Source organism: Thamnophis sirtalis, unplaced genomic scaffold (assembly GCF_051295495.1).
Source record: "Thamnophis sirtalis isolate CommonGarterSnake01/CBP01778 unplaced genomic scaffold, rThaSir2_p1.2 scaffold_2, whole genome shotgun sequence".
Classification (NCBI taxonomy): domain Eukaryota; kingdom Metazoa; phylum Chordata; class Lepidosauria; order Squamata; family Natricidae; genus Thamnophis; species Thamnophis sirtalis.
The window spans coordinates 140,405,237-140,549,415 of NW_028261382.1; the positions used below are offsets into that span (position 1 = coordinate 140,405,237).

Genomic DNA, 144,179 nt, shown 5'->3' on the forward strand with positions numbered 1-144,179 from the left:
CACCTGCCTTGTGTAAGTAATTTTGGAAGCCTAGATATTGTAAAATTCTGCTGCACTATGGAATTAAATTGCTGAATGTAAGATTGCAAAATTAGGTCCTCTGTTGAAATACCTGAAATCTCCATCTATTTCTCTTCTAGAGAAGGCTATCTTCAAAAACTATTGTAATTCTGTAATATCATTGTAGCTTATTAAGATCTGAATGTTTTCATCTTTGTTTACTGTATTATTGTTTAGTGTATTATTTTAGAGGGGGTGGGGAGCTTTTTGTTTTCTTTTTAAAAGTCATTGTGCAAGGTGCCTGGGGATATTTGCATCCTGTAAATTGTATAGTATTGTGTTTGGTTGACTTGAAAAAAACCCAGTCTTTACTGTCTAAACTGCTTGAGATGAATAGCTGTATTAAACTGCAGCAGCAAAAACTATACAGTATCCTAGAGCATCATAATGTTTCACAGCACATGGTGGTTTTGCAGAGATTAGATATAGTTTCCTCAGTAAAGTGAACATGAGAAAGAGAAAAACATAATTGGATGCTCAGTTTCACAGTTTTTTTATGAGTCACCTTTTCCTCACCTTTTTGCAATAATTTTGTAAATATAAAAAAATCTTTCTGAGATGAGTTTCAGAGTTTGATACTGAAGAGTGGAATACAAATGCCTAGAATTTAATCTCCAAGCAATTAGGATACTGAAAAATGTGAATACATTTAGCCTTGATAAAAGAATGACAAAGGAACAAATATTGTAATATTCTTCAAGTATTACTGTATATCTCAGAGAGGGGCAAGATTTGTTAATGGACATCCTGGTAGCAGAAATGGATTCTAGTCCCAGAGATGTAAGTTCTACTTGAATGTTAGCAAAAATGTCTTAACATTAAAAGCAATTCAGTAGTGGAATACATTATCTATTCTGTTCATTATTGTTAGATTTATGTTCCATCTTTATTTTATACAATTTAAGAAAGCACTCTGTTCATACAATAATGCTCCTACCTTCAGTTTTCTTTACAACACCACCAATGGTATAAAGGTTGGTCTAAACCCATCCATCCTGCTTTCATGCCCAAGGGAGAAGAAGAACTTAGAACTCATGGTCTTCCAGTTTCTATACTGGCACTTTAACCACTACAACAAAACTGAGATATCAGGAGAGGTGGTAATCTCTCCATCAATTGATATATTCAAGATGAGACTGCTAGTCATCTGTTGTGGAACTTTATTTTGGATTCTTGTAAACATTGAGTTTGGCTCAATAATTTGAGTAGACCCTTTAAGCTCTATTTTTTTTTAATGAAATGAAACCAATGTGTTCCTCACTCACTTTTGCCTATCCTCCCACTACTGGATTATAACTTCCTTGCTACTTCAAAAAAGAGCAGTTATATGGTTCAGTTACCATGTTCTTCAAAGGCATGAAACCTAAATATATTCCTCTAATACCTTGTAGGAGACAAAGCATATCCTCTACTACTTTTGTTTTTGTTTTGTTTTCAATGAAGTCTAGTACAATAAGGACTCACTTGACCTTTGTCCCTTCCATAGTGCATTTTAACATTGTCTTAGAAAAGATATGGTTTTAGATTTTGCAGGGCACAGGTGCACCATCCCGCTATGGACATGACACAGCCTCTGAAGTTGTGATTGGAGTGTAATACTTTTCTTATTACCAGCTGCACTCCGGGGACTGCTTTTGTGGGCTACCAGGAATTTCCTGTGATAGAATATCAGAAAGCTACTGATGACTAGAAGGAGGTGACTTCACAGGGCAAAAGTTCCCCAACTACAATAAACATTTTCACTGTTGCTGTGTGGATTTCCTACCAAACCTCACAGAAAAAAAATAAAAAAAAGAATGAAAAGACCAAACAACTTGTGTTTTAGAGACACCTTTGCTTAGTTAGAAAAAAATGATGCATATAAAGTACAAATATACTAGAAGTCGGCTATATTATGTGTAAGAAATAGAAATATTTCCAGCATCAGTTTAATTTTCTTTTAAATTATGACTCAAAACAGTTTACAACAATAGTAACACAGAAAAGCAATGCAGGCTGGCTTTTGCTGTATAAGAAAGGAATATTATTTGGGCTTTGGTTCAAGATAGAAAAAGCAGCTTTTAATGGGCCCTAAGCTTATTTACCCATTGATTCTCTTACTTCTTTAGTTCTTTGCAGCAGGTGGTTGGCCTGTTGCATTCCTTCTGTGACTTATGCCATCCAATTGCACTTACATCAAAGCTTCTTGATATAGAAACAAGGAACCCTATTTCATATCCAGCACAAAATTCCTCTCATATTTTTAGTCGACACAGAATATCTCATTCAGCAACTAGTTCTATATTACATGTACAATTACGTGTATGTGTGTGTGTGTGTGTGTGTGTGTGTGTGTGTGTGTATATATATATAGTGTTATATTTGTGCTGATAAATAAATAAAGGGAGACTAGTATAGATCTATTTCAAGCTATTTAGCTCTCATCAGCTAGCCATACCCTTACTGGGATTTGAACCTGTGCTGTATTGCATCTTAGGCAAACATCTTAGCCATTATGCCACAGGTCTCCTCCTTATCAGCTGAAGCCAAGGAAGAAGGTATATATTTAGTTTCACAACCCCTGGTAAGCCCCAATTATTGGAGGAAGCTAACTGCTTTCATCATCTGTCAATCAGCAGTTAGCTTCCTCCCATAATTGGGGCTTACCAGGGGTTGTGACACTAAATATATACCTTCCTCCCTGGCTTCAGCTGATAAGGAGGAGCCCTGTGGTATAATGGCTAAGATGTTTGTCTAAGATGCAATACAGCACAGGTTCGAATCCCAGTAAGGGTATGGCTAGCTGATGAGAGCTAAATAGCTTGAAATAGATCTATACTAGTCTCCCTTTATTTATTTATCAGCACAAATAAAACACAAATATAACAAAGGCAACAGTAAAAATATTGGGTTTCTGTCGTGATGGACTCTTGTGACGAGCCGATTGACAGATGATGGAAGCAGTTAGCTTCCTCCTATAATTGGGGCTTACCAGGGGTTGTGACACTATATATATATATATATATATATATATATATATATATATATATATATATATATATATATATATATATATATATATATATATATATATATACATACATACACACACACACACACATACATATACATATATGTATATATATGTTCTGACCTCCCCCGTTGACAGCTCGTTAACAAACGCAGGCAAACAAACTTAAAAGGACTTCTGTCTTTATCAGTTTTCAGTTCAAACTGGCTTCGAGCCCAGAAAATAACATAAACACAAAACTCCGATAAGAATTCAAACAAAAGCTCTTACAAAAGCTGCAGTCTTCTGCAGTCTTCACAGATCAGGTTTACATGAAACACGAAAGCACTTGTCCAAGTGTAACAGGCATAAATCATGATTAGTAATCAAACAATCTTTTACCAAAAATGGAACACACGAAGGAACGTTGACTCCAGTGACTGGGGCGTGGCAGCATCTCTCCTTTTATCTCCAAACCTCCTCCCACAAGCCCCAGCTGCATACTGAATTTTGTATCCCGAAAAAAACTCTCAGCAGAATTGCTGAGTCACTATCTATATCTATATCTATATCTATATCTATATCTATATCTATATCTATATCTATATCTATATCTATATCTATATCTATATCTATATCTATATCTATATCTATATCTATATCTATATCTATATCTATATCTATATCTATATCATCTATATCTATATCTATATCTATATCTATATCTATATCTATATCTATATATATATAAAAGATTTTTTTAAAAATCTAATAGATACCTTTCACCCTGGCTTCGCTGATAACGGATAAGAGCCTGTGGCCTAATGGCTAAGATCTCTGCCTAGTATGTAATATAGCCCAGGTTCAAATCCCAGTAAGGGTATGGCTAGCTGATGAGAGCTAAATAGCTTGAAATAGATCTATACTAGTCTCCCTTTATTTATTTTTCAGCACAAATACAACATATATATATAAAGTCACAACCCCTGGTTTGCTCAAATATGGGAGGAAGTTCACTACTTCCATTCTCTGTCCATCGGCTCGTCATAAGAGACCATCCAGACAGAAACCCAATATTTTTACTGTTGCCTTTGTTACATTTGTGTTGTATTTGTGCTGATAAATAAATAAAGGGAGACTAGTGTATGTATGTATGTATGTATATATAAAGATGATGAATAAAGTGAGATATTTACTGCTTGTTTTTTTACATAATAGATTAAGGGAATTGTAACAAACATTGAACAATAAGGTGTGTCATTTATAGACAATTTAAGGATAACTTAATCCAAGTTATAGAAAAATAGAGAGGGAACATGGAATATATATACAATGGGAAATTACTGAGATTTTAAGACAGAATCACAAATTGGAGGCATGTAAGGATGTATAATTATATAAAGATAATGAGAATAGCCTGGAATTGTAATACGGACATCTGTACTAGAAATAAGTGCAATGCAAGTATCTGGCCAACATGTAAAGTGAATAATAGCTTTGGACAAAGTCACTTGGATCTTGGGCTGGGAAGAATAGAGTCTATGCCAGAAAATTCATAGGAAACTATGAACTACATCCAAGTGCTGCCTAGTAGTTCATTTGTAAAACAATTCTACAATAGGAAATGGGGCAGGGCTGAGCTCCACCCCAGGGAAACAGAATACAGTTCCCACCAAGCAAAGACCCATAAAAGGAAGAGATGGGATGTTTCTCCAGCAATAATCATTTCAATGGAAAAATCAGAAAAACTATAACCCCATCTTCCACTCCATCCTCTACTCTGAGAAGCCAAGAACATGAGCAAGCCAAAATCACTGTACTTACCCTATGACACAATCTTTGATTTTCCCACAATTCTAGTACACAGAAAAGTGCCACCCTGTACTACAAAGGAAACTCAGCATACAAGAAATTCAAAGAATAATCCTTAATACTCTCAGGCACTTGGGAATCACACTTAGAGTCGTAGTAAGAAGACAATGAGAAACAACAACAATAAATTATAAACCACCTTAATTGCATTGGCAACTTCTAAGTTGTTAATAAAACAATAAAAACTTTACATTCATCTGGGCACTTGTTAAAGAGGAATTGTGATGCGTGACATTGAGGCTATTGGAATTTTATATATAAAACATTCCCTTCTCACCCCTATTGGTAGTATGTCTTCCTCGAAGGCCTGGGACTTTGAGGATTTCACACAGTATCTTAGCAGTACCTAGAACTGTGCTCTTCTGGAATGGGAGCTCTGAAGTTCCCAATATCTGTTTGAGCCACTCTACCATCTTAGGAATCACAATACTGAGTGCTCCTAGCACTACTGCAATCAATTTGGTCCCTACTTTCCACATCTTCTCTAATTCCTGCTTCAGTCCTTGGTACTTCTTCAGCTTCTTAGATTGCTTCCTGATGTTGCTCTCACTTGGCACCATTTTATCTATCACCAACACTGTCTACTGGTCTTTATTTACTGCCACAATGTCTGGTTGATTGCTCATTCCCTCTCTGTCTGTATGGATATGGCTCAGTGGTGGGATTCATTTTTTTTTTACTACTGGTTCTGTTGGCTTTGTGAGTGTGGAATGGCTTTGTGGGCATGGCAGGGGAAGGATACTGCAAAATCCCCATTCCCTCCCCACTTTTGGGGGAAGGTTCCTGCAAAATCCTCATTCCCTCTCCACTCCTGGGGGAAGGATACTGCAAAATCCCCATTCCCTCTCCACCCCACTAACCTGCTTTCCAGCTCTGTTCTCCTGTTCAGGGCAACAAAAGAATATCAATTGGGAGGTAGCAGATTAGTGGGGCCAGCCTATTTGCCGGTTCTCCAAACTACTCAAAATTTCCGCTACCTGTTCTCCAGAACCTGTCAGAACTGGCTGAATTCCACCTCTGATATGGATGTTTCACAGAATCTAAGCGCTACTATTCTCCACAAACGTCTGTGGAATCTCCCATCTGGCCTTGGGGGAGTCTTGCCCATATGCTAGGCAAAAGTTCCTGTACACTTTTCCAACTACTTTATTGTGCTATTCAATGTATGCTGCTCCTGCCTGTTCCTGTTCAAGAAATGTGAGTGGAGTTGCAGAAAAAGAATAAATTTAAATGAATTTTCCATTAAAAAAGATATTAGAAATGGATTGGCTTGGTGCTAGATCATATCTATTTGTAAAAAGAGACGGAATACTCATTGAAGCAACTATGCATTAGTTGCATTTATTCCTATCACTTTGGCAAGAGAAAGTAAGAATATTCCTGTGCCTTATCTGAGTCTCATAGATGTCTGAACAATTCCCTGCAGTTTTCTTGGAAGGTTTTTCAGAAATAGTTTGCCATTGCCTCCTTCCTTGGGCTGAGTGAAAGTGACTGGCCCAAAGTCACTCAGCTGGCTCAGTCCCCATGGCAGGACTAGAACCCACAGTTTCTAAACTGATGCCTCAATTAAAGGTAGTCCTTGACTTACAACAGTTCACTTAGTGACTGTTCAAACAACAGCACTTAAAAAAGTGATTTATGACTGTTTTTCAAACTTACAACCGTTTCAAGATCCCCACAATTACAGTATATAATCAAACTTCAGACAGTTGTCAATTGACTCATACTTATGATGGTTGTAGTGTCCTGGAATTATGTGATCACCTTTTGTGGCCTACTCTCAAGCAAAGTCAATGTGGAAGCCATATTTACTTAACAAACATGTTACTAACTTTACAACTGCAGTGATTCACTTAACAACTATAGAAAGAAAAGTTGTAAAAATAGGACAAAATTCACTTAACAAATGTCTCACTTAGCGACAGATATTTTGAGCTCAATTGTGGTCATAAATTGAGGACTACCTGTATTACACCAAATTGGATTTCTTGACACCTTAAAGAGTTACAACACAAAGAACAAATCCTAGGGCAGTTGGGGAAGTACTGAGTAAATCTGTCCAATTGGAATTACTTTGTCCTCACTCTATTTAGTCTTCATTTGGGGGTAAACATACTAAAATGCCAATTTGGTCTAGTGGTTAAGTTTGATTAAAGCAGTTTGGTCTGGTGGTTAAGGCACCAAGATAGGAAGCAAGAGACCTTGAGTTCAAGTCTGTCTGCCTTAGCTATGAAAGCTAGCTTGTTGACTTTGACCCAGTCATTCTCTCTTAGTTCAATTCACCTTACAGGGTTGTTGTTGTGAGGAAATAGGAGAAATGTGTTTTGGATATGTTTGCTACCTTACATTATTTGTAAAAATAATAAAGGTAGGATACAAATAAATAAATGTAATACATAAAATAATGTTTAATATTTGCTGCCTTGAAATTTTTTTATCAATGATTTCAAGGCAGCAAATGGAAGCAATAAAAGCACTGTGAAAAGTAAAATTATTTAAAATAATAAAAATATAAATAAAATAGACTTGCTATTGCCTACATGCTTTCAAATTGTGGTGTTGGAGAAGACTCTTGGACTGCAAGGAGATCAAATCAGTCAATCCTAAAGGAAATCAACCGTGACTGTCCTTTGGAAGGACAGATACTGAAGGTTAAATACGTCGGCCATCTAATGAGAAGAAGGGACTCATTGGAAAAGACCCTAATGTTAGGAAAGATTGACGGCAAAAGCAGAAGGGAACAGCGGAGGATGAGATAGTTAGAGAGTGGAGGACAGGAGGGCCTGACATACGTATAGCCCATGTAGTTACAAAGAGTTGGACATGACTTAGCAACAAGGAGATGAAAATATCAAATTATTTCTTTGAAAAGAGCGTAACATAGTTGTGCCATACCGGGAGTATTTTTTCCTTGTAACAAACCTCTGATGGATTTCTGAGATGGACTTTGCCTGATAATCTGATTATCAGATTTTATTACACTAGCTTTTATATCTCATTTTTGGTTGTTGTTTTGATTTATACTTTTTCATGCATTTTGATGGTTCTCTGTGCTGCACTGACATACTGTAAGTTATGAGTGAAAATACAATCCAAGACTGGAAAACTGCTCAGCTCCTTCAATCTGCTTCCAAAAAGGCAAGGGATGGAGAAATACCCTAAATCTGTGGTTCCCACTGTGCACCAGGGCACAGCAAACTTGCAACGATGCCATAGATATTTTAAATGTTTGCACTATCCATTTGTGATGTTGTATCTTTGTGCACTAAGGGCACCATGAACTGAAAAGTTTGAAATCTCTGTCCTAGATCTAATATTTTAAAGATATAAGAAGAAAACGTTATCAGATAATTTTGTTTGCCTGCTAGTAGCAATGACCATGATGTTGCTGATCTCAGAACATAAGGTCCTGCCCTGTAACAGGTTGGCTGCTGGAATAGTAGTGGCAATCACCTGACTCTTCTTACTGAACATGCCCATCTCTTAAGAATACAGAGCACTTTGTACAGTTTGTCTTCTGTCAGGAAGCCAATTTGTCACTCATGAGTGCAACGGATACGATCAGAGTCGTCCAAAGGTATGGAAAACAAAATTGTATTGGGGCTGGAACAATGTGGCTAAAGCTTTGTTGTTGTTGGTTTTACTGTGCATCAATGTGCAACACACATAAAAATGGGCCTAGCTTTGATTACATTGTTATAGCCACAAAACTTTTTTGACCACATTCTGAGGACACTATTGAACATGGTCATTCAACCTTCAGTCTAATCAGCTCCTATATGTGTCAGAGTTCCAAGTAACACTCCTAACAAAAGAGGCTTGAGTTTCCTCAAAGTTCTATTTTATTAGAGATGTCATATTGGCACATCTGGGAAAACCCAAATCTGCAAGCATTCAGGTTTCCCCCACCCAAGTGAAAGTCCAAGTCGCTGCCCAGCATCCACATGTCCATCACATGGTCCAATCAGAGATCGTCTCAACTGGAGATGCCTCCCAGTCATACCACTTCAGATGCAGGGCAAGACGTCCTTCACTCTCTGAGAAAGGAATGTTATTTTGACTATATATCTCACACTCCATATAATCCCCCCTCCCAATTTCCCACAGCATTAAATGTGGCGGGCCTGAAGGCCCAATGTAATAGATGGCTTCCAGCCCTGACAGTATGTTTGCTGGGGACTACTGTATTATTTATCTCAAAGTCTGGCTAATACTGCCATTTTCCTAACTACTGATCAAACAAGGCTGTTTTTCCTAGCTATACTTCTTTTGGAATAATGAATGTCTTGCCCTCCTTGTCACAATACCTAAAGCCATCAAAATAAAACATACCTTGAACATTATTTCCTGTGAATGAATGAAGACTTGCTTAGTCAAATGTGAATCTGGAGGACATCTCAATTATGCTGAAGCTAATTAGGCATGTTGATTTGAGGCAAGCAGTCTTCCCAATTTCCCCAGTTCTTGGAATTCCCAGCTGGCATTGTAATTGTCCAACAATTCTTGGACTTGTGGTGTCAACACATTTAAGAGTCACAAGATCGCAAAGGTTGCTTTTCAGAATACAAATCAGAACTTGACATGTTTTATTAGCAAAGTTAGGAAAGATCGCTTTGTTTTAACATGTAATAATCATTGGGTAGTTTAACATCCCTTTATAAGATATTAGAAGCTATATTAGGGAGTAGAAAATATTATTCCAAGTTAAATTAAATGTAATACCTTCCCCTGGTGTTCAGTGTGGGTATTTTTCTTTCTTTTTAATAAAAGGTCTCTGCCCTCCTCAGGAAAATTCTAGTGGTTCTGACCATCAGGTAATCTGACAGTATTCTTCTTTGTTTGCATTTTGAAATTGTTGGCATGCCTTCCTTTTTCAAATGGTTTTATGATTCCCAAAATATGCACAATTTCTAGTTTTATTTGTTTTGATAGTGAAATTTTAAATCTTACATAGGGTTTCAAAATAACTTTCAAAATAATATGTAATTTTTGCTATTCAAAGTAAGTGCATTCTGTAATGTTGCTGTGAACACTGAATTAGCAGCTCAACTGGAAACATCAGTATTGAGCGACTACAGTTTTTGGTTGTTTTGCATGTCCACAAATGACTGTGAAAGCACTGTGAATATTTGGTGGTTGCAAATAAATTTTAGCTAATATGTATTTACAAATATGAATCAACTGTGCATGCAGTGTTTATTAGTAGGCTTCATGGTTATCCGGATGATTTACAGGAATGATAATCCAATACTTCTGAAAGCCATGCACTTGTCTAACTTACCTATAAATTTAGATATTAAGGGAGCAGTTTGCTGAATGTGTTTTTTTGTTGTTATTACATGGGGCTTATTCCAAAAGATGTATGCATAGGGGGTATGACTTCAATATATAATTATCCTATATGGCTTCAGAATGTCTGACAATGAAAAAGGATAAGGATTGGTCTAAGATCAAGCCCTCATTTAGCTTTGAGCCAAACACTATGTCTTTGCTTAATCTCATGGTTGTGATAGAAGCCCTTTCCTCCCCAGGCACAGTGCTACTGCCACCATGTGTTTTGAGATGAGAAGAGAGCTCTCCTCTAGAAAGTAAAATAGCAAATCTCAGCAGGGGAAAGAAATATGTTTTCCCACTTTGCTTGGTCTCCCTTTCTTCCTCAGCTGGAGGAGGCAGAATGTCCAATATTTCAGGTTTTTTTTTTAAATCAAAGTTTATTAAGAGAGGTAAAATACAAATGACAGAATGTCCATCAGACAAAAGCTGTCTCTCTTGGATCAGACTGAGGGAGTGGGGCATTAAGGAGACAATGGGAAAGTTACTTCAGTGTTTCTTGTTTTTTCCTTTTCAGAATATCTGGCAGCACTAGGAACCTTATTATTCAACCAGTCAGAAAGTTTGAATTTGTAAGGGTGAAGCAAATAGAAATAGCAAAGGAAGCATGGTGTACGCATATCCTCTGCCACCTTTTCAGGAACAGCCAGTGACTGAATAGCACTTCCAGTGAGTCAAACCCACCTTTGTTGGGAATTCCTCCCATTCACCAGATGAGATGAAGTACAAAAAGGCAGTGAGGTTGTTCTTGAACCAGGTGAAGAAGAGCCCATGTAATTTCAGAAGAATCACAGGATTGCTTTATATTTCAAAGAATGGGACCTAACATGTTAGAGATTGTGCAGTGGGGATAAACTTAGGAGAAAGACAGGCATTACTATACTGTACCACATTACTGGTAATGACAATTAAGAGAATACTTGTAAAAGGACTCTGAACTGTTGGGAGTCATTCAGCAAAAAGTAAGAATGATAGCCACAGATGGTCTAAAATGGCAACAAATGAGAGGAGGTATAAACAGAACTATTTAGGCAAACTTAGCCACAGGTGAAACATATGGCCAGGTTGTTGTGCTCATTATTCCCAAAGTAACAAAGATATGGTTTTAAGATGGCATTTACTGTCCCAGATTCTCCTGTCTGACTAGATGATGAGAATATGATAGGTAAAGTTTATAATCCAGTATGTTCGTGGAGATTCAGTTATCCAGATCATGGTTGTGTCAAAGTTGAGTTTTCAAAAGGCAACTGGACTTTGTTTTTGCTTGAAGATGTTTCACTTCTCATATCATTTCCACTCTTCAGATGACCCTGAGGGCTCAGATAAACCTCCAAGTGGTCTCAACTACTCTCAGAAAGAGTGCTAACGACCAGAGGACTACAAGGAGTATAAATCCGTCCATTCTGCACCATTCTTTGAAAACTGAAGAAGCTTCTTGGATGAGAAGTGAAATGTCTTCAAGCAAAACGAAAGTCAAATTGTCTTTTGAAAAAGCACTTTTGAGATTATCATCCAATATTTGAAATGTGTGTCCATGGACTGTCCAAAAAAAGTACCATTGACTGTAACTGGCTGTTTGGAATTCAAATGAATGGGTAAGCTGTGGTTTCAAAATTCTGTTTATGTTGTCATAGCAATTATATTTTCATTATTAATTTTACTCTGAAAGAAACTTCAAGACCACCTTTTTACATTCACTTCTTTCAATTTTGGAATGAGGGGAAGATAATGAAATCATCATTAGTAATACCTTAAGACTTATCAACTGTCCCAAACATTTTGACTTTGCCCAATTATGGTATGTATATATAATGACAATGTAATAAAACTCACCTCAATGGAAAGAAATATTTCTATATTTTTTTCAGTAATCTTCACTTTTGAGTTAGTTTTTTGGTCCAGGGCCTAGGGCCAATTCTCATCCTCATGAAACAATGTTTCACAACATTGCAACCATTTCTTCAATATATATTGGCTAAAACTAAGTCCTTTATCCTGAAGCAAGTTTAGCGAGTGCTTTTCCTGTTATGGTACTTTTAGATTTCTACATATACAACAAAACAGGAAAGCTGAAGCAACAATTCATCTTGAATCTGTGAAAAACAGATTTGGCTTTTAGAGAAGTTCTTTGATTTGAGTAGTTGGTTGGCTCGAATTAAAAGAAGTCAAAACATGAAAAATTACCAGCGGAAGGGCAGTGATAGTTATCTGGTAATAGATAAGTAGGAAATTCTTTACAGCAGTGTGATTTCAAACTAATATATATATAATAGTATATCTTCAAATATATATTAAAAACAATTAGTGGTTTTTCTTTTTTAAAATATAGCATTGCCACCTTTGTTTCTAATTTTTAGTTGATCATAATTTCCTTTCTAGAATAAAATAACCGGATTCTGTGGAACGTGGCAGTTTTGGCTCTTTAACATATTGATAGCATTACAAAATTGGTATCAGGATACAGCTGCCTTGTGACTACAAGGTGCTTGACAAATATGTACTATCCAATCAATGCATGTCACTAGACATCTGTTTCCTGTTTTCATTCTTTCCCATTTTCATTTTATCAGTTTCCCTTTCACCTGAAGTTTATTTAGAATACTCGACAATATGTACATTTTATATTAAGAATGTGGTGAAAAGTATTCTTAAAACACATATAGCAACTTGCTCATCAAATATAGAACTGAGCGGAAATAAGTTTTCTTTTCCTTATAACATATATAAATGTAGTTTACAGAGAAAGACTTGCCTAAACTTCACTGCAGGAGTATCTTACTACCAGTCAATTAATGTCTCAAATTCTGGAATGCAATAATCAACTCATGAAAAAATGTTGTGCTATCCAATGAGGGAAATCTACTCATATTTTCCTGTCCTTGTTCACTCTCAAATTAAACCATCACGTCTGAAAAAACAGATATAACTTGTTAATCTAATCTCTAATACAGGACAGTCAATATAAAAAGAAATATTATATTAACTATGTTCTAGTTACTGGGTTTTATTTTTAACTAAAGTAACCACCTTAAAGAAATCTGTCCAATATAGTATGGAAGTGACAAAATATATACATTAGACTCTTCACTAACCGACATTATTAATCTAAACACATGAAATGAACAAAAAGTAGGAATGCATAACTCAGCTGAATTACAGTACATGATATTCCACCATACTTTAATCTCTATTAGTCATATATTTGTATAGTCACCTGCAAAGGTATTAAAAGAATTCCATGCGCACACAATATGACAAGTAGATAATCTGTGACCAAATAACTGTTTTGTTTTTTTAAACTGACAGTTCTCTCAGTAAATATACCTATAGTGCTTAGGGAGCTTCTAGTTAGCAGAAAGCTCTTAGAATTCCCTTCCCCCCCCCCCCCCCGGCCCAACTTTGGAGAATGAATTCTGAAAATGATGTACACTTTCTTATTCTGAGTACACGGGTAAATATACATTGATACACTGTCCATAGCAACATTACTCTTTCATTCCTTGGTATGAATAGATTTGTTGCCCATAAAGGAGTTATTAAATCTGATATAGCGATCAAAATATAAAAGTGAGTCTGTACAGGGAGATGGAATAGCACAAGCAGGTTTTCTTGCTAGAGAATAAGCTTTGGTGCTTTAAAACAAAATATTAAAAGCCACACTTGTAAAGAGAATATCTTTGTATAATTTAAACACTAGCTTATTTTTTTAAAATTATACTAAAAGGTAAAGATTCTCCTCACACATATGTGCTAGTCATTCCCAACTGTAGGGGATGGTGCTCATCTCCGTTTCAAAGCCAAAGAGCCAGCACTGTCAGATGTCTCTGTGGTCATGTGGCTGGCATAACTAAACGCTGAAGGCGCACGGAATGCTGTTACCTTCCCACCAAGGTGGTCCCTATTTTTCTACTTGCATTTTTACATGCTTTTGAACTGCTAGGTTATCAGATGCCGGGACAAGTAATGGGAGCTCACTCCGTTACGCGGCAATAGGGATCAAACCGCTGAACTGCCGACCTTTCTGATCGACAAGCTCAGCCACTGAGCCATCGTGTCCCAAAATTATCCTAGATATATCTTAAAATAATTGCAATACTTTCAATTATTATTCAAACATTTAAGATGACATTATCTGATCCTATATGTATTCAGTCAGTTATTATACATTCACTTATTTCAAATTGACTGTGGAAGGCTAACAACAGTAACAAAAATCATCAAAAGACATAACTATAAAAAATAACATACACATTCAACAACAAGAAATCAGCATAACCATTATACAAACTTTGGTACCCATCTGGATCTCAAGCTAAAAGGGTATGAAAGGCATATTTACTGAACTTCTATAAGAAAGCAATGCAGGAAGAAGACCCAGAAATTTGCAGTAAGTGACTTAAAGGATGGTTAGTTAGTTAGTCTGTATACTAAGGATTAATCATACTAAAACTTGCATCTGACATAAGGAAAATAAACTCTAATGCAGTTAAATGTTCATGTTTTATTATACTATTGTTAACTACAACTGATTTATTTTTAGAAAAAAAACAATTTTATTTATATAACATGAAAAAATTAAATGATATATCCAATTACAGTATTCAGGAGCTGTAATATTTTAGCAACTTCTCATCTGTTGGTTTCAAAATCTTCTTTTCTGACATATTTACTATCCAACCTGGAGAAAGTCCAAAAAAAATCTGCCTAGGATCCTTCCGAGTACTCAGCATTTGGAAGAGTTCATCTTTGGTAATATCTGGTAATGTATAACCATATTTTTGGGAAAGTTCTATCCTTGCTTCAGCAACCTTTGAAGGATCAGCCAAGTAGCCTCGGTTTGCAGGATCTGTATAGTAACGGACAAGATCTTCAGGAGGAAGCATTCGCCTTGGAATAGGTTTGCCTCTTTGAAAAAATGGCACTGGCTTGCAAAGAACCTCTATGTATAAAACATGGAATAGAGAGATAAGATATTACTTTAACATTAACAATCCAATTTCTGGAATAATTGTTATTAACACAAAATACAAAATACATTTCCTTACGTGTTGTATATTGTACTGTTAAAACAAACATGATCATATTTTTCTGCTCTAATGATACCTGTAGGACAAAGACTAGAAAAATAACATTCAGGTTGAATCTGGTGAAAAGTATCACAGATCCTTTTTTAAAAAAATTATTGTCGCAAAGCTTTTATTTTTAAATAATGACAGATTGATTTATTTAAATAATATTTGGCAAGATTAAAGAATATGAAAATATATTGAAAATTCTTACCCAAACTCCTTGGATCATAGAAAGCTGTAGTAATTACACCACCATTTTTTTCAACAGCAGCTATGGCTAGTTCAGATATCCATTGTACTTCAATGTTTATTTTTGCTGCAAAAGTATCAGCACCCTGTAAGTTTACATAAACTGGAATTAATTACATAACATCACTGTAAAACATCATTCACCCATCTGCCCATTTTAAAACGCAAGTTATCAGCCAGCTATTTCAGGATTAGTGGAATTCACTTTGTACTGTACTGTCTTTGAAGATAGCCAGGAAATTCAACCTGGTACAAGTTATAGTCGTCTGGATTATAATTGGGATCAGGTTTAAATTTGAAAACAAGCTTTCTGGAGCACTCATCATTACATTCAGTCATACTGGGCTAAAGAAGAAATAGATTATTTTCATTGGGAGTTTCAATATTTGTTTTTAACTGACTCACAACTCCAGAGACAAGGATTACTCAGTTAGGAAATATTTCTTCACTGTACACAAAGTATAACACATTATTAAATAGTGTGAGAGCAGGAAAAACATTATAGAATTTGTACAGTTTTTGCTTAATAACGGTCACTGGGATTAGAATTTCTGTTGTGATTGTGACTTCCAACTTCCTGCCAGCTTCTACATTGACTTTGCTTGTGGGAAGTTGGCAGGAAAGTTCACAATTGGCAATGACATGATTGTGGGATGGAAATGGTGGGAAATCAAGTCTTGCTGTCAAGCAATCATGTGACTACAACAACTGGAACTTCAAGGACAGTTTTAAGTATCACTCGTTTAGTGCCAAAGTTCAGTCACTGAACAAGTGATTGTCAACTGAGGACCACCCATACTTTATCATATTCTCATGCTTGTACAGTGACATCTCACAAGAAGAGAAACTTTCTTCTGATAACTCATTTTTAGATCATCCTTTGGGGATGATTATATTTCATTTTATGCCTTCCTGGTCTGCTATCCAGATAATTCCTATAAATTACATGGGTATTTCCTAGCAGTAACAGAGCTCTGACAAATATAGCCCTTAGCCTGAAATTGTAGTCCCATCAGTTTCAGATTATGGTCATTTAAAAAAATATTTCTGATTAATTATATGCCATTTTGGTGGTATATGTTTCTAAAACGCTATTAAATAATTGTTTTGAAAATATTCAGATGCATAAAGCTCCTAGACAAAAAACCTAATTATTAACAAAAAACAAAAACACAATGGTTTGAGAATATTATTGAAACTGTTCAATAACTACAAAACTACAGTAAGTTCTTTAAAAAAAAAACCATGCTATAGACTTGCCTCTTCCACAAGATGTACACCATAATGTCTTTTGAATGGCTGCATTGTTACACCTCTGGCATTTGTCAGTTGGGTAAGATCTATTGGTTGCATGGGATCAATTCTGCCTAAGTCAATAAGGTATTGCAACTTTCTGAGGCTGATAGGTGGATATTGACGCCGGAGACTATGAAATGAAAAGAAAATAAACATTCATAAAGTAAATCCAATTCAAAGTAATTTAAGAATATTGATAGTATAATACATCAGCACATTGTTCTTGGACAACCATCCTCAATGAAAGATGAAATTTTTTTAGCTATGGAATATTCTTCTGCAATCTTACAGATTCACTCAAGCCTATATATCTTTATGTGGCAAGCATATTTTGCAAAACGAAGACCAGCTTAATACTGTGCACTGACAGAACCCATGCCACTTAACAATTCAGAAATAAAAAGGCAAACATTCCTCTTACAAAGTCTTCTTTCAAACAATTCTCTTTAACAGCCTAGCTATAAATTGCAAATATAAAGATAAAAGGAACTTTAATATAACATTTGACTAATGCAATTAAAACAAGTGTTTTTCTGATGGCCTGAATTATCATGTTCTAGTAAAACTAGTTACTTAATTTCAAGTTGAATACTTAGAATATTGAATACTGAATATAATATTGAATACATTGAATACTCGATATTTTTAGATGTATTTTTTGAACAATATACTTATGTAGAAATTTACAGCTAGACAAGGAAAAATTGTAGATGTCCTTCTTATACTGTTGGAATGAAATTTATGGCCCTGATTATTCATTGGATTAAAGATGTGATAATACTAGTAAGTATGGATAAGTAAGACACTCTTAAAGACAAACACATATGAACAATAATATATCATCATCTTTAATTTAAATTGTTGTGACTACACATACATTCCTTCAATTGTATCCCTTGCATGCTATGAAATTATGAGAATTACAGACTTTAAAGGATAATTCTCTCACTTGTGATTATAGGAACAATATTTAAAATGTTATTTAAAATCTAATCACTACAATTTAGATGAATGTACATGAAAATACTCAGAAGGCTCATTTATGTTTTTCATTGTGAAAATCTATCAGTTATTTCAGAAGTCATTTGTAATGAGATCTGAGGAAGGATTCCAATTGTAGTGGGAAAGAATAATATAGACTAATTTCACATTCTTACAAAAATGAATAAAGTTATGATAAAATCTTTATCCTACCTGTTATATAGAATACATAGTTTAAATGATATAATACCTTCTACCCCCTATTTTCCCATGACAACTGTTAGTGGGTTGGGCCGAGAGACTAGTCCAAAGTCACCTAGCCAGCTTTTATGTCTAAGATGATAATAAATTATCATTACTGGACACCATTTCGAAAATATGACAACATTTCTATCTCTCAATTACATACGGTCATCTTGGATTCATACAAATACCAGTCCTATAGAACAATTCAATGTACATGAAGGCAAAACACCAGCTGAAGAACCAGCAGATATTATTTCACATTTTTGTACATGTAATAAAGGAATAAACTTACTGATGTCCTTCATTGTAGCCATATTTTGGAATAACCAGATAAAATGGTGTTTGGCCACCTTCAAAGCCTAATCGAGGAAGTGACCCAGATTTTGCTTGCCCACCAGTTCTCTTTGGAGGATTATATCTTCCACGACCTTGTACTTTTTTCTTAAAAAGAACCAATATGTTAACATGAATTTCATATTCAAATGTAATTCAGTTCTGGCCTCCTCTTTTACTTCTTTATCCTCATAGGCTATCCCATTCCTTACACCTCTATTCCCATATGAATCTACAAAAATCATTGTCAAATATCTCATTTCTCCACCATTAGATATTGAAACGACTTTACATTCTGCACTATTTTCTCCAGAGCAACTGAGGGCAGGACAAGAAGCAATGCAACCTAGAACTAAGGAGGAATTTCCTGACAGCTAGAGCAATTAATCATAACTTGGCGCAGTGGTTAAATGCAGCACTGCAGGCTACTGCTAGATCAGCAGGTCAGCGGTTCAAATCTCACCGGCTCAGGGTTGACTCAGCCTTCCATCCTTCCGAGGTGGGTAAAATGAGGACCCAGATTGTTGGGGGCAATATGCTGACTCTCTGTAAACCGCTTAGAGAGGCCTGAAAGGCCTATGAAGTGGTATATAAGTCTACTGCTATTGCTATATTGCTATAACTTGCCTCCAAAAGTTGTGGGTGATCCAATACTGGACTTTTTCAAGAAGAGATTGGGCAACCATTTGTCTCAAATGGTATAGGGCCGTGATGGCGAACCTATGGCACGTGTGCCACAAGTGGCACATGGAGCCATTTATCAGGGCACACGAGGCTTGCCCTGTTAGCTGGAAGTTCACTTCTGCCTTCTTTTGAGCCCATTTTTCACCCACCAGAGCTTCCCTGAAGTCTCCGGAGTGCAAAAAACCACCCCTTTGGTTCCACTTCCGGTTTGCTCATAGTGTCATTTTTACCCTCCGGAGCCTTCAGAGAAGCCTCAGAAGGGTTCCTGAACACTCCGGAGGGCTAAAATCAGCCCTGCGAACATCCGTTTTGCCTGCAGGGCTGGTTTTTCGCGCTCCGGAGGCTTCAGGGAAGCTCCTGAAGCTTCCGCAGGGTCTCCGGGAGGGGGCAGGGAGGCTGTTTTCACCCTCCCCAGGGCCTTTCTAGGAGCCTGGGGAGGGGGGGAAAGTGCCAAAAGCGGGGGGGGGGCACTGGTCGCACATGCATGCACGCAGAGGGGCGAAACATGTGCATGTGTGGCAGGCCTGTGCACGACCCCCCCCCTGCACTCCCCCCCCAGCTTTTGGCACACAAGCCAAAAAAGGTTCGCCATCACTGGTATAGAGTTTCCTGCCTGAGCAGGCAGTTGGACTAGAAGACCTCCAAGATCCCTTCCCAAATTCTATTCTTATTCTATTCTATTCGCCAATCGAACATATTTTTAAAAGGATTAGAGAAAACATTCGAGTGAAAGAAAATCGTAGAACATTAATATAGGATAAGTGAATGCAGGAGAAAGGTAAAAACTACCAGCAAAAACTACAGAAAGAGCAAAGCGGGGGGGGGAGTCGCTGGGGTTGGCTTAACGTGGCAAAGGACGCCTGGCTTTTCCTTCGTTTTCGCTAAAACTAAGCCAAAGCGGCCTATATTGTTGCAGCAGCCGCAGTCCAGCGGAGAGCGAGAAGCCCTTCAACTCACCTTTCGCCGGGATCCAGGGTTAGGCCGTAGGTTGGCGAGACTGACCCTAGGCAGGCTCTGCAACAGCCCCAAGGCTTTCATCCTGTTCCCCCCGCCAGGTGCCCGCGAAGCAGCCATCGCCTTCGCACAATTAATCACCAGGGCAGGAGCCAGGAGAACCGTCGCCCTGCAGGAAAAGGGCAAGCTCGCACGCGAGCTCTTGCGCAGGCGCATGGAGACAGAGAGCAACGAAAAATACAGAGTCTCCCCTCACAGTTTGCTTAAGGGTATGCGTTTCATCACGCGAAAACTACTTCAGAGGCAACCGTTGTCGGGAAGTCGCAGCGTTACGGGCTGAGTAATATTGTAACGCAGGACACGGACATTTTCTGAGGTTTTTTTCCTGTGGGATTCTTTTAATCTGATTTTGATAAAACTATAATGTACCGACTGGGGTAGTGAAGCTGCAAAGGGCTGCGTGAAAATCAGTGCTTTTAAACCACTTGTGCATCTGAATGCATAGTGATTCCCTGGCTTGTTTTTGATAACATGCACTTTTTTTATTGCGCTGTCTGGAGAACTGTCTTGGAAAAGGTTGTCAATTAAAATACGGCACTGGATTCTCAAAAAGTGTTTAAGCTTCACTATTAAAATGAAGATTACATGTCAAAACTGGTGCACGCTGACTACACCTACCCCGTCTTTCCGTAATATCGACTGGTGGGTTTAAAACGAAACCTACATTTCCAATACAAATATTAAAAATGAACGCGCAGCGTTTTTATAGCACTCGCAAAATCTCTGAGGCTGAAGTGCTGATTTTGTTCTACTCGGCAGGACAGGCTGTTTGTTGCCTAATGCCACACAGCCGCAATAACATTGACAAAACTTTCTCTTTTGAAAAGCTGCCGCATTTCCTTACAGATCGCTCCAATATATATTTTTGCCTCCGCAAAAGATATTTAATGGGCAGAGTAACACCTCAAGAAAGAAGCCATTTCTAATTCTCAGCCCAACTCACCTCTAAGAGTGGTGGAAAAAGGAGGAAAGATTGTCTCTTTGGAAAGATAAACAGGAGGAAGAGAATTTTCGATTGTCTCTATTTATTTATTTAAAAAAAACATGCTCTTTAAAGACGGAAAACATGACAGCCCCCCTACCCCTTGATGAAGTTCAACTGTCAAAAGGAATAGCCATTTATTATTTATTTATTATTAGTTTGTCAAATATGTACCAAGATAGCAGGTATAAATATAAACATGGATATAAACGAAAGAAATGAATACAAATAGATGGGACAGTAGGACAGGGACGTTAGGCACGCTGCTGCACTTATGCACGCCCCCAATTCTATGGTGAGGAATGATGGGAGCCTTTGGAAGAGCGCATGTTGTCAATCTTCATATCAGCTAAAATAAAGCACGGTATCAAAACCAAAAAAGAAAGAAAAATTCGGTTAATTTCCCCTCTAAAATACATTTTTTTCTAAAATTCTTCCCGGCTTCAGCTCCAATGAAGCCCCAGGGGAAGCCACGTGACCCGAACTGGGAGCTCCCAGAATCCCTTGCGTTGGCTGGCCTTTACGGGGGTCCGCAGGGGCTTGAAAGTCTGAAATCTCCGGTAAAGAGCCGCCGCCTACGCCGAGTAGGCCACCAGAGCGCACGCGCGGGGAGCCTAAGGCGAACCGGGCCGGCGCTCAAGCGTTCCTTTTCTTTCCCGCCCCCGTTTCAACGGCCGCCTCTGCGCTCTCTCAACTGAGCAGGAGGGAGCGGGAGGCCGCTCACTCCCCTCCCAACCCTTCCCAGGGAAGGGAGGCGGGCCTGCTGAGTCTCCTCTGTCTCCCTGGTTCCAATCGGGTTCCTGTGCGTCCCGTTTTCCCCACCTTCCTCCAGCCAGCCCGCCCGCCCCGTCAGTGACTGACTGGCCGACGCGAGAGGAGAGCCCAGTGTATGTGCGGCAACACCATGTCTGCTCCACTCCCAGCCATTGTCCCGGCCGCCAAGAAGGCCACCGCCGCGGTGAGTGAATAACGGACATTCCTGACGGTTCTTATCTCCGGGGTCCAAGAAGGCGCGATGGGGCAAAGGGAGAAGAGGAAGGGTCGATTCAGGTTGAGCGAGGCTTCCTGCAGCGGGCCTTGCTTTTGGGTAACGCACATCGACTCACCCATGCAGATCTTTTCTGACCGGACAGGCGACTTAGCCGCCTCTGCCATTGACTTGGCTCTGACGCGGCGCTCTCTTATTTCCTGGAAAATACCGTATTGCCCCAGAACGCCTGAGCTTTTCTGATGGTCTTGACCAGGGGTTCCCAACTTGGCAACTTTAAGACTTGTGCACTTCAACTCCCAGAATTCTCCAGCCAGCTTCTTCATAACTAGCTGGAGAATTCTGGGAGTTGAAGTCCACAAGTCTTAAAGTTGCCAAGTTTGAAGGCCTCTAGTCTTGACCGTTTGCTTGCGATCTGGGAGGTTTTTGGTCCAATAGCAGGAATACAAGATTAATAAATCTGATACTTACATTTTCAAGTACAGTTTTTAAAGTTTGACAATATCCACCGTGCTCTCACTTCCTAGGTCTTCATAGATGCTTAGAAATTTAATTAGGACAGCTCCTTCCAACTTTTTAAAACTTTATGAGGAAGTTTCAAACTCTATGTGAAAAACATGTTTTATAGTATTCTGTTGTAAGTTTTTAAGAGGTGTAGATAGTATTTTTAAAAAGGAAAAAATTAAAAATGTCAGGTCCATGACACAACATTGTTGAAAAGATGCTGCATAGGGAAACAACACATTTATATTTTAAGCTAAAAAATAACCACTTTTTCACCATTTTAATTGGCCTTTCCAAAGTAGCTTGGTGTGAATTCTTGCATCAAAATAACTGAACTGAACTGAATTAGCGAGAATTGTGTTAATGTCAGCTACCATTCAAGAGTGTCCGGAAGAAATAGCCTTAAAAGCATTGTGCATGTAATTGCTGAAAATAATTTTAAGTGCTAAGTTGTGAAATTTGTGAAAAACATTTTTATGGGATTCTGTTGCACAGAATATTTCTCAGCTTTTTTCTATTAATAATACTGATGGATCATTATGATTTTAGACAATAGTTTGATATCTTTGGATGCCCAAAATTTAATTTTAAATGAACACTTGATGACTACATTTACTGATGATACAAACTGTTCAAAGTTGTAAAATAAAAAGAGAGATCCAGTTTCAGTACAGCTATTAAGTTCAGTGTAAAAAGGTATAAATTATATACATTGACAGAAAAAGTCTGAACTGTGTTAATGAAATCTGAATCTGCCCCTGACCAAAAAGTGATCTTTGAGTTATCATGGACATGAAGATGTCAACCCACTTACAATATTTTAAGAAAAAGGATAAAAATCATATCTACATACTTACCTGAGCTATTTTCTTATGGGTAAGCAGATGTAGCAAATAAGTAAAAAATAGCATAGCAAAGAAATAAGGGCACCAGGTAAGCAAAGAAAATATAATCAAATGTAGTTTACATCAGTACTATTCACTGTAACATTTCATACCTACTTTTGATATCACACTATGGACCGATTCTGTGTTTTGAAGACTTCATTAATTTCATATAACTGCAGTTTTCTTAGTCTTCCAGTTCCTTTCAACCCATTCACTTTTCATATATATATTTTGTAATTCAGTTCTAAATCTTTCTATATGACTAAATCATAATTTATCTTGAACTGAACACTCTTTTATACTCTACCTTCTGTCAACACTAATAATAAAACACTGAACAGTTTCATGATTCAATTAATTCATTGCAATCTGTTGTGCTTAAATCAAAATGTTTGGTTCGAGTATGGAACAAAATGGGTTTGTTTTCTGGTCCATGTCGACTGAAATGTAGGTGTTCTGAGTAGGTGTTTTATGGAAGAGTGAGAAAAGTCAAGGATATTAGTGGTTGAGAGAGGCAGCAGAGGGATAGAAGAGAAGGTTCTGGGAAGATTATGGGGGTAAATCCAACTGGTATGCTATGCAGTGGAAGTTAATGATTGGCATTTGAAGGATGTCAGATAAAGAAAAGAAGAGAAAATGTTGGAAATATTGTGGGTGGAAAGGTTGGTGAAATATGTGTTGAGATATTGGTGACAGATAAAGGTAGGAATCAGGATGAGATTTCTTTGAACTCTATCTGATTTAGAAAGATTCCACAGAAACGTCTGAAACTTGCTTATATTTATATTATAAAATATATTATTACTATATCATAAAATATATATTTTCTGCACATTTCTATTCATTTACTCTTGGTACTCTTTACCTATCTTACCCTGTTAGGACTCAAAGATATGCATGGCAACTAAATATGGAGAGATTCGGGATCAACAGAAGGAGATATCTTTTCACATAGCATATAGCTAAATTATAAACTGGATTTTGTGGCAGCACTTAGGGCTAGGTAGCTAAGTTTGCGGGATTTGAAAGAGCACTGATTATAAATGGAACTACTTTGAGGAACCAACTCTCTTTAATCCCATCTCCCCATTTTGTTGGGTCCAGAAGGAAGGGAATGGTCCTATTCTGTCTACTGGACAGTATTGAATGGTGGAGCCCAGGAACACAGTCTTTTCTGTCCTATTCTCACTCTATGGAACATCATTTCCCTGGAGATCAGATTGACCCTCAATCCTACCAGCTATCCTCAACCCTACCTTAAAAACATGACTTTGTCAACAAGCATGGTGGCCTCAGAAGTACACATAGGCCTTGGTTTATGATCACAGTAGGAACCAGAATTTCCATTGCTAAGTGATATCATAAAGATGTCACATGACCACACTAACGACAACAATTCCATTCCCCTGTTGCCATTGTTAATCGAGAATTGCAGGTTGTTAAGCAAGTACCCATCCAATTCAAGCTATTTCAGGCTTGGTCCCTCCCATCTTCCCCAGGTCTTGTAAAAAAAAAACCTGGGCAACTTGGGGAAGAAAGTCTTGTACAGGCATGAACTCATGAAAAATCAGACTGGGTAGTCAGCAATGGAAGCAAGAAGAGAGTGAAAGTCAATTAGGTGACGGGCTGAAGCATATAGAAGGGCATGGGAGGAATAAGTGGGGGGGGCAGTTGAAGTCCATCTGCGGTTGTAAGTGAATGCTGGCTGCCAAGGTTCAAAATTTGATCATGTGACCACTGCTGTAACTTCAAACTTGCTCAATTCAAGAAAGATTGTTAATCCTGCCAATAATCCCTGACTATTCTGTATTCATCCATGGAAGAAAGAATAAATAATAACTTATTTTCTACTTAAGATCTAGCATTATAGATTATAGTGGATTAAAAATAAAAAAGTTCAAAACCTAAATTAAGAACATTGAATAGATTAATAATGCTAAGCACAGTTGTCATTAAAGAATAGATTAAATTGCTGTTCATTAAATGCCAAAGATAGGATACTGGTAATACAAATTATTCATTTTCTATCACTGAAAAACTTATATATTTCTCTCTTTTTGTTAACACAGACCATATATAGATATATAGCAGTTATAAGTAATATGTCAGAAGAGTGCACTTGGTAATGCTACCAAAATTATATTCTTTTAATAGATTTGTCGTATTTAAATGGGCATTTTGTATTTAGCAGTGTCTATTGCAGTTAGATTTTTAAAATAAGCAAGAACAGAACAATGTTGAAGAGCTAACTTTCCAGCATGTAGTAACGCTATTCATATACTCTTTAATTCTAGGTCATATTTCTCCATGGATTAGGAGATACTGGGTAAGTAAAATGGCTTTTTAAATAAACTATCTGTACCTTTGAAACATCTTTTATTATTTGCAATTTGCAAAGAAAAAATGTAGTGTTCATTAATTGCAATGCTATGCTTAAGTTAATGTTTACATTTCATTTTATAGATACCTGTGTGATCAGTAAGAGTTGAAACTGACTTAATGGTACCAGTATTAGTTGGAAACTGGACATTGGAAGATGTTAGTGCATGTTTCTTGATTTAATTCTTAAAAATTCAGTTAATGAAAGAACATCAATTATATAAATAGTCCTTTATAGTTATTTTGATAAAATTCAATATATGCAGATTGTTATTTGACTTAAAATTGCCACAATTAAGTCAAAACAAGAATAGGATTTTTCATACAAAACTTTCTATACATCTTTCATATGATCTTGAGTGCAGTTTCATGTTATCCTGCCCATGTGCGAAGTGGGATGGCAGGCCAGCCTTCTCTGCTCCGGCCTGGGTGAGTGAAAAAACATCAAGAAAACTAGTAAACTAGTTCAGAGATCATGCGGGAAGGGGTCCTACCGGTGGAGCGAAATCTAGTGGACCCGACCAGGTGCCTATCTGGGGGGTCGCCGCTATCGGGCGGCTCCCAGTCCATGCGGCCACCCATAACAGTTTTTACAGCGTTCGGTGGGGAAAAGGGCGGTGCCGCGCTGAAGGCTTTTCACAGTCCTAGCCCGTTTCTCCTTCTGATCGGGAGGGGCCCTGGAGTATATCGGACTGTTGGAGTGTTACTGCTGGCAGAGAGGAGGTGGATGGTGTAGAACGGCGCTGGACGAGATCGGGCAGTTGGTTTGTCTGCTGCTGCCGCGGCCTCCCTAGGCGCCCCCCTCCCTCTGTTTCCATCGGTTTGCAACACGTGGTGTCCTCGATGTCTTTAACATCTTCCTTGACATCTTTTTTGACATCTTCTGCTCTTGTTTCTGTGACCCTCGGACTATATCAGACTGTTCCAGAGGGGGTGCTCGGCCTGGCATGGCGCCAGATGAGATCAGGCAGCTGGCTACATTACCGTTGCCGTGGCCTTCCCCCCCCCCCCCGTTCCACTGGACTTGGCCTTCCCTACGGTGTGGTCTCTCCCCTGTCTTCCTTCATGATTACGGGGTCTTCTTTCTTATCACCGGGCTCTCCCTGCTCACAGCTGCTGGACTTTGGATTTACTTTTGGACCTATGACCTGGACTTTGGACTTACAACCTGCCTTATTTGGTGTGACCACTGCCGCCTGTCAATGCTCAGGGAGGCCACTTCGGACTTTTTGGACCCCCTGCCATACCATCCTATTATACAGGAAAGAGAGAAGACGAACTGTCCCCCTCCATATCACTGTTAATTTCCACCTATCTGAACTTTTTTACGAACCCGCCTATAACGTCGCACAACATCAACAGCTGCGCAAACTTTGTATGTGGAGTGTATGTGGTATGTATGTGATTGAATGATCCCACGCTTTTTAATCTAACGTAATTCATTCTATTTTAGTGTATTTTATTGTATTACTGTATATTTTTAATATTAGTGGGGTATGCATGTGGAGAATGCCTGGCCGGTATGTATGAGGGGATTGAGAGTGCGGCCTGGAGCTCCCTCCACTGAGTGCAGAAGCAGAAGTGGATGGGGGCCCAGATCCGCCTCTCGTCCCAGAGTGTATGGTATGAATGGCCTGCCAGGGAGAATGGGGGCCGTGGGAGGGGAGGAGGGTTCTATGGGATGGGGACGGGCCAGAACATCCTGGTTATGTTTGGGAGAGGCAGGTATGACGGGAGTTACAGGGCTAGCCATTGCCGGGGAAGGAGGGTTCGCTACGTCACAGCAATCCCTCCTTCCGGCCCTGATAGCTCAACTCAAGGACCAGGTGGCAAGAGATGTCAGGGCCCTGGTCTCAGGCTGCTGTTGCTAAATGCCAGGTCTGTGATTTATAAAGCTCCCCTTGTCCGGGACTTAATATTAGACGAGGGGGCAGACCTAGCATGTATTACTGAAACCTGGCTGGGCCACGAGGGAGGAGTCCCCCTCTCAGAAATGTGCCCAGAAGGGTTTCAGGTGCTTCACCAACCATGACACCAGAGAAGGGGCTGGGGAGTGGCAGCCATCATCTGAGAGTCATTAGCCCCTCGTAGGATCCCTGCTCCGGAGACTGTCGGGTGTGAGTCCCTTCTGGTGAAGTTGGACCTAGGGGGTCAAGTGGGCTTGTTTCTAATGTACCTACCTCCCAGCTGCATTACAACAGCCCTGCCTGCGCTCCTTGAGTCATAGCCGGACTGGCGGTTGAGTTCCCCAGACTGATAGTACTGGGGGATTTCAACCTGCCATCTCTCGGCGAATGCTCGGATGGAGCACAGGAGTTCTTGGCATCCATGACAACCATGGACTTGACCCAGGTAATTCAGAGTCTGACTCATACAGCAGGTCACACGCTCGACCTCGTGTTTCTCTCGGGGCAGTGGAGACGTGATCTGGAATTGAAGGGCATAGAGATCTCGCCCTTGTCATGGTCAGATCACTTCCTACTAAGGCTTCATTTTTTGAAACTACTCCCCCACTGCAGGGAGGGGGAGCCAATTAAGTGGTTCTGCCCCAGGCGCCTGATGGACCCTTTGGGATTTCAGACGGCGCTTGGAGAGATACCTGACTCCCTTGACCACAATCTGGCAGAGTCCTTGGTCGCTGCTTGGAATACAGCGGCGGCTGTGGCACCGGATTGCGCCTTTGCGGCCTCTCCGCGGCAGTGGATCCAGGAGGGCTCCTTGGTTCACCGAGGAACTCTGGGAGATGAAGCGCCAAAAGAAACGTCTAGAGCAACGTTGAAGGGCTAGTAACTCCGAATCTGACCGAACACAACTAAGAGCCTTTATTAGGACTTATTTAGTGGCGATACGGGCGGCAAAATGTGCTCATTTTTCCGCTCTTATTGCATCCGCAGAATCTCGCCCGGCCGCCCTGTTTAGGATAACGCGCTCCCTCCTGAAAGGGAGGGATGCAGAAGAACCCTTACAGGGAAGAGCTGAGGAATTTGTTCAGTTTCTGTCGGACAAAGTCACTCGGATTCGGACGGACCTGGACTCCACTTGGACAGTAGCAGTGGAGATGCCGGGGGAGGGCCTTGATCGGATTTTGTGGAGCTTGTCGCTCCTGAGGAAGTGGACAAGGCCATGGGAGCAATGAGTGCCTCCACCTGCTTACTGGACCCGTGTCCCTCCTGGCTGGTCTCGACCAGCAGGGAGGTAACACGAGGCTGGCTCCAGAGGATTGTTAACACCTCTCTACAGGAGGGATCTTTCCCGCACCCTCTGAAGGTGGTGAGACCCCTCCTTAAGAAGCCTTCTCTGGACCCAGCTATCCTTAACAACTACCGTCCAGTCTCCAACCTCCATTTTGTAGGGAAGGTAGTTGAGAAGGTGGTGGCCTTTCAACTCCGATGGACCTTGGATGAAGCAGACTATCTAGATCCCTTTCAGTCGGGTTCCAGGCCTGGTTACTGCACCGAAACTGCTTTAGTCGCGCTGATTGATGATCTCTTGCGGACCAGGGTTAGAGGACATTCCTCTATCCTTGACCTCTCAGCGGCCTTCGATACCATCGACCATGGTATCCATCTGCGACGGTTGCAGGAGGTGGGAGTGGGAGGCACCATCCTACGGTGGTTCTCCTACCTCTCGGACAGGTCGCAGTCGGTGTTGGTTAGAGGACAGAGGTCGACCCCTAGGCCCCTTAAATATGGGGTGCTGCAGGGCTCGGTCCTGTCCCCCCTCCTATTTAATATCTACATAACGCCGGTACGGCATTAAATACCATCAATACTCGGACGATACTCAATTGTATCTGTCCGCCCCGTGCCAACTCAGCAAAGTGGTGGATGTGCCAGTGCCTGGAGGCTGTGAGGGTCTGGATGGGAGCGAACAAGCTTGCACTCAATCCAGACAAGATCGAGTAGCTATTGATGTTGCCTCCCAAGGATAGTCCAGATATCCCATCCCTTAGCCTGGGGGGTGAAATCCTACACCCCTCAGAGAGGGTCCGCAACTTGGGTGTCCTCCTGGATTCGCAGCTGACGTTAGAACACCATCTGTCGGCTGTGACCAGGGGGGCTTTTGCCCAGGTTCACCTGTTGCACCAGTTGCGGCCCTACCTGGACCAGGAGGCACTTCGAATGGTCACTCATGCCCTCGTCACCTCAAGGCTTGATTACTGTAATGCGCTCTACATGGGGCTGCCCCTGAAAAGTGTTCGGAGTTGGTCCAGAACGCAGCCACATGAGCGATATCGGGTGTACCTAGATTCACCCATGTTACACCTATCCTCCGCGAGCTGCACTGGCTTCCTATTGGTCTCCGAACGCGCTTCAAGGTGCTGGTCATCACCTTTAAAGCCCTACATGGCCTAGGACCTGGATATCTGAGAGACCGCCTCCTGCCACATATCTCCCAACGGCCGATTAGATCTCACAGGCTGGGCCTTCTCCGGGTGCCGTCGACCGGACAATGCCGGCTGGCGGCCCCTTGGGGGAGGGCCTTCTCTGTAGCTGCTCTGACCCTGTGGAATGATCTACCCGTAGAGATCCGGACCCTTCCCACTCTCTCGGCTTTCCGAAAAGCTACTAAAACCTGGCTATTCCGGCAGGCCTGGGGCTCTTGACTTCATGAACGAGGTCCAGCCCCACCCAGATTGAGTGTATGGTGTGTTGTTTTTAAATTGTTTCTCTTTTTCTATTTTTAACGCTTTATTTTAATCTTGTTTTGTAAGCCGCCCGGAGTCCTACGGGATTAATAAATTTATTAAAAGTTAAAAGTTAAAGTCATATGCATATATTCAGAAATAAGTCCTGATGTTGTCAGTGAGGTTTAGCATTTAGTAAGCCTGTTAGGAGGTGCAGATTTAATATATTGTACTCTTAATTATTAAGTGAAAAGTTCCTTGTAGTTAGGATATGAATGTTGAAAAGAAAAGTACCTCAATTTTAATGCCTTTTTCATTGGAATTAAAATTGTTTCCATTTTATTAATGGAACCACTAGCATTTGAAGGGAACATTAGGAAATGCTATATGCTGAAATGTTTTCCTCTTTATGGACTAAAACAAAATTTGAAAATAACTGCATATTTTAGATTGGTTAGTTGTCTAAAAAGTATAGCATAAACAGGTGAAATATTATACACTGTAAAATCTTACAGTGTATAATCTTATATGTGTGTGTGTATGCGTGGATTAAGCTTCTCTATGAGCTAGACAGTAATGTTTTTGCATGTTAGTAAGGTTCACATATTAAATGTGTGCTCAACTCTCCATCCTGTCCCTGTCATCAGTTAGTTCCAGTGAGAGCAGGGATAAAATCTGCACCATCAGTTTTATTACCGGAGTATTTGAAGACTGGTAAAAAAGCCAACCCAAATGCAAGATGTCAGACTATACCAAACAATACTGGAGGCAAAAAAAATAGTCCCAGGGTTAGAAATTATGGAAAATTAAATGTCTTGTTCTAATTTCATAACTCCTAAAATAGTCATTTTAAATGCAGAGTATAATCCATGGAATTATTTATATACTCCTAGATTTTGTAATATTACAAATTGAGTATTGCAGATAAAATCCCAGTATTCTGAGATTTCCTCTTGGTAGAAAAGAACGCTTGGATAATTTTAGTATGCTTAGTATTTCATAACTCCATTCAGGTACATAATACTTGATCTTATATCTTGACATTTTTATTTCTTAACTTTAGGAGCTGGCCTAAACGATTCTGGTCATCTTACAGTTTGAAAAAGAATAATATTTTTAAAAATCGATAGCACACCGATACCATGGAATGCTGATAGTACTCTTTAACCCCAAACCCTAAGAGAACAGAGATATTTTTAAAATTCCTTGGACTCTCATTGGAAGAGATACAGATAACTGGGTGGGCATCATTCCACAGAGTAGATGCTATACAGAGAAGGCATGCTTCCTGGGTCTCAATTGGACCCTGGACACCTGTTTAAAGCAAAAGTGGAACACAACCATGGCATGCTGCGGCTCTTTAAAGAACAGACAATATATAGAAAAAAATGGTTTAATTATTTTGCTTAGTAAATTTAATCTATGACAGTCAGAATATCCCAGTGATCTTAAATGTTCTTGAAAAAGTAGGGTTGGAATTGGTTAGGTTAAATAGAAGATTACCAGAAAATCCCATAGCTGTAGATTAGGTTGGGAAGACTAGATTAGAAAGTTGTAAGCATCCCAGGGAAGAAGGCGGGGCTTAGCACTGAGAAGACGGATTTTCAGGCTATTCCTGAAATTCCCCTATTCCGAAGGAACTTGGACGGTTCATTTCGGACCCAAGCTGTCCCGGAGAGACAGTGAAAGGTAGGAGGAGATCCAGTGACCCTAGAGACGTTCGCAAAGTCCCTGGGGGCTTGGAATTTAACCTCCTTTGCCAGTGACTTCTGGATTAGCTGTAAGCTAACCGAAACTGCAGGTTGCCCCTAAGAATGGCGTGAGTGTTTCCAGCTGGTAAGGTGATTTTATTACTCAAAGAGAGACGGTCCGCATAAAAAATTAAGCTAATCGAAATCAAAGAACAGAAGAATCTAGCGGCGACTTCAATCTCTTTATTGGTTTATGGACAGTGGTTACTCTATTTTTTAAATGTTTTAAATGCTACTTACATGGACAAAGGAAAGATTACTCCAACATCTCCTCTGACTCTCTGTAAGTAGGCTGTAAACTAATTTACTATAATTTGGCTCCCTACAACTTGACACTTTTATTGCTTGGCTGGGTTGGTCTAAGATCAGATAAGATTGTACAGCTCCCAGCTTGTTTTTACTTGCAAATACCTTAAAGTTTCTAAAGGGAAAATACTAACTGCGTACAAAGATGGCGTCTGTTCAAGTTTCAAATGATTCATTTCAAATGATTTTTTCCGCACTACAAAAGTTATCTGACACATACGACAGATTTGAGAGGAAGCTGGATTATTTGCTGTTTCTAACAACAAAATATGAAGAAAAAAATGAGAATGTTGAATGTTTGAATGTTCCTGAAATACAAACGAAGGATGTCAGAGATGAAGATTTTCAATTTGCTGACATTCCGGGCATCTGGTTTACCTCTGAGGGAGAAAAAGATGGAATGTCTGAAGGGGGGGCAGCCACACATAAGATTTACTTTGAAAGACAGACCGTAGGAGGAATGAGAAGCATTAAAGAATTTATACTTTATGAAATATCATTTGCAAAACTTTTGATACCACCATTGAGAATTAAAGACAAACTGAAAAGGGGAATAAGCGGAGGATGGCAACATTATATGAGAGGCACCTTAAGCAAAAAGGTGCAAAGATCTTCTTGTTTGGACTTGCTCATAAAGACGTTTGGAGAACTTGATCCACAAATGGCAACAGGATTAAGGAGGTTTTGTTATTGGAGAGACACAGGCTGATAGATGGAAGAATACAATTCAAAATTAGCTAAACCTAATTAATTTTATTTGTAATAGACATAGTTGAATAATAATTGATAATGATAGTAATGTATATAATGTGGAGTTGATATGATAAATAATAATTGGATATGAGAAGGGAAGGTTAGAAATATTTTTGGACCATATATAAAGGTTATTAATCACAATAATTATCACTATTAAAAAATAAAATAAAACTATATACAGTTAAATCTTAACTAATATGGGGAAAATGCTATGATATACGATATAATTACATAAAGAAAGGAGAATGATAGTAAACTATATACATGGAGGATGGAATTTTTGGTATTAAATATGGATGTTTAGCTAAAACAGGATATGAGGATTTGATGTTAATGGAGGATTTTATAAACAAGTAAATGAAATGCTAGCATGTGGTTATGGATTAAATCTTTGGCATAGTTAAGGATGAAGGATGTTTAAACAACTGTAGTCAACTAAAAGTGGAGGTATGATTATGTCAATATGGTAAACACTTGAGTTAAGATATTTGAATTAATATGAATTAATGGAAGAGATGCACAAAAACATGTTGTAACCAGCTGATATACTTTTTTATAATATATACTTGTGTTTTTTCTTTTTTTCTTTTGTTTTTTTTTCTTTCTTTTTTTTCCCCCTGCCTTGTTTTCTGTTTTTTGTCTTTTTTGTGTTTTGATTTTTTCTTTTCCCACTGGTGTGGGTATGTGTTGTTTATGTAACAAAAAAATAAAATAAAAAAAATTAATAACAAAAAAAGAAAGAAAGTTGTAAGCATCCTGAAAGAAAGCTGTAGCAAACCATTTCTGTTGCTAAGAAGGGTTCATGATGATAAACTCACCAAGAATCATACTCCATTCAAGAGTTCTTATTTCCAAATTTGAGAAGAGATGAATGGAAATTAGAAATACAATAAGTACCAATAGCTGGGAAGATTTTGAATAGGAATTTGTTTTCCATATTTTTATAGGCATGGCTGGGCAGAAGCATTTGCTGGTATTAGGAGTCCACATGTAAAGTATATTTGTCCGCATGCGTAAGTATGTTAATATTTTCTGGTTGCTGTTTCCTTACAGTTCTCAATAATAAATCTGACAGAATTATGTGACCTGTTTATGAGAAAGAAATTACAAGTACTCCTTGACTTACAGCCATAATGGAGCTTGAACATTATGATTGCAAGTCAGGACAGTCGTTAAGTGAGGCACCCATGTGATTACTCTCTCAACGACTGCTACCCTAATTCTTCCAGGTGCAGTCACTAAGCAACTTTGCAAATAATTGAAAGGACAGAAGGAAAGAGCTCCCTGCCAAAAGAGAGCATACAGCTCCTCTCTATGTACAGAAGGAAATTCCTGCTCTGGGCTAGGGTTATGGTTTGAACCTCAAAAATTCCTTTCATTGGCCCAGCATGCCTATTTTTGTCCCATCTAAGTGCTAACGTTTTGTGTATTTAAAGATGGAAGAAAGGTTCCCCACCTCTTTCAGAAAGAGTCCCTCCCAAGAGCAGCCCTTCCACTGTTAAGACACGGGCTTCAAGAGTCCATGGTGATACACATTTCTTTTTCCCTGGATCTGCTTCCTTATTCCTATTGCTTAATTTTGAAGAAGCTCCAGTCTACCTAATTAAGAGGTGTGGTAGCAGACTGGTTAGAATCCAGTATTGCAACTAACTCTGCCCACACATCAGTAATTGGATCCTGACTGGCCCAAGGTTGACTAGGCCTTCCAGACTTCCAGATCAGTAAAATAAGGACCCAGATTGTTGGGGGCAATATGTTGACATTGTACACAGAGAGTGCTGTAAAGCACTATGGAGGACTACACTAGTCCTTGACTTATGACCACAATTGAGCCCAACATTTCTATTGCTAAGTGAATCATTCAAGTGAATTTTGCCCCATTTTATGACCTATCTTGCCACAGTTAGTAAGTGAATCATTGCAGTTGTTAAGTTAGTAATGGGGTTGTTAAGTGAATCGCGCTTTGCCAGTGACTTTGCTTATAAGAAGGTTGCAAAAGGTTATCACATGACCCCAGGACATTGCAGCTGTCATAAATATAAGTCAGTTGCCAAATGTCTGGATTTTTATCACATGACCATGGGGATGCTGCAACCATCATAATTGTGAAAAATAATCATAAATATTTTTTTCAGTGCCATTGTAACTTTGAACAGTCACTAAATAAACTGTTGTAAGTTGAGAACTACCTATATATCAGTCTAAGTACTATTGCTAATTCTTAGCCAATGAATTGGGACAAACAAAAATATTAATCCTCTTTACACTGATATGGATGGATGGATGGATTGATGGATGGATGGATGGATAATTTCCCTGAAAATAAGACCTTCATGAATAACGAGCCCAATCGGGCTTTTGAGTGCATGCACCAAAATAAGCCCTCTTCTGAAAATAAGGACTTTGAATCGCTTGCCCAGCCGGTACCTGCCATTTCCTTGGGGGGGGGGGGGGATGGGACGGAATATGCCCCACACACACCCGCCACCCACACAGAACAGCCTCATGGAGGCGGCTACGACAAGCCCTAGCACTCCTCCTCTTAGTGACGGCTGCAAAAAGAATAGCAAGCCCAGTGACGTGCCTCGCACTTCCAGCTTTGTCTACTAATAACTGTGTGATAGTCGCAGCAAGCCATCCCTCTTCATGAAGTAGCTGCTTCTCCAGTGCCGCTCAGGTCTCCGCCTTGAGCAACTGTGATCACTTTTGCAGCTGCAAAAGCGGTAGATCCAGCTATGTGCTTCTTGTTGCTTTCAGTGGAAACGGCATGAGGCGTGGGACTCCTCACTGGACCTCATGCCGCTTTTGCAACTGCGAAAACGGCCACAGTTGCTGGAGGCAGTGGCCTCAGCGGCACCAACGAAACAGCTACTTTGTAAATGTTGGGATGGCTTGCTGCGACCATTTAAACAATTGTTTCATCTTCTCTGGAATATAAACTTTGAATAGATATTAATATAGATTATCACAATGTGATAAGAAATGAAAAGAGATGCATTAAGGAACAGCATGATGCAATTCTATGATTTTTAAAAAGTAAAAACATTCTTAACATTTTTTAAAACGCAGAAGCAAATATTTAAAACATTATTGCTGACTTTTAACTTGAATCTTTCTTTACACAATTTCAAGGCCTGTCATGCCAGTTTCTCTCAACATGAATATGGCCATGCCTTCCTGGTAAGTGAGGGATTAAATTTTTTCGCCGTTCTTTGTTTTTAAGTTTGAAACATTCTGGTGCTTATTTATTCCTGTGATTTATACTGTTCATGCTAAAAAAATAATAATGAATAATAAATGGAAAGGAACTTAATTAGCCACTGATTCTAATTTCATATGACCCATTTCATGAGTTATTTCCTTACCAGAATGATAAATGGCCATGCAGTTAAGAGTCTTAAAAGTTCTTGCCAAGTGGACCCCTCATCAACTAAATCAAATGATAAATGAGTTTTTGGAATCAGATTGCCTTTAAAGACTTCAATTTTCCTTGTCATCAGCTAGATATCCCCTAATGCACTAATGAAGAACAACAACACGTTTTCCAAAGAGAACCAATACTGCCTGACCCACAATAATTAGCTACACCACTACCACTTAAAGAGCTGTGTTAATTATAAAAAGAGCTCTTGTTACCACTTGCCAGGCTTATGTACCCACTATTGTACAGCTACATTGGATTTTTTCCAGCAGAAGGGATACAATAAACAATGGTTGGTGTGCAAGAAATGGGAAGTCCTGAAAAACAATTGGATGCAACTCATTCAGGCAGAAACATTTAATGACTCAGCCTCATTTGAGCATATCACATCAAGCTCTCATAACAGTGCATCATTATGTACCACTTCCTCAGGAGTCAGGAAATGTATTTTCTGAAACCTATGAGGACATTTCTGTAGAATTAGGAATCCTATGCAAGCTATCAAACAGTTGCCAACATTGACATTCATGACCAAATCCTTATACAGACCATTAAAAGCAATCTGGTTTTCTGGGCTTCTTATCTGGCTTCCCTCTACCTGTATTGACACCTTGGCTGAGTCTACAAGGATTTGAGACTTTCAATATTTGTTCCTAATTATAAAAAAGAGAGATGATATCTTTCTAATTATAGAGCTATTGGCCTTCTCAACATCAGCAGCAAGCTGTATGCAAGATGCCTACAGTGGAAATTCTGGAAGTGGTTGAAACGAGAAAGTCTGCTTGAGAAGTCAATTGACATTAATCAGTAGCTTGTACTCCAGCACTTCATTGAAAGTATTTTTCGCATCTCCCTGTATACTGCTTTTGTTGATTTTAAGCAATGTTTTATTCCATATACTGAGCTAAAATGTAGAAGTTGGAGGCCTTCTTAGGCCAGAATTTACTTCATTTCATATATATAACACATGAAGGCATTTCATTCAGACTAAGATTTAACCCCATGCCCTTACCAGTGCTATTAAAACTGAGAAAAGCATTAAAGCAAGACTGCATGTTGGCCTAACACCTATTCAACTTCTATATTAATTCTTTAGTGGGCCATCTCCATGACATACATTTTCCTTCCACAAAATGTATTTGAAGACACCTTTTTGTTCTACTATGGGTAGGCAGTACTTTTAAGAATATTATTTGTCTTAAAATAGTATTGAAGGCCCTACCAATGTGTTTCAAGGAAGACTGATTAGAATTCAAGTATTGATATTGCACTTGCCAAAAGGTCCAAGAACTATCTGCAACATAGATGGCTGCAAGTTTGAGCAAGTACGTCTTCATTCTGCTCATAATAAAAATCCATAGGAACTGTACTGCTGAAAAGGCATAGAGTTCATCTGACATCCTTAAATATTTTGATAATATGTTTTTGCTATACTGTATATTCACTCACCACTCTCAGATTTGAAGCCAAAATTTAGCACATCTTCTTTGTGGTGCCTGACTGGATCTTTTTCCAATTTCACAGTGTTAGAGATTGATATAAAGCTGAAAAACTTTATCTTGCGGTTGACTAATTTTTGTCTTGCCAATTCTCATGAGTCCTGCAGACTTTTCAACTAAATGTATTTATATGAATTTGTTGAGCAAATGTTGTTTTGGTATGTTTCACCAAAACAGCTTTAGCTGATAGGAATGTTTGGAAGAAAAAGGCGTTCCTTATTCTATGAAAAGTATCATTAGAAATCCTGAGATTTCATTTTTCAAGGGTTGGTTTTCTGTTACAGGTATATATTTTATGACAGGCTGAGCTTCATTAAGCCCGCTGGATATGAAAGTTATTGAACCTGAATAACTTTATGCTAATAATTGTGAAGTTACTTGCATAATATAATACAATTAATTGTTTGATTAAAGGTTCGATATTTTTGGACTTGCTCCAGATTCACAGGAAGATGAAGCTGGAATCAAACAAGCATCAGAGAATGGTATATTCATGTTGTATTTGATGAAGTACATAATTATAATTACTTGGGAATTTACCAATTTCCATCCTACTTATAAACTTGTATTTTATAAAGTTAGCTATGTTCCATTAATATTATAGAATCTTGCAAATAATCTTCATACATAAACAGTACTGTTCAGTTGTATGTTGAGTGAGAAGTCATAAATGAGTAAACAAATAAGTACTTCAGCCAACAAACTACAGTACATATGAAAATAATATGTCTGATATTTTATGATTTTAAAAAATAGCATTGTATAGCAAGAATGGTTTCTGTGAAATTCAAGCACTGAGAATACAACATCTATCATGTAGAAATCCAGATGATCAGTATATGGCAGCAAAATGATACAGACTCATTGAATTGTACAGTTGAAGGGGACACAATCATCTAGTCAAATGCTCCCAGTATCAGGAAGATTAGGCTATTCTTAAAACATGGCTGTCCATCCACCTCTTAAAATGCTCCAAGATGGAGAACTCTAACCCCTTGTTGATAGATTGCCACATAAAATATTTTAGGTATGTGGATATAAGATCTTCATGAATCTTTGATATGGTATTGCTTCTAAAACACAACCCAGAATTGCACTAGCTTTTCTAGCAGCTGTCTCAACTATTGGCTCATATTGAGCTTGTCAGTGGCCATACCCAAATCCTTTCCAAGTTATGAATCCTCAGTCTTGTACATATGACATATATTTCCCTTCCTAACTATAATACCTTCAATTTCTTCCTGTTGAAGACCATCTTTTTTCCAATCAGCCCAGATTTCCCACCTGGTTAGATTAAATTACAAACTTTATTCTAACATCAACAATTCCCTAGAGCCCATACTGCCTGCCTTTTAAATACACACAAAAGTAATGATTCCTTGTTGGTACAAACTGAGGGATGAGGAGAGGGGGGTCATCTGAATATCAGCCCTACTTTTTCTGCTGTGATTGAAAATTGGGGCAGGAGATTCACAGAATCCCAACTAGCTCAACCCTAGTATCTAACACAATTTGAACAATTCTTGTGTAAATTATTGCAACTGAAGAACTATACAACCACTGGTACTAATGGGCCAGTAGTATTGACGGGAATTTTGGTCAATAACAGGATTTCTTATCATTCTGTTCCCTCGATCCTGTGTATGCTCTGGAGAAAGTTTAGTGCATTTTGGGGGGGAGATTAAGAATTGATTGTAGAGGCAGATGTGTGACTGACAGATCTCAGCCATTAGATTCAACTCACTACGTTCTATATGATTTATTTTCTTGCTGAAATAAAATGTTGGAATTATACAGTGAGTCTAAATATGCCCTTTCTTAATTATTACCATAATTAAATAATTAAATAGAACAAGCATTGCCATAATTTGTAGCATTGCATTTAAGAGCTTTGAAATTTTGATAGACTTAATGATGATTTGTAGCCTGTACATTTTATCAACTGTTTCCAGTATTATATTCTAAAACAGTTCTCCTTGAATACTGATTTTTTTTAAAAAAAAAAACTATGAATCTTTTTCACTTTATATTTCTTGGATTCTTTCACCATTGCTTTAACTGCCTTAAACTGAGTCTTCTGTTTCAAGTTGATCCTTGATATATTCATCTGTTGCCTCAGATACATACACATATACCTGTCTTGTATCGCCTATTTTTAAACACAAGAAAATAATGTATTTTAGAACAAATTTAGAACTCATTTTCGAACAATTATGTGCTTCCTAAAAATGAAATTAATTATAATTTAAGATACACATTTAATAATATTAAGTAATAATTGCATAAATATAACCAATTATTTTCTTTAGACCAGTGGTTTTCAACCTGTGAGTCAGGACCTTTTGAGGGTTGAACGACCCTTTCACAGGGTCGCCTAAGACAATCGGAAAACATATTTTCAAAAAAATATAGAAAACATAAAATAATGTTATGGTTGGGGGTCACCACAACATGAGGAACTGTATTAAAGGGTCGTGGCATTCGGAGGTTGAGACCCACTGCTTTAGACTTCATTCTAAAACAATGGAATCTATATAGGTCCCAAATTAAATAAGAAAATAGAATAGTAAAAAATTAAAATTAAAATGTCAAACCCTACCCATCTTAAAGTGAAAACTCCATAGTGAGGTAAACTATATAACCATTAAATAAGTATTGTATCCATAGTACCTTTCTATGATGGTATAATATTTCTTTTATAAACATAGTTAACATTCAGTTCTTTCTTTCAGTGAACACACTTATAGAACAAGAAGTAAGGAATGGAATACCCTCAAACAGAATAATTTTGGGAGGATTTTCTCAGGTAATACTAATATAACAATTCTGATTCTATGGAAGCCCTAACAGTGTGGCAAATCTGTTGTAACTAACTTGGATTTTAAGTTATTCTTTTAATCGTTTTGGATTATAATCAAAATATTGATTCTACAAAAAGTTCCCAAACACTTTTTTAGTTATGGTTATTTAGGTCCGTGCTTATAGTAGGTATTTAGTTTGTAGCAGCATGAACACAATCCAGTTTTACTGGTAGATTTGATATGCTTGTTTAAATTTCTGTCACTGCCCCTTCATTTAATAACCAAGAAAGAAACCACTCAACTCCATATTTCAGAATTAAGTGTACTTTTACTGGCTACAAACGAAGAAGCAAAGCAAAGCTGAATCTGAATAAAAAGGCGCGAAAGCAATAGATATCAATACAAGATTCATTCCCCTCCCCTTGGTACCCCAGTCCATAGTCCAATCATATTTCACCCAACTGTCAGGTGGGAGACATCTTCAAAAATCATCATCAGGATGGAATGCTGGACAGTTGGCCTTGGCAGGAAACTCCCTTCCTTCCACATGCAAGATTGTGAGAATACCTCCCTAATAAACAGTCCTCCAGTACAGAATGATTCCCTTCCCAAATAACATCCCCCCTCCCCGTTTCAATGGCAGCCGAAAAGCAGCAGCGAAGCAGAGGCTGACAATTTTTTTCCCCCTTCAGAGTACAGAATGAATAATGATGTTCAGACCAATACAAATACTAAAATAGACATTTCCACATATATGTAGAGTCACCGGGAGAGAGGTGACATATAAATTATTATTGTTTTCATCATCCTGTTAATTTTGTATTATCCAAAATACATTTTGCATAGTTTATAGCTAATCTTTTTCACTTAATACAGTTTTCTTGTATAGCAAAATTAAAATCCTGTCTATGTGTCTGTGACATTTTTGGGATACAAATAGTATTGTTATATTACCAGTTGATAACCTAATCTCATGTTCATATCAAGTGTTAGCTTCTTAAGTAAATGAACATGAACATGAAAATGTACATGCGATAAGATAACACATATATAGGGCATATAAAATGATTTACATTAAAATACCTTAATGAATTGGATTGAACAGAGTTCTCCTTTATACAAAGGCTCACAGTTTTACAGTCTGTACTCAGAAGTCAGACAAATATTGATTTGACTACAGCTATGGATTCTTAATGTCCTTTAAAATTCTTATAAGATATATCATTTGCATAACAAATGCTTCATAGGTAACAAAAGAAGTTTGGAAGTGATACACCACTGTTCAAAGTATTATGAGAGACAGTGATGTATCACTTCTGGCAAGTGTTTCTACATGTTTAGACTAGTTGATGTGACAATCTAACAACTAATGCTACTACATTATAAATTCTTTTGAGTAGTTTCTTAAATATTATAAAATAAATATAATTGAAATATAGTTTTCAAAAGTAAATTGTGTTTGTTGTTCAGTATTTGATTAAGACTGTACTAATGGACTTTATCTTGATTTTTATTAGGGTGGAGCTTTATCTTTATACACTGCCCTCACAACGCAACAGAAGTTAGGGGGTGTTGTAGCACTCAGCTGTTGGCTTCCACTGCGAACTTCATTTCCACAGGTAGTTTGTTTCATAAAAAAGATTTAATTTGATTTTATTTTATTATATTTCTATGCCGCCCTATTCCCAGAGGGACTCAGGGCGGCTCACAAACCAAGTAAGGGGGGGGGATACAAACAGGAACAAAGACAACGGACAAACAACAACAACAATTTAAAAACAATCAACAGCCACACAATTCGAGCGGGGACGGGAACTCATCATCCCCAGACCTGTTGGAACAGCCAGGTTTTAAGGGCTTTGCGGAAAGCCTGAAGGGTGGTGAGGGTCCGAATCTCCACGGGGAGCTCGTTCCAGAGGGCCGGAGCAGCCACATAGAAGGCCCTCCTCCAGGTGGTAGCCAATCGGCATTGGCCGGTGGATGGAATTCGGAGGAGGCCTAGTCTGTGGGATCTAATCGGTCTGTTGGAGGTAATTGGCAGCAGGCGGTCTCTCAAGTACCCAGGTCCAATACCATGAAGAGCTTTATAAGTGATGACTAGCACCTTGAAGCGTATCCGAAGACCAATAGGCAGCCAGTGCAGTTCACGGAGGATAGGTGTAACGTGGGTGTACTGAAGTGCACCCACAATCGCTCGCGCGGCTGCATTCTGGACAAGCTGAAGTCTCCGAATGCTCTTCAAGGGCTGCCCCATGTAGAACACGTTGCAGTAGTCCAGTCTTGAGGTCACAAGGGCACAAGTGACTGTTGCGAGGGCCTCCCGGTTCAGGTAGGGACGCACCAGGCGAACCTGGGCAAATGCCCCCTGGTCACAGCCGACAAATGGTGTTCAAAAGTCAGCTGTGGGTCCAGGAGGACTCCCAAATTGCGAACCCTGTCTGAAGGGCGTACAGTTTGACCCCCCAGCCTGAGAGATGGAATACTTGGCCAATTGGTGGGAGGGAAATACACCAGCCACTTGGTCTTGTCCGGATTGAGTGCAAGCTTGTTAACCCCCATCCAGACCCTAACAGCCTCCAGGCACTGACACATCACGTCAACCACTTCACTGGCACGGGGCGGACAGGTACAACTGTGTATCGTCCGCATACTGATGATATTTTATCCCGTGCCGTCGAATTATCTCACCCAGCGGCTTCATGTAGATGTTAAAACAGGAGGGGGGACAGGACCGAACCCTGCGGCACCCCATAGTTCAGGGGCCTAGGGGTCGATCTCTGCCCTCCAACCAACACCGACTGCGACCTGTCCGAGAGGTAAGAGGAGAACCACCGAAGGACGGTGCCTCCCACCCCCACCTCCCGCAGTCGTCGCAGAAGGATACCATGGTCGATGGTATCGAAGGCCGCTGAGAGGTCAAGGAGGACTAGGACGGAGGCATGACCCCCGTCCCTGGCTCTCCAGAGATCATCGGTCAGTGCGACCAAAGCAGTTTCCGTGCTGTAGCCAGGCCTGAATCCAGACTGAAAGGAATCTAGATAATCGGTTTCATCCAAGGACCGCCGGAGCTGAGAGGCCACCACTTTCTCAACAACCTTCCCCATGAGAGAGTTAATTATTATTTATATTGTCTGGAGAAGAACTGGAGAAAAATCACAAAATAGAAAGATCTGAAAATAGAAATATAATGACTGTAGAAAAAGAAAGCAAAAGTAATACCAATAGTAATAGGCACTTTGGGTGCAATCCCAAAACAACTGGAATACCATTGGCATTAACAAAATCACCATTGATTGGTTGTAAAAGGTAGCTTTGCTTGGAATAAATTACATCCTGCAACAAATATCAATATCTGCCTATCTCAGGCCCTTGGACTGATAAAAATGCCAAATCCATCCTAAACATCTGGCTGACTATGATGAACCATCATAATTTACTAAATTTATATGCTATCTGACTGCCAGCAATTTTGGACAGTTCACAAATGGTTAATACTAATTCTTATTGTTGTTTATTTTGCTTTACAAATAATGCTTCAGTAACTTTAAAGGGATTAATAAATTTCACTGTGTGCCAGAAAACCAGATATCTAGATTCCAATCCTATATTCCAAAAAAAAGAATGGTGGATATAGCTGCTTAGAGGTAGGATGAAATAAAAATATGAACATATAACAAATAAACAGCCTGTGTAATACTGTATGCTTTACTCTCATAATGTGACTTCTTGTAACATTTTTTCTAGGATTCCATCAATTGCATCAACAAAGATATTTCTATTCTCCAGTGCCATGGTGACCGTGATCCTTTGGTTCCTTTAATGTTTGGAGGTGTGACTTCTGAAACACTAAAGAAAATGTTAAACCCTGGCAACATAAATTTCAAAATATACTCAGGCATGATGCATAGCTCATGTATTGAGGTAATGATTGTTTTACATTAAGAATGAGTTATTGTAATCAGGGAAAAAATAATTTACGGGGTGTAGGTAGTCTTTGGGTTACAACAGCAGTTGGGAGCAGGAACTCTCTTGTGACATGCAACCATGGAGCTGAGTGGTGACAATTCCAACAGTCCCTCTTGTTATCATTAACAGAGGACCATGTGGGTTATTAAGCAAGACACTCATATGAGGGCAACTTTTGACTTCCTGCTGGCATCCTCATTGACTTTACTTGTGGGAAGTTGACATTGGCAATTGTGATAATATGAGTTCAGTAGCACTTGCTTCAATATAATTGGTGGTTATAACTTTAATCCAGACAAGTTGGAGATATAAATCAGGACACTGATTTTAGTGAAGTAGTATTTGTTGAAGATCAGAACAAAAGGTTCCTTGCATGATGAGGAGCCCAGTTCTTTCTGTAATACTTAAAAGAATATTAGTATCAAATATCTAAACTAATATACTGTTTTTCATTCCTAAATAGGAAATGATGGATGTGAAGCAATTTATTGACGAGCACCTACCTTCAATTGACTGAAATATGTGAAAAGCCTTTGGTTAAATGCACCAGCATCATCTGTACTAGATTGTTTTTTCATGTAGCTATTTCTAAAGCATCTCTGTGCCTACAGTATTAACTGTATTGCAAAGTTTAGAAACTATAACTTCATGAGAAACAATACTCCTTTTAAATTCCATTAGCCATAACATAGTTATATGGCAGTAAAAAGACATGTTGGAATATAATTAGGTATTCTCCTCCTTGCTAGATCATTCCAAATTTAAAGTTATGGAGACCTTTTATAATTCAAAGCAAGATTTTTTCCCAAATCCTGTTATATTACTATTTGCTAAATTGACACTTGTATATGCAGTATATAAAACTAAGCATGCAGTGGTAGAACAAGTATTCTTAACGTTCACATTTAACCAATATTATTGCATGTTCAAGGTAAGACTCACGTCTTTAAATTATCCCTACACCTTGGAGGAATACAGTGTTTTAAATGTATGCCCTGCTACTTAGAATCTTTGAAAAAGTATTTATCGCTATAACAAATGTTTCTCAGTTAGCTGTCCTTACTGAGATAAATTTAGACATAAATGTCACTCAATTATACATAGAATATAATAAAAATCATTAGAAATTTTAATATTTTGCAAAAATTGAGCTTTCAAAAACTCTTTTAAGTAGCTAACTTCTTAAAAATCAAAATCAGAAAATATATTGTATGTATTAGTCTTAACTTACTCTGCTTCAAAAAACTCAAAAAAGAAAGTTGTTGTTTAAAGCATCACACAATCAACTGACTATAAAAGAGAAAGGGTGCATACAAAGTATATTTTATTTTAAAGCTAAAAAACATCACTGTGTGAAAATTTTAACTATTCTAAATCTACCACAGCTCAGCAGAAATGTAATCTTTGGCTGTTCAAAACAAAATCTGGAAGGATACCACAGCAGTTTTTTGGAGAAAGTTAGAATAAGACTGATACACATTATTTTCTCCTCAGCAATATACATTGCTATCATCTCCTTGCTCTTCCCATGGCCTGCCTTCAGCCACTACCACTGATATTCAGCATGGCATATCACACTGCCTGTCTGTTACCCCCACCCTACAGAGGATTTTTCCAGCATGTGCTTTCTGTTCCCAGTTGCAACTGATTGCCAATATGCCAATATGCCATCAAGTCAGTCCTTCAGCCTTGGCTTTTTTTTTTTTTTTCTCCACTACCGAACAACAAAGCATGGTTCAGTTTGGTGCAGAGCACCACAAACTAGCTGTTCTGGAACAGTTTGTGCAAGCAACATTTTCAATGTCCCTGGACCAGATCATTCAGAAATAAGGTACTACTTCACCCTTCTCATGATAAATTATCCATCTAAATTCTTTAAAAAAAAATCTTAATAAGACTTGATACTTTATTTCAGATAACTTCCTTCAGAAGTTCCAAGTTTTGTACATATACACAGCTATACATACATATTGCTTCTATATGTACTTTGTGTATGTATAGAAATGAAAAAAAATCTTAATTCTATAGCATAATTGTAAGAATCTTTTAGAAATAGTGTACAAGTTTTGTGGTCAATATTGTATGTTTGGGAGAAAAACTGGATACATTCTTTCAGGCCATTCACCAAATCCCAATATTTTGCTGATTTTTTTTTTAGCATCACATTGCTACTGTGTATCTATTGATGGTGAAATAGCACCTTCTGAAATTTCTTCTATTGTGATTTTATTTAAGAGGAGACATGGAAGCTAATGGAATCACTCATATCTGCAGCTTATAAGCACTTAAATTCAGAATTAAAAATGTAATTGGTTACATGTTGGTGGAGCAGATAATCATGGCCTTTGACACTTTTGTCTATGTTCTGGCATGTTTCTTGATACTTGCTGGGCCTTTAGATAATTAAACAGAGCAATCTATATACCAGCAGAAGGACTGGGAAAGAAGACTGTTTGGAATACATAATTTCCACTTGTAATTTTTTTTCTAGTGTGTATTGCTAATATGGAGGTTTAATTGGACTTATTCTTTATTTAGTTATATGATGGAATTTGGAAAGCAAGAGACTAAGTTTGTTCCCTGTTGCAGCCTGAAACAATATTTTAAAGTGCAGATTCTGGATTCTAATGAACTGAATTTGGCTCTTGAAAGAAGTAAATATTTCTGTACTGAAAGCATCTCTGAATTATTTTAATTATAGGAATCTCTGCGAGAGTTTGTGTACATAGGACTTGAATATGGGAACAATGATTTTATCAGTTTGTTTTTATTAGAGACTGGTTGCTTATAAACCAGCAAGAAGAAAGCATTTTGACAGTATTCAGAGATTTTTTTATAAGCGATAAACATGTAAGATTTTCTAACATTGACTTAACAGGAAGTAGACTGTTAAAATATTTATTACCTAAAGATAACTGTTTCAGTTCTCTTAAACATCAGAAATGCAAAACAAACCAAAACTTTGATTAATGTCATTTTTTAACTTAAAAAACTTATGTGGAACTACTGACATCAAAATATAATAGTCCCCAAATAATGGTGAGTTTACTTTGGAATCTGATATACAATATTTTGCTAAACAATCAAACGTTAGAGTATTAAGTATTAAATTGTTCTTAATTGAATGTTTAAATAAAATTGCCAGTCTTTATTGTATTATATCATACCTTAAATACTGTGACAATTGAGGCAAATTTAATAAATCATCAGGATTTTTATTCTGATAGGTTTAGTTTTTAGTTTATCTTGAAATATAGTGTTCATTGCAGTGAATGAATTGCTGAAGGCATACTCTATTCTAACATGAATTTCTGGTCTGTTAATTGAATGTTTGCCTTAGGAAGTGTTTTGCAGTTCAGTAAATTCTAAATTCATTTTTTAAATAAATAGGTGCTATTGACTGTCAAATATTGTTTCCAGAAAGTATGTATAGGATATAAATGAAGCCATATGTTCAGGCTGGAGTATTTTATGAACAATTTGGCTTTTCTTTATCTTATATTTTAGGAGGTTCATAGCTAAGACAACACTTTGATTTTATATGTTTATGGCAAGAAATCTACTGAAACATCTTAGTTGGAAATTGTAATCTGTTACTGTGAATAAAATCTGAACAATCAATGAATGAAACAATTATTGTTGTATGACAAAGGCTGTATCCCTTTTATACATCTCTACAATTATTAAACAAGAAAAAATTGTTCATTGAAGACAGGGGCATCAACTTTGATTTCATTGAGGGCCATATCAGGGTTGTGTCTGACCTCGGGAGAGGGGTGTGACTAGTGTGTGTGTGCGGCCAACTCAACATCACTTGTGTTGGCCCTCTGGAGCTCCATTTTCACTAGCACAGCGCTGCAGGGGGTTGTCGAGCTGAAAACGGAGTTCCGTTTTCGCTGGCAGAGGTACGGTGGGCCAGTCCTTTGCTGTTTCCATCTCTGGGCCAGAGCTAAGCCTTGAGTTTGACACCTCTGATTGAAGAGAGATAGTAAGTTATCTATATATATAATTAAAAAATAAATGCGTATATGAGAAACAATATTTGGATTCATACTTTTCACTAAGATACTTTCTTTTATACTTTAAGATACTTTCAAACTGCAATATCCAATTGTTTGTGTTTCATATATAACTTGCATGCCTTCAGATACCTAGAAGATATTAAGTACAATATGTAGCATATTAATAGATGTCATAAACCAAAGAAAGCCAGTGTGATGTAGTGGTTAAGGTACTAGAAAGCAGGAGACTATGAGTTCAAGTCCCACCTTAACATGAAAGAGCCAAGGTGGCGCAAGAGCCAAGGTGGCGCAGTGGTTAAAAGCAGCACTGCAGGCTACTGCTAGATCAGCAGGTCAGCGGTTCAAATCTCACCGGCTCAGGGTTGACTCAGCCTTCCATCCTTCCGAGGTGGGTAAAATGAGGACCCAGATTGTTGGGGGCAATATGCTGACTCTCTGTAAACCGCTTAGAGAGGCCTGAAAGGCCTATGAAGCGGTATATAAGTCTACTGCTATTGCTATTGCTATGAAAGCCAGCTGGTGACTTTGGACCAGTCACTATCTCTTATCTCAATCTACTTCACAGGATTGTTGTTGCGGAGAAAATAAGATAAACATTTGTTCACCATCTTGGATTGATTTTTAAACAGCATAAAAAAAAGTAAGTTAAATCAGTATCATTCCATACAGTTGCAGCAGAATGCCAAGGCTTGGGGAGGCCATTATATTAAAATTAGTCACATTTGCGCTACACATTTATCTATTGTTAGGTAAATAATTACTTGGTCAGCACCTTTTCATATTGTATAATTCACCAACCCATAAACTAATAATAAAAGGTGGGCTTCTATACAATTTGGCTACAAACTTTGGTTGTGTGACTTAGTGTATGAACAAAGCAACCAATGTTAACCATGTTTAAATTTGAACATATAATTCAAACTGCAGTTATAAATTGCACAACCAGGTATTTAAAAAATCAGTTATTTCCATGATAAGTTAATATATATGTTTTGTAGCATTTTTGTTGCAAGAATAAAACTACAGATGCTTTGTGAACCTTAATCTTCTGTAAAAGCTTTTTTTGGTATTATATAGTTCATAAGAATAATAAAATTAGCTCAGGCAGAAGCTTTGTCAGAAATCTACTTTATTACAGTTTACAATGGAAAGTTGAATTACTACATATAAATCCATCTCTTCATGAAATCTTATTGCAGACATAATTACAAAACCATTCTGACAATTTAAATTAGTAAATCAATACACTGATAGTTTTCTTCAGTCAATAAATACCGCACTACACATTACATACAGAGCCTCTTGCTAAACTTTATATTTTCTCTTGACGTTTGAAGTTTAATTTTGTTTATAGGCCGCCCAATCCCGGAGGACTCTGGGCGGCTTACAGAGAGGGGAAAGAAAGGAAAATAAAAAATAAAATAGACAAGTTAAAAAACAACAGAGATACATTCATTTCAGTCAGGGCTGGACCTCAACAATGAAGTCAACAGCCCCAGGCCTGCCGGAATAGCAAGGTCTTGACAGCTTTTCTGAAGGCCATGAGAGTGGGTGAGGTCCGGATTTCTGGGGGTAGTTCGTTCCAAAGGGTCGGGGCAGCCACAGAGAAGGCTCTCCTCCGGGGAGCCGCCAGCCAACATTGGCTGACGGCATCTGAAGGAGGCCCACCCTATGGGATCTTACCGGCCGTTGGGAAGAGTGTGGCAGTAGGTGGTCTCGTAGGTATGCTGGTCCTAAGCCATGCAGGGCTTTAAAGGTAATAACCAACACCTTGAATTGTGTCCGGAGACCAATAGGTAGCCAGTGCAGCTCGCGGAGGATAGGTGTAACATGGGTGTATCTAGGTACACCCAATATCGCTCGTGCGGCTGCATTCTGCACTAGTTGCAGTCACCGAACACTTTTCAAGGGTAGCCCCATGTAGAGCACGTTGCAGTAATCCAGCCTTGAGGTGACTAGGGCATGAGTGACGGTCTGGAGTGCCTCCCGATCCAAGTAGGGCCGCAATTGATGCACCAGGTGAACCTGGGCAAAGGCTCCCATGGTCACAGCCAACAGATGGTGTTCCAGTGTCAGCTGTGAATCCAGGAGGACCCCTAAATTGTGTGCTCTCTCTGAGAGGCGTAAGTTTTTGCCTCCCAGGATCAAGGATGGACTATCTGGGCTATCCTTCAGGGAGGAACATCCATAGCCATTCGGTCTTGTCGGGATTGAGCACGAGTTCGTTTACCCCCATCCAGATCCTAACAGCCTCCAGGCACCGGCACATCACGTCCGCCGCTACACTGAGCTGGCATGGGGCAGAGAGATATAATTGTGTATCATCAGCATACTGATGATACTTAACCCTGTGCTGTCGAATGATCTCATCCAGCGGTTTCATGTAGATATTAAATAGGAGGGGGGACAATACCGAACCCTGCGGCACCCCATATTTAAGGGGCCTAGGGGTCGACCTCTGTCACCCGACCAACACCAACTGCGACCTGTCAGAGAGGTAAGAGGAGAACTACCGTAGAACGGTGCCTCCCACTCCCACCTCTAACCGTCGCAGAAGGATACCATGGTCAATGGTATCGAAAGCCGCTGAGAGGTCAAGAAGCACCAGGATAGAGGAATGTCCTCTATCCCTGGCCCGCCAGAGATCATCGGTCAGTGCGACCAAAGCGGTTTCTGTGCTGTATCCAGGCCTGAAGCCAGACTGAAAGGAGTCTAGATAATCTGCTTCATTCAAGGTCCGTCGGAGTTGAAGCACCACCACCTTCTCAACAACCTTTCCTAGAAAAGGAAGGTTGGAGACAGGACGAAGAATAGCTGGGTCCAGAGAAGGCTTCTTAAGGAGGGGCCTTACCACCACTTCCTTAAGTGGTTGCAGGAAAGACCCCTTCTGTAAAGATGCTTTCGTAATCATCTGGAGCCAGCCTCGTGTTATCTCCCTGCTGGTCGAGACCAGCCAGGAGGGGCACGGGTCCAATAAACAGGTGGAGGCACTCATCGCTCCCATGGCCTTGTCCACTTCCTCAGGGATGACAAACTCGAACTCATCCCAGCAAATCTGACTAAGACCCTCCCTCGGCATCTCAGCTGGTGCTGCCCAAGTAGAGTCCAGGTCCGCCCGAATCTGAGTGATTTTATCCAACAGAAACTGAACAAACTCCTCAGCTCTTCCCTGCAGGGGTTCCCCCGCCTCCTCATCTTTTAGGAGGGAGCGGGTCACCCTAAACAGGGCGGCTGGGCGGGATTCCGCGGATGCAATAAGAGCAGAAAAATATGTACATTTTGCCGCCCGTATCGCCACTAAATAAGTCCTAATAGGCTCTTAATAGTGTTTGGTCAGATTCGGAGTTACTGGCCCTCCAGCGTCGCTCTAGGCGTCTCTTTTGGCGCTTCATCTCCCGGAGTTCCTCAGTGAACCAAGGTTCCCTCCTGGATCCACTGCCGCAGAGAGGCAGCAAAGGCGCAATCCGATCCAGAGCCTCAGTCGCTGCAACATTCCAGGCCGCGACTAAGGCCTCTGTCGGGTTGTGGGCAAGGGAGTCAGGTATCTCTCCAAGCTCCTTCTGAAATCCTTCCGGATCCATCAGGTGCCTGGGGCGGAACCACTTAATCGGCTCTTGCAATGGGGGAGCAGCATCCCAAAGTCAAGCCTCAGCAGGAAGTGATCTGACCATGACAAGGGTGAGATCTCTATTCCCTTAATTCAAGATCACATCTCCACTGCCCTGAGAGAAATGCAAGGTCGAGTGTGTGTCCCACTCTATGAGTTGGACCCTGGACTACTTGGGTCAAGTCCATGATTGTCATGGAAGCCATGAACTCCTGTGCTCCATCAGAGTGTTTGCTCAGGGATGGCAGGTTAAAGTCCCCCAGTACCATCAGTTTGGGGAACTCCAACGCTAATCCAGCTACCGCCTCTAGGAGCGCAGGCAGGGCCGTTGTGACGCAGCTGGGAGGTAGTACGTCAAAAACAAGCCCAATTGAACTCCTAGGTCCAACTTCAGGAGAAGAGACTCACACCCCACAATCTCTGGGGAAGGGATCCTGCGAGGAGCTAATGACCTTTGGATAATAACTGCCACTCCCCCACCCCTTCCTGGTGTCACGGTTGGTGTAGCACCTGGAACCCATCTGGGCACATTTCCAAGAGGGGGACTCCTCCCTCTTGGCCCAGCCAGGTTTCAGTTATACATGCCAGGTCTGCCCCCCCCATCTAAAATTAAGTCCCGGACGAGGAGAGCTTTATTTACTACAGACCTGGCATTTAGCAGCAGCAACCTGAGACAAGGGCCCTGATCTCCTCTGCCACCAGGCCCTTGAGTTGAACCAATAGGGCCGGAACAAAGAATCGCTGCAAGGTAGCGAGTCCTTCTTCCCCGGTAATGGCCAGCCCTACAGCTCCCGTCATATCTGCCCCGCCCAGTCGTAACCAAAATGCTCCGACCCTCCCCCGTCACCGTAGACCCCCACCCACCTCCCATGGCCCCCATTCTTCCCGACAGGCTGCGCTCAACATACATACCAGGACGGGGGGCGAGTCTGGGCCCCCATCCACTTCTGCATCTGCACTCAGTGGAGGGGCTTCAGGTCGCCCACCCGATCCTATCATACACAACACACAGCCACTCTCCTCATACACCCCCATTCTAGATCAAAATACATTTATTCAAAATGCCCCAAATACTTTATCAGTTTGAAATCCTACAGAAAAGATTGCACCCATGGCTGTTCCAAAATTCTGTTTTAGAATTGTTCTAATTTTTATGTATTCAATGAAAAGGACAAAAAACATATAAACAAGCAAATTAGCAAACTACATTAGAGTTTTAATTTCAGGAAATAGGATCCTTGAAGACAAACCTCTCTGACTAGCCATCCCAATCCATACCCTTTCAAATAAATTGGAAGCAAACTCCAGTCATCATTTGGGCATAGTGAGTCATGGGTTTTGTAGTCCAACACAGCTGGAGTTCCTCACGCCTAAATAAATATTAGTGTTATTATTTATTTCGTCAAGCAAGAATTAGATAACATATAAATATAGACATGATTATGTATACATAAAATGAATACAAATACAAGGGAATATTAAGACAGGGATGCTGGTACGCTTATGCATGCCCCTTAAAGACCTCTTAGGAATGGGGTGAGGTCGACAATAGACACTGTAAGATTAAAGTTTTGGGGGGTTGGGGAAGAAACCACAGTGTCAGGTAGTGCATTCCACGCATTGACAACTCTGTTACAGAAGTTGTATTTTCTGCAATCAAGTTTAGAGCAGTTTACCTAAGGTGACCAGACATCCCGATTTCAGCGGGATGGTCATGCTTTATAACAATTTATCCCGTGTCCCGGGCCGTTTTAAAAAAGTCCCGATTTTCTGGCTTCATGTTGAAAGCCCAGTGGATTTGCTTAAGAAATCCTAACCAGGGCAAGACAAAAGACACCCTGTCTAATCCCTCTCTGTCTCTGTACTTTCATTGAAGATATTAAAACGTTAAAGCAACAAAACGGACCCCCCCAGCGCCCCTTTTACTCACTTTTATAAGAAAAAATGACCAAGTACCATAGAGCTCCAGGAAACACTTGGCTAGAGAGGGAAGCGAGTGTTACTTCCTGGATTTTCCAGAGGGGAGGGGCACGGAGGTTGGAGGTCAGCTCGTGTGGGAAAAGTGGTGGCAAAGTTTCTTTGAAAAATATTTCCCTGACTAATTTCACCATTTCAATTTGCTCAGTTCTTTGTATTAACATCTACATCATTCTGGGTTGACTTGGAATGCAAGCCTGCTGGTAAGTGAGCTGGGTTTTTTCTTTTCTTTTTTTAATGTATTTTAAAATAATATTTTATTTATTGTGCATAGGATTTTTTAAAATTCTGTGTGGATTATTTTTTTTAAATTGTCTTAGACTATTTAAAAAAAAGATTCTATCCAAAATAAATTGAAGTGAAACCATGTTTAAAAATTCTATGCACAATACTTTGAAATATATTGTGCATAGAAAGAATAGTTTGAAATGTTTTACTTCAATTTATTCTGTGTGGATTCTTTTTTTAAATTGTCTTAGGCTATTTAAAAAAAGTTTCTATCCAAAATACAAAATACCAGCTGCAGTTATTCACTTAAGAACTGTGGCAAGAAAGGTGGTATAATGGGCTTAGTGACCAAAGTTACAATGGCATTGAAAAAAGTGACTGATGACCATTTTTCACACTTAGCGACCATTGAGGAGTGTGCTTCCCCCTCCAGTTGTGGTCAATATACTATTTTTTCAGACTTTTGGACCCTACCCCTTTGTGGGAGATCGGGACATTAACTCCTTCTTACACACTAGGAAAATTCTGAGCTAATTTTTCATTTGGTACTACTACGCGGCTTTTAAATTTAGCTGTATGGTGAGTGTTTGGTATGAGTGTGGTTGATTGAATGTACCCACTTTTAACTATATTGTTGTTATTCTGTTTTAAACTGTCCGTGGGGATTGTCTGATAGTATGGCTGTGTATGTCTGAGAAGGCTGGGACCACTGCTGGGCACCTCCTGCACTGAGTGCTGTGCAGAAGTGTCAGGGGGGCCTATGCCTAATCCCAGCCTTAGAATGTTTGATTAGAAGGGCCTGCCAGGGAACGCGGTGGCCAGGGGGGAGGGGGGAGGGACCATGGACATAGGAGTGGGCCGGAACATTACGGTCATAACAGGGAGGGGCAGATATGGCGGGGACTTTAGGGCGAGCCATTACAGGGAAGGAGGGTTCACTACGTCACAGAGATCCCTCCTTCCGGCCCTATTAGTCCCACTCCAAGGCCAGATGGTGTGAGTAATCAGGACCCTGGTCTCAGGCTGTTGTTGCTAAATGCCAGGTCTGTGGTTCACAAGGCTCCCATCGTCCGGGACCTAATTTTAGACGAGAGGGCAGACCTGGCATGTATTACTGAAACCTGGCTAGGCCCGGAGGGAGGAGTCCCCCTCACTGAAATGTGCCCAGAGGGTTTTCAGGTGCTTCATCAGACGCAACCTCAGAAAAGGGGTGGGGGAGTGGCCATTGTTATCTGGGGGTCTTTAGTTCCTCGTAGGATCCCTGCTCCGGAGCTTGTCGGGTGTGAGTCCTTGCTGGTGAAGTTGGACCTTGAGGGTCAAGTGGGCTTGTTGTTAACGTACCTGCCTCCCAACAGCGTGACAACAGCTCTCCCCTCGCTCCTCGAGTCAGTAGCCGAGCTGGCAGTTGAGTTCTTCAGGCTTATGGTGCTGGGGGACTTCAATTTGCCTTCGCTCGGCGAGCACTCTGATGGAGCGCAGTTCATGGCTTCCATGACAGCCATGGGCTTGACCCAAGTAATTCGGGGCCCAACTCACTCAGCGGGTCACACGCTCGACCTCGTATTCCTCTCGGAGCAGTGGAGTTGTGATCTTGGTTTGAGGGGTAGTGAGATCTTGCCCTTGTCATGGTCGGACCACTTCCTACTGAGGCTCGACTTTCGGAGGCCAATCCCACACTGTAGGGAGGAGGAACCGATTAGGTGGTTCCACCCCAGGCGCCTTATGGACCCTCAGGGCTTTCAGACGGTGCTTGGCGTTATACCTGACACTCCCGTCCACAGTCCGGTGGAGGCCTTGGTCGCTGCTTGGAACTCAGCGGCGTCGGAGGCTCTTAACCAGATTGCACCTTTACGGCCTCTCCGAGGTAGCAGATCCAGGAGGGCTCCTTGGTTTACTGAGGAACTCCAGGAGATGAAACGCCAAAAGAGACGCCTAGAGCGCCGCTGGAGAGCCAGTAAGTCCGAGTCAGACCGAGCACTCTTGAGAGCCTGCATCAGAGCCTACCTCCAGGCAATTCGAACATCAAAAAGCGCATATTTTGCCGCTCTGATTGCATCTGCCGAGTTGCACCCAGCCGCCTTGTTTAGAATAACCCACTCCCTTTTGAAAGGGAGGGACGCGGGTAACCCTTTACAAGGTAGAGCTGAGGAGTATGTCCAATTTCTCGTGGATAAAGTTGCTCGGCTTCGGATAGACCTGGACTCCAATTGCTCAGAGCCAGCCGAGGTACCGGGGGAGGGTCTTGAGCGTAATTTATGGATTGATTTTCAACTTGTCACACTTGAGGAAGTGGACAAGGCCATGGGAGCTGTGAGCGCCTCCACTTGCGCGCTGGACCCGTGCCCCTCCTGGCTGGTCGCGAACAGCAGGGAGGTGACACGGAGCTGGATCCAGATGATTGTTACCGCCTCTCTTCGGGAGGGGTCCTCCCCACCCCTCTTAAAGGCGGCAGTGGTGAGACCCCTCCTGAACAAGCCGTCTCTGGATCCAGCCATTCTAAATAACTACTGTCCAGTCTCCAACCTCCCCTTTGTTGGGAAGGTTGTTGAGAAAGTGGTGGCCTCTCAGCTCCGGCGGTCCTTGGATGAAACCGATTATCTAGATTCCTTTCAGTCTGGATTTAGACCTGGCTACAGCACGGAAACTGCTTTGGTCGCACTGACCGATGATCTCTGGAGAGCCAGAGATGGGGGCCGTGTCTCCGTTCTGGTTCTCCTGGACCTCTCAGCGGCCTTCGATACCATCGACCTGTTGCAGCGGTTGCGAGAGGTGGGGGTGGGAGGCACCGTTTTTCGATGGTTCTCCTCCTACCTCTCGGGCAGGTCGCAGTTGGTGTTGGTTGGAGGACAGAGGTCGACCCCTAGGCCCCTTAATTATGGGGTGCCGCAGGGGTCGGTCCTGTCCCCCCTCCTGTTCAACATTTACATGAAGCCGCTGGAAGAGATCATCCGATGGCACGGGATAGGATACCACCAATATGCGGACGATACTCAATTGTATCTGTCCGCCCCGTGCCAACTCAGTGAAGCAGTTGATGTGATGTGCCAGTGCCTGGAGGATGTGAGGGTCTGGATGGGGGTGAACAGACTGGCTCTCAATCCTGACAAGACCGAGTGGCTTGTGTTTTTTCCTCCCACTAATTGGCCTTGTGTTCCATCTCTCAGGCTGGGGGGTGAAATTATACGCCCCTCAGACAGGGTTCGCAATTTGGGAGTCCTCCTGGATCCTCAGCTGACCTTAGAACACCATTTGTCAGCTGTGACCAGGGGGACATTTGCCCAGGTTCGCCTGGTGCACCAATTGCGGCCCTACCTGAACCGGGAGGCACTCAGAACAGTCACTCACGCCCTTGTGACCTCAAGACTGGACTACTGTAATGCGCTCTACATGGGGCAGCCCTTGAAGAACATTCGGAGACTTCAGCTTGTCCAGATTGCAGCCGCGTGAGCGATCGTGGGTGCACCTCGGTACACCCACGTTACACCTATCCTCCGCGAGCTGCACTGGCTGCCTATTGGACTCTGAGTGCGTTTCAAGGTGCTAGTCGTTACTTTTAAAGCCCTACATGGTATTGGACCTGGGTACTTGAGAAACCGCCTCCTGCCAATTACCTCCCTATGACCAATTAGATATCACAGATTAGGCCTCCTCCGGGTTCCATCAGCTAACCAGTGTCGACGGTCGACCCCCCAGGGGAGGGCCTTGTCTGTGGCTGCTCTGGCCCTCTGGAATGATCTCCCCGTGGAGATTCGGACCCTCACCACCCTTCTGGCTTTCCGCAAAGCCGTTAAGACCTGGCTGTTCCGGCAGGCCTGGGGCTGATGAGTTCCCAGCCCCACTCGAATTGGTGCGCCTGTTGTGGAGTTTTAATATATATTTTTTTAATTGTTTGTCTTGTTTGCTTTCGTTGTATTTCCCCCCTTCCCTAAGAGTTTGTTAGCCGCCCTGAGTCCCTTCTGGGAATAGGGCGGCATACAAGTTTAATAAACCATAAACCATTTTCACACTTAGCAACCGTTGCAGCATCCTCATGGTCACACGATCAAAAATTTTGATGTTTGGCAACAGATTCGTATTTATGATGGTTTCAGGGTCCTGGGGTCATATAATGACCTTTTGACAAAGTCAAATGGGGAAACCAGATTCACTTATGTTACTAACTTATCAGCTGCAGTTATTCACTTAAGAACTGTGGCCAGAAAGGTGGTATAGTGACCAAAGTTACAATGGCATTGAAAAAAGTAACTGATGACCATTTTTCACACGTTGCAACAATTTTCACACTTAGCGACCATTGCAGCATCTTCATGGTCACGTGATCAAAATTTTGATGTTTGGCAACAATTACAATTTATATTTGTAAATTGTAGTTATTTTGAAATAAAAAAAATATTACAATACTATTTTTGCGTTGTATGAAAATGTTTGTTGCTCCGTATAAAAATTTTAATCACCCCCCCCCCTCAAAGGTGTCCCTCTTTACCAATCTGAAAATCTGGTCACCTTAGGTTTACCATAAGTTTGTATCTATTGTGTGCTCGTATGTTGTGGTTGAATCTGAAGTATGTTACCTCCCCGGGATCGCAACCACTGCTTCTTTTGTTTCCATTTGCCAAGACAAAACAACTTACAGCCCAAAGTCCTGAGGTTACAAAGTTACACAGATTCTACACCTCCGTGCCATTTTCGGTCAACGGCAACCTCTTCTTCCCACCCCCACGCAGGGCTTGATCCTCCATTTCCGCTGAACGCTCGGAACTCTGAAGAGATGAAGCTCCACCCCCTATTTTTTTTAAATCCTTAATCGATGTTTTCGGTTTTCCGGAGCATTTCCTGGCTCTCTTTACCGAGGTTTGATCAGCACGGCCTGGCGCCACGGCTGCCGAGCTGTCGCTCCTGGCCGGTTGATGTTCTCAGCGACCCCGACAGTGTTTTTGCGGTTCCATCTTTGCTATTGCGTTGAAAGCCTCGGCATTCGTGGCGTAGAAGGAGCATCGAAGATTGAAGCTCGCTCGCTCGCTCGCTTCTCTTCAGTCGCCCATTAGAGAGAGACAGAGAGAGAGAGAGGCGCCGCCGCGGACCCGGCAGCCGCCATGAACACCGAAGATGAAATCATCCGCATTGCTAAGAAGATGGACAAGATGGTGCAGAAGAAGAACGCGGTGAGGTCCATCGGGAGGGAGGGAGGGAGAAATGTCCGTTAGCCCCCTCGCGCGCCCGACTTCAACTTCTGTCCGACCAATCAGCGGCGCTGCACTTCAACGGGGCGCCCGCCTTTTTCCGGGGTGGTGGTGGCGGCGGCTGATAAATGAGGGGGATAATGGAGGGCAGGCTTCGTTTTCGTGCCGCTTCTCTTTTGTGATGTTCCAACTGTCATCTGTAGAAAGCGCAGGTCGCGTGACGGGAGCCTGATCTCCGTATCTGAGTCAGTTGTTGGTAGCTCGCCTGGTTTGGCCGGAGCCGGAGCCGTACGTCGGGTTCAAATCCAGGGAAAGCGTCCTGTGGCGGCATTTATTGTTCCGGAGAAAGGCCTAATTCTTCGCTTCAGGAAAATTGAAAAGTACAGCCCAGTGGAGCCTCCAAGAGAGTCGAGTTTTAAAACCAGATTAATGCTGTGGGGCTTCTTTTTGTTGGAAAGCTGTTCTGTCCTTAAGACCTATGCTACCTTTCTCTTCTTTCTCATGCGATGCCAGCCCTTTTTCTCCTTTTCCCAAAGACGTTGTCGCTTTTCTGCTTATATGGAGTTATAAATTCTATAGTCTAAAATGTATAAAGACACTTACCCTATAGGTATATATCAAACTTCCATTTTGCAATTGTAATTCACTACACTGCGTTATTTTCACCCTTGTACATTTGAGCATTCATTGAGATTGTTCCCAAACACCTTATTAAAATTTAAATGATGGACTGCACTGCATTGCTACTGTGTGGATATTAAACTCTGAAGGTGTTTTATTGTAATGTTTGTTTATAATTAACAAACAAAAGTTTTGATTCAAAATGCTGTCCACACTATATATTATTATAAGATATGCAGAGTCTCCTGCTTGGAGGGGGGTTGGACTAGATGACCCTCAAGGTCCTTTCCAACTCTGTTAATCTGACACTCTGAATTGTAAATTTAAAACACTAATCTAAAACTGCATTACCTGTTCCAGACAGAGGGAGTCTCTGGATTTTAGATGTTGCTAAATTGCAGTTTACTGCACCTCTTGAGCAATTTCAAGTGTCTTCTTCAAATGAAGAAGTATATTGAAAGAATTCGGATTTTGGTGTTAAGAAATACGGGATTTGCATTGTATAGGAAAAGTGTTCTGTGACTACCAAGAAAGAACTTGGTATTATTACCAAACAACCATAAAAATACTCAGATGCAAAGCTGCATGAAAATCACAAACTTTGTGTAAAAACATTAGCTTGGGATAATTGCAGTTCTAGTGTATATATGTTGCAGTTTATTTTAAATATAGTTACTTGCAGAAAAGACAAACTCTAGATATTGCACAAAGTAGTACTGTCTGCTAAAATGTTTCATTTAATACATACACACATACAATGAAGTTTAGAATAAAGCCAGTCTTGCCACTAAGTTTCTGCTATTAATTAAATCAACTTTTGACTGAAGCTTTCCCATATTCTTTATTTTAGTATGGATTTAATATATAGTCTTGTGCACAGATATTTTTCCATTTACATTAGGGTCTCTTAAGTCCCTTGAACTATAGTAGTATGTTAAGGATTATAATTACTTTTATTATAGTGATATTAGTAACAATGCTTTTTATAGTATATTTAGTGTAATGAATTACCTTATTGTGTAATGAATAGGTTCAAGTTGACAGAGGTAAAGTTGCATATGGATATTCAAAAATCAAGAGCAGTTGAGTAAGATTAGACAAGAAAAGGTAAGCAGTAGCTTTTCCTATTATTAGATATAGAATCAGAGTGTACTAAATATTTTTCCATGTGCATCATGCTGCCATTCTATACTCACATACCTGAGATAAATGATATTTAATTTAGTAGAAGTTACATTTGAGTAGGCACAAAAGTATTTTGTCTGTTATAGACAGCAGCACCTCTGTGTATAGACTCTTAAAACTTGGAGAATATAATCATATTTTAGTGGTATTTTAAAAAAGACTAATAAAGACTACAGTCATGTCATTGAGTAGTTTTAAATCAAACTTCAAAATATATATAGAATTATTTCCAAAGTTCATAAACACTTGATTAGCAATAGTTATAGTTCTGTGTTTAGAATCTTCATATCTGCTGTTTTCCATGCTAAATTAACTATACTTCTAAAATACTTTTAATATTAAGTTGTTATAGCTGAGTTTTAGTTATGTGAATTGTAAAGAAAAATAATACCCACCAAACTTGAGTGAAATGTGACTCCCAATTAGCATACTTTATGATGATAACCTAAAGTAAAATATGAGAGAAAGAGAGGAGGAGGAAGAATTCCTATTGAATTCAGGCACAGCTTTTAGAAATTTTTCAATAGAATCTTCCTTTCCCACCACAATGTATGCTTACAGTTTCAATTCTAAATTCCTGATACATTAAGCCTGGTTTGATCTGTGGCATCTCTGTATGTGACTGGAAATAAATTCCATATGATCCTGGAGACCACTACTTTCCAGTATAGATTATATTGTGTTATCTGTGAAATAATGGATATGACCTAAGGAACTGATTCATGTAAGGTAGCTTTCAATGTTGATAAATGTACTGTGCCCCAGTATGCCCAGTAGACATTTAAAAATAGGTTATATGATCTGTCTATCTGGGAAGAGTTAACAATGTAATCTACAGTCCCACCTATACTTAGGCCATTTTATATGTTCATTCTGAGCAGAACTGTTATTTAGAATTTTTCTATTAAAAATTACCATGTTCTGTACCAGCATTTAGGTAAACACTATTTTAAATTCTCATTATAAATAAAGCATTTGAGCTGCTAGACCATATAATGAACTTGTGTTGCTAATGCTTGTGTGACATTATTCAGTTGCTGTGATTGGAAATCATCTACTACAGATAGTCCTCAACTTATTCAAAGTTACAGTGGCACTGGAAAATGTGATTTATGACAGGTTTTCACACTTATGACCATTGTATCATCAACATAGTCGCATGGACACATGTTCCAAATTTGGGCGCTTGGCATTGGTGTATTTAAGACAGTTGCCCTGTCCCAGGGTCATGTGATCACCCTTTGTAACCTTCACAGCCAGCTTCTGACAAGCAAAGTCAATGGGAGAAACCAGATTCACTTATCGATCACATGATTCATTTAACAACTGCAGTGATTCACTTAAAAACTGGCAAAAAGTAGTTAAATGAGGCAAAACTTAACAATTACCTTGCTTAGCATTGGAAATTTTGGCTCAATTCTAGTCGTAAATTGAGGACTACCTGTATTACCCAAGCAACTTTATCATTTTTTTTATACAAACAAGGATCAAAATTTGAACATTCAAAAACAGTAATATCATATAAATGCCTGATTAGGTTTCTGTTTGTTGTGTACACTTATCTTTTGCCGCAGGGTTTGGGGTTTTTTTTTTAGCGGGGTTGGGGGTATTGTAATACTTTAGGAACTCAGCTACCATAAAAATGGTTTGGAGGCCTCGTGAACTTAATAATCGACAGATCATGCACCCCTACTGCAGTTATATAACTTTTCTTTTTTTTAATTATATGCCCCTGTAGAGAATTGCCACAGGCTGGCTGGGAATTCTGGTAGTCCCAACACATCTCAGTATGCCAGGATAAGGAACAGGGTCTTAGCAAAACCATAATATCAGTCTATTTTGTAAATATTGTGGAACAATGTATTAAAACCAAGTAACTAAACAATACTATAAACATATGTGAATGAGGGCATTTTTAGATATTAGGTAAATAAGGTATTATTGAACAAGCCACTAATAAATACTTTCAAGGTTATGACTGAATCTATCTATTTATCAATCTATCTGCCCATCTCACTATCCAAAGCCTTTTGTATTATTTGATAAGGGAAGAAAACTGCAATAATAATTGAAATTAATATTTTTGTCCTTTTAGACATATTTTGAAGTACATGTTAAATTTTTGAAAATGAATGAAAAAGTAAAAAAGCAATTGCCTGTGTGTGTGTGTGTGTGTGTGTGTGTGTTTGTATTGTGCAAAAAGTATTTTTGTTCAAAAAAGTATTTTTGAATGATGTTTTTAATGCCTGTTTTACAGTTATATTTCATGTGGCTTCAGTTTCTTAGAAATTTTCTCTTGAAATTAATTGAGATTTGCTGTCAGAAATACTACTTAACAAAAGAAAATCAATTTAGTAATATACCGGTAGTCTTTGACTTACAGTTAGTCGTTTAGAGACCATCAAAGTTACAATAGCAATGAAAAGGGTGATTTATAATCTTTTTTCATCTTTATGATTGTTGCATTCCTGTGGTCATGTGATCAAAATTCGACCGCTTGGCAACTGGCATATATTTATGGTGATTGTAGTGTTTTAGTGATTTTAGTGAAAATTTTAGTAATTTTATGGACTATAAGGTATTCTTTTGACCTTGTCTTTGGAAAGGAAACTTCTTCACCTCCTGAATAACTTTGTAACATATTTTCCTAGGCTTTTATGTATGTAGCTGTTGGGGTCTTAAGTGGACAAATCTTACTAACTAGTTAAATTACCTGTGTCCTGAGGAGAGCTTGCCTTCTGCAAAGGACATTTTATTCATACTTACTAGATTTCCTTATTTTCAGCAATGAAATGTATGTGATATGTAGCCAAAGTCTCAGGGTAATTGTCTTAATTTGAATTGTCTCCCTTTCTTGGATGGGATTTTTTTATAGTTGTGGGGTGTTGTGATTCATTGCTCAATTGTGATATGAATATAAAGTTGACATTAACAGATAGTTTTTAAAAACTCTTTCAACAAAAAGAATTTTATTATTTCAATAGAAGGCAAATTCTGTGAGTAAGAATAAAGTTGAATAAAGTACTCTTACAATTCAATTCTATTTCATAATATCTACCAGAATATTTGTTTTGATACTCATGACTTACATGTTGCCAGAGAAGTAATTTTTTTATAAATCTTACAAATCTAACTTTTCAATCAGATCAATATGAATATAATCTAAATCTCATAGATTGTAAGAGCCAAGGTGGCGCAGTGGTTAAATGCAGCACTGCAGGCTACTGCTAGATCAGCAGGTCAGCGGTTCAAATCTCACCGGCTCAGGGTTGACTCAGCCTTCCATCCTTCCGAGGTGGGTAAAATGAGGACCCAGATTGTTGGGGGCAATATGCTGACTCTCTGTAAACCGCTTAGAGAGGCCTGAAAGGCCTATGAAGCGGTATATAAGTCTACTGCTACCTATAGAAGTTAAAAAGTTTGAATTCTGTGGTAAAGTAATTTCCCCTTCCCCCTTACTACGTTTAAAAATAAATTAGGAGCTCAGCATTAAATAGAAATCAGACTGTGTAAACAAGTGAAAATATTATGAAAAATTATCGACAACGTAGTTTCCGCCTCCTGGTACATCTTGGATAGTATTTGATTTTGTGCTAATTTTATAATTTCCCTTTAAGCTGAATTTAAATATTATGCAAGACATTGGAAAAATCAGTAGTCTTTAGAAAATTTTAATTAAATGTCACTGGCTTTACATAGGTAGACTTTACTTTAGGATGTACCTAGTTCACGTTTTTAAGGACGAGAAGAGTTATCAGTTTTTGGAACAAACATGAAGAAATATTTTTCAAATGTTTATCAGTATCATTTTAATTAGCATTTATATCATAGATTTGAAGTTGTATAAATGATATTTGGTGTCTTTTCTAAGTACATGGCAATAGGAATATATTTAATCTTCAATATGTTTTGCAGGCTGGGGCTCTTGACTTACTCAAGGAACTTAAGAATATATCCATGACACTGGAACTGTTACAGGTATGCATATATGTTTTTTGTCTGCAAATACTGAAGTTGATTATGGTATAAACACAGAGATGCAGATGCTAACATTCATCAGTGTGATATTTTGGATTCCTTACAAAGAGAAAGGGGTTTGTGATATCTAGAATTCAAACATAAATGCTATAAATGTATTGATTAGGAAAAAACATTTTTGGTTATCATTATTGGATCTTGCTAGTAGATTTATGATGCTAATTCAAGTAGTCCTCGACTTCCTACCACAATTAAGCCTAAAATTTCTGTTGATATGTTAAGTGAGTTTTGCCTCATTTTAAGACATTGTTTGCAAAGGTTGCTAAGTGAATCAATGCAGCTACGGTATTAATTTAGCAATACAATTGTTAAGTGAATCTGCTTCCCCATTTGCTTGTCAGAAGGTCAGACAAGGTGATCAGACAACCCAGGAACACTGCAACTGTCATAAATATGAGTCAGTTGTCATGTGTCTGAATTTTGATAATTTGAGTATGAGCATGCTGAAATGGTTGTAAGTAAAAAACGATCATAAGCCTCTTTTTACAGCGATGTAACTTTGAACAATCACTAAATGAATTGTTGTAAGTTGAATACTACTTGAGTACTACAAGTAGTTCTATGATGGTTGAGCTTCAGTGATTGTCTCATATCTTGGAGATGTTTGTTTGTTTGTTTGTTTGTTTATAAATTTATTTGCCACCTAACTTTAAGTGATTCTGGGCAGTTAAAATAAATTATAATTATGTGTGTGTGTGTGTGTGTGTGTGTGTGTGGTATTTGTGCTGATAAATAAATAAAGGGAGACTAGTATAGATCTATTTCAAGGTATTTAGCTCTCATCAGCTAGCCATACCCTTCCTGGGATTCGAATGGAAGCAGTTAGCTTCCTCCCATAATTGGGGCATACCAGGGGTTGTGACACTAAATATATACCTTCTTCCCTGGCTTCAGCTGATAAGGAGGAGAGCCTGTGGCTTAATGGCTAAGACGTCTGCCTAAGATGTAATATAGCCCAAGTTCGAATCCCAGGAAGAGTATGGCTAGCTGATGAGAGCTAAATAGCTTGAAATAGATCTATACTAGTCTCCCTTTATTTATTTATCAGCACAAATACCACACAAATATAACAAAGGCAACAGTAAAAATATTGGGTTTCTGTCGTGATGGACTCTTGTGACGAGCCGATTGACAGATAATGGAAGCAGTTAGCTTCCTCCCATAATTGGGGCATACCAGGGGTTGCGACACTAAATAAATAAATAAATAAATAAATAAATGTGTGTGTGTGTGTGTGTGTGTGTGTGTGTGTGTAAAAAAGTATAAAAATAATATTCCACAAAATGCAGAACGCTGATAAAAATATGTATATAAAAAGGACATCTAATTTTTCATCTAAAATCAGGATATGAGTATCTCGTAAAACATTTAAAGGAAAGCTACAGTAGTTGCCTCAACAGATCACTATGAAGAGATCTGTCACCGTTGTCACTGAAGCTGCAGATGAAGTGATCAGAGAATCTATGATTTTTTCAAAGGGGGAGAAAGTATAAAATTCACTTAAGACATCTATTTTCTCACTAATCTTGTTATAAATATTCATGTTTAATAATGTAAATAATCTAGGTATAGTTAGCTTTAGTTATGCAAACATGTGAGAAATCAGTATTTTAAACTGATGTGTGTACATAAAGCTGTTAGTTCCAGGACACATAAGCTATAGCTAACAGAAAAGGAATAGTTGATTTTTAATTTATGTTCTTTTTGTTACATATGAGCTTGTTTCAGACAGAATAGAATTAAAACAGAACACATTTAAGTAAATATTGGCAAATGAGTATTAATTTTTAAACTATGAATAATGAATGGTTTGTTCAATTATAAGAATTCCTTATGGACCTTTTTCTACCACAATAGATGGTAGTAGATTAGCATGCTTTATTTTGAAAATATGTAAAAAGAAAAAAAAAGAAATTGCATAAACAGATTCTGCTATATGCAAGAAATAAGTCAGATTAGAATCAAGTCTCCATCATTATGTGAAACTTTTTAAATTGTATCTGTTTAAAATCTACTCAGTTTCATTTCACAAAGAAATTTAAGTTGAAACTTATGCACAACTATAAATCAGGAAAGTTAACCTATCATACCATAGCCATAAATTAGTTAAGTAAAATTTTGTTTTTCCTTATCATAAAAATGTTCCTAATGTCTTTTCAATCTGCTTGATATAACTTGCATTGTTATGCTAATACTTTACTTTTAAGAAAATATAGAAATCTTATATCATTTATCTATCACCATAATCTTAATCAGAACTTTAAATAACTATTTACATTGTATCAATTTTGATACCAGGTTTAGAAACTTCTTATATTTACCACAACCAATAACTATTCCAACATATTTTGAGGAGGTGGAGGTTAAATTGTGTGTCTGTCTGTCTGTCTGTGTGTGTGTGTGTGTTGTATTTGTGCTGATAAATAAATAAAGGGAGACTAGTATAGATCTATTTCAAGCTATTTAGCTCTCATCAGCTAGCCATATCCTTACTTGGATTCGAACCTGTGCTGTATTACATATTAGGCAGTTGTGTTAGCCACTAAGCCACAAGGTTTTCCTCCTTTATCAGGATATATAATATATAATCTTGAAATTATTTGTTATTGATCTTAACTATTTTAATTTTCAGTCTACAAGAATTGGAATGTCTGTGAATGCAATTCGGAAACAAAGTACAGATGAAGAAGTTACATCTCTAGCAAAATCTCTCATTAAATCATGGAAGAAATTGTTAGGTACAGATGCACTAAGCTTTTGCATTTTCTCATTGCTAGAAAATTTTCAAATTAATCTAAATATTAACTCTTTTTCTTGGTCTTGTATATATAGTTTCTTCTTATGGTTTTTGGCTATAGTGATGAATGAAACTATAACATACCTTAAGAGATATTCCTTCTTGATTATTCTATGTACTAATGACTACTTAGTTGACCTGAGGAATATGTTTGCAGGTGGGGGAGGATGGATATCCTGGAAAATTCTCAAGTAGTTTATTATGTGCATTAGACAATTTAGAATGGTTGAATCAGGGAAAAGAGCATTTTGAAATGTACATTCTTTTTAAAAAAAATTACCTTCAAACATAATACAGTAATACTATAGTGAAAACTTAAAATATAAACAAAGGTTTTTACAACGATCTAATAATTATTAATAATCTAGCATTTTAAAGATGGATCACTAAATTATAGAAACCTTTTTGAAACTATTCTTACTACAGTAACCTTTCAGTAAACTTAAAAAAAAAATTTTTGGATTAAACAGTGCTGATGAATCTATCTTGCAAAATTCTCTCAAAAATCTATAGCTTGTCCAGCTTGATGTGAAGAACAAGGAACTTAGCTAGCCTATAACCAGAATGATGTACCAGTAAATTATATACTGTAACATATGGAGATTAAGATAATGTTCATGGGATAATTATTTCCTTTGTAATCCAACTTCTACCTTTTACTTGGATTCTTAATTCCTTAACAATGACAATACATTTTTTTTCTTCAACAGTTTTCCTGTGATTAGTCTTTTCTTGGTTTTATTCCCTATATTTTCCCCGTATTTTAAACTACTATGACATCCAAAATTTCATCCAAGAATTCAATGAGCTGTTTCAGAGTTGCTATATGGGAAAGAGAAGTGTAACACTTTTACCCATAGATTTATTTCTTACATACCCCCCTTCTAGCTAGACTTTGTGAGAAAAGATACTAATTTTCTACCTGTGGAAAAGAGCAATTTAGAATAGATGTAGATTTAGAAAATAGCAGCAGGAGTTCTCTTTGCCTTTGAATGTTCTTTATGATGATAAAGTTATTGTTATTTTTTAAATTAAGAATTAGAAAAGCTGATTGTGCCTCTCTGATGCTTGTTTGCAGGTCTCAGTTATGTGTAGTTAGTGTTATATATCATCTTGAGATGAGGCCAAATTAAATAGTAATTAAGTAGAAAGAAATGGCTACATAAAGGGCAAAAGAGAAAGAAGAAGTGAAGATTTATCTAACCTGTTCTTATGAAGCTAATTAGTTAATTAATCAGATATAATTAATTAATTAAATTCATTCATTGCTGTCAGACACTCCCTAATCTTTTATTTATCTTGGATTGACATCCCCTCATTTCATTAACTGAACTATTATTACTTTTATGTATTACATACGCATTTTAGATGGACCATCAAATGACAAAGAATCTGAAGACAAGAAAAAAGAATCAGCATCATCGTCACAAAATAGTCCTGAAGCAAGGGAAGAAAGGTACTTCTTATAATCTTTTTGCTTAAATGGTAGAAGACAACTAATATTAAGTCATCCTAATGTTTACAAACTTAAAGAGTACAACTCAAGGGTAATATTAAAGGACATGATGAAAGTACATATGGAGAAAAGATTACAAAATAGTCTTATACCATGTACAGGAACATTTAACACTTGGTTAGATGAAATCCTGTCAGTTTAGATTGGAATATTTAAGCCATAAATAATCAATATGTACAGAGGAAAGACCTTAATTTTTTGTATTACTTTAACACCTGGGATTGATGAAATATGTATTTCTGCATTTACGAACTTCATTATACACATGGAAATATATTTAATACTGGAGGTTTTGTTCATTGATTTAGATCTTTAAAAGGGTCATTTGATCAGTAGAAGCAGTGTCTGGGTGGTTGATAAAAAGGGTCCAAATCATCCCTTGTGGGTCCTGCTGATTAGTAATGAAACAACAAAAAAAGTGTTTGTCTGTTTGCATATTTAGCAGTTCCAGTAGCAATTCAAACAGCAAGAAAGAGGATTCTAACATTTCATCAGACACATATATCTCTTCTTTTCCCCGGGCTCCAAACACATCTGATTCTGTACGGATGAAATGCAGAGAAATGTTGGCAGCAGCTCTTAAAACAGGGGGTAAGAATTATATTACTGTGCTATACTTACTTTTTATTCACCTCAATATTTTCTTTCTACTTTTATAATACAAAATGCAAGGCTATTAAGAAACTGGCTGTGAGACGTTATTAAGTGCATGGTGCAAAACATTTTTTTAGCGGATCCTCTATCAGGGGTTGGCAACCTTAAAAAGAGCCGCAAAGGTTGTAACCGGAGCCCCCCCCCCCCCCCCCCGGTTCAATTCTGAAGCTGACCGGAAGTCTGGTTCCACCACCATAGATTCTCCTCCTAGCGCAGCGTCCTTTTTCGTCTACCTATCCTGACAAAATGACCTATCAATTGTGGAGCCGACTGGCGGCAGGGAGCCACAGCAGAGGTATTAAAGAGCCACATGCGACTCCAGAGCCACAGGTTGCTGACCCCTGCTCTATATGTTCCAGTATGTGACTTATTATTTTTAGTTGCTGTGAATTTGTCATATTTCTTTTTGAGAATAGCCTTAAGTTATTTTTAGCTCTGAACTTATAATTGTTGCAATTTTGAATTTACAATTAAGTAGATTGGATATGCATCCGATATTACATAAAGAGATGTCTTGTGTCAGTACTGTAGAAAGTCTTTTGCTGATCTAAAGTTACAAGTTACACCAAAAAAGGAATGGAGTAGTGAGGTGAAAATGACCTAGTGGAAAAATAACCCACTGAAGTGTCTTTGACCAGTTAATATCAGATGGAAGTCTTCACTCTGAAAAGTGTTAGAAAGTTAATTTCTAATTCAAAGAGGGGAATGAAAAAGAGAACTGAAAGAACTGACTGTTTCGGTTCTAGAAATAAATAGCCCAGAGTTTAACAAATTAAGGGTCCAAATGAAATATTCAAGATGCTGGTTATTATCTTTAAAACCCTATATATGGCATAGGGCCTAAGCTACCTATCTTCTTCTCTTTCTGCCCCTCTGATGCAATGTTGCAGAGTGGTGTGCTTTGGGTCATCTCAATTAAATGGTATCCTCTTTCAATACCTAGAAAATTCACCTTCTCTTTAGGGATGACTGCCTTCTGGAATGAGGTGAGATCCATATGCTTTCCACCCTGATGTTCAAGAAGGCCTTGAAAATTTACCTAGGCCTTGGGGTAGGGGGGATGGAACGCCCCTGTTTGTGATGTTTTATGTTTGAATTGTTGTTTGGATTGCCAGCTTGTGATTGTTTTACAGTTATTTTTGTACTTGTTTTTATGATACTCTAATTGTGGATAGAATCCACTGCAGTTATAGTACTGTATAATTTGGAGCACATTTTATTAAACACAATTTTATTTGCATCTAAATATATGTATATAACCAGCTTACAAAAAACTGATTCCCAATTGATTTATTTTTCAGATGATTATATTGCTATTGGTGCTGATGATGAAGAACTAGGTTCTCAGATTGAAGAAGATATCCTTTCTTATATAATAAAAGTTCTACCTTATTCTGTAGTTTAATTCTTAACCTCTTAAAATATTTTGTTCTTTGATTTTTTGTGGGCTCCTATAATTGTTTACATTGGTCTGTATTGTGTTCACTAATATACTTACATTTTTGTAAACTTTATTAAAGTATTTTAGATCAGGTAATATTTTAAACAAATTGTATGGTAGAAAAAAGATAAACGTTTAGAATATTGCATATATTAATGGATTTTGTTATTAACAGGACAAAGTGTATATGTGCCTTTGATAACTGAGATTATTAAAATATTTTAATATTAAAATATCATACCATTAAAATAACATTGCTTTTGTGCATATTTAATTCATGTAAGCAAGACAAACTTCATAGTTTGGGGCTAATATAAATTTAGTTAAATTTCTACATATGTATGCTCTTATTAATTAAAAACAGGCAATTATAAAATGTCAAATATTTGTAAAATAAATCAATTCTGTGTTTTACACATTATTTCCTTAATTAATGAATACCTATATTTCAGGAGCTAAAAAATACTGACATGAAATATAAAAATAGAGTGCGCAGCAGAATAGCAAATCTTAAAGATACAAAAAATCCTAATTTAAGAAAAAATGTTTTATGTGGAAATATACCTCCTGATAGATTTGCTAAAATGTCAGCAGAGGTAATAAACATTCAGCATTACAATTTTTATTTTTTTAATCTAAGATACAAGTATGAATCCATATTTAATTGACACGCTAAAACAACATTTACATATGTCAGTTGAAAATAGTGTAGAGTCTTCCTGCCTACTTGATTTGTTTAAGCAAAAATCTATGACTTTGTGTTTCCAAAATAAAAATACAGTATTATTTGTATTTGGGGGAGGGGGGGATCTGAATATATTGTTAAATTATCTATATAATTTAAAAGTATTTAAATTTATACACATGTTTTAGCACTATAGAAGGCTATAACTTACTGCTGTCAAGTCTCCATAGAATAGCAGAAATGGATGAAACAACATATGCTTTGCATGCAGTCGTTGGTTCAGTTCCTGGCATCTCCTGATATGGCTTGGAGAAATCTTGAGCCTACAGTTGATGTAGATAGTATTATGCCAGAAAAAACATTCCTCTAACTGGGTACAATGGAAATCTTGGACCTACAGTTGATGTAGATAGATAGATAGATAGATAGATAGATAGATAGATAGATAGATAGATAGATAGATAGATAGATAGATAGATAGATGATAGATAGATAGATGATAGATAGATAGATGATAGATAGATAGATAGATGATAGATAGATAGATAGATAGATTAGATAGATAGATAGATATTATGCCAGAAAAATCACTCCTTTAACTGGGTATAATGTCTTAAAGTAATACTTCAGTTTGAGCTCAACTTCCTGGAAGTGATAGTACAGTTTTCTTGGCAATAATACAGAACCCTTTTCCATTGCCTTCTTTTATTCCATTTTTATTTTATTTTATAGAATATCTTAAAACCCAGATGAGTTTTCAGCCCAAGTTAGGCTACCATATCTTTGGTAAAAAAAACAGTCAGAAGATGGCAGCAGAGGGATCGAAAATCTTAAATCTATGATGCCTCCTAATTTGGTTGCCTGTATTGTATATTAAAATAAGATTTTATTACTTCATTGCTTAGTAATGGAAATTCCTGTCCCAATTGCTATTGTAAGACTACTTGTATATATATTATCAGATTGTGTTGAATTGTTCATTTCAATCATTTGAAGAATATATTTTTTCCTAAAAGCATCTATGGAGAATAAAACTTTTTAAAGTTCTATGTAATAACCAAACTATTGTAATACCTAAGATACATTGCCTCTGTTATATTTTCAAGAAGCCACTCGGTATTAACTTTTGATGGCACTTAGAGACTGAGGTACAAAAATGATTTCTAGTTCTTAAACTGGATTTTCAGTAAAATAAATTGTCATTTTGTAAGCCTCCAAAAGGAACCTGATAACCCTATATATAGAATAATCCATATAATTCATATATCGTAAATATTAGTAATATTTTTGCTTTCACAAACTAAAGGGTAAACCTACTGCCTAGTAAATAAAGTGCGTTGTGTGTGTGTTCAAAAAACGTAAAAGTAATATGATTTTTTTGGGCTCACTGTAGGAGATGGCAAGTGATGAACTGAAAGAAATGAGGAAGAACCTTACCAAAGAAGCTATAAGAGAGCACCAGATGGCTAAAACAGGAGGAACACAGACTGATCTATTTACCTGTGGTAAATGTAAAAAGAAGAACTGTACTTACACCCAGGTATATCAGTTGTATTCAAGCAGCATTCAAGATTTGCAATTTTGTGAAATAAATTAAATAATATTAAATAATATGCTCATACCATATTATGAGGAACCAACAAGGAAAAAGATTCAACTACCTTAACAGTTCAAAGATATCTGTTTTCTACATGCCCATCACAGTATTAGCTTTTGGAGTTAGTATCTATCTATCTATCTATCTATCTATCTATCTATCTATCTATCTATCTATCATCTATCTATCTTATCTATCTTATCTATCTTATCTATCTTATCTATATCTATCTACCTACCTACCTACCTACCTACCTACCTACCTACCTATCTATCTATCTATCTATCTATCTATCTATCTATCTATCTATCTATCTATCATCTATCTCTTTCTACATCCATCCATCCTCTTTTTTGAAATATAATTTTGAACAAAACCATAATTTTGTTGGCTGTCTTGGGATACAGTATATTTTTCAAATAGTTAGAACATTACAGTAATCTGTAATTGATCTCCTCTCAAAATGATGTATGTTCTTTGATGTTTAGCTTTTCTCTCTTCACATCAGATTTAGCACTAAATCTTCAGTCTCTATTTATAACATGTATCCCCAATATAAGAAGGCAAAGGCCCAATTGAATGTTTTCCCCAGACACTCATAACCAAATAAGATATGGAAAACTGTTTTTGAGAGTAATAACGGGCAAAATGTAGTCTTCTTGGTGTTGCTAGATTTTAAACTCTCTTCTAATACCATTGGCTATCCTGGCTAGAGAAGATTGGAGTTAAAAATTCATCTGTCACAGGCATACAAGAGAGAATATTAGCTGTTAAAGAGAAGGATTGTGGGTTCACTTAATATTTCATATGAAAATTATGACTTTATTAATATTTTGGACTAATGTAATATTGAATTAAAGGTTAGAGTTAGCATACATTACTAAGTAACTAAAAAATTAACTGTGATTAAACAACCTGGGCTTTTACATCTGAATAAACAATTCAAAGGATGTAAGGTGGGTTTCTACAGGGGGAGAGTTTTTTTCTGAGTTGGTACCCAGTTATGGAATTCTGTCCCAGTAAGGCTTACCTGATACCCACATTTGTATCATTTTGACACCAGGTAAATAGATTTGCATTTTCCTAGACTTTAAAATTAACTTCTAATTGTATTTTTATTCATATTGTTTTACATTTTCAATGTCCATTTGCAGCTGACTAGTTTCTATGGTGTTTTGCATTTAACTTGATTTTATCATATATGTTTTTATTCAAACTAATATGTTACATTGTGACTAAAGAGTTTTGGCTTTGGGGCAGTTTAATTATTTGTATCAGTAAATCAGATTGTACTGTTGTACTGCCACAAAATAAGAAAATTATATAACTGTAGCCAAGTAACATTGCTAATTTCTGTTTGTTTGGTTTTTTGGGGGGGAGGTAGGTTCAGACCAGAAGTGCCGATGAACCTATGACAACATTTGTTGTATGCAATGAATGTGGAAACAGATGGAAGGTAAAAATAACTAGCTTTGTTTGTATTTTGTGCAGTATTGGTTCTTTTTTTAATGTTAACCCTTTTGTTTTATTAAGCATTTTATATATATTCCCAGAATAATGAAAATGAAGCAGCCTCATAATAAAAGAGAAATAAGATGGAAATGAGAATATTATAATTTTATGGTCAGATTTTGCCAAATATTGCATAAATGATAATAGAAAGAGGAAAACTAAAGTAGCAAGATTTACTTACAATAAACAAGATAAACTTAGTATATACAGATTGTTTTGTCAGAAGCTTTTAATTTTTTATACTGGAAAAAGCATACAAAACTTGATTACTGGTTTACATTTTCTCTATGAGGAACCTTTTTTTAAAAAAAACCAAGGGTACTATTTCAGAGTTTAGACAGTAATATGATAATCTTTAATAAATCTATAAGAGCTAGCAATAAAACTATAGTAAATATACGAAGTGGATTTTTTTTGTAGTTGCTATTCTGGGATATTTTTAAAGAGGATTCTACATATGAAATTGAATGTAAAACTGATATCTGCAATCCAAAAAAAGTAGATTTAATAGATCCTCTATGTTTTTGAATTAAGTGCTTAAGATTGAAGTGAATTTTGATATAAATTCTGATGTTAAAATAGAATACTCAGGGTGTCCAAGAAGTAAAATATACATATTTGCATTCATAGAAAATAAATGGAATGAACCTACCTATATGTGCCTCTCTCATAAATATTTATTTTCTTTTTGCAGTTCTGCTAGAAGAAGAAATTGTTGGACCAGTTAAAAATAATTTTATAAATAGCTTTAAGAACTAGGTAAAGCCTCCTATTACTTGCAGAGATGTTTTTGTTTGTTTGCTTCCTTTTAAGCAGATAATTCTGAAGTTAGATTTTGTTTTTGACATGACCATCCCTGTAGTTAATAGTCAGAGCCAGGATGCTTAGTTGTATGGTGTAATATTTTTTCCATTTTTATAAGCAACTCTATATTAAACTTTTATCAATGAAATTTGGGTAACTGTTTTTTTCTTAATTTTGTAAACAATTTATTGTACTTATTTGCTTTTGACATACATGGTTGAATTTTTTTTTGCAAAATTCCCAGTGTCATACTCCATTTGAATAATTTCAGTGTGTTAAAGAAAATAGTTTTTCATTATACTAACAAAATAATCCATATCTAGTGTGGGTAGGTAGGCTCTATAAATCATTTTTGCAATTCATCATATTTCCTGTTCCATAACATACAAAAGCCTTTTTTGTATTGTCAAACTTCAAATAATTTTGAAATTTGTATTGATATACCCCTATTATTATAGAGCATAAAATATGCAGTATTTTTATATTAATGAATTCTAGTCTACCTTTTAATGTATTGCTTGATCTGTTTTGTTTGGTCTCTTGTTTTCCAAACATGACCAAAAACATCATGTAATTTACCAATCACACAGACATTTGGCAACAAATACATTTTATTGAAAAATAGTCTAGAATGAGTCCTAGATCTCAGAGGTCAGAAATAAAACTGTAAATTTTCTCTACAAATTTTGGTTGTGTATTGTTTCTCAAGCTTCGTCTTTAAAATATTTGCTAAAAGTGATTTTGAAAAATAAAAAGTATTGTTGAAAAAAATTAATATAAATTAAGCAGGAAGAATGGGGTACAAGTGTATTTGATCCCTGGTCTGTGGACCAGCACCGGTCTGCAGCTTGCCAGCTTGCACTAACAAGTGAAGGCCCATCCGCGGGATGCAGGCAGCATGTAAAACCACGCCCCCTCTAGTTTGTGGAAAAACCTGTTTCTCCGAAACTAGTTCCTAGTGCTGAAAAGATTGCCCCCCCCCGCTGATTTAAACAACCTGTCAAAGACTTGGAAGCCCAACAAAATCAGTCTGCTCTTCCTAACTTTTTTTTAAGCAATCAAATTTCTCTTTACAAAACAGCAAAATATTTACATCATATAATTGATTCTGAAGGGCACTAATTTTACCATGCTGCAGTGCACTTCCCATAACAGTTTTGGAGAGCTAACATAAAATAACTCCATACATGCTCAGACTGTGCCCCTGATGACACAGGTCTATTGAAACTACAGTTCACACCCTACTACACCATACTTTGTATAAGGATTCACAGACTCACCTCAGATAAAATACCCAGGAAACATCCATTTTTAACATACAGTTGCTGTTATCAGATCAGTTCAATATAGTTTCTTTGAATGTAGCTAAATTTTGTTATACTGTCTGCAGAATTAGCCAGACTTTGACTGCATACTGACAATTCACCAGTAATTGTAATATATTAGCTTGTCTTTCTTTTTTCTGTTGTTGTTGTTGTTAATCTTCACTTTGATTCATAGTCTGGGATTGGTAAAAACGTATCAGTTCAAGTCCTAACCAATGACCATAAGAACTATTAGGGTACCATCAGAATATATAGGCAGTTCCGAGTAGATGGTCTTTTGCAATGTAAGGATTGCTTAATAAACACCAGCTTGGAATAATAATAATTTTCATCCCTCAAGCCATGTGGTATATTGATTCTGTGACAATAGATTTCACTTTTTGTGGATCTTACAAAATGCTGCGTCAAGGACGCTTAAATTTGTTGACACAGAGAGAAAATGCCTGAGTTCTCCAGTGCACTGCTCGGAGAGTCCAATGCTGGGTTAACACAGCCTATCTGCCCTTGGACTGAGTGATATTTTTTAGTTGACCACGCCTCCCTTTGCCTCTGCATGCTCAGTTCGAAAACTCAGTCCGCCCGTTGGGACTGTTTTGGGAGAGCTCCAGTCTAAAGTCAGATAGGCTGGAAAGTTTCCCACTTTGGACCACGTTTGGATTCTCATATTGGAGAAAATTATATCTGTTGCAAGAACTGTCAAAATTGATGCCTTGAAGGTTTGTGTCACTTTAAGAGGGCACCCGGGCTTCCCTGAAGCTGCTGGTCACAAGCGCTCCAGGGGACTGTAACCCCTCGCCCAGCGGAGGCTGGCGAGTGGCAGGAGCAGCAGGGGCGGTGGCAGACCTTCCCCAACTGAGCCCCAGAGGAAAATTCTCTCAAACGGAGGTTTGGGAGCCTGCAGGCCTTCTTCTTTATATATATTTTATTATGTTTTCATTCTATACAATCACATATTCACTGTGCTTAATCAGGGCATATAACATTGAATATAGAAAATGCCCTCTACAATACAAACCCAGTATACCACCTTGGCCCGCCATACACCCTCTTTCAACCCCCTCCAACTTTCATTCTTCCTTCTCACACACCCCTCTACGCCTACTTCCCCTCCCCTTCTTTCTAACCTATCACTCCCTCTCCATTCCCTCCCTCCCTTCTCCTCCTCCTCTCTCTCACCCTCTCCACCCTCCTTCTTTCACTCGACTCTTTCCTTCGGTATCTATTACCTTCCAGTATATTCGGTTTGTTCTATTTTCGCACTAACATTGAAAAGCCACAGTATACAAATACAATCATGGAATTTAACACATATTGTATTTCCCCCCTCCCCCCTCCCCCTAAATGATGACCTGGGTGCAGTCATCAACTCCACCTCCTGCCAGGCATTCCTTTCTCCAGACCGGCTGTCCAACCTGAGACGCAGAGTGAAACACTGCAGCCTTGCCAGGTCGGTACCAATCATTCAGCTGTCCAAGCTCCTGGGGATAATGATATCGTGCCTGAGGGTGGTTCCCTGGGCTCGTCTTCACGCTAGGGAGCTGCAGTGGTTCCTGTTACCCATGCAGAGGGCCAAGGTCAGCAACTCACACAGGCGTATTCGGCTCCCTCGAAAGGTGATCCGATCTCTGGCATGGTGGAGGTCCAAGGCAGTCAAGAAGGGCTGCTTGTTCAAGGAGCCGGAAAGACTAATTGTCACCACGGATGCCAGTCTCCTGAGGTGGGGCGCCCACTGTCATGGTCACCTAGCCCAAGGCTGATGGAATCGGAGGGAGGCTGCCCACAGCATCAATTGGCTGGAACTGAGGGCAGCTCACCTCGCACTGAGAAGATTCTCCGCTCTAGTAAAAGGGGCTCATGTACTGACAGACAATGTGGCGACAAAAGCACATATAAACCGACAAGGGGGCACTCGATCAAAGGCCCTCATGCTCGAGGCGGAAGCTCTGGGCAGGTGGGCGGAACGTCATCTGGCTTCTCTCAGTGCAGATCACATCTCCGGCGTAAGCAACCGGGAAGCAGACTGGCTGAGTCGCCAACGCATCGACCACTCGGAGTGGCGCCTGCACCCGGACCTGTTCCAGCAGATCGTGAGGAGATTCGGCAAACCACAGGTAGACCTGTTTGCCACACACAACAACACACAACTCCCACGCTTCTTCAGTCGCTACCACTCACCCCAGGCGGAGGGAACAAACACACTGAGGTCAGTGTGGCCTCAGGGACTACTGTATGTCCTCCCTCCACTTCCGCTCATTCCTCAGGTGGTGAACAAGCTCCTGGCCGAAAAGGCAGACCTCATTCTGGTGGCTCCATTCTGGCCCAGAAGGCACTGGTACGCAGACCTGGTCAGTCTCTCAGTTCAGAGACCGTGGAGAATCCCTCGGGACCAAATCTCCCTCAGCCAGGGGGCCGTCACCCATCCGGAGCCCCAGTGGCTACAGCTAGCTGTCTGGCACTTGAGGGGGAGCTCCTGAGGAAGCAGAAGTTCTCTGACCAGGTCATTCGAACAATCCAAGCGTCCAGGAGGCCTTCTACTACTAGAATCTACGATGCCACCTGGGCTGCATTCTCACAGTGGTGCAAGACTAGAGACATAAAGGCCTCATCAGCCTAGATCCCTCAGACCCTAGACTTTTTGCAGGAGGGTCTAGATAAAGGACTTGCGGTCAGCACCCTTAGACGTCAGGTAGCAGCGCTGTCTACTATCCTGGCTAGGGGCTCATCTTGCTCTCTGAGTCAGCATCCTCAGATCAAGAGCTTTCTCAAGGGAGCTGCGAACATCAGCCCTCCAGCTGTTCACCGGTATCCGTCATGGGACCTTCCATTTGTGCTTAAGGCTCTGACAAAAGCCCCATTTGAGCCTTTGAGAAAGACCAGTCTGCGCCACCTTACCATCAAAACTGCCTTCCTGGTGGCTATTACATCCGCTCGCAGGGTATCCGAGCTGGCAGCTCTTTCTGTCAGGAAGGATCTGTGCGTAGTTCACCCAGACAGAGTAATTCTGAGGCTTGATCCGTCCTTTACTCCAAAAATTAACTCTCTGTTTCACAGGACTCAAGAGATTATTTTGCCCAATTTCTGTCCCCATCCTTCTCACCCTAAGGAGCGTGAGTGGCATAAGTTGGACGTGAGCCGAGCCGTGCGCACGTATGTAAAGAGAACAAAAGACTTCCGCCGTTCAGAGGTGCTCTTGTCTCCTTCCTCCCTGCGTCCCTGGGCCACAAGGTCTCTTCTCACACAGTGGGTCGTTGGCTACACGCTTGCATTAAGCTGGCATATGAACACCAGGGCAAGACGGCTCCGAAACGGGTAACCGCGCATTCCACTAGGAGCGCAGCAGCTTCTGCGGCCTGGGCAACCCAGGCTTCTATTCTAAACATTTGTAGAGCGGCCACATGGGCCTCTCCCACAGCCTTCATCAAAAACTATAAGATTGACACCTTTGCCTCAGCCGAAGCCTCTTTTGGCAGAAGAGTTTTACAAAGAGTGGCTGAAATGCCACAGACTCCGGCGCTTACCCACCCTGGGACTCAATAGCTTGGGCATGTCCCAGCATTGGACTCTCCGAGCAGTGCACTGGAGAAAGACCGTTGGCTTACCTGAACGGTCGTTCTCAGGGCACTGCGAGGAGAGTCCAAACCCGCCCGGGGTGTTTCTTTCTCTTAAACGATGTGATTGTATTGACTGTAACTGTTTACAGGACTGTTTCCTTCATTTTCGAACTGAGCATGCAGAGGCAAAGGGAGGCGTGGTCAACTAAAAATATCACTCAGTCCAAGGGCAGATAGGCTGTGTTAACCCAGCATTGGACTCTCCTCGCAGTGCCCCGAGAATGACCGTTCAGGTAAGCCAACGATCTTTCATTTCAGAACAAACTGAAAATCCCTATACAGCCTATGTGTCAATACTTTAACACTAAATGAATGAATTTACTGTTACACAGTTATTCCATATACAGTATATTAAGTTCACATCAGCAGATGCTATTCCTTACATCTAGGAACTTGATATTGAGAATGCCTCCCTAACATTGTTAATCGTGTTGGTGGCTGAAATCTGGTTCATGTTCATTAGAGATTCATTTTAGTTTGAAACAGTCTTGAGTGGAGATGATAGGAATATGCTTAAATGCTCAGCACTGCAATTGTTCTGCTTTTCATTACAACGTTCACTTTTTGAACAAAATGGGTAGGGCTGCCAAATATTGAATATAGCTCCAGATCCTGTATGTAATTCTGGAACTACTATCTTTGATATATGTAAATTAGAGATTTTTAGTATACTTTTGATTTAGTTTAGAACTATCTTAAATATAAAGTCCTTCTGACCTAGCCCTTCTATTTCATCTATTTTTTTCACCCTTTAAGGTAACTGCTGCAGATAGCTTTTACATTCAAGAATTCAGTAATATAACTTTAATTCCATATCCATGTATCTTGCTAGTCCATATTGTGATGATGATTTTTGATGAAATAACATTCTCACTAAAAATGTGATACTAACTTAATTCCCTGGGGAAAAAAGACTGCAATGACAGCATAGAGTGCTGTCTTTATATTTGTATGTTTTATTTAGTTACAAATAAATGTTGTACAGTCAATATATTCTTTCAATTAATTGCAGTTTTCTGTGTGATTATCTGTGAACAAGATCCACTGAACTGAGTCATACCTCTGAGTATATGTAATATCTCAATATCATAATTTTATATTATTTTATATCTCAACAAATTACAATTTTTTCTGAGCATTTAAATAGAGGGATTTCCTCTCTTATGCCTTTAATATTTATGAAATGTTATCCCTCTAAATTGCAATGTATTTTGAGAAAAACTATATACTTATTTGTATCTCCTGTGATAGTATGTAACAGTGCCTGGAAAGAATCTATTCATATTGTCACTAGAAATTAATACAAATTTGATAGCACTTTATCAGTCATTCAAATGGTAATAGGGAGGGAGAATGACAGCCCAAGTTATATGCAGAGATACTTTCTTTTATGCAACTCAGTGCAATACCGTGGAACATGTTTTCTTGAGTCATACAGTTACAGTTGATTTTATTTACATACTAAGGTAATGGAATTTATGGCCACAGTTGAAATATCAGCTTGGTTCTGTATCTTCTCCCTTGGCACTGTGTGGTTTTCTTTTCTTTTTTAAAAAAAAGATTAACATGGAAAAATGAACGCATCTTCAGCTTACTGCACTGAACAGAAAAGTAAATTAGTATATATGAGCATTTTGTCCCAGTGGAGAGAAGCCTAACAGTATTTTTGCTTTGCAGTCCCCAAAGGGGAATACTCATCATAGGCTGGAAATGAAGAAAAGTAACATGTCAACTCTATTCTATTTTAACGGATGTTTTTTAACACAATCAGATTTTTTTTACCATGTTGAGCATAAAAAACATCCACAGAGAATCCATAATTAAATCTATTTCTGAAAAAAGAAGGCATTAAACTTTAATTTATTGCTATTTGCTAGAGCATTTTCCATACCCAAGAAGCACCAGTTATTGAGGAAGATTTGCATGTATTTTTTATCAGTAGTGAAATTCAATTTTTTTACTACTGGTTCTGTGGGCATGGCGTGGTGAGCGTGACAGGGAAAGGATATTGCAAAATCTCCATTCTCACCCCCATTCTGGGGCCAGCCAGAGGTGGTATTTGCCGGTTCTCGAAACTACTCAAAATTTCTGCTACCGGTTCTCCAGAACCCGGTCAGAACCTGCTGAATTTCACTCATGATTATTATATTAATGTAAATGAGATTGGGGCAATTCTGTGAACCTTCTGCACGTATTTTTCCATCATTACATATATTTGACTTAAATATAATTTAAAAACTTCCTTTGTCAATTCAATCAAAATATAATAGTGAATATTGCTTTAGTCAGTGAAATTTACATAATGCTTTTGTTGCCACAGAATTTAGCTCCACTTTCTTTCATAACTAAAACAAGTACTTCCTACTTTGTGTATGTGAAGATACATGTATAGTGCATACGGTGAATAAGGATGAAGAAGTATCCACAAGGCATGAGGTTCAGTTAGATATCATGAGAAAAACATCCTGACTGAAATGTCTTTTGGTAATAGGCTGCTGCAACAAGTACAGACGGGGGTGGGCTTCAAAAATTTCAGCAACGGGTTCTCTGTTTTGTTGCTGGGGCATGGTGGACGTGGCCTACTCAGCCTCCTGCACCACAGCAGGGGGGGATGTTTTCGCCTTCCCCAGGCTCTGGAGGGTTTCCTTGAGCCTCTGGGAGGGCGAAAACTGCTTCCACCCGGCTCCGGAGATCTTCTGAGAGTCCCGTTTTTCCCCTTCCCAAAGCCTCCGTGCGGGCCCTGCACTTGCCTTGCATCCAAAATGGGTCATGTGAAGACTCCTGGGAGGGGCATGGTGGGGTGGCAGTGGTGGGCCATGGTGGGTAGGCCCAGCCAGGGGTGGTTCTCCTAACAGGCCATAATGTTAGCTATGGGTTCTCCCGAACCTGGGCGAACTTGTAGCAGCCCACCCCTGAGTACAGGTAATCCTTGACTTACAATCACAGTTGAGCCCAAAATTTCTGTTGCTAAGAAAGATAGTTGTTAAATGAATTTTGCCCCAATTTACAATCTTTCTTGCCACAGTTATTAAGTGAATCACTGCAGTTAAGCTAGTAAAATAGTTAAATGAATCTGGCTTCTGCATTGATTTTGCTTGTCAGAAGATCACAAAAGTAGTCACATAGCCCCAGGACACTGCAACCATCATAAGTATCACAAGTGATAACATGACCATGCAGATGTTGCAACTACCAAATGAAAAACAGTCATGTCACTTTTTTCAGTACCATTGTAACTTCTAGCAGTCACTAACTGAATGGTTGTAAGCCTGTACGGGGTAGGGAGTTGTACTGGTTGGCCTGTAAGGTCCCTTCTCCAGTGCGCTGCTTGGAGAGTCCAAGCGTGGGTTAACACAGCCTATCTGCCCTTGGACTGAGTAATGTTTTTCTTGACCACGCCTCCCTTTGCCTCTCCATGTTCAGTTTAAAAACTCAGTCCACCCGAAGGGACTGTTTTGGGAGTGCTCCAGTCCAGGGGTAGATAGACTGGGGTTTCCCAACGTAAATTTGACCACTTCAAGTTAGTTTCATTCATCTATACCTTCCAAGACTAAAGGACTGCATCTGGAGGCTTCTTCTCTGCTGAGAGGTACCGGGCCGGTTTTCCCGCTCCCGCTGAATACAAGCAGAGCGGGGCATGTGAGTCGCCCGTCCAGCATCAGCTGGCGGGCAGAGGGAAAGGAGCGGACAGATTCCCTGCCGCGTAGTGCTTAAGGTCGCCGGGTTCTCTGTTTACGAGCCATTTCTAGCATCTGCAGAGGTCTCGTTTTTCTGCCTGGCAACAGCGGTGGCCATCTTGGCCGGTTTCGCGCGCTTTCTCCTCATTGGCCAGCAAATTGGCGTGTGACAGCTGTGTGTGCAGCGGGCGCCATTTTGTGTGATCCATTTTGCCACGCGTGCTCATTTCGGCTTGTAAGGTGTCGTGTGTAGCAGCAGTTTGGTGTTCAGCATGAATGGAGCCAGGAGAAGAGCGAATAGTCCAGCGTTGCCTCTCAGCCGCAGACTACCGCCGAGAAGGTGGACCTAGTCCGGGGTGCCGGCTAGGCTTGCCTTTTACTCTCCTCAGGACTTGTGGACTCGGAGTGCGGTGGGGAAGAGGATTCTGACCTCTCAGTGGCCCTTTCCTCCCTCGAAGTTCTGCAGAAGCGCTTGAGCCATCAGGCCAGCATCAGGTGCCCTAGTACTGCGCACCGCAGCGTCAGCATTCCCTTCAGTGAGAAGCCAGTTGGAACAGGGATCTCTCTTTCTCCTGTGCTGGGGCAGCATAGCTGACGACTGTGTGGGACCACAGGAAGAGCAGGCAGGGCCCTCCAGCAAGCGCAGTAGGGCTGACCCTATCTATTGGGGGAAAAGGGGGTAAGGGTGCCCACAGAAAACCCTCCCCAGGACCCTCTGAACCTAGTGACAAGGCCAGGCAGGGCCCCCACCACCACAAACAGGTGGAGGGTTCGGGCCCTCAGGCCCAGGGGGTCCGTCCTCCCTCAGAACTGGGCAGGAACTCCCCAGAAGACCCATCTGTCAGGAGCGGGGGTGGAGACTCCCCTTCGATCAGGGACAGTGGGTCCCCATCTCTGGGCAAGGGATCTTCCAGGGAACCATTCCCTGATGCATCCTGGGGATACCCAGATTCCCCCAGTTCATCTCTTAGGGTGGAACTGGGACCCTTTCAGGGCATTTTGCCCATAGATGAGGGGAGTATTATTGGCAAACGTAAGCGCCCTAGCCTTCCCAGTAGGCACCGCCCCAGGGAAGACGGGGGCTCAGCTCTGTCAGCAGAGATGAGGGAGATCATCTCCATCGCTATCTCCCAGGGCATTCCTGAGGGCATAAATAGCAATAGCAGTTAGACTTATATACCGCTTCATAGGGCTTTCAGCCCTCTCTAAGCGGTTTACAGAGTCAGCATATTGCCCCCAACAATCCAGGTCCTCATTTTACCCACCTTGGAAGGATGGAAGGCTGAGTCAACCTTGAGCCGGTGAGATTTGAACAGCTGAACTGCAGAACTAGCAGTCAGCTGAAGTAGCCTGCAGTGCTACACTCTAACCACTGTGCCACCTCAGCTCTATATTAAAGGTTCTAGTCAGTCAAAGCCTTCCAAATCCAAGCAGTCTAGCTTAACCTCCACCTCCAAGGACCAGGCCTCCCCGGCTACCTCTGCTTCCTCGGAGGAGTCCGCCTCAGAGGCTTGTTGGAGGATGAAGACCTCCTCTCCGACAAGCCGGCCTTCACTGGCCTTTTCAAACCAATATTATTCAAGTCTATTCTTCACAAGGCCAAGGTGGCCACTGAATTGGGCTCTAATCCCAAGCCAGACTCCACTCAGGCCTCTTCTTCTAAGGATTATAAACAGGGTCTGTTTAAGGAACCTCCTTCCACCCAGGAGTTCATTCCAGTCCCTGACCTCTTTCTGGACGTAGTCCAATGACAATGGGTCCAGCCTGGTACCCTGACCAACCCCAGTGGGGGGAATAAGTCTCTTTATTCAGTGGAGAACAAAATGGAGGAGGTTCTGAAGTTGCCTGAGGTGGCGGCTCCTGTAATGTCTTTGACCTCAAACTCTAACTTGCCTGCGGACCTTCTTGAAGGTCTTAGGATAAAAGATTGGAGAAGGCCTGCCACAAAACACACATGGCAGCAGCCTGGGCCATTAAGGCATCCACCTCGGAGTCCTTTTTCACCAGAGCATCTCTGCTCTGGCTGAGGCAGTTACAATCCAACCCACCTACCAGAAAATCTAGATGGCGCCACGATCTCACCAAGATCATTACGGCCATAGAGTATTCAGCGGACACTTCGCTCAATGCAGCGAAGTTTGCTTCCAGGGCCCTAGTTTCCAATGTGACCTCTCGACGCCTCCTGTGGCTCCACCACTGGCAGGCTGATATGAAGGTGAAGTGGAAGCTAGCTTCTGCCCCTTTCAAGGGAGGACATTTGTTCGGGGAAGCCTTGGATAACTTCGTCATAGAGACAAAAGACAAGCAAAAAATTCTCCCGACCACCCTTAAGAGGAACGAGCGCAAGCAGCATGGTTCCTTTCGTAGGCAAACCTATCGAAATCAGGACACTGCCCAGGCATCTTCCTCCTCCTCTTACCAGAGGAATTTTCACCAAGGGGGTGACAGGAATCAGGACAGGGGGTCCTTCGGATCCCGCAGTAGGCAGAATCAGTCTTCCTTTTGGAAGCCATTTCGTGGGGGCCACAACAACAGCAATAACTCTCGCCAGTTCCGCAGGGGGAAGTGACTACCAGGGGGGTCCTCCCATAGGGGGTTGGCTACAATTATACGCTGACAGTTGGGAGGAGATCACCTCGGACAACTGGGTCCTCAACACTATCCGGAGGGGCCTAGTCCTAGAATTTCTATCCTTTCCCCAGAGGAAGTTCATCCGTTGCCCCACTTCCAAGAACCCAGTAAAGAGGGAGCTCATGCAAGCGGAGATTCTCCATCTTCTCCAAATAGAAGCCATAGAACCAGTTCCGAGGGACCAGGAGGCTGGCTACTACTCCATCCTGTTCCTGGTCCCGAAGGGCTCAGGGTGGTGGAGGGCCATCTTGGACCTCAAGCCTGAATCAGCACCTGGCTTACAAGAGGTTCAAGATGCAATGTCTCCACTCCATCCTGGATTGCGTGAGGAAAGGGGATCTATTGACCTCGATAGATCTGAAAGAGGCCTACCTGCATGTCCCCATCCATGCTGCCCACAGGAGGTTCCTGAGGTTCTGTTCCAAAGGGAAGCACTACCAATGCAAGGTGCTCCCCTTCGGGCTCTCGTCAGCGCCCAGAACATTTACCAAGATCCTGGCGGTGGTAGCGGCCCATCTCCGCAACCATCCTTTCCGTCTGGAATGTTATTTGGACGATATAATTATTCATTCTGTCACACCAGAGCAGGCTCGATGCGATGTCATGCTGACTGTTCAGACACTGCAACAACATGGCTCGGTCAACAACACGGTCAACATGGAGAAGAGCCAGTTCCACCCATCCACTCGCATATAACATCTGGGTGCAGTCATCAATTCCAACTCCTGCTAGGTATTCCTGTCTCCAGACCACTTGACCAACCTGAACAGCAGAGTGAAGCGCTGCCGTCAGTCCAGGTTGGTGCTGATCGTCCAGCTGTCCCAGCTCTTGGGGATCATGATCTCCTGTCTGAAGGTGGCTCCCTGGGCCCATCTGCATGCCAGGGAACTGCAATGGTTTCTCCTCCCAATGCAGAGAGCGAAAATCAGCAACTCCCACAGGCGCGTATGCCTCCCGCGGAAGGTGACCCGATCCCTGGCCTGGTGGAGGTCCAAGGCGGTCATGAAAGCCTGTCTGTTCAAAGAACCAGAAAGAGTTGTTGTGACCACAGATGCCAGCCTTCTGGGGTGGGGCCCCCACTGTCAGGGTCAACTTGCCCAGGGCCAGTGGTCTCAGAGGGAGGCTGCCCACAGCATCAACTGGCTAGAGCTGAGGGCAGCCCGACTCGCGCTTCTCCAATTTGCAGGGCTGATAAAGGGACGTCATGTTCTGTTAATGATAGACAATGTAGCGACAAAAGCCCACATAAATAGGCAGGGAGGTACCCATTCAAAGGGGCTCATGCTCGAGGCAGAGGCTCTGGGCAGATGGGCAGAGCAACATCTGGCTTCTCTCAGAGCAGATCATATCTCTGGAACCAGCAACCAGGAGGCAGACTGGCTGAGCCGACAGTGCATCGATCACTCAGAGTGACGTCTACACCCGGACCTGTTCCAACAGATCATGAGGAGATTCGGCAAACCGCAAGTAGACCTCTTTGCCACACATTCCAACACACAACTGCCACGATTCTTCAGCCGTTACCAAGCACCATTGGTGGAAGGGACGAATGCACTGAGGTGCGAGTGGCCCCGGGAACTCTTATACGCATTCCCTCCTCTGCCCCTCATTTCTCAAGTAGTGGCCAAGCTCCTGACCGAACGGGCAGAAGTTCTTCTGGTGGCACCATTCTGGCCCAGGACGTCCTGGTACGCAGAGCATGTCAGTCTCTCCGTTCGGAGACCGTGGCGAATTCCTCAGGATCAAGTCTTCCTCAGCCAGGGGGCCATCAGTCATCCAGACCCCCAATGGCTACAACTAGCCATCTGGCACTTGAGGGGGACCTCCTGAGGAAACAGAACATCTCTGACAAGGTCATACAAACAATACAAGCGTCCAGAAGACCTTCCACTACCAGAATATACGATGTGACCTGGGCCTCCTTCTCAGTGTGATGCAAGGCTAGAGACATTGTTGACTTTTCAGCTTCAGTCCCTCAGACCCTGGACTTCCTGCAGGAGGGGCTAGATAAAGGTCTGGTGCCCAGTACACTCAGGTGTCAGGTTGCAGCACTGTCAACCATCCTGGCCAGGGACTCGTCTCGTTCTCTGAGCCAGCACCCTCAAATTAAGAGCTTTCTGAAGGGCGCAGCAAACATCAGTCCCCCGACGGTCCACCGTTACCCAGCCTGGGACCTCCCATTTGTCTTAAGGGCTCTGACGGGTCCCGCGTTTGAGCCTCTGCGCATGTCTAGTCTACACCACCTGACCATCAAGACTCTGGTGGCTATCACTTCTGCACGCAGGATGTCCGAACTGGCGGCTCTCTCAGTCAGGGAGGACTTGTGCGTGATCCACACTGACAGGGTTATATTGAGATGCGATCCTTCATTTACCCCTAAAATTAACTCTCTGTTCCATAGATCTCAAGAGATTATATTGCCTAACTTTTGTCCTAAACCTTCACACCCTAGAGAGCGTGAATGACATAAGTTGGACGTGAGTCGTGCCGTCCGCATTTATGTAAAAAGGACTAAGGAATTCCGTCGTTCAGAGGCGCTCTTCATCTTTTTCCTTCCTGGGTCTCTTGGCCGCAAGGTCTCATCTCACACCGTAGGTCGTTGGCTGCGCGCTTGCATTAAGCTGGCGTATGAGCATCAGGGCAAGATGGCCCCATGCAAGATCACCGCACACTCTACTAGAAGTGCAGCAGCGTCAGCAGCCTGGGTGACCCAGGCATCTATTCTGGACACGCTTGTACTCTCCAAGCAGCGCACTGGAGAAAGACCGTTGGCTTACCTGAACGGTCGTTCTCAGGGCGCTGCAAGGAGAGTCCAAACCCACCCGGGGGTGGGGGGTTCTTACAATCTGTGACTGCATTATTGACTGTGAACTCTTACCTTATATTTGTCCTTTCGTTTTTAAACTGAACATGGAAAGGCAAAGGGAGGCGTGGTCAAGAAAAACTACTCAGTCCAAGGGCAGATAGGCTATGTTAACCCCTCGCTTGGACTCTCCTCGCAGCGCCCTGAGAACGACCGTTCAGGTAAGCCAACGGTCTTTCCGATTCTTATTCCATGGTCAACAGCACATGAGGTAATTTAATGAGTCAATTCTTAAAACTGAACATGTATTCTAGTATTGCTGGTGAAAGTAATACATATTTCTGAACAAATCACAGTTCTATTTTGGTATTTGGGTAAAAATGTAAAGCAAGATTAATACCAATTCTATGAACTCTTTAATAGCAGGAAGTAATTATGAAAGAAAGAAATGTAAATCTATTTTTATTAAAGATGTTCAGAGCTATTAGTTTTCATAATGTGTACATTCTTTAAAAGCCTAGGCTGTTTCCTAGTTTAAGTGGTAGAATAATTATTCAGAGTTCCCCCAAAATCAATTGGAAAGCAAGATTTTAACAAGTTCTATAGTTAACAAATTGATATTCTTAGATTAAACTGGATTCCCAGTTTATGAATATTTAAAACTATGATTCCCATTTACATAATGAAAGTAGCTGAGATACATACTGGATGCTTAATTTAGAGCAGTGATTGTCAAGTTTTCATGTGTTTTCTATTTTTTTTTCTAGAAATATTAACAAAAAATCATTCTGTGGATTTAGTAATAACATTTTATGGGTGACATCTCTCTTCAGTGACTTTTTTGTTTGTGCATTTTGCTTTGCTTTGTTTTGTTGTTAACTTTGAAATGCTTTCATGCTACTCATGAAGAAATGCTACTCCTGTCATTAAGTTTGTAAGTAAAATTATTTTTTCCTTAGAGGAGTGGATTATTCTGAATTCTAAAAACAATGCCTAAGCTGAACATTTTGTTGGTAGAGAGAAAAATGAGGGAAATCAGTTTTAGAATTATTTCAAGAACTCAATGCCAGTTGTCATACGCATGAAGAAATTATCATGTGAATATGTCTATGGAGATTCTTAGTCAGGCAGGTCATGGTTTTCCCAAAGGCTTTTTTCAAAAGACAACTGGACTTCTTCAGTTCTGAAGCTTCTTGGATGAAAAGAACTGTGTCCAAGGAAAAAACAGTCCAGTTGCTTTTGAAAAAAGCATCTTTTGGATTATCATGTAAACATTTCAATATCAAAGCAAGTATTTGCTTCTACAGTGCAAAGTAATCACTTCAAGTAACTTACTGAGAAAAAGTTTCAGAATTCATAGAAATCCTCGGCTTGGTCAAACATTCCAATTTTGGTACGCTTTCAGTAAACAAACATTACTGTTGTACAAATTAAACTTAAAATGTTTTATTATATCTAAGTTTTAATTAGGTTTGGCTAAAATCAGAAATCCCTATAGTCAGAACCTTAACAGCTACAAGATTTCTTGGATTATGTTGTCCAAGATCAGTGGTAAGGCTCTGAAGGTTCAATATCAGATTTTTCCTCACAGCTTTGCAACAGCTCTTATGTGAATTGCTTTAATATTCAAAAGATCTTATAAGAGGCATAGTATGGGTTATACAATGAGCAGAATGGAAAGAAATGACACCTGTTTGATCAAGTACTTCTCTTATCTTTTGCCATATCCCTGATGCAGGGGGAAAATTGGATCAAGTATAATAATTCATTTGTAAAATAAGAAAAACACTGGAAAGAATGCTGACCCCAGACTTCCAGTCTCTCACCGATAGGACATCTGGATAGTGAAGCACTCCAGATAGATCATAGAATTGTTATTTAAAAGCTGTGTATACATTTCAGAATTTTACTATAGTGCATGTTCCTGCTGTTAACATTTTTTTCTATATATCTTCCATCAGCCATATAATCCATATGATTTAGGCAGAACTATTTAAAATTCAGGAAATAATGTGAAGTTTTAGAATTTGTAAACTTTGGAACACTGTTATAATTGTATTAAGATGCACTTCTTACTGAATTACTGTTATGTACCGGTAATCAGCTTGTTGATTCTAAAACCCATATTCATGGATGGTAAGCCAAAGTTTTATTTGTGTAAGTAGGTAGTTAGATGCAGAATAAATTTAAATTCTATGATTTAGCAGTTGTTTGAAAATGTGCCAAAACTAATTCTTTGTAAATAGCAGAGTTCACAAACCGAGGGTAGGAATCTCTGAGCATCAACATATAAACTTGGAATTGTGCTTCATCAAAAGTATGTATCGATGGTTCCATTATGTTCCGGTTAATAATTCCTCTTGCTCTGGAGTCCAGACTGACCTGTTAATAAATAAATTTATTAAACTGTTCAATAATATCTTTCCTCAGTTCTGTTGCTAACAATGGAGACAATTTTATAGTTTCACATTGGATCTGAAAATTGTGTAGACCTTTTTTTTGAATAACTATTATCACTAAAACATTTGACAATGTTTTACTTTCATCTAGTCTTTATTATAAAATCCACAACTTTTGTTTTTGCTTGAAGAAAGACAAACAAAAAGTTTTCTTCCAATGGTTAGTATTTGAAGGATATTTAGGATGGATTTAATACAGATGTGGATATTTTGGAATCCATTATACTAAGGCATCTAAATCTCCATCAGAGATTAACACAATTTTCCATCACAAATCAAATATTACATTCAAAGAGCTTTAACAAATGCAGTCCCTTCATGAAGTACACATACTTGTTTTTTAAAAACTTTGTATTAAAATCTATTTTATGAATTTACAAAGTGGTAATTGATTAATGGAATATTACACAACAAATATTTATCAATACCTAAAAGGTATTCTAAGACATTGTATAATTGTAACAAGGTTAGATTTTAATAAATCTGTCCATATATAAGTGTACTATGTTGCTGGACTTCATTAGCAATGGGGAAAGAATGAAAAATTAAATTTTTTGAAACATCCTATGAGATTGAGCCATGTTAGTCTTCTAGAAAGATAAGTTAAAATTTTATAACTGTCTCCTACTTATGCACTTATCCCTATCATCCTCAGTGGTATGCTTAAAGATAATTTATTCTTTTCTATTAGAACAAATATATTCTAAGTTTTAACATTTTAGTATTGTAGTTTTTAGCCCAAGACCATCCCTGCAAATCACCTCACAAGAATAAATGTTTAAATGTTATAAAATAAATCACTTAAAACTATCAAACTTTAAAAATCTTAAAAATCGTGTAATAGTCTTAATCTTTAAAATATGCCATCTGAACAAGGACAGCTTGGACAGCTTAGTTCATTATATTTCTTTGGTTGATTCCATTTAAAACCAAGGGTATTACAAAATGGAACAAACCTCTCTCGGAGAAAGAATGGAAACATAATCCTCATATATTCGCCTGACTTTTTCATCAATTACATTCTTGCTGGTTTCCTGTTTTAAGTCCTCACAGGCCAGCCAGAAAAGCATGTTTTCTTCACTGTATTCTGACCGAAGGAATTCTCTGAAAGCATTTCGACCTGAAGGTGTTGCCATCAGTTTGTCAAAGGAATGCCTCCAAGCACTTGCTTCTTCCAAAGATGGTGTTGAGCTATAAATAAATTAAAAATAATAAACATGGTTACCACAGTATGGGAGGAAAATGTGGAATTTAGGAGGTTTTATGCATCGATAAATCTGAAATTCGAAGCAATTTACAACAGTTAAAAAATGCAAAAAACACACAAGGTGATGAATGATAACTTATTAATACTCTGTCAATAAAATACTGTCAGTATTTTTTCTATCTCTTTATCTTATTGTAGTATGTTTAGTACTGAACTGACCAGTACAATTATCTACCATAAACTCAAGTATAACCAGTACTTTCCTGTTCTTTCTTATATGCTATTCTGTAGCTGCAGTATTAAGGAACAAAAGCAACAGAGAGGAAGTTTTTTCATGTTTTCATAAAGTAAAGTGTTAAAATGGAAAAACAAATTCTTGCATTAATGTTTCATATATTTTCATAGCACATTTTAACGAGATTCAGTTTATAGGTGAGTGCATTGCATGACAGTGATCTCATGATAACCAAAATATGTTAAACTGGTATGAGAATGGTAATAACTTTATCCAATGTGATATCATCTAAATATGTAGAACTACAACTTCTATCACTCCCAAAATGCATGACCTTGCTATCTAAGAAATACGAGTGCTTTAAATGCAGTACAATGACTTTAACAGTTAATCCGTACCCTTGTTCAATGTATGGAACCATTTCTGATCCAATTTCAGGTGCTGATGCCCTTGTACTTTCATCTTGATTCCTAACAGTAAGACTGTAATAAAACAAGAGTTTGGTGAAACTGAAATAAACAATTTGTTGAGATTTTTAAATTTACCATTAGGGTTGATACCTAAATATAGGTTACAATCTAATTCCCCCAGTATAAGAATTCCACTAAGATACCATTTAATTTCTCCTAAACATGATGTGTTGAATGATAAGGCATCTCATTTTTAATCTCTTAGAAAAATATTGGTTCATATACTATTTTGGCTGTCTGTGCTTTAGTTTAAAAATATGGGGCAGAAGAGAAAATATTTTTAGCAAATGTGATTTCTGTAGTATGAAAGACGGCAAGAATGGTAAAATATTACTCTGAGAGATTTATCTGAAAACAAATTAGCACTTTAATGTTCAGATGTCCAACCACTCAAGGTCATTAATGCACATTCTCTTCTTGTCATTTGTTCTTACGTCAAGAAGGACCCTTTTTTATAATTTTATCAGAATCTTTCATATGCTTCCTAGTTTGAACTCATGTAAATCTACAGAGAAGCTTTTGCATTGGAAAGAACTGTTCTACCTTGCTTTGGAAGAAACGTTATATTTGCTTTAGAATTGGATAAATTTTCAATGGGATATACTCTGTGGTAAGTGTTACCCAATTGCAGTCTTGGCTGTCTATTTCTTCCTATCTTGCAATACCAGGTCATGTACTGTAAATACACAGTATCTTTATAGTATTAATTTCCTTTTCTCTACAATACTTTTTTTTTTGCAGTCTCTGACACCTTGTTCTCAAAGTTCAGGATAGAAAGAGTTGCAATGTCAAAAATCTCTAACTGGACTATTATATTTTTTTTAAAATGGGGAGAAATCTGATTTTGCTGGGAGAAATAATCTTAATCGGGTGTGATGGCTCAGCAGTTTAAGACACTGAGCTTATCAGATGGAAAGCTGACAACTTGGGTTCAAGATCTGAGCACCAAGCAACATGGTAAGCTGCTGTTCCTGCCTCAGTTCCTGCCCACCCAGGAATTTGAAAGCATGCAAATGTGAGTAGATTAATAGGTACCACTTTGGTGGGAAGGTAACTGTTCCATGCATCTATGGTATATAGCAATGCTGGCCACAAATCTTCAGAGAACACTGGCTTGGAGATAGGATCAGACATGACTGGACAGGGAAACCTTTACCTTTAATGATCTTAATATATTTAGTTTTTCAAAGTTGTAATGGATTTAAGTCAAGAAAATAGCATGTGATGCTGGGCATGTCTTTCAATGTTCATCCATTCAGATTCCTTTCTCTTTTTTTCTTTCAAATAATTCAATTAGGAAATTCAAAGCAGTCGTGTTGCAAGTGAGAATCTAATGGGTATTTTATACACTTAATCGTTGGATAAAGGTTGTTTTCCTATAATATAACCTTAGTTATGACGCTTACTTCAAATGTAACCTGATGGATATCATCTGAGACACTCTTGAATCCATCCACAAATACAGATGAATGGAATAAAAAATGTAGAAACATTTTCTCGAGAATTTAAAGGACCACAAAAATCAATAAATACCTAAATTGAAAAGGCATTCCACCAGTCAAGGAAGGGCTGTTATGGAGGAAAAAAATAGAAAATAAGAAAGCACCAGAGCAGGGCAGATAATAGACTTAGGAGCAATTACTGGAGTGGTTGGCCAAGTTTTTTTTTTTAAAGCAAGATAGTTCTAAGAGATGGCACAGATGAATCTGGAGAAGCAGTAATGAGACAGGTTGTCTCAGTATGTGTGTCTAGAAAGCAGGCTAGATTGTTTAATTGTAGAATACATTTTGGGTTGCTTCAACAGTTTAGTTTAAAGTTTAATAACATTTGTATGCCGCCCAATCCCGTAGGACTCCGGGCGGCTAACAATACAAATAAATGAAAAAGAAGAGAAGAAAAGAAAAGCTAGATTTAAAAACACACCATGCACTCCGTTCTAAGTGGGGCTGGACCGTATTTTGGGGACAACAGCCCCAGGCCTGCCGGAACAGCCAGGTTTTAGTGGCTTTATGGAAGGCCGAGAGAGTGGGAAGGGTCCAGATCTCTGCGGGAAGATCATTCCACAGGGCTGGGGCAGCTACAGAGAAAGACCTCCCCGGAGTAGTCACCAACCGGCATTGCCCGGTCGACGGTACCCGAAGGAGGCCCAATCTGTGAGATCTTATAGGTCGTTGGGAGGTATGTGGCAGGAGGCGGTCCCGTAGATATCCAGGTCCCAAGCCATGTAGGGCTTTAAAGGTAATGACCAGCACCTTGAATCGCATTCGGAGACCGATGGGAAGCCAGTGCAGCTCGCGGAGGATAGGTGTGACATGGGTGTACCTAGGTACACCCGATATCGCTCGTGCGGCCGCATTCTGGACCAATTGTAGTCTCCGAACACTTCAGGGGCAGCCCCAAGTAAAGCGCATTACAGTAATCAAGCCTAGAGGTGTCGAGAGCATGAGTGACCATTTGAAATGCCTCCCGGTCCAGGTAGGGCCGCAACTGGTGCATCAGGCGAACCTGGGCAAAAGCCCCCCTGGTCACAGTGGGGTAGTAGTTTCAGAAAGTCAAGCCTCAGTAGGAAGTGATCTGACCATGACAAGGGCAAGGTATTTATGCCCTTTAATTCCAGATCACATCTCCACTGCCCCGAGAGAAACACAAGGTCAAGAGTGTGTCCCGCTGTATGAGTCGGACCTTGAATTACCTGGGTCAAGTCCATGGTTGTCATGGAAGCCATGAACTCCTGCGCCCCAGTGAGATGGGCAGCATATAAATTTAATAAATAGTAAATAATTTAATGGAAGACTTCCCCCAAGAGATGGGAGTTAAGCTCTTTTGTGGGGATCTACATGCGTATGTTATCTACCTACCCGGTGAATGCGTTTTGGAATGGTAAATGAGAACAAACATCATTAGATGTTACCTCTTCCTTGTTTGCTTTTGTTTTGAGTGCAGTTATCTGTATTGGGATTTTCAAATACTATTATTTGCCCCATTTGTATCTCTCTTTCCATTCAAGAGCTCAAAGCAGCATAGACAGCATTTCCTCTTACATTTTTTCTTCAAGAACAGCATAAGGTGAATAGGTGGGGGCAAAATTTAGTAACTGTCCCCAAATCACTCTGTAAACCTCCATAACTGAAAGAGGACTTGAAGTAGATTTTCATATCTTGGTTGAAACATACCATGCATCTTCCATTTTTCCTAGAAGGTCAATATGACATTGAAAAATTCCTTACTGCCTGCCACATTTATCTCCAAGATAAGTTTTTCCTAGCTATATTTAATTGTGCTTTATCATGAACTATATCATTAAATGTACATTCAGCTTTTTAAAAACATGGTGTGTACACACACACATACACATACAAAACCATATTTAAAGGTGGAATGCAAATGAATTTAGTAAATTTCTATAGCAAGATTATCTGGATTAACAATGATTGAGAATAACTCAGCCTAAAATCCCTGACAAAACTATATGAGAAGACATTATTCTTTTTCCAGATAAATAAAATTGTCATGCCCCACAGGCCAATGGGTGTGCTGTTTGAGCATTGATATTTCTTACCTGGAAGATTTATTATATTTGTAAGCTTTTTTATAATTTCATATTAAAAGTATTATTGATGCTAAATTGTTGTTGAAATGAGGCCTCACAAAAGATTAATTGGTTGTCTCTTCTCAGTTTCTCTGCTTCAAATATTGATGATTTTATACTTAAGGTTACTATTTTTATTACTATTCATTTTTTCTTTCCAATTCAGATTATTGGAAGAAATGTTTTTTTGTAAACTTGGGATATAAATAGAACATTATTTTGTAGCTTGTTTCACATCTTTCTTTGTTCCCAAAATAGTTATTCCAAAGAAATAAACCATGTTGTGAGATTATTCTAGTTTTGGTCAGATTCTAGGCCATTAAAAGTGGTAGAACTTTTTTTTGGCATCACACTTAATTGATGATTTACAAAGAATTTTTAATACTTAACTGAGAAATTGTTTCCATAATTGTAACTGTACATCTATTTTAAAACTAGTATAAACTAGAATAATGATGTATATGAAATAAAAATGAGTTTTATGCAGAAATTTGTTATGTAGAATTTTATCTACTATGGATCAAATATTTCAAGATCTTTTGAATTGCTTCTGTACTGAAGAACTATCATTCATGATATAACAGCTACATATGGCCATTAATTAAATGCATAGTGGCACAGTGGTTATAATACAATATTGCAGACTAATTCTGTTGACTGCCAACTAAACCTAACCTTAACCCTATACACATTGCATAGACATTTATATTTATCCCAATAATTGGAGGGATGAAAGGCTAGGCTTCCAATTCTCTCACTTCCTGAGTTCAGTAGCTTAAAGAAAATAAAGCAAAAACAAAGTGGAGTACTAAGCAGTGCAATTCACATTTTATTAATAATCTGATTTAACCCTGAATCAGATTATTGGTCCATTTGGCTATTTAAACCATTTCCAACTTTATACATCTAGAGTGTATTTGTCAATGAAGTTATCCTGTTTGTAAAATTAAATGAGAAACACATAATGTGTGAATAGCATCAATCTTGCATCTTTGTGCAACTCCGCAAACAGCATGATTTTGTTTTCATCTCCACACAGTTATTGCCTAGCTTACTCTAGGTATCTTCCTTTCCTGCTTATCTGATTACCCAAGAGACATATGTCTATGTTCCTATGGAAACTAGCTGTCCTCTTCTCTCTGGCTGAATTGAATATATTTTAAACACATACCAGGAGCAACTGCAACAGCAGCACCAGCAGAAGCAGCAGGGATTGGAGCCTTGAGTCTCTATCCCAGATTGGGCAAGTAGAGAGCTTGGTATCTCCTGAGATGCAGAGGTCTGCCTTTTGCGCATTTCTACCTGCTCTGATCCCATAAGCTGCAAAATAAGAATATTAGGAAATAGATTAAACATGACAGAAAAAGTTGTATGCTGGGTTGTTGATAGCTGTCATGTGGCAATGGCAACCAATGTTTTTTTTTTCTAACTGCTGTTCAAAATTCAAACAGATCTATGTCTTAACAAATGGAACACTATAGGCTTCCTCATGTCCCTGACAGCTGCTTTGTTGTTCAGCAAAAATCCTGTGAATGAGACAGGAACAGGGCTTGTTGAATCTGAAAAGCATATTTTCAGGATTGACAAGAAGATTAACCTAGTCATTATTTCCAAAAGTTCTTTGGCTTGCATAACAAATGAAAGCTATAATAAAGCAGATGGTATATTGTTCCATACTGCTTTATTCCAGCTTACTTTTGTTCCTAAATTATACCAAAACTGATCTTGCATTCCTATTTAGGAAAGACAGGTTCAAAATACTATACTTCATTCCAGAAATACAAAACCTATTCAATGCTTTAAGGATTCACGTTATTGGTTTTTCCATTTTAGAATGCTTTTTCCTCCCTGTGCTTTTTCACATCCTTGAAATATATTGAAAAAGAAGGCATCATGTAAATGCCCTGGCTTTTTTGTAGAAGTAAACAGATAACACTTTCTGTCACTTGTAATCATGTTTTCTGACTAGGAAAAAACCATTGAGGAGGGAAAAACAGAAATAGCTACACAGCACCCTTATATTCTACAGCTCTAGGAGCCATACATCTGGTACACCTAACAGCAAAGGTGGTATTTTTAATAATGGCCAACAGCAATAAGAAATGTAATAACATGCATCAGAAACCCAAATATGGGTTATCCGTTTTGGCTGAAAGAATGAATATTTCTTCTGAACTAGGCTTCCCCAGCAGTATGAAGCCAAGTGATGTCTGACTTCAAAGGCAGCTAATAACTGTCAGATGGCCCTGATCCCATCTCTGCCTCCAATGCAGAGCACTCATCAGAGCTTACCCCAGACTCCAGGAATGACACATGTTCGTCCCAAACCACCTTACTGTCCAAATCTGCCAGCTCCGCTGGCTACTGGCAGGCCACAACAATATAAGCTTTAGAATCTGCCATGTTCATTTATGCATTCATTCCTACTAAGTTGCAATATTTTCACTATGGAGCAAAATTCAGATGTCTGCAATGTCCACCTGATAATTTATGATGTGCATAATAAATTACAAAAAAATGTCCAAAAGAAAATCAAGCTATCTCATAGTATACCATGTTGTATTATTATCTTTTTTGTTGCTTAAGTTCCCCAATATTGACTGGTCAAATGATTGAGTCTCAAGATTCTTTGCTTTGAATTTGGTATATAACAAAGGACGAGATCTTGATATTAAAAGGCAAGAGGAAATCAATATGCAACTTTAACCTTTTTGCAAGTTTCTGGTGACAGGGTGTCAGGAGGAGTCCGATGGCCCTTTTCCCAACTAACACATTTTATTAAAAAGCATAGCTTATGCCTTATAATAAAATTTGCTAGTCACAGAAGGTGGTTTCAGATTCATGATTTTTTGTCAATAGAGCCTAACTCAATTATGTGACAGAATACCAAATGTTGAATAGACAATGGGAAGTATTTTTATTTCATTGTACCCTGTGTGCTACTAATAGGAAAGCCAAAGAAAGTCTGAATAATAGACATAACAATACCTGGAGACAGCAGAAGAGAAAGAACTCGAGAAAATAAAAAATATATAAAGACTTGCAAATAGAAGTAAACAACTGTGGCAGTTGGGAGCCTAGTAATAGGCTCCTTGGGTACAATTCCAAAACCTTTGAGACACAACTTAAACACCGTCAGCATTCACAAAATCACTTTACTTGGAACAGTTTACATCCTGCAACGGTACCTTTAATATTATTAAAAATAATGTCTGGCTATCCAAGGTCCTTGAAAAAGATTCAATAGGTGGACAGATGTGCTAAATACAGTCTAAAATGTGGCTGCTGGGCAACCAACTACAGCAATGATAAAACAATGTCACAAACTGGCCATTATGGTTATTGATATAGTGCGTGCCATATAAAAAAAATCTTGGACAGTCTTTAGAAAATCTGAGTATTAACAAAATTTTCATCTGTCAGTTACAAATGCCATCCTGATTGAATCTGCACATATAAGACCAATACATTATAACACTGTAGGTTCTCAGGAAGAACTTGATATGTACAAAGGCCAACACCTGCTAAAGAATTGTAAGCTGTAATTTCACAATATTGTGTATACAATTCCTATTTTTATTTCTCCTTGTATTTAATATATAGATAAAACAATAAAAGTCATGAGACTTTTAAAAAGTTAATCTAGCCACAAATGTGTTTATGTATTATATGCAAGCATATGTTGACTTTTTAAAGCACACACTGGTCTAAGTTTAAGTATTTCTGAGAGTCCTTTTTTAATATAAAAAAACATTTTTCTGCATCTTAGGATCAAAAGGATCATCTTCAAAGGAGCTTAGAAAATAATTTCCCCAAACACTCATTTTCCCCAATCCAAATAATCCTTCTCCCCTAAGCAGATAGCTATGTAGAACATTAAAACAGGACTAGCACTGAAAATTAGAATTATTCAGTTACTAAAAGCAGTCTAAAATCTTCTAAGCCTTTATGAGATGTTTAAAAAGAACCTTTCTGAACTGTAATTTCATGCAGACATTACTATCACTTATCCATCCCACAGAACCCCCCTTTTTTAAAGTCTTTGCCCACAACAGCCATCATCTCAGCCAGCTTGCAAAGCTGAGAAATGGAGAGGAAGTAAGCTGATTTTGTTAAAGAAGAAAGGCTCCATCTCTTCAAGAAGAGGGTAAGTCCTATGGGGATTTATGAAATCAACCAGCCAGGACCCTCTTTTTTATTTTGGCGGAGTTATGCATATGTTGATGGGCTCATCCTATCTACCGGGGAAAAATATTTATTCTATTTTATTATCCTTCGTTGAAGCTAGTTTCAAAAATATTTTAGGCTTTTAGGCCAGCAATAGAAAGCTTGTTAACTTTTTGAATTACTTGTAGCATCCTTCCTGGTCTTCTCGCTAGTTCGAAATTGCGCCCTCTGGCGTTAACCTGCGAAAGATTTGGCTGACTGAAGGCGCGTGTTATACTTTCCATTCGTTTACTTTTTTGCCTCTTTAAAAATAGTATATGTTCCCCATTTGTTTTTAAAAAAGGATTGCTGTAATTGTCACCAATGAAAAAACGAATTAAGTACCGTACACCGAGATTCAGCGGGAACAGAGCTCACTGACAAGCAGAAATCAAGACTTCTCTTAGTTTTGAAAGCAAAATTTCTTACATGGCTAAGCACGCGGATTCTTCCCTAATGGCGTGTCTGCTAGACCTAATCTATTGCCGCAGGGCTTTTTGGCTTGGAAGACAAGAACAAGAGCAACATGTTCTCATCCACCTATCAACCTTCTTCAGATATTTCTTATGTACAAATACAACCCCCACCCCGTTCATATTGTACAATTCTTTTCCAACCTATGCTCGCTCTTCCTCCGTTCCGACTGAAACATATGAAGTTTTTTGATGCGGACCTTGCTTGGCATTTTTTCCAGATTAACGTCCTTTTGGAATTGGCAATGTCATCTGCTAAATTCTCCTCTGCCCCCTTGCCCTCTCCAAGTTTCCTAAGAAAACCAGAACAATCGCAAACGTTAACCTGACAAAACTACTTCCCCTGCTTTCCCCAGCTTTCTAAGGAGAGAGACCTTCTGACTGAACACGCTGTTCTTTCTTCCCGCGTGGCTTGTCGCATCCAATGGGTTTCTTTCTGAGTCTCATCAAGAACTGTGACATTGAATCTAGGAGTGGAAGCCTTTGCATTCCCAACTGGAAAACTCAGACTCATACGTTGTGTCCCAGCGTATTTTCACGCCAAGACCAAAGGCGTGAAGGCCATTCCGACAGGTTTCCTCAACCCGTTCTACGGTGGTGCTTGAAGTACTTACAGCTTTCCCTTCGATCTCCGAAGCCAGGTGGGAATCCTTGCCTTGCTCACCTCGGACGGCACTATCACTTGCACACTCGCGACGGATTTATTCCCCGGTTCTTCCCGCTCAAAGCCCTGCCCGCTCAAAACCCTGCCCCGTTTTTTTCCCCAGTTACCAAACTTCTCGAGTCCTTTCCCGTATTCCGTATTTTTGCTGCCCGAAAGCGAAAAGGTTGGCTAGAAACGTGGCGAATTGAAGGCTTTGGGAACTCGAGAGACCGCCCTTTACGGAGGAAGCGTCACTTGCTGCCTTTCCGTGGTTCAGCACCACGGACAGTTCCCGAAAAGTCGATCAATTGAACTGGCGATTGGCTCGTTCTCCCCTCCCTCCCCCCTCCAATGCCCGATCCTATGAATCACTTCGGCTGGTGGAAACACCCCGCAGGCATGTGAGTGTATAAATGCTAGCTGGGTTAGTTGACATGTGAAGCAATAAACATCTGCTACAACACAGAGTGGGAAAACAAGCCTGAAGAAAGGGGCGGGAGAGGGAGCGATGGTTTCCTGCTTAGGTGTCCCTCTGGGAAAATTAGTACAGGAATAAACAAGAGTGTTTGTCGGAAGAAAAAAAAAGACAGAGTGGCCTTCACTAACCCGATGCCCTCACAATGTGCTGAGCTACCACCCCTTTGCTTTCCGCCAAGACCTGGCCGATGGTATTGGTAGTCCAAAACATCCGGGAGGCTCTGGATAGGTCTGATAGAGGTCCGCCGTCCTCTAACAACTCGGTCTCATTCAGTTGCAACGGGGACGCTGGTTAAAGAAGCGATTTGTGTCATTTCGAGGACGTTTTTCCTTCCTAAACCTCAGCGCTGAAAAGAAAGAATGGCACACCGCCTCAGAATTTAAAGCGTTTGTGGAAGGAGAAAATTGGTTTTCCCACCCGATCAATTGAGGCGAATCGAAGTGCCTAAAGCAAAGTCTTTCCTTAGATTTCCCAGCGGGGAAGCGGTGAGCTATAAAACTTCTTGATAACTTCTGCCTCCTCCTTTTCTGTTTCACACGGCCACTCCATGCCCCTTCTGGAGAAGGTAGTGGAGCAACTTCCTCTCCCAGACAGTGAAATTGATCAGATACAGAAATAACCTTGGCCTCACTTCCTTCTGCTTCTCAGGAGCTCAATCCAGGATCCCCTGGTTACCTGGAAAACAAAGAGTCTTCACATTCAGCAGATGTGAGTCAGACTGCTGTCTTAATTGCAGAATTTGGAGAGAGCCCCCATCCATTCCCAGTTCTCTCCCCTAACACCAATCCTACTAAATTGCTGAAACTGAGAGCTTCCTAAGTGCACAAATAGAGTTTTCTAGCTCAGGCAGGACTAATTTTTAAATGCTGTTCCCTTAGAACAATAGTTTGGCATCAGAAGGAATGATAGAAACTCTAAGAATGTGAAGAATGCCCCTCCTAAAACTCAAATGGGAAAAGCCCTTCTGGATCAGGGCTAGGCCCAGCCAGCCAGCTTTTCATTTCACTTGGTAGCTCATTGGCTGCATCTAGCAAGTCCACATTTCAGAGATCAACACAACCCTCCTCTCACAATGTTGCTTTCATGCATCTCCTATATAATGTAATATCTCTTGAATGTTGAATTCCAGGGTTGAAACACAACATAAGCAGGTTTTAACTAGTTTATGAAAGAGCCAGATGGTGTGTCCTGTGAATAAGAGACCCTATCATTGAATCCAGATTATTAAACTTTAGGGAGTTTAGTCAGTCCAGAAGGTTTAACTAGTTTAATATATTTTAAAACTCTTGCAACTACACTGGGAATATGTGTACAAATAAGCAAAAGCAGATATCTCCAACATTGGCAGCTGTCCACTGCAAATTTTAGTTTAGATTATTTTGCTCATGCAAGGAAGAAAAAGAAGGAAAAAAACATGAAGGAAGAAAAGAAGGGAGGGAGGGAGGGAAGAGTTTTCTATATCATTGTATTGTTTCATGTCCTGACAGTGCATGGGAGTGAGTAAATTATATACTGAAGAGGACTGCTGGATGAAGAGTACTGTGCAAGCATGGGCTATCATATATATCCCTTGAAAACTACAGTAAAAACAAAACAACACACTCAATTAGTACACTGTTTAGATGTAGCCATTTGGGAATATATTTTGTTGATAACATTCTTCCTCTACATTCGGACTTTTCATGGCCCTTGTTAGCAATAGGAAATGGATGCTGCTTTTTAAGATATTGTAGATACTGTTCCTCCAACTTATTCTTGCTGAAGAAAGAGGCAACCTACAGTGACAGGTGTGAATGATAAAATTATATAAACAAAACTTGAGCTGTAACGGAATATTAATAGTGACACTTCTAATACTAACCCTATTGTCAATGTGGAGGAAATTACTGGAAACCATGAATGCTTATAAGATTTATAGAACAGATTAAACAATGTGACTATACTTGACTACAGTTCAGTTTATTGCTCTGAAATAGTCCAATGTATATGTCAGCATTTAGAAACATTTAAAATTCAGACCTTCCTTCCTTCATTCTCTCTATCCAAAAATATTTCCTTATTTGTTAATCAAGTGAGGAAGAATCACCTTTAAGAGGAGATAAGTAAAGAGAAACTAATCATTCCAGAAATTAGAAAATGATCATTAAAATGTTTTTGAAAGGTTAAAAAGTTTTATAAACTGAGCTTATATTCTATAGTAATAAAACAGCAAGAGATCATTTGCAGAAAACATTTGTAATGATCTTTTCTGCATAGAGATTGCCTAACAAGCAGGAGACCCAAAGAAACATGCTTTTAAATCAGGAGTGGGCTTAAAATATAGTGTATTATATTTTGTGTTTCTTTTAACCTATCTGTTTTGTTGTAGTATTGAGAATACTTTGCCTGAACACTTCTAATTTCTTTGGTTCTTATGGAGACACTTGATGCAAGAGTCTTATTATGGTAATCTAGCAAAAATACAAGTGATAAATTATTTAAACAAGAGCAGACCTACTACCATCTGCTCATTTACCTGCCCTATGTTTTGGGATTTGAAGCCAGAAGAAAGTAAAGATGTTATAGTATGAAGGAAGATAAGAAGCACTAGGGACATCTGCCCAGAAGCCCCCCAAAACCTAGAACTAGTAGTGATCATAATGGGCACTAGAACATCACTGCCAATATCTTGAACTTGAAAAACATATTTGCTCAAAGCAGCAGCAAATGTTGAGAGCTTTGAACTTTCTTTTCTCCTGTTCTTTGACTTTCAGGCTACAAACTAATATCAACCAACAAGTAATATGCTAAAGGTAGGAGAGCTAGTAAGAATAATTTATTATAACTTAGAAGGACCAGCCTGGAAAATTTAATGTAAGAGGAGAAATACCATATTGATTTAAACAATTCAATCAGGGCTTTTTCAAAGTTGTCCACTACATTACATGGGATGGGATGAAATTGGGAAAAATAGAACATCAGCAATAAGTGTTGAAAAGCTGTTAAAGTTTGCCACTCACATCTTAACTTCCTAAAAATATAGTTCCTGATTTTCCAGGCATATTTACCCATGGTTTTCCTAATTCAATCAATTTTCTGGGCTGGAGTAACACACTGAACAACAAACTAGCATACAGTTAACTTGGGCTCACATAATACGCTATGGTGAAATGTGTTTGGCTGGCTTGTGATTCAGTGTGTCACATAGGAAAATGAACTATTGAACTATAATATGGATTGTCTTCTTTTGCTCTAGTATGATATATGAATTCAGATATATTGTGAAATAAAATATAATCACATTAATAAACATTGGTTATCCAAATGTAACAATTCATCATGTATAGTGGTTTTATTATCATTTTATTACTAAATAAAAACTTCCAGCAGGTGTCACTATAAGCTCAAAGTTAAAAAAATATTGTTGCAGTTGCTGAAAACTATATTTGTTTTAAAAGGATGTGTTGTCCAACTCTGTTTTCTGCATAAGACACTTTAACTTTCTTATCATTTGTATATTATTATCAAATAAATATAACCTAGAATGGGACAATAGAGAAGAATTGATATGTAATGCAAATTAGCATTTGAGCTAACAAACGGCCTTATACGTAGACCCCAAACTCATTGAAAAAATTATTGTAAAAGTATTCACTTTTTTCCTCTAGAAAATATTTTAAAACTCAATCCATTTCACAGGGTAGCTGTTATGGGAAAGAAACTGAAGAATGAATGCTCTGGAGCAGTGTTTTTCAACCACTGTGCCGCGGCACACTAGTGTGCCGTGACATAGTGTAAGGTGTGCCGTGGGAAAAACACTTTATATATAGTCAATATAGGCACAGAGTTAAAATTTTTTAACATTTTCTAATGGTGGTGTGCCTCGTGATTTTTTTCATGAAAAAAGTTTATGCTTATGTTTATTATTATTTATAGGCCGCCCTTTTCCCTGAGGGGACTCAGGGCGGCTTACAATTTATGGGGAGGGGGATACAAGACAATAAAACAATAAACATGAAAACAGTGCAAGTAAAAGTAAAACACAACATTCATCATTCGGGTGGGGACAGATTACACTCAGTGTGCCTTTGCACAAAAAAGGTTGAAAAACACTGCTCTGGAGAATAGTTGGAAAATGGAATAGACATGTAGGCATATCTACCTTTCATACATACAGATTACTACTTCTAACAATAAACTCAGTTCATTTATATTGATTCATATAAATTGGTACAAAGCAGGACCACAAAAACCAATAAAATCAGTTTCCTAGCTAATTGAAATCCTAAAAAGATGCAATGCTATAATGGACTAGAAATACAATAGAACATTTTTACCGGTCTCTGCATCAGCCAATTAGGATTTTGAGTAATCTTTCTGTTCAATTGATTGTATAATTTATAATACACTTTTGCAGTTATCTTTTGTTTTACTACAGCAATTGATTATTTCCATTACCTCCCTTTTGGTTTCTTGGTTTGGAAATTTTTCTTTCCATGAGAAAGAGGCAAACTTTAGTATTCTACCTTCTGTAGTTGTGTTCTGTGTTCTAAAGGAAATGGGTTCAGTGTTCAATGACCTATCCATGTTGATAGGTCATAGAAAGGCAAATATATGAATTTGCCATGTGCTACCATCCCAGCTGGTTTCTGTCAAGCAAAATGAATGGGGGAAGCTAGATTCACTTAATGACTGCATGATTCACTTAAAAACCATAGCAAAAAGTTATACATCAGGCATGATTCACTTAAAAACTGCCTTGCTTAGCAATGGAAATTCTGTCCCAGTTGTGTTTGTAATGAATTTTAAATGGTGTTCACTTAAGAAAATTAATATCGGATAATACAGCATTTATTTGCATGATCAGGTCGTAGTAGACATAAGTGTAGGCTATTGGTTCCTAAGGGCAGAAATACACAACATTGTTTTATATTTTCTCCCCAGCAAGGTGGTGGAAGAAATTGAAATTACAAAAGTGATTTTTTTAAAAGCCTACTTCATTTCCACCAGTTTATGCATAACATTCAAGCAATTTAAGGCTGCAGGCTGGTGGTGGGATTCAATTTTTTTTATTACCGATTCTGTGGGCGTGGCTTGGTGGGTGTGGCATGGCTTGGTGGGTGTGGCTTGGTGGGCATAGCAGGGTAAGGATACTGTAAAATCTCCATTCCCACCCCATTCCCTCCTGATCAGCTGGGACTCGGGAGACAGAGAATAGATGGGGCCAGGGCCGGTCAGAGATGGCATTTACCAGTTTTCTGAACTACTCAAAATCTCCGCTACCGGTTCTCTAGAACTGGTCAGAACCTGCTGAATACCATCTCTACTGCAGGCAGAAAAGCTCGCAGTCCTTCTAAGATCAATAATATTTATTAATTATACATAGCTTGTCAATTAAGCAGATGGTCTTATGTTACTGGGAAAGTCATCCCATATAATGATAAATCCATTTGGATGGAGTCACATTATGTATGTGAGAAAAGACAGTCTTTTCAATGGCAGAAGGTATTTTTTTTAAATAATAATAAAATGATTTTTTAGGGTTTACTGTCACCTGTTTTCCATTTCACAGTGTAGGGAAGTTATATTATGTGTTTTTAGCAATCTTGATCAGAGGGAACCTCAAGAGCTGAGGAATGGAGACCTGGGCTTGTGTATGGCCCTAGGACCCCTCCTGATTTACATGTAACAGGTAGATTTAGTAGGCTGTTAAGCTTGCCTTGAATAGTTCTTTATTTGTTACATTTCTGCCCTAAATATTGTGAGCTATAAGCACTCAAATGTAGCTTGCTATAATTAAATTAATAGCAGGGAAGCATACTTTTCTCTGTGAGGCTTTCCTTTTTAACAAGAATAGATTAATTGGCTTCATACAACCATCCTATTTAGACTGTAGAGATACATAATTTTTCCAGCATAAAGATGAGAACAGAAATGGGGTAAATATGAGCTTAAATGGTAGTTAATTACATTCTGCTTATGATATGGCCACTTCAGACTGTTGGCAATTCTTATAATTGTATTTATGATAAATTAATGACCTTTAGTTTCATTCAGCTGTATTATCCAATTACTTTCAGACTTTCAGATTTGATGTTGCCCATGTATAATCCTTGTTAGCTTGGCTTTTGAAACTGAATGAGTGCATTTAAGCATACTCATTGTAAGAAAGCTTGTTTGGATAGTTTCCCCCCAACCTTTCTTCTCCAGATTGGTTGGTACTTTAATTCCCAAAATAGCCAATGATGCCAGTCAGCCAGGTTGGGATTTCTTGTCCCAGCACTTCTGGAAAAGACCAGGCTAGACACCTTTGCATGAGAAAACCGAGCCTATTTATAGATCTAAAGTAACGATAACACTGTTCACAAACTTAATTGACAGGTAATGGCCAAATATTGTGGGGGTTTCAATCTTTGCTTCCTTAGAATGAAGCTTCCCAAGTTGTACTGGGTGCAGTTTTCTTCCAGATCCAATTCAGGATTTTGGTCATCACTTTTATACTCCTCACATCATAGGATATCTGAGGAACCACTTTATCCCAATTATATTGACCCATCCAACCTGGCCAAGTAGGGCGGTCAAGTTGCATGGAGTTTCAACTGGCAGGATCTAGGAAGAAGGCCTTCTCAGCTGCTGCTCTCACCTTATGGTACATCTTACTTGCAGAGGTGAGGTTACTCTCCATTCTTCTGGTTCCTTGAAAAGCATTAAAGCCTGGCTTTGCTTATTAGCACAGGAATCTAAAAGTATATAAAGCAATGGTGAAATTCAAAAAATTTCCCTACTGGTTCTGTGGGCATGGCTTGGTGGCCGTGGCTTGGTGGTCATGTGGCTGAGTGGTCATGGCTTGGTGGTCATGGACCGGGCAGGCAACAAGCAGGAACCTCACAGACAGCTCTAAAACCAACTATCACACTTTACACAAAAATAACACAAAAGCTACACAACTGACACACACACTATGTAAAAGCAGCTGGACTTCATACACACAAAAACTTTCCCACAATCACCCTGCACAGCTGATTGTCACAGCTGATCGTTGGAACCTTTTTTAAAAACTTTTTTTTAGCATTTTGCCTGAACCTTTAATTAAAAAAAAATGCTTTAAAAAGTTAAAAAAAAAAAGTTCGGAAGATCAGCTGTGCAACAATCAGCTGTGCTGTGCCATCGTTGGAACTTTTAAAAAACCTTTTAAAGCATTTTAAAGTTAGGGCGAACGAGTAGCATTTTTACTACTGTTTTGGGTGAACCGGCCTGAATCAGTAGCATTTCATCCCTGATATAAAGGCCTAGATATGTCCAGTGGTCTGAGGGCACTCCTGCTGCTTTGTTATACTTCTAGTCTTTTAATTTTAATCTGATTTTTTAAAGTTTTAACAAGTTTTAAACTGTTTTTAAAGCTGTCATTTTATGTATTTGTAAGGTTTTCTTATGTTGCTATAAGATGGGTGGTGTAGACATTCAATAAGTAAATAAATAAATAAAATAAAGAAAGCTGCTGCCCTGGCACCTGCCATTTGACTGAAGGGCAAATCTCTTTTAAACAGATGGAAGTAGTCATTTCAGTTCAAATAATAGATATTGGAATATGTGTAAGTATGTGTATGTGTTGTAGGGGAAACCTCTCATGGAAACTGAATTCTCAGGAGTCAGAAGTTCTTAGTTTGTTCCTAGTCTATAGCAGAGTTTTTTCTAATCTGGATCCTAAATTGCATTTATAACACACCAAGGGAAGCTTTTACTCTCTGTTTCTTCCCGGGCCTGAAAGACACTGAGGATCATTCTACAACTATATTGCTAGCAGGAATCAGTGTACGGAAAGTCAACGTAAATTGACAAAGTTCATCCATGCAGTAGTTGTGTCCATAGCTTGGGGTATCAGAGTGGGACTGGAAAAATATGGACAATCTCTAAGAAGCATCAAATAATTTCCTGCATTGTTTTCCTTCTATCTAATATCATCTGAGTTTTTGTAACATAGGTTACCTATATGTGAGCTCATGATATGTGACTATCATCCAGAATGTTATTTGGTACAGTGTAATGAGGTTGGTGACCAAGATAACTGGAATACACTTTTCTTTATCCCTGCTTTATACTTTTCCCTTCCCAAACTAAAATCTCACAAGTGTTTTGCCAGGTGCTTTGCCAAGGACCATTTTGACTGGATAGATTTCTTAATTACTTAACCCTTCATACTGCATCAAAACGAAAGGGAAGGAGGAGGATGGGGTTCACCTGATTTGAAATTGTACTTTGTTGTTCGGTTTGGATGAAATAATGGGTATTGCTGAAAAATAGAAGGACTTTAGAATAAGCATATGAACAGAGCTTTGGGTGGCCTGGATATTTATGTTACAATAAAGTACGGGTAAATGTGGATTTTAAAAATCATTGTTAGAAATGCCATACTGAGACTATGGAATAGATACAAATCCAGGTTTTGCCCATGAACATGGATCTCAGCACAAGAAGCATTTTGTAGATGAGAAATAATAGGCAAGGAGAAATGACTTTAATTGAAATATGAGAATTTTCTCAAGGGAATGTAAAATAAAATCAAAGGGCAAACTGGTGGCAGAGGGAAGGAAATAGTTGTTAATCATGTTTACAATTTTTAGAAAGATTTAAAGTGGGAAAAAAGAGAATTTTGTAAGACTGAGTTTGGAGCAGAATTGTGTACAAATGATAAAAACATAGTTGTTAATGTTTATGGAGATTCTCAGTCATTCAGGTCATGGTTGTCCCAAAGCTGCTTTGTGAAAAACAAGTTTTTTTTCTTGAAAATGTTTCACAGAATCGAAGAAGCTTCTTGGATGAGAAAAAAAGTTTTCAACTAAGAAACAAAATCCGGTCACTTTTTGAAAAGCACCTTTGAAACGTAGTTATCAAAATGTATAAACTTTTATTGAAGTTTGAAACATAAGAACAAGTGAAAGAATGTATGACAAAGTGAGCTAAATTCTTGGTTATAATATATAGATGGAACATATCTGACATATTTGACTGAAATGCACTTTATGTTATAATCTTAAAGAAAATTCTTACTTGATGTACCATTGGTATACAATATATCACTAGAGAAATTGTCTAAGAATGTATAAATGCACTCCAAATTTATGTTGGAAATGTGAACATCTTATTTTTATCATGTTTTATCATATTTTTGCATAATCCAACAAACATTTATTAAAAAAGCTAGAAAATTTGAATTCAAATGCTATACACTGATTCAGAGGGTTTTAAAGATTCACCTACACCTGAGAACAACAGTTTTCCTTTGGATGAGATGGACAGTTGGAAGGAAAGTTGTGGAACTTTGTACATGATAACTGAAGCAAGATTATTATATGTACAAAGTACTGCCCAACATATAGGCATTACCAGCCATCTGTGGACACATCGTGGAAAGTCCACAACCTGTTAGATGCCAAGGTTCTGTTCGAACACGATGGACGAGCATCATCGTTGTATGTACAAAGTTAGAAAGATTTAGCATTACTTACAATGGAAGAATGGTTGGTGAAGATAATAGAACTTACTGAGAAAACTAAATTGAATTTAATTGGTGAGGAAAAAAAACACCGTATCTACGTTTACTGCTCATTGGAAACCCACTGTAGACTTTTTGTGCGAGACAGAAAAAAAGGTGTTTTACACATTAGATAGTATATGGACTATAGAAGGAAGGAAGTTATGTTGTAACTATGTAATAAGCGAAGAGGAAAATTTGTAATTGTACTTATAACTGGTATGAAGATCGGAAGCTACTTCTCTGCTTTTTCTTTTCTATTTTTCTTTAATCCCCGCCCTTTCTTCCTTAGAAAAAATCTTTAATATAAACGAGACAGAGAGCGAGAGCGAAAACACCACGTTTCTTATGGATGCTGGGAGTTGTGGTTCGCAATACCCCGAAAGGGGAAGATGACGCCAGTTTGCCTAGCGCAGGAGTCTGCAAACTTGGCAGCTTTAAGACTTGTGGACTTCAACTCCCAGAATTCCCCAGCCAGCCAAGCATTAAAGCTGCCAAGTTTGCAGACTCCTGGCCTAGCGCACAACGCACGCCGATCTCTGTAGTGCTTTAGAGGAGCTCGCGCCGCTCTCGGAGACCTTGTCGGTATCCGTAGCTCATTCAGTGGGGCTGTCAGCTGAAGTCTGTCATATGACCAGGAGCGTCTGTTCTGCTTTGTCCGCTTGGTGGTTGACTGCGAATCGTTCGTCGTCGCGATCCCGGGGCTTCCGTGGGCGGCTCGCCAAGAGAGGTGAGGCTTCATAGCGCTTTCTCCCCTCGAGGGCCACCCCGGCTTGGTAGAGCGGGTCGTGGGCTGCTTTCCTCGCACCTGTGCAGGGAAGCTTAGCGTTAGCGGGCAGCGGGAAGGTGAGAAGGCGCCTCTGCTGTCTTTCTGCGCAGCTTCGCTCACCTAGACGTTGCTGTCGCCGGGAAACTCGGGAGAGGAAGGAAAAGTAAACGGCCTTGCTCCTCGCTCCCAAGCAACCCGTGGCCAGCAGTATATTGTAGCCGTCTGAAAAACGGCCCTGCAGAGACAACCCCCCCCCCCCCCACAATTTAACGCCTTGCGCAGATCCTTTAGGCTTCCCAGCAGGGGAAGGTCACACAAGGCGGCGGCTCTTTGCCACCTTGCTGCTCTCGAGCGTGTTTTTTCCTTGCCCTATTTTGAAGAACAATAATATATTAATATGTTTTTCTTGATTTCTCGGCTCTCTTAATATTCAGACAGTGGCTTTCCTATAGAAAGAATAAGTTAGATAGGTCAGATGCTTTAAAAGCAATTATACTGGGTAGATGTAATAAAACAAACTTTGAACTCATTAATATGATTTTCTTGATTTTTCAGCTCTCTTAATATTCAGACAGTGGCTTCCCTATAGAATGTATTTCTTGTATTTCTTACCACACTGCTTTTAGAGAGAGACAGATTGTTTGCAGGGCAATATAGCTGAACTTGCTAGGTTCTTCTGAACAAATCCTAGGCCAGATCATTCCTGCAGCTGCCTTTCTCTGAATTAAACCTTGCTTTTTGCTAGCATTGTTTTGTTTTTAATGAAAAAGGCAGTAATAGCTATTTCATCCAATAATAGATGTGTATTTGCAGGGGAAAGGAAGGAAGGAAGGTTTAATCTGGTTTTTGCATATAGTTAAATGGCGGCAATACAGTTTCAGCTGGTTTGGTCAGGTAGAGTTGGCCAGTACTGAACAACATCCTGCCCCAGTCATGACTTGATGCAATAAAAACGAAAAACTTGTTTTGGCATCAGGAACTCAAGAGTAGGCCAGAAACTATTTGAGGAGAAACGAAATGGTGAAGGTCATTGGTGCAATGATATTTAGCTGTGCTTCTGCTTTTCTATGTTAGCATAAACAGTTGATATTACATTGGGGTATTAAATACAATTTGTCCATGTTTTTTAAAAAATAGGCTGTGTTCTGTGATCAATTGCACTTAATTTCGGAAAAGCATGTGTAGAAAGCTTTAGTTTGAAATGCAAATTTTAAAATATGAAACAATAAGAAGAACCAAATCCAATGGCTGGTTCCCAGATGGAATTGGATGTGGAAACTTGAGTTGGGATTATTTTCTTTCTTAGGGATCTCTGTTGAATAAATAATAAGAATTTTATTTTGGTAACAGATGTGTAATAATCTGTAATAATGGGAGGGTATTCTGCACATTATTTTGTTTCCTCCAGTAAATTGTTACATGCAATTTACAGAAATTTAACCAAGAAAAAGTAACCACAATAAAGTACATTGTAAATAATAAAAACAATACTCTCCCAATTTACAGCTATTAAAAACATAGTTCAAACAAGCCATACTAATTATGTATCAAATAATTATTTCAGAGAGAGTGCATTTTTGTACAAATAGTTTAACGCCAATTGGAATTCTGTAAGAAAACAAAAATGGCTTTTATTAAAATGTTCCGAAACTTGGTGCCACTACATTAAGTCTGGTTCACTTCTTACTGGATGAAGTGGGACTGTACGCTAAAAATAATATATTTTCTATAACAAACATAATATGGAACTTTGTCAATCTGGGTTAATAATATAGCATAAACACAGGATGATTAATTTTATGAAGTGTGTAACATTTTCGTTTATAACAACTTTTGATAGTAGTTCAAAAGTTGAATAATTGAATTAAATAGATTTCTTGGTTTGTTTTATCTCAGCCAGGGAATTATTTGTTTAATTTTCATAATTTAAATAGTAGTAAATATAAAACTATTGTTTGAAGCACAAAACATCGTGCTTTCCCTTTTAATATATTTTAAAATCTATGCCATATATATTAGTATAAACCTTTTTTCAATAATTTTATTATGTATATTACGGTGTATTAAGTAAAACTAAAGCAACAAACAAACACACACACATACACACCCACCCACAGAGTTTAATTGAGAGGTCCTTGGTGCTTTCTGAGCTTGCTTGTTTTCTTGCAGATGTTTCATTACCCAAGCTAGATAACACCATCAGTGCTAGTAAGGAGTGCCATTTGCTGTCAATTTATATTCTGATGGCTTACCTATCAGTGTTGTGGGGGAGGTCTTAGAGATTCTTTGATTGGGGCTGTTTACTGTTGTCTTTTTGGCAGTTTCTCGATTGGGATATTGTTTACTTGTTTTTTGATTGTTGAAGTTAATTAACTTCAGATCAACAATCAAGTAATTAAGTACCCCAATCAAGAAATTGCAAAACAGGCAATGGAATTTAGCTTTTCAAATCAATGAAAGTAAACTGATTTCAGTGATCATGTATTGACTGAAACATTGTTCAGCTTTATGGCAAACTCATATTTATCTTTGTTTCCTTAATAGGTTTTAAATTACAGTAATTATGGACATTCGGGGTGCTGTTGATGCTGCTGTCCCCACCAATATTATTGCTGCTAAAGCAGCTGAAGTTCGGGCTAATAAAGTAAATTGGCAGTTGTATCTACAGTAAGTTTTGAACTGGGTATAAATGGTTATAAGTGGCATAATTTTTTTTAAATAGTTACATAGAGTATATGTATTATTGGAAACTAGAACACCGTTAAAGGTCTGGAAAAATCTTGAGTCAGTGGAAATTGGCAAAAATGATTTGTCAGTTATTAGTAATAGGATATTTCAATGTAGTAGTATATATTATTGTGAACCTCACCTCTAGTAAAATGTTAAGTAAATTGACAGTTGTAGCTAAAACCAGGTTTTTGGAATAGCAGATTGTTCTTTTACTTTATTTTAATCAGTTATATATTCAGAAAGACATATAAGTGATTTTAGAAGCAATTGTGGGAATTCTGAGGCAGAAATAAATGAAAGCTACAAACCAGAAGTGCTAAAAAAGAATATATTTTTTTCTTTTGTAGAGGGTTAATGATTTCAGGAGAAGACTGTGAATTCATTCAAAGATTTGAACAAAAACGGACTCCAGAAGAAAAGCAAGAATTAATACAAAGAGAAGGCAATCAAGTAATACAGTTTCTGTGGGGCAAATAATTATTCAGTGTTATGAATTGTTGAATTGTTCTGAATTGCATTTTTCTTTTGGTTTGGAAAGGTTTGTAGATCTGTTCTTATATGCTGTAGTCACAATTTTTCCAAACTACTTACATTATTAATAGTGACAAAGCAATGTTATTTTGACAGTTTAAAATAGTGTGTGCCCCTGACAAATATTCTCCAGGGAATAGCAGTTAATCTATATATTTCACATTACATTACATTACATCACATCACATCATATCACATCTTCTCAAATTAGGAATAAATCCTATTAACTTTTGTGGTATTTCACCACAATAAAGTTATTCAGCAGTACAATATTTTTACTTGAGTACCTTTTTACAAATTATTGTTATTATGCTGATATTAATAATCTTGAAACAGTATTCACATTTTGTTATTTGATATGGCTTTCTAGAAGATAAATTACATATCTCTGTATGTCACTGATTCACATTTTGACACTCAGTAATTGATAGCAGATGCACAAACTGTTTAAATCAGAATTACTGAATTTTCATGAAAAAAAATGATTATCATGGAAAAATAATCTGGTGCTCTCTGTTACAATCTCATGTTGTATGTTGTATATTATATTCTACAGTCCTGTATCATTGGCCATGCTAGTAGGCATTAAAATTCAAATTGTATAGAATAATCTGGTTGCCTAAACCTGGAATATGTGATGCTTAATTTGTGACATGCAGTTATGCATATGTGAATTTACCCTTATAATACTTTCCACTACTATTATGCCAGCAAGCTTCATAATAAGACAGTTAACAAACATGTGATAGTTGTGCCACACACTGCTATTATAGATAGTAAAACTGAAGCTACATGCTGTTTTTTTACTCTTTAATAGCCATGCTATGGTAAATAGATTGTTACTTTATTTGTTAGATCATAGAATCATCAGAGGAGTGGAAGATTCCTTGGAGGTCTTGTAGTTTAACCCCAGTCCAACAACACCATAGTCCAACAATATGTGTTGGTGTGTTATTAACAGCAAAACTATGCCATTGTTGTATGCACAATAATTCAGTTTGAAATATTTTAAGTTCAAATTAGCAATAGAAATAGCAATAGCACTTTATTTACAGCTTCACAGTGCTTTTGCAATCCTCTCTTAAGCAGGTTACAGAGTCAGCATATTGCCCCCAACAATTTGAGTCCTCATTTTACCGACCTGAGAAGGATGGAAGGCTGAGTCAACCTTTAGCCGGTGAGAATGAAGCTGCCAAACTGCTGGCGGCCTGCAGTCAGCAGAGTTAGCTGCAGTGGTGCATTCTAACCACTATGCCACTATGGCTCTTAATTAAATAATTTTATTAAATATATGTTAGAAACAGCTGTTCTGACCTAACAGAAAATAGTAAGAACTCAAAATGACCCCAACTAAAGGCAGCACTGTTTTGAGTTTGAAACTTTTCACTATGCCTACACTTGTAATGTAACATTTTGTGCATCCCTTAAGTACACAATTATTTATTGCAAAGGAATCTAAAGGGATTTTTCCCCCTTCTCCCCCATTTTAGTAAAACATTTATGAATATTCTAAGAAAGCTTGTGGAGGGTAGCATAAGTGAGAGAGTGTCAGAACGATTTCTTTGCATGTGTGTCCATATATTCATAGTTCTATTAAGTTATTTTATTAAATTCTGCACCAGCAAAAATCAATTAAGGATACTGTTTTAAGAAATGTGCATGTTAATATAATTGTGTGTGTAAATGCAATATTGTTTCTCTTAATGTTCAAGTGTCATAGTTCTGATCTTTTGGAACAGTGAAGGAGAAAGAGGCAAGCTTCCAAAGCACTTGGCTACAAATAATTTTGTTTGTTTTTCCCCGAGTTACTTTTGAAAATCAAATTGGCATTTCAGCATATTTCCATTTGGTTAATATGGTTTGACATACATAATTTACTTTAGGGGCAGGTCTTTGCTATTCCTCTTATGAATCACAGTAAACATTAGTCTCTATGAATCTGAATTAGAAGTGACAGAATATATGCAGTGTTTATTTTTCTATATTGAAGAGAAGAATGAAGCTATTGCGCCTCCATATAAAGTCCAATTTTCTTGGTGATAACTGAATGAATTGAATTTTACAATAATAATATGCTTGATGAAAGCATTCTAGCAAATCAATACATGTGAATATTCTGATCCAACAATTTAAGATTGTTTTCATGTTCACTGTACAGCCTTTGCTTGCAGAAATGCAGAGCAAAATGAGAATAAAAACATCTAAAAATATTTTTTTTTCCTAGTGTGCTAAAACATTCATAAGTCTGATGACTCATATCTCCAAGGAACAGACAGTTCAGTACATTTTAACTATGGTTGATGATATGCTGCAGGTAGGTTCATTAACTATTTTCATGATTAACTAATTGATACGCAGGTTTCTTATTGCAGTATAGCTGGCTTTTTACTTTATATCCACTTTCCCATGCTGAGCCGATTACAATTCCTGTGAGTAGGATCCCTTAAAAAATACTTCAGCCATTTTTTACAGTGTGGCATGATTACATTTTTATCTTGAAATTTCTGAAAGCAAATAATGCTTCAATTGATCTACTTGCAAAATGCACCAAAGAAAGTTGAATGTGATTGTTAAACTGCTTCTCAATAAGCAGGACTTTCACCATCCTATACAGTAAAGGGTAATCAACCTAGTATCCTCCAGATATTATGGACTACGACCTACTATCCCATCCAGCCAACAGTTTTGGCTAGAGCTGCTTCAGAATTATTTGGATCTAGAAGCTTTGATTGGTGAAAAATGCAGAACTTGACTGCTAATTGGTATGCCATACTTACGTTAAAAGGAATTATTGACAGTTGTTTTCCAGGCATAATATAAGGTCATGGTAATCTGGAAATAGTATCTACTCTACTCTCATAGGCACCTTTATTTTTGATGCACATGTCCAGAGACACTAAATTACTTTTGTTTTATCAATTCCTTCTCTTTGCTTAAATCCTATAAAACAAATAACGTTAACTTAATGTCTTTGTAGCATTTGCATTAATAAATGATCTTTTTATTCTTAGGTATTATTCCAATGAATTTTGTGTCTTGCAGTTTAACAGCATATTTTTGTAGTGTGACTTTGCTAAATGTCGCAGTCATTTGCATTTTTAATTTTGTGTAATTTTATCAAAACACTAAATTGTTTGGGGGAGGGGCTGTTTTTCAATCTAGCACTTTTGTATGCTTCAATGTAGATCATTTTAAGTGCTACAATAATGGATACATTGCAACAGCAAGGGAATCGAATGACAAATGGACTGCAAGAAGTGTTGATAATGGTGCATTATCATCTGCTTTGATCTAGTTTACTCTTATCACCTAATCATAGCACTAATGCTATGATTGATGTTTAATGCTAAACATCAAAATGTAATTCTATGTGTGCTATATGCATTGCTTATCTTGCTGGAACCATTTTGAAATAAATCTTATATAAATATCAGTCATGATTCTTCCACTCTGGTATCAATAATTCATTTATTCTTTTCCTTTCAATAGGAGAATCACCAGCGGGTTAGTATTTTCTTTGACTATGCAAAGAGAGACAAGAACACTGCATGGTCTTATTTCCTGCCAATGTTGAATCGTCAGGATCTTTTCACAGTGCATATGGTAAACTTTCAATCAATAAAAATCTGAAATTTGTAAAATAGTACATTCTTCTAGGAGGAACTGAAGTTCTGTTTTCTGTATTGTTTTTCAGGCTGCCAGAATTATTGCTAAACTAGCAGCTTGGGGACGGGAGCTGATGGAAGGCAGTGACTTAAATTATTACTTCAACTGGATTAAAACTCAGCTTAGTTCACAGGTATATGTAGTCATACTTAAAATATCTATAAATTAAATTTCTTCAATTAAAATAGTCTTAACAGAAATCACTATTCTAGGCTGAATCTAATATATCGGTGGAATTATGTTACTTTCAGTGACAACATCTTTTTAAAGTGAAGAGCATACAAACATTCACCGGACTTCAGTAAAGTTGGTCAATGTGGGATGTATGGAGATATCCTTGTTGCTGGTGTTCTCCTGAAAAATGCATGAAACTAATGTATTTGAGTACTTACCAGGTAGCATCACGCAACCAGGAAATTTCCATCAGCTTTTATGTCAAGAAAAGTTACTGGGTGTGTTACAACACAGAACTCATAATCAAGGGCAATGGTGGTGCAGTGGTTAGAATGCTGTACTGCAAGCTAGTTCTGCTGACTGCCGGCTGCTAGCAATTCAGCAGTTTGATTCCCATCAGCTCAAAGTTGACTTAGCATCCATCTTTCTGAGGTCAATAAAATGAAGATCTGGATTGTTGGGGGAAATATGCTGACTCTGTAAACTACTTAGAGAATACTGTAAAGCACTGTGAAGTGGTATATAACTCTAAGTGCTAATGCTATTATATTTTAATATGACAGCAAACTCTCTAGAAACTTGTAGACTTCTGTTCTATTGATTAATGAAACAAAGCAGAAGATTCCAGTATGAAATATCTTAATATGTTCCTGAAGTTCATGGACTTCACTGAATGGGTATTTTTGTGAATATTTTCAGGTTAAAAAGGTCATACATGAGAATGAAATAAATAGGATATGCCGTACCCAATTATTCTTTGAGTCTTCAGAACATAAATTGTGTTTGTAATTGATGCAAACATTGGAATTGCTTCTTTAGATACTTTTCTTTTTCTTTCCTTTCTATTATTTTTTCTTTTACTTTTTTCTTTTCATCCTTTTTCTTTTATGTTTCTGTAGTTTTTAAAATTGGTGTAAATTTCCTTTACATAAAAATAATTCTGGGAGTATATCTTTTTTTGTTTTATGCCAGAAACTACGTGGTACTGGAAGTGCTAATGAACCTGGAACTGATGTAAGTATACATTTATTCAAGAATATAGGCTGGATCTGGACTAACCTTTGGGTTTTTTGGTTGCAATAGAAGCTAGTTTAGTTTCAGGATTATATACTAAAATATTTTTTAGTAGGCAGCTCTTGAAATAATACTTATTTGAATTCTCTTTCAATTGCCTTTTTATTCTAAAATCTTATATTCAAGAGTCTGAGATCTTACTGAAGTGTCTATTAAAATGTGCCTAATGGAAACCTGTCAGTCAGAATTTGCAAAACAAGGCTGTTAGCTAGAACAGTGATGGCAAACCTTTTTGGCTGCTGTGCCAAATGTGGGTGGGAGGAGCACAGGGCGTGCCACATACATAATGCTATGTGAGTGACCCCCCCCCAGTGACCTCCCCCACTTTTGCCATGTTTTTTTCACCTTCCCCAGCTTCCATAGGCTTTCTATGAGCCTGGGGAAGGTGAAAACAGCCTCCCCCGCCCCAGACGCCCTCTGGAGGCCTCAGGAGATTCCCTGAAGCCTCCGGAGGGCAAAAAATGGACCTACGGAGAACCCGGACATTCAGGAATGGTGATTCCTGGTTTGTCCATAGGGGCGATTTTCGACCTTCAGGAGGCTTCCCTGAAGGCTACGGAGATCGAAAATCTGACCTATGGACAAACCAGAGGTCACCATTCCTGAACTTCTGGTTTGCCTGTAGGGCCAATTTGTGGCAACGCCTCCCGTGTCCTGACAAATGGCTCTGCATGCCACCTGTGGCACGCATGCCATAGGATCGCCATCATGGGCCTAGAGCCTGGCACACGTGGCATCACCCGTTCCTCTTCCGGGTTTCATGCACATGCAATGATCAGCTGGCCTTTGTGTATGGAGAAGTGCTAGAAACTGGAAGAGCTGGTCTTCCGTTTTCCAGAATGAGCATGCACACCCTCCAGCTGACTGGTGTGTGTGTATGCATGGCACTAACAAGAAGACTTGCTTGCTGATGCATATGCGTGCATTGGAAACTGGAAGTTCATTTTCCGGCACATGTATGCCCCCTGGGCAGCTCCACTTCCTGGTCGTGGCCCAGATGAGTGCTCCTTTTTGGCATTCACTGGCCTAGAGAATCTAAGGATCCAATGTAGTAGCATTGCATGCAGCACTGAGATATTTTACAAATTGTGTCTAGATTATTCTAACCCCTGAGTCAGTTTTGTGGAAGAGGAGGATGTGTGGATGCTTGAAGGATGGCATGTTACAATGAGAACTGGGAACCCAGTTCAGGCCAGAAGACAGATTGTAGCAAATGGTAAACTGGTTTGGTACTTACTTGTGTGTAGATAGTCATAAGAGACGTGGCACGACAAAACCGCGCTCGTCAAAATAGCAGTGATAAAACCGCGCCACTAAAGCCACGACATCATCACCGCGCGTCATCACTGCCGCGCTTTATGTATATAGGTATATGAAATACTTTTGTTTAGTTTCCTGTTGCACAGTAATATACATCAATCAACTGTGTGGGTTACTTCTACATGAAAGATACTACATGACTACTTTTTAGATGTTCTTTCAAAACTGTGTAGTAAAAAAGCTTTGTTGCATGCTGAACATTTGTAAACCAGTCACCTCTGTGAAGTAGGCATGCAAGAACATGCAAATTCAACTTCAGAACAGTTCTGAGACTTTTTTAGTTGATTGGATTCAATCTTGGAAAGGACCTAATGCACTTACTTTTGATGATGTTCTTCTGAAATCATAATCTGTTTTGGTTTAATTATGGAACCAAATTTTTGTTTATTATTCTCTTTATATAAATGTATGAAAGATTGAAATAATCCATATTCATTACTGGCTTGGGATACTTCTTGCTTTTTTTAAGTTCAAACATGAATATTTTAATCAGCAGAGAATGTGTTTTCAGAGTTGTTACTTTGAAAAGATCAGCCTTACACTCCCTATGAGATAAATAGGGTATTTTTAAAATAAATCTTATAAATGTATTTGGATAGATTGTAGGAGTCTGTAGAAAAAGAAGACAATGTTGTTAACATGCATTTGCCAATAGGTACAATAGAAGCCCTTAGTTCAATAAAGTACTGCAACTTACTTAAGAATGTAGTATTAAAAATGTTAACTGTGCATTTAACCCTTAAGTCTTAATAAACTAATAAAAAGCTTAATATATTGGGTGAATTAGAATGAACATTTTGTTTTGTTTTTTTAAATTGAACTTTCTCCAGCCTGAAAGTAGCAACAGGCATTTCTAGTATTGGACCAGCTTCTGATTTCAGGATTGATGAACAATTGGAGATGACTTACTGAAGAAGTCATATTATGTACATATCTTTAGGGAAGTGTATTCTTCTTTCATGTAGAGTTCACAATATGTCCAATGTGTTGCTGGATGTTTGCAGTTGATGCTCAGAGTCAATGAATACCGTTTTGCATGGGTAGAATCAGATGGAGTAAACTGGTGAGTATTTGTAAGAAAAAAAATATCAGTGTCTGCTGTTTTAGCGGACTATCTTCTTTGGGTATATTTAGATGTCTGATTTAGAAGAATATCATTGTAATGCCTTTTAAAAGAGACATTCTCTGTGGGTAAGCAGAAGATTGTACTTAAAGAATAATGGAGACTACTTATACTACAGACAGGAACACTGACACGATGGATTATAAACAAATCTGAATTAATTTATAATTAGTATTCTGTTCACAGTAAACTTGGATTAAATTGTATTGAATGCTGAGGAGTTGCTGGACGACATTTAAGTTAGATGAAAACATGCTCATGTTGAATGTTCAATCAAGACATTCCATAAGTGCAATTCAGTAGTTTAACTAATAATAGTTGTAGCTTTCAGGAGAACATGTAATTTCATTACCCAGAAAAAATACAGATACCTCCCATAGTCATTGCTGAAGTGGTTTACAACTCTAAAAATCAGCTTCTACATGATTTGCCCTCTTTTTTTTTAAAAAAGAGAGACCAGCGTTTCAAGATCTTGAGAATAAGGGCAAAATAGAGACTGATTAGATAGGAACTGTATTTTCTATGTCTTTTTCCCCCTCCAGCATAATGGGAGTATTGAGTAATAAGTGTGGTTTCCAGCTTCAGTATCAGATGATTTTCTCTGTCTGGCTCTTGGCCTTCAGTCCCCAAATGTGTGAACACTTGCGGCGTTACAATATTGTTCCTGTTTTATCTGACATCCTTCAAGAGTCTGTAAAAGAGAAAGTAACAAGGATCATTTTGGCAGGATTTCGGGTGAGTGGACGAAGCACATTGACTGGATGAAACTGGTTGTGGTGTGTGTGTGTGTTGTTTTCAAGCAAGAGTTGGCTTTGGAACTGGAAGAGCCTCAGTTGTTTTTTCTTCACTGTAGTTCCAATATATAACAAGGCCCTATTCCTGAGATGGGTTTGTATGTTGGCAATATTTATTTTGGGACAGGGTGTCCCAATAGGGGGACTATTGGAGGGGGATTGTGCCACAGCCTTGAATTGGACTTACTGTACATTGCGTATTTAAAAAAAGAGAGAGATGCAGCATTAAACTGCATGGTAAATGTCATGTCCCCCAAACAATTTTTCCTTAATATTTTCAGAATTTAAAGTTGTGAAGCCAAGTATGCCTTTATCTGGAAGACTTGTGCACCCATCATTTGGTGCTAATGAATCTCATACTCTTAACTCACACACTCAGAATCTCCTTCCTTTCATGCAACTTTCACAAGCAAGGAAACTTATTATTTCAGAGTAGAAATTGGCATTCCAGTAGCTGTAGAATGAAAAGAAATCTCTATTTTTCAATTCTGCTAAAAGCCATTGGAAACCATTTGTTCTAAATTGTTTTGGAGAAACTGAGGGTCTGAGCAAATGTTGCTAATGGTGATGGGTTGATTATGTGCCATCAAGTTGGTGGTAACTCTTAGCAACCCCTTAAAACATTTTCTGCCTGATGATCTGTTCCTAACTTGATCCTTCAAATTTTCTAACGATGCACTCATTGCAATTGTAACTGAATCCATCCACTTTGCTGCTGGTCATTCTTCTCTCTTTCCTTTCATCTTTCCCAGCAATAGAGTCTTTCTCAGAGAAGAGTATACATTGTATTTCACATAATGTATCAGAAGTAGGATAATTTGAGCTTGGTCAATTTTGTCTTCAGTGAGTTGATTTGTATGTTGATCTTTTTATTTGTTTCCTTGGCTGTTATGGTATCAATTTAAGTAAAAGTGTATAAAATTTGTCTTGTAAGCTTACTGGAGGAAACAGCTTAGTGGAATTATAAATATTAAAATATATGGGTATAAATCACAAAATAATATATGTTTCATTTATGATAGATGACATTTTAAAAATTCCTTATATTTCCTCCCCTAGAATTTTCTAGAAAAGTCCACTGAGAGAGAAACCCGCCAAGAATATGCTCTTGCAATGATCCAGTGCAAAGTACTGAAGCAATTAGAAAATTTGGAGCAACAGAAATATGACGATGAAGATATAAGTGAGGATATAAAATTTCTGTTGGATAAACTTGGAGAGAGTGTCCAGGATCTCAGGTAAATTTTGCTACCACAATTAGTCTTTCAATTACATCCATCATTATAACAAAAACTCCAAATAATGTAGAATTAATAAAGATGATTAACATTATTAATATAGTTAACTCTTCTTAAATTTAAATGATGATTTTATGATTCAGATAACTGGATAATGAGTCAGTTTCATAGAGCTTATAAATCCATATTTTGAAGGATAAGATAAATGTTCCAAGAGAGAACAGTCTCTTAGAACATGGGTCCCCAACCTTTGAGCTGTGGCCCACTACCAAGCCATGGCTGTTCAGAATTGGGTCCTGCGAGTGGCTGGCCAGAAAGTTTTGGGACCGCTGTCTTAGAACAAAGAATATTGAATCTGGTTTTTCTCAACAATATTACCACCACTTTAAAAATGAAATTGTAAAATCAATAACTCTAGGAGAAACAGCTTTAACAGGATAGCAGTTTTTTCTTTGGTACTAGGAACAGCAAAATATAATTTTTTTATCACTTTAAAATAGAGGTTTAGAAAAATAAAAAGGTCAACTGAAAAACAGGAAAAGCATAAAAAGTAAAACATTTTGGAATACACAATTACATTTTAATCACATGAAATAATATTGGCAATCTTCCTATTATACTGATGTCAAACTAGTTCATAAACAGAACGGGAATACATATCACTAATTCAAAATTGTTACTCTGGGATCATTCTGTCTTTACAATATTGAAGAGTACCGTAATTTGTTTTTGCTCGCCCCCTTGCTTGATGATTCCATAATTCCTTATATAATAATATGTTCAATATTTATGCTATATAATTTAAAAGTATACTTATAACTTTAAATTGTAATCATCTTTGTAATATCATATCAATATATCATGAAACCAAAATAGGTCAATAGTGTCTTACGAGTAAATCATTTGAGTAAGTGTTCCTATGCCCATTTTACACTTTCAGCATAATGGAGTTGACAGCCAATACTTTTAAAATATTCTCTAGAATACCCAGTAAACATGACAAAATGTTTTCCTGAATTAGTCTGGTAGTTAAGATTAGGAATGGTCAGCTATTTAAGTCTGGTGAAAAAAGCAATAGGGCAGCGATGGCAAACCAAAAAGGCTCGCATGCCATAAAGTGGGAGCAGTGCAGAGGGGTCATCCGCAGGCATGCCGCACCCATAATGCAATGTGTGACATCCCCCCCCCCCCAGTGCAGTACAGGCGCGACCCCCATTTTTGCATCCTTTTTTCGCCCTCCCCAGGCTCCAGAGGCTTTATAGGAGCCTGGGGAGGGCAAAAAAAGGGACCTTCAGGAGGCTTCCTTGAAGCCTCCGGAGGGCAAAAAAAGACCCTACGAGCAAACTGGAAGTGACTTCTGGTTTGCTCAGAGAGTCGTTTAGAGCGCTCCCGAGGCTTCAGGGATCTTCAGGAGGCTTCCCTGAAGCATCAGGAACACTTAAAACGACTCTCTGAGCAAACCGAAAGTCCATTCCCAAATTTCCGGTTTGCCCATAGGGCCGTTTTTTTGCGCTCTGGAGGCTTCAGGGAAGGTCATGAAGCTCCGGGGGGCCTCTGGGGGCGGGGGAGGCTCTTTTCTCCCTCCCCAGGCTCCTATAAAGCCTCTGGAGCCTTGGGAGGGCAAAAAATGGCTTTAAAAAAGGGTGAACAGCTGGCCAGCGCACACAGGCGCGCTGGCCAGTTGACAGGGCAGCACCTCGCATGCCCTGACAAATGTACCACCTGTGGCATACGTGCCATAGGTTCGCCATCCCGGCAATAGGGCATTCATATATTGTTCTCAAGGATCTTTTGTTCCTAAATACATCTTCAATTTTTCTGCAGTTCTTTTGATGAATATAGTTCAGAGCTTAAGTCGGGAAGACTGGAATGGAGTCCTGTTCACAAATCTGAGAAATTCTGGAGGGAGAATGCTGTAAGATTAAATGAAAAGAATTACGAACTGTTGAAGTACGTTCCTAGAGTCCCTCCTTTCCCCCCATTTTTTTCTTTAACAATTGAAATGTATGTGTTGCTCAGAATAATGAAAATTGCATTTAGAACCTCTAGGCATGATGAAATTTAAATTTCACTTCAGGGAAACACTTCCTCTTTAAACAAAATATAGAGGGTGATTCTTTAGATTGCATCCCTTCTCCCTGTTGTTTTGAGGAATGTCTTTGGCATTCCTACTGGAACCCTCCTGTTTTAAAACCATGCATTTGTGATTGTGAAAGAGCAAATTACATTTTTATTGTTTTAAAATGTAGGCTACAACAAGGGTATTAGCTTATAAATTCTGTGTTATGAGATGGAACAAATGTTTGTACTTCATTTCTACTTCTAATTCTTTTACTACTTTCTACTTTCTAATTCTACTACCACTACTTTGAATTCCAGAGAAGCAAACATATATAGATGTAAACATATTCAACTCTTATTTCCTGGAAACATAAGGAGACTATTGAAGATTGTGGAATGAGCTAGTGTAAGGTTCATGCAGTCTCCATGCAAATGCAAATAAATAACATTAAATTAAAGATCAGCATCAAGTACTGGTATTTGTATGTTCCATCTGAATATGGCACATCTCTACAGTGAATCCAAAATATTTTATTTATATTATCCATTCAAACTGGTATGTTCCTACAGCTGTCAGTGATTTTTTTATATCTTATAATTTGGACTTCTGGCTTTAAAACCTAATTTGGATGCATATTAAATCAATAGGTTTAGCTGTGTGTGAGTCACGTTGACAACTTTCAAAAATACTAATATGCCTTTGTTCAGAAATTCACTGAAGAGTATGCTTCATTATTTGTAATCAAAGGAATGAAATATAATTTCATATTTTAACAAGATAATTTATTCTTTTAATATGGTTAGTAAAGTTGTAAGTTGATATGTACTTGGATGCATATTATAATATTTTAAACATTCTAATATTTTATAAATAAATTAAATCTTGCTATGTACATAAAATTTTATTGTAGAATTTTGACAAAACTTTTGGAAGTATCAGACGATCCCCAGGTTTTGGCTGTAGCTGCTCATGATGTGGGAGAATACGTACGGCACTACCCTCGAGGAAAACGGTAGGCAAAATTTACTCCTTAAATCTGCTTCAAGTTATTGTAGTAGTTATTTCAATTTTACATGGAAGTTTTATATGGTTGTGTGCAACTATAAAATGCCTGCAACACCTGTCCTATTAATTGTGTTAAGCTTTTAAATCAGGGGTGTCAGTGTTGACGTCAGTCCCCTCAAGCAGCCATTTCAAGAGAAAATGGGTGCCTAGCTTCCATGTTGCATTTAATAAATGCCAGAAAAATGAAGAGTGAGAATGCCATTTTGACCATAAACCATCTGAAGAACATACATTTCTATGGCCTCTGAATTCGGATGATTTCATGCCTGCTATTACATTTCTATTTTTGTGTAAGGAAAACTAATTATCCTTTTCTTAATGCTAAAGTGTATTTATTTAGAGCTGAACTGTTTTACCTTCTATTTAGAATCTGGAACAAGGTGACTCCTCTACAAGTTCATAATTTGAAATTTCTAATTGTGAGAAATCGGAAGAGGAAGTAATATCAATCATATATCTGCCCATGTCATTTTACACACCTCACCACCCTTTCGCTTTCTTTCTTTCTTTGTTTAGTGTGATCGAACAGCTTGGTGGAAAACAGCTTGTGATGAATCACATGCATCATGAAGACCAGCAGGTTCGGTACAATGCCTTACTTGCTGTGCAAAAGTTGATGGTTCATAATTGGTATGTGATTGCTAATTTTTATTTCTGTATTGACAAAAGGAATTTATTTTCTCATTCATTCAATCTTAATTATGAAGAATCGTAAAAATTAATTATGAAGTATCAGTGATTAATAATAATATTCTGATTATTTTTGTTATTCACACCAATAAATGAAAGTAGTATTACTGAAATTGATTGGTATGGCTTTTTATTGTTTATTTTTTTCTATACATTTATGATATTTCAGTACTTGACAAGGGTTTATTTGTACATCTCAGTATTTGTGAGTTGTCAATGTTTAATAACATATAACTGGATTTTTGTTGACAATTTGGGCTTTTTGCTTACATTTTCTTGTATATTTTACTGAAATTTCTTGCAAGATTTTATTCTTCCGTAATATGTTATCCTTGAAATCTCTCTGCATCTGACTGATAAAATATAAATATTATTTAATACATATTCTCTTAATACAGCTAGTAAAATATATTAATTACAGAAATTACAAATAACTAACTTGGCTACTTGTTTTTCATACAAGCCTGTGTGCATATTTTATTCATATTAACTGGAGCTTTTAGGATCTGTATTACAAAAAATCTACAACCTGTCAGGCAGCTTCTAGAATTTAATAACATTATTGCTTATGCAGCAGACATAACATAATCAATACTACTTTATTTGGGCTCTACTTTTTCTGCAATTTTTCAGTGGCTACTTAGAATGCATGCAGCACTATCAGTGATAGAACATTTAGCTCAAAGTCAAGAAAAAAAGTTAAAGCATTTATTTGAAAGTCCAAAAAGTCAGGAATACAATGGAATTGAGATTGAGGCATTATTAGCTGAATCTCATTACCGAGGCAGGGTTCTTTATAAACTAAGATTAATTTTATCACCTCTAGCTATTACAAATAGTTCTTCCTCTGTGAAACTTTGGCTATGAGACTATTCTCATAGTTTTGGATCTGGATAATTTTGAAGTGCCTCTTTTTTAATCCAACCTATACCAAGAAGTTGTGGGGAGTGAATGAAGTGAGAGCCCCATGTGAGAGCCCCCCTGTCTCCATAAGGCTTTTTAGGTACACAGATGTTGTGGAATAGTATAGCAGAGATGAGGAGAGGATCAGAATATCTTAATTTTATTCTAGAAAAATGCTGGTTTTCCTAGCAAAGCTGGTGCATTATAATCTTTGAAGAAAGACCACACGATGCCTTATTTTTCACCCCCTTTTCCAAGCAATTATTGTATGATGTATAATAAAATATAAAGCTATTGTATTGTCAATGCTCATCTATTATAAAGTAGCATGAATTCTTTTAGATATTTGGTTTCCTTACTTAAAATTCAAATTTGAATATGTTCTCAAAAGTAGTATCTCTGAACTGCAAAAAGACAGTAAATTGTATACTTGTTTTTCATTACCTCTTGTTGTTTATTCCTTTCTGAAAACCTTAATTTAAGTCTTTCCATAATTTTTTCTCTTCCCTTGTCCATATTGCCTTTTTGTAGGGAATATCTTGGAAAACAGCTACAGTCAGAACAGCCTCAAACAGCTGCAGCACGAAGTTGAGCCTTAACTCTCTTTGATGAGATAATCATAATTGCTACAAGTACCTTCAAGTACACAGAAGAAAATAATGTAGTTGAATCCCTTTAGCGTCTGCTACTGTGAGCTTTCCTTCCAATAAATCTTCCAATCTTGTTGCCTGAAGGGCCTTGTCTTGTAAATCATTTCATTCGCTAGCAAGAATACAACAGAATATCCAAGAAAGCTAATGTGTAATGTCTTTATTTTATGTATTTATTGTCTTAAAAAATAAAGAATAATTATTCCATATTGGTTTTTTATTGTTCTTTATTGGCTGCAAATCAGGTTCACTTTGAAAAGTGATTGGGTTTTTTTCTTATTGATTGATTTATTGAAGCATTTTTTATCTTTGGCACCAATTTTTAAAATTATGGATTTAGATACAATTTTAGGGAGAGGAGATTAAATACCTGGCAGAGTTGTCGTTTAGCACAATGAATGGAATTGTCCTGCTTTCTGGCTGGCTCCTTTTCATGAATAAGTCAATGATTGGTTAGGAGGTATGTTGTATGCACAAAGGCTCTGCTGCCAACATCCTTCCATTCCTACAGGGAAAGCTCTTTCTATGTTTACTATTGAGTAGCAGAGTGGTCATGATCATGGATACAAGTGTAATACATTCAACAAAAATAATTCAATGAGACTTGCATGTTTATATTCATAGTTTTTTTATATAGGTGTTACACATCTATAAATGTCTAGACAGAGGTTGCTTTTAAAGAGACTTGACTCCTTGTGATTCAGTGGTTGGCCCATGTAGTTTTCATGGCAGCAGTAGAATATCTGGGTAGATAGACATTTTCCAGGGTAATCTGAAGAGCACAGCAAGGTAGGTGGTTTTTATTATGGTGGAAAAAAGGTACCTTGTGGGGAGACTTGAAGAACTGGATCAGGGACAGATAGGCAGGTCTATTTATGTTGTCTCTAAAACTTGATGGCACTTAATGCTAGTGCTATTGTTTGGTCATCTGGTTGCTTCTGACTTTTTGTCACTTGATTGGGCATCATTTCACCTGATTATTGATCGTGAATGTGGAGAATTGAGAAAACTAAAGAATACCAAATAGAAGTCATAATGAATCCCAGAATACTTCCTTGTCCTTGTGAGAAATATATAGAAGTCAGGAAACCACAGTGTGGACAGAATGTGGTAAAAGAAATCTAAGTTGGCAAATGAGTGCAACAAAGATATATACTGTCCCCTTTTTGGAGAATGTGGATTGAATGAAGATGGTTTTAAAATGGGTGGAAGAAACATCAGTAATCTCACCATGCTGAGGATACTATTCTGGTAGAAGGCAAATGTTCTGTACCCTTTAGTAATAAAAGTCAAGGGGTGCAGTAAAAATGCACTAAAAAAAGAAGACAACCACCGGTAGAACAATGAGAATTAGACATGACAATAAAGATATCAAAATGGTCGATAGCTTCTGGCTTTTAGGATCAACCATCAAGAGTAAAGGAATAAGCAGTCAAGAAATATGCCTCAGATTAGCACTTGATAAGAGCACTCATGAAGGTAAGGAAAAAATATTTAAATGTCACACAACATGCTTAGGGCTACAAAGATCAGAACTCTGCAAGTCATGATACTCTTTATGATACTCTTTGGAAGCAAAAAATTGGAGTTTGAAGAATATAGGATAAGAAGAATATTGAAGCTTTTGAATTTTGTTGGAGAAGACTCTTGAGAATACCGCAGATAATGAAGAAAACTAATGGATCATCAAACAAATCAACCCAGACTTATCATTTGAGGCACAAATTATCCTATTTCAGACCCAGCTCTCTGGAGAAGGCATTATTGTTAGGAAAGATATCAGGAACATATTTTTAAAAGATATCCATATTTTGTATTAGCCTACATAAGTAAACCTTTTGCATATTCAAAAAGCAAAACGTTTTTTTTGAAACACTTGACTTCTCCATTTTCCTCAAATGTTGTCATTTGAAGTCCTGGGTGTGTTCATTTTTGCGCTATTTTATTTGCTTCATTCTTCTTGAAATAAAAGATACAAGGCTTCTCCAATGTAAAGTACCCAATAGAAATTATTTCTGTTCACTGGTTTCCAGAACATAATCTTTGACCATCTTAGCATCTGATCTAACTGATCAATTTTAGTCCTGCCATATCATAAGCATCCATTTTATTTATATTTGACCTCTGCTCTTCCTCAGTTGAATATCATCCCATGAGGATGCTCATCTTTGATTATTATAGTGTCATTGTCCTAGTGTAAATGTCTATTTGGTCTTGGATTATAATGGCATTTATGTTTGTTTCGCTTTCAGGAGGGCAGTTATCCTGCACTGTCAGTATAGGTGTTCTTGCAAATTTAAAGGAAGAAAACAAACTGCAATCCAACCCCCACATTGCAGATGACAAGAGCAGCTCCCTCCATTTTCATGAACTTCAACTGTGAGGAGGAAGACATTTTCCCCATTGTCATACTTTGCTACAGAGAACTGAGATATTCCTTAAGTTCTAGCAATAGCACTTAGCACTTAAGACTTATATACTGCTTCACAGTGCTTTATTTAGTTAGTTTACTTTATTGTCATTGCACTTTGTACAACTGAATTGAAAACCCCTGATATTGCATCAGGGACGTGCAGTCACTAGAGGCAAGGGAGGCGGAGCCTCAGCAGTCTCCTCAGGAAAAAGAAAGAAATTTAAATATTTTTTTTAAAATAATTAAAGCCAAGATAGTTGCTACCAGATTCCAGCTCACAGTGGCTTGGTGTCTGCTTAGTGTTAACCAAAGCAGGACGCGAGAGAACTCGGGGCCTCTTTTCCATAAGGAATTTTTCGCCTTCTAAAAGTTAATAAAGAGTTAAAAGGCAAAGAGGTTCAGATGGAAAAGAGGCACTAATTCTCCCGCCTCCTGATTTGGAAGCAGCCAATCGTGTCTTCTTGAGCACGCTTACGTTGGGCGGGGCGTGCTTCAGAGGAGAGAGGAGTGGGCGAGAAGGAGGAGGCTGCCTCTTTGCTGCAGACCTGGGCGCTTGGCGGCTCCCGCGATGCAAAGTGCCCCACCATCCCTGATGCTGCCGCCCGCTGCCCCGGCCTGCTTCTCCACGCTCCGCCGCTGGAAGTCCCGGATCGCCTCTGGGGGAAGGCTGGGTGAGAAGCGGAGTGAAGCTTCTCTGCGGCCTCCCGATGCTGCCCAGAGGCTCTTGCAGGAGCACGTGTCAGCAGCCGGCGGCCTGGAGTGGCCCCGGCTGTGAGACAAGGGAGCACTTAAAGCAGCCGCTGCCGCCGCCGCCGCCACCCCTCCTTCGCCTGGCGGGGCGGTGGTGGCGGCAGCGGCTACTTTAAATGCTCCCTTGTCTCACAGCCGGGGCCGCTCCAGGCCGCCGGCCGCTGACACGTGCTCCTGCAAGAGCCTCTGGGCAGCGCCGGGAGGCCGCAGAGAAGCTTCGCTCCATTTTTCACTCAGCCTTCCCCCAGAGGCGATCCGGGACTTCCAGCGGTGGAGCTTGGAGAAGCAGCGGACGCAGGCCGGGACAGCGGGGGGCAGCAGGGCACTTTGCATCGCGGGAGCCACCAAGCGCCTTTGCTGCAGACCCGGGCGGTTGGTTGCTCCCGCGATGCAAATTACCCCCCCCTGCCGAGGCCGACTGCTGCCCTGCTGAGCCTCACCAGGTATCAACCTCACCGCACGTCACTGTATTGCATTAATATTACACTATGCAGTAGAATTCAATATATTTACTGCTCTGGGATAGAAGCTGTTTTTCAGCCTAATAGTAATAGTATTGCTGGCGTGAGTGGAAATGCAGTCATGCATATAAAGCGTATAGAGTAAGGGACTCAACACACAACCCTGTGGTGCACCAGTGTTAAAAATAAGGGCTGAAGAGATATGATTACCCAATCTGATTCTCTGAGAACGTCTAGAAAGGAAATCCATAATCCAAAAGCAGATTAAATAAGAAAGTACAAGATCCATAAGTTTAGACACTAGTCTACGTGGAATTATTGTGTTAAATGCAGAGCTAAAATCTACAAAAAGCATCCTCACACAGCACCCCCCCCCACTGTTCCTAATGAGTCAGAGAAGTGTGAAGAGGGATGGCTATAACGTCCTCTGTAGATCTATTTGTTTCTATGCAAAGTGGTGTTTATCAAATGTATGCGGAAGACAGACAGACAGACAGACAGACAGACAGACAGACAGACAGACAGACAGATAAAACTGCTAGTAGCTGACAGTCAGCAGAATTAGCCTGCAGTATTGAATTCTAACCATTGCACCATCATGGCTCATAGGTTCTAGGAAAATAAGTTCTACAAAACAAGTTGCTATTGGAAGCAGGTTCCGCTCTGATTCATTACATTATAAGAATAACATGAGAGACAGCACAATCAGACTTGCAAGATTCTGTTACTGCAGTCTATATCAATATAATCAGGGGTGGGATTCAGCCAGTTCGCACTTATTCGGGAGAACCAGTTGTTAACTTTCTAAGCAGTTCAGAGAACTGGTTGTTGGAAGAAATCTCATTTTGTTTTTTCCACTTTAAAGGGCTAATCCTGTAAGGAAGGCAGGAAGAAAACATTCTGGTGTAGTTTTTAGCCTAATCTTTATTGCCCTGCTTACAGAACTGCCTCTCTGGTTAACCTTTATTACATTGTAACAGCTAAGGCAAAGCGCCCATTGACCTGAGTGACAGGTGGTATTTTGTATTTTGGATAGAATCTTTTTTAAAATAGTCTAAGACAATTTAAAAAAAGAATCCACACAGAATAAATTGAAGTAAAACTATTTTTAAAAATTCTATGCACAATATTTCAAAGTATTGTGCATAGAATTTTTAAAAATGGTTTCACTTCAATTTATTTTGGATAGAATCCTTTTTTAAATTGTCTTAGACAAATTTAAAAAAAGATTCTATCCAAAATACAAAATACCAGCTGCAGTTATTCACTTAAGAACTGTGGCAAGAAAGATGGTATAATGGGCTTAGTGACCAAAGTTACAATGGCATTGAAAAAAGTGACTGATGACCATTTTTCACACTTAGCGACCATTTTCACATTTAGCGACCGTTACAGCATCCTCATGGTCACGCGATCAAAATTCTGATGTTTGGCAACAGATTCAATAGCAATAGCAGTAGACTTATATACCGCTTCATAGGCCTTCCAGGCCTCTCTAAGCGGTTTACAGAGAGTCAGCATATTGCCCCCAACAATCTGGGTCCTCATTTTACCCACCTCGGAAGGATGGAAGGCTGAGTCAACCCTGAGCCGGTGAGATTTGAACCGCTGACCTGCTGATCTAGCAGTAGCCTGCAGTGCTGCATTTAACCACTGCGCCACCTTGGCTCTTATTCATATTTATGAATAATTGCACTTTGTACAACTGAATTGAAAACCCCTGATAAATATGAATGATTCATATTTATGATGATTTCAGTGTCCTGGGGTCATATAATCACCTTTTGACAAGTCAAATGGGGAAACCAGATTCACTTATGCTACTAACTTATCAGCTGCAGTTATTCACTTAAGAACTGTGGCAAGAAAGGTGGTATAGTGACCAAAGTTACAATGGCATTGAAAAAAGTGACTGATGACCATTTTTCACACTTAGCGACCGCTGCAGCAGTTACAATTTATATTTGTAAATTGTAGTTATTTTGAAATAAAAAAATATTACAATACTATTTTTGCATTGTATGAAAATTTTTGTTGCTCCGTATAAAATTTTTAATCAAGCCCCCACCCCCAGTTAAAGGTGTCCCTCTTTACTGAAAAGCTGGTCACCTTGCTTTTTAGGATGCTGTCTAGATTTGCCATGGCTTTCCTCCCCAGGAGCAAGCGTCTTTTGATTCCTTGGAATTGGGTATGTCTAGTTTAATGAAAAGAAGGACCGAGGTATTGTATTGTGGTTGCTGAAATTAATATACTTAATAACTCCATTTTTATTCTTTATTTTTTAATAATAATTTTCATAACAGTTGCTCCTGTTTTTGTAATTACTGTTTTATATTATTATTTTAGTGGATTGTTGTCACCCCTGAGAGTCATTTCTATTGAGATGTACACATTTGAACAATAAATGTATTTATTTTCATATTTAAGGAAAGGCATCATCTATAAACTAAGCAAAGGTGTAGCTTCCAAGATGTGCCCTTGGGATCTTGAAGTTGGTGGGAATCTACTCAGAGATTAATTGAGGAAAGCTTAATAACAGGGAGTTCTTAACTTAAATCCACACAGAATAAAACTATTTTAATAAATCCTATGCACAATAAATAAAATATTATTTTAAAATACATTAAAAAAGAAAAGAAAAAAAACCCACTTACCAGTAGGCAGACACTCCAAGTCAATCCAGAATGATGTAGATGTTAATACAAAGAACTGAACAAATTAAAATGGTTAAATAGTCCCAGGGAAATAGTTTTCAAAGAAAAAAGAGGAGCCACCATTTTTCCCACACGAGCAGACCTCCAACCTCTGTGCCTCTCCCCTCCGGAAAATCCAGGAAGTAACAGTCGCTTCCATCTCTAGCCAAGTATTTCCTGCAGCTCTATGGTAATGGGTCATTTTTTCTTATAAAAGTGAGTAAAAGGGGCGCGGGGGGGGTCCGTTTTCTTGCTTTAACGTTTTAATATCTTCTATGAAAGTACTGAGACAGAGAGGGAGGTTAGACAGAGTGTCTTTTGTCTTGCCCTGGTTAGGATTTCTTAAGCAAATCCACTGGGCTTTCAACATGAAGCCAGAAAATTGGGACTTTTTAAAAACCGCCCAGGACACGGGACAAATTGTTATAAAGCGTGACCGTCCCACTGAAATCGGGACGTCTGGTCACTTTAACCAGAACCCAAGCTCCCTTTGGAGCCCCATGGTCTCCATCATTTGACTGGGGTTTTGCTGCAGGTGAGAGTGGCACCAATGAGCTAGAAGGCAATCATACAGCGATCTAATGTGATCTTAATGTATGTTAGGCCACTGATACTCAGGAAAGGTTCATGGCTGCCATCAGGCCATATACTTTGGTGCTCTGTACTCTATGCCACTAGGTGGCAGATTACTATTATAGTAATGCAAGCTATGACTTTTCTATACAACTACAACAAGCAAGGGTTTCTTTTCTCTTTTGCACATATCCTAAATACAAATAAGGTGAGAGCTTAAATAAAGTGAGAGTTTAATTCATATTTCACATGTTTTGATCCTTTTCATTATTGAAACAAGGTCCAAGCTGGCTCTGAATCTCTTAAGGAACACTTACTTGAAATTAACTTTCTCAATTTTAGTGCAATTTGCTTCCTAAAACAATAGAGTATGCTCACATCTGATGACTTTCACATCTTTAAGTAAGCAATCTGGATATTTAATTCTTGGGGATATAAACTACACAGAAACCTGAGTAAGTGAACATAGGGTTGGGTATTAAATTTCATTTATTTTTATGCAGAGTAAGCTGAGTTTGAAGGCCAGGAATGTTTTTAGAAGTTATTAAGCAAGATGAAATGGGGACAGATGTGCAAAGAAAATTTCATGTTATTTAAAGGATTGATCAATATGTTTTTCATCAGGACAAACTGCACTTAAATTACACATTACTATGCAAGATGTACATGGTTAAAACATGACATAAATAAATAATTAAATCTGATTAAATCAGCGGTAATGTAGACAGATACAGTTTTACATTATTATTTCTTTTTCAAAAAATATATTGCTTCTACATAAATACAGTTTTTTTCAGGAGAAGAAAAGCTTTGTCTACTGCATTGTTTCTTTGGGGCATGGTACAGTAGTGCAAAAATAAGTATAGCATTCAGTTGCTTCCTTTTGAGTGAGAGGCTATTATTGTAAACCATTTTCCTTTGTCATTTTTCAGTACTAAAATCTTTTCAAAAATCTGTACACACTGCTGGTTGCTTCCCTGTTTTTGTAAAGAAATGTTTTCAGATGCTACTGCTGTGCTAGTGGCATTCTTCTTATTGATCATTATATAATAGTCTGCAGGTCAATTGTTGTTCTGTATGTTTTGTGTATTTTCTGGATGGAAGATTTGATTAGAAGATTACTGCTATTAATTCTATTGCCAATAGTGAGGTAAAATGCAGAGCTACTCTTATTTTCAATTAATCTAGTTTTCACAGCTTATTCTGTACTCTGACATTAAGTGCATTGAAGTTTCAAAAGCCATGATTTTCAAATACAAACCAGCCTAATTTAAATCAGTGCCTTGGAGATAAAATCACAGCTGTGTGGTTGATTAAAACAAAACAATGTTAGGCTAAGTTGAGAAACGTTTAATGCAAGGGCCTCTGAAAATGTTTACACTGGCAATCTGTATCAGCACCACCTATGAATTCTTTTTAATTATGATGATAGCATTTTCTTCATCAAAGACTTCTAAAGGAAATAAGTGTCTGTCTCACCATGACACTTGGTGATACTCATCAACTACCCTTATCAGCTTGGCCCTAAAAGCATGCAACATTTTACTTCAATTTGTTATTACTTGTCTGAATTACAATAATCAGATATGCATAGATTATGGTCTAAAAAAGGCTCACTAAACCAAAGTCTTCTTTATTGCAAGTGTAGGAGGAAGAAGGATCAAGCATCTAGCTGGCCATAGTATTGGGCCTGTATCACGGGGACTTTTTAAAACCATGCTCACTTGGACTGACTCAGCTCAGGACAGACACCAAAGCATTGAATCTTGGATACATGGTTTCTTTATCTCTCCCTATAAGGATTGGAAAGATGCTTAATTTTGTAAAAGCAAACACATAAAAGTGACATTACACATTAATTATAGAGGAAAGAATATTAATTTCAATTGAAACTATCCTGGAATTGGTGACATTGAACACAGGAAGGTTATAAGATGATTGGGGACCAAAAAGAGAAGAAACTTGTATCAGTTGACCTGCGACAGAAAAATAATTACCTCATCTATTTTAACCTAACTGTTGTGTTTCCTTGCCAGAAGAGCAAATGGAGCATCTGGTGGAGCCCTGGTGTCACAGTTGTTAGAATGCAGTATTGCAGGCAAACTGTGCCCACAGTTTGGAATTCAATCCTGATAGGACTCAAGGTTGAGGCTTTCTCGCACACAGGGAAGGGGAGGGGGGCGGCGGCGGCGGCTGTTTCACCTCGTGCAGAGAATTTCCACTCGGAGCAACAGCCCGGAGCTTCTGCCGCTGGTGGCGCTGGTGGCAGCGCCTGTGGTGGCGGCGCCTGTGCTGCAGTGGGAAGCGACCACGCCTCGCGGACTCGCAAAGGCTCGGGCTCTGGAAGAGGTGGAGAGAAAGAAGACGGTGGTGATGGCGGCGGGGGGACCCGCAGCTCGGTGGGCGTCTCCTCATGGGATGGAACCCTCTCTCTCTCGCTTGCTCTCTCTCTCTCTCTCGCCGCCGCCCCATCCATCCTGTGACTGCCACCATGGATGGGGAGGAGGAGGAGGTGGAGGAAGAAGAAGAGGAGGAAGCGGTGGCCGAGCCAAATCCTTTTGAGAGGGGACGAGCGTGACCTGGGAGACACAGGGAAACTCCGCAAAGGGGGAGAAGGAGAGGAGGGCCATCTCCTCCCCCCCAGCACCTCCCGATTCCCATCGGTACCGTTACTCACTAGTTAAGCAGCAAGCAAAAGACGAAATGAAATGGAGACTCACGCGGTGTGCTAAGCTAAGCGGACTCCAGCCAATCAGTGAGCTGGCTGGGATGGAAAACTTTAAGCATGCCGCGTGCTTAAAGTTTTCCATCCCAGCCAGCTCACTGATTGGCTGGAGTCCAGGCCAATCAGTGAGCGGCAGGCTGGGCTGGCTTAGATTTTTAGTGTAGAACGGAATGAGCGAGCGAGCTAGCAGCTGATGGGCGGGAGAGCGAGCAAGCTGCGAGCGCCAAAATAAAGCGGGGTTTTTTGAGAACGGCCTGGGATGCGGTAAAAATTATGGAAAGGTGTGCCTGTCTCGCCAGATGCAGGACGTCTGGTCACCTTACATTAGAGTTCTCTTTGGAAAAAAAATCAGTCTTTGCTGTCAGTAATAGATTGAACTAATTGCCTTACTATATTTCATATTTAAATATCCAGTTTATTTAAAAACAAGTCTTAGCTTTTTCATCATCTGGAAATTTATTCTGAAATATAAGTCTTCCTATAATTTGGGGTAAATAGTGGTGGTGCTGGTGCTGGGGAGAACTTCATTATTAAAGAACAGAACATAAAAGTCCTCAGTTTTCATTGTCAAAATTGATCATATGGGAAAGACATCCTTCAATTCTCAGTGACTTTTGTCAGGTAGAATTCTGGAGGTTTGCTAACTGATGCTCAGGTTTAGACATTAAAAGGGAGGCAAAGCAAATTCTCAGAAATAACAAGACTCCAGATGAAGAAAGGATGAAGAAAACATTGGAAGTGATGTTATTCTGCCCTTTTCCCAGTACAATCACACAGTAGAATGAACTTTGAAAGAAATCTTATGGGCATTGAACACATATTTGCTGTTAACTCTGTTATTAAAAGGAAATCAGCCTAAAGCCTTTGAAAGGTCAGAGCCCAGGAATAAAATGGGTTAGAGTTTCAATGACAGTTTATGCCACAGTACTGTAATCTACGACTGGCAATTAGGCCAATAGTCCATAACTATACATTCAAGCATTCTGTACAATCAGTTGCTGGTCTCGAGTTGCAGATAAGGGAATGGGTATTCCTAATGTTATGCAGTCTGTAACACCATTTTGGTATAAAATGTGTAATATTGCACACCCTACTATTCATAACATATATACATTATGTAATCACAGGGAAAGCATTTAAATATATCCTATATGTTTAAATCTGATTAGTTTACATTTAAACATTTTGTCCAGGTTTGTTAGCAATCCTTATTTGCTGATCAGTGGCAGATAAATTGTGTATCCAAAAACGTTGGTAGATATGACAACAGCTTTAAAATATGATAGTATAAGAAATATTTATATTAGTAAGCATTTTAGCATTACCTCACATTAAATATAAACTGGATCTTAGAAGGAAAAGTCACATGAATTTAATTTCTGCCTAGCCTAAGCAGTACTGACTAAATGCTGTCTGCTATTTGATTAGAAAGTACAGAAATCAAAAGAAAATTTGCAGGTTTGAAAGCCACTGCAAAAGTGCGTAAAGCTCTACAGTATTTCATTTTACTGTCTTTGTGGGGTTTCCCCCTTTTTTTCCTTTTTTACAAATTGAAAGTTGTGGCAACCTACATTGTGCAAGTCTATTGGCACCATTCTTCTA

General features: G+C 38.9%; 5 protein-coding genes across 6 annotated transcripts; 3 read left to right on the top strand and 2 right to left on the bottom strand.

The window, feature by feature from the left end:
• Positions 1-14,733: 14,733 nt before the first annotated feature.
• Positions 14,734-20,275, bottom strand: MRPL15 (mitochondrial ribosomal protein L15). The gene is made up of 5 exons (XM_087707061.1): positions 20,068-20,275; positions 18,386-18,534; positions 16,831-16,996; positions 15,533-15,656; positions 14,734-15,191 (listed from the first exon to the last, which is right to left on the bottom strand). Exons 1-5 carry the CDS (start codon positions 20,182-20,184, stop codon positions 14,854-14,856), a joined length of 894 nt encoding a protein of 297 aa, XP_087563187.1. The 5' UTR covers positions 20,185-20,275; the 3' UTR covers positions 14,734-14,853.
• Positions 20,276-21,877: 1,602 nt separating this feature from the next.
• Positions 21,878-48,624, top strand: LYPLA1 (lysophospholipase 1). The gene is made up of 9 exons (XM_087707065.1): positions 21,878-22,064; positions 25,780-25,811; positions 34,252-34,317; positions 36,437-36,484; positions 38,639-38,709; positions 40,957-41,030; positions 42,543-42,644; positions 44,770-44,946; positions 45,455-48,624. The coding sequence occupies exons 1-9, from the start codon at positions 21,996-21,998 to the stop codon at positions 45,506-45,508; spliced, it is 693 nt and encodes a 230-aa protein (XP_087563191.1). The 5' UTR covers positions 21,878-21,995; the 3' UTR covers positions 45,509-48,624.
• Positions 48,625-59,678: 11,054 nt separating this feature from the next.
• Positions 59,679-77,539, top strand: TCEA1 (transcription elongation factor A1). 2 transcript variants are annotated; one of them, XM_087707063.1, is made up of 11 exons: positions 60,252-60,615; positions 61,657-61,733; positions 65,727-65,789; positions 68,482-68,587; positions 70,015-70,102; positions 70,605-70,753; positions 72,118-72,174; positions 72,699-72,853; positions 74,336-74,482; positions 75,924-75,995; positions 76,746-77,539. In XM_087707063.1, exons 3-11 carry the CDS (start codon positions 65,769-65,771, stop codon positions 76,752-76,754), a joined length of 804 nt encoding a protein of 267 aa, XP_087563189.1. In that variant the 5' UTR covers positions 60,252-60,615; positions 61,657-61,733; positions 65,727-65,768; the 3' UTR covers positions 76,755-77,539. The 2 variants fall into 2 exon arrangements, with proteins under 2 accessions (XP_087563188.1, XP_087563189.1); XM_087707062.1 differs by lacking the exons at positions 60,252-60,615; positions 61,657-61,733 and adding an exon at positions 59,679-59,987.
• Positions 77,540-91,349: 13,810 nt separating this feature from the next.
• Positions 91,350-104,311, bottom strand: RGS20 (regulator of G protein signaling 20). Its single transcript, XM_014060065.2, has 5 exons — positions 104,156-104,311; positions 100,034-100,182; positions 95,202-95,285; positions 94,318-94,552; positions 91,350-93,284 (listed from the first exon to the last, which is right to left on the bottom strand). Exons 2-5 carry the CDS (start codon positions 100,177-100,179, stop codon positions 93,096-93,098), a joined length of 654 nt encoding a protein of 217 aa, XP_013915540.1. The 5' UTR covers positions 100,180-100,182; positions 104,156-104,311; the 3' UTR covers positions 91,350-93,095.
• Positions 104,312-114,701: 10,390 nt separating this feature from the next.
• Positions 114,702-133,169, top strand: ATP6V1H (ATPase H+ transporting V1 subunit H). Its single transcript, XM_014060057.2, has 14 exons — positions 114,702-114,903; positions 117,487-117,609; positions 118,020-118,122; positions 120,428-120,517; positions 121,693-121,806; positions 121,898-122,002; positions 123,016-123,057; positions 125,403-125,500; positions 126,103-126,295; positions 127,414-127,592; positions 129,417-129,542; positions 130,565-130,666; positions 131,236-131,349; positions 132,844-133,169. Exons 2-14 carry the CDS (start codon positions 117,506-117,508, stop codon positions 132,902-132,904), a joined length of 1,431 nt encoding a protein of 476 aa, XP_013915532.2. The 5' UTR covers positions 114,702-114,903; positions 117,487-117,505; the 3' UTR covers positions 132,905-133,169.
• Positions 133,170-144,179: the final 11,010 nt, after the last annotated feature.

What these genes read in the sequence shown, in the direction of transcription:
- MRPL15 (XM_087707061.1), bottom strand. Translation starts at nt 20,184, where the DNA reads ATGGCTGCTTCGCGGGCACCTGGCGGGGGGAACAGGATGAAAGCCTTG. An exon ending in GGCTACAATGAAGGACATCA is followed by an intron (nt 16,997 to 18,385) that starts GTAAGTTTATTC and finishes TTCATTTCATAG; the next exon opens with TCTCCGGCGTCAATATCCAC. An exon ending in GTGTACATCTTGTGGAAGAG is followed by an intron (nt 15,657 to 16,830) that starts GCAAGTCTATAG and finishes GTAAACTTACAG; the next exon opens with GGTGCTGATACTTTTGCAGC.
- LYPLA1 (XM_087707065.1), top strand. Translation starts at nt 21,996, where the DNA reads ATGTGCGGCAACACCATGTCTGCTCCACTCCCAGCCATTGTCCCGGCC. An exon ending in CCAAGAAGGCCACCGCCGCG is followed by an intron (nt 22,065 to 25,779) that starts GTGAGTGAATAA and finishes CTTTAATTCTAG; the next exon opens with GTCATATTTCTCCATGGATT. An exon ending in TTTTGGGAGGATTTTCTCAG is followed by an intron (nt 41,031 to 42,542) that starts GTAATACTAATA and finishes GATTTTTATTAG; the next exon opens with GGTGGAGCTTTATCTTTATA.
- TCEA1 (XM_087707062.1), top strand. Translation starts at nt 59,919, where the DNA reads ATGAACACCGAAGATGAAATCATCCGCATTGCTAAGAAGATGGACAAG. An exon ending in AGCAGCTCTTAAAACAGGGG is followed by an intron (nt 70,754 to 72,117) that starts GTAAGAATTATA and finishes TTTATTTTTCAG; the next exon opens with ATGATTATATTGCTATTGGT. An exon ending in TTGCTAAAATGTCAGCAGAG is followed by an intron (nt 72,854 to 74,335) that starts GTAATAAACATT and finishes GGCTCACTGTAG; the next exon opens with GAGATGGCAAGTGATGAACT.
- RGS20 (XM_014060065.2), bottom strand. Translation starts at nt 100,179, where the DNA reads ATGGGATCAGAGCAGGTAGAAATGCGCAAAAGGCAGACCTCTGCATCT. An exon ending in GTTCCATACATTGAACAAGG is followed by an intron (nt 94,553 to 95,201) that starts GTACGGATTAAC and finishes ATTTATTTATAG; the next exon opens with CTCAACACCATCTTTGGAAG. An exon ending in CCATTCTTTCTCCGAGAGAG is followed by an intron (nt 93,285 to 94,317) that starts GTTTGTTCCATT and finishes ATTTATTAACAG; the next exon opens with GTCAGTCTGGACTCCAGAGC.
- ATP6V1H (XM_014060057.2), top strand. Translation starts at nt 117,506, where the DNA reads ATGGACATTCGGGGTGCTGTTGATGCTGCTGTCCCCACCAATATTATT. An exon ending in TACAAAGAGAAGGCAATCAA is followed by an intron (nt 118,123 to 120,427) that starts GTAATACAGTTT and finishes TTTTTTTCCTAG; the next exon opens with TGTGCTAAAACATTCATAAG. An exon ending in CACTACCCTCGAGGAAAACG is followed by an intron (nt 130,667 to 131,235) that starts GTAGGCAAAATT and finishes TTCTTTGTTTAG; the next exon opens with TGTGATCGAACAGCTTGGTG.